Raw genomic sequence first — 144,179 nt, forward strand, 5'->3', positions numbered from 1 at the left:
GTCCTTTTCTGGAATTCTCTCTTCCCTTTTTTTTCTTCCACACATAGGCAAATACACACTCAAAATGTTTCTGCCATATTTACCTGAGTCTTGTAGCTCAGGTTATGGGCGGGCTTCTCAAAGAAAGGGGAAAGATGAGAGATTCAGCTTAGGGGACCTTGGGCAGCCTGCCAAAATTCAATGTAACAGCCACAGACCAGCATAGCAGGAGGTGTTGATAATGGCTTCAAGACTTGAGACACAGAACTGTGTCACAGGTGAGCATTACCTGTAAATATCACAAGTGGTCCCAGCTGAAGGCCAGCTCTGAAATCTCAGCTACTGGTCTCTGTTTGAGGCAGGACTTCATGATTCCATATCACATTCATCTTGGATTTCATTTTTCTAGGAAAAGCAATGCATTAACTTGCAGTGTTAATATTTTTTCATACTCCTCCCCATGAGCATTCAGTCTATATTCCAGACTTATTTTGAGATCCCCTTACAGAATTCTTTGTGGCTCTTGAGATGATGGAGATATGACTTTTATTTTACAGAGTCTGGGTCCTCTTAGTCATCATTTGAACACATTCTTTTATCCACCTGATAACCCCAAATTTGTCACTGGCTTACAGACATATTGGTGAGAAATACTGAACTCATACAAAGGTTTATATCTGTGTGAGGTCATTATATCTGATAGATTCTGTTTGAGGGACTTCAGGCATCCATGTAATCAGCCTGTGAGATAATGCACAGGAAAAAGCAGGAGCACAATTACACAGCCATACTGAACTGGGGCATTTCCTGATGTTTAGTGGTTAATGTCAACCTTTTGTGTTTGATTTCCCTTGGATTTGTTGTTTGTTTGTGATTTTCTGTTGAGGATAACCTTTCAAAAGCCTAATCCCTTTTGCTTTGAAGCTATGCTGCTTAGACAATAATTACACAGCTGCCATGAAATGTTGCTGGTGTTTGACTCTACATTAGTCCAAATCTATCACTTTATTCTACTTTCCTGTAACCAAGCTGCCTTTAAAGTAATATGTAAGTGAATTGTGAATAGCATCTTTCATTACTCCCTGGACTGGCATATTTATTTTTAATTATATCCTATCTAGTTCATAATTGTTTTCGAGTTCAGGGAGCTTGGTTTATACTATGCAAGAATAGACTATTTCAAAATAGAAGCTTTTATTTTTCTTAATTACATGCTTTCCAAATGTTCATAGTTAACCAATTAAAATCAATTTGCAAAAATATGGTGCCCTGCAGTCCAGGAAGGGCTATTTCCATATCAGTTCCAATCATTAATTTTTACCTTTTCTTTTACTTGAAAATGAGTTACCTTTTCCACTGTATATTTGTGGGGTCTACTCCATCCAGTATCCTTAGCTGAGCAAATGTTCCTAAATCCTTTCAAAGGCAATTGTCTTTTCATGGAAAACTTCATAGCATTTTAGAAAGTTTTTCTATTAATAGCAATTCATAGGGATTATTTTTGGCTCCATTTTGTTTTTCTTCAATAGATCATATTTTCAATTGCTCCAATGGAAATTCAAAACTAAATGCTTTATACAGAAATAATTGTGTAAAAGTGGGAATTCAGGCTACATCACTTGCTAACTCCTGTAAAAGTACTACTGTCTACTGATTTAAATAAAAGAACTCTCTTATTAACGCAGAATTGAAGGTGCATGTAAACATCATCCAATACATGCTCATTATAATTAAATTCCCATTTGCTTTGCCGGATTTTAACCCTTTGGCAGAGATTTCATACAATGAGTGTCTGTCATTAATGATGCTTTTGAAACTTCTCAGGTAAAATTTTCCATATTATTGAGAGCAAATCTGCAGGATAAAAATGTGTCTCTTTGTGTCACAATAACGTCTCTCTGTGTCATACTAACAAAATGGGAATTTTTTCTTTTATAGGAAAAATGCTTTTTGTGCAATTTATGTTGGTCCCATGAAATCAGCCAAAATTTGTCAAAGGTAAGGCCCTGAAGAAAACTCAAACAGTGTCTCTCTGACTAAATTTCAAAAGGTTCCTGTCCACATACGTGGGTGCTTCCCCAGAAGAACATATTTTCTCAATCTACTACACAGTTTTTTTGTGGCACAGCCCAAGCCATTCAAACTGACCTTTTGGCAGGGGTCACTATGTGCGTGCTCTTTATTCCCTGGTGCTCCACTGGAGACCAGAGCTTTGGTTACCAAGGGAGCCGAACAAGTAGAGCTGCAGCTGATGTCAATCATGTCTGTGCTCTGAGGCTGTTAAGGGTTACACAGAGCAAAGGATATGGAAAGGAGGATTGCAAAGACATGCCATTTTCTTTTCTTGTTTTGGAAGGGCTGTCAAGCAGCCATAAACATGTCCTGTGGATGCAGAGGCAAATATTCATTCGAGGGACTAACCCATTAGTAGTGCTCAGAGAATGTAATAGCTAGATAGCTATGTTCAGGACACACCAAATTCTGGAGGTTATCCAACACAGTAAATAAAGCCCATTTCCAATGAGAGGATCGAAGGAAGAAGAGGAGCAGAGAAAGCTTTTTACCTCAGCATAGAGAATGTGCAAGCTTTTGAGGGTAAACAGCTGTGGTTTAGGGCATTGTAATAGGAGGCCCCTTTGGCTGATGCACAGAGACCTTTCAAGAGGTAACTGATAATCAGCAACATGACATTTTCTGGTATGTGGAAAATACAGCACATGTCCCTCTATGAGCCTGTCCTATAACCTAGATACAATCCAGGATCCTAGCCAGCCAGGCATTGCTTAATGGTCTTTGTCCTTGCCAATGTGTGAGACATTCTAGACTTGCCAGCAGCCAGAGACAGTTTGCATCTGACACACAATCTCATACAGAATAAGAGAGACACCTCAGGGAAACACAAGAAAGAGCAAACACAACAAGTGATGCTTGAAAACCCAGGAAGAAAGCTGAGGACTTTTCCAGGCAGCTCTGCTAACTTCTGTATCTCTAAAGGACCTGCAGGGACATTGCTGAAGGTACATAATCCTGGACCACACTACACAGTTTCAATTTATAACTCCAGCTAATGGGAAGGAAATAGAGTAACCTCTTCTTTATAAAAACTAGTAGGTTAATTCAAGTAAAAAGCACCCAAAGCAAAAAAACTCCAAGGTCTCAGTGAGAACTAATTGATCAAAAATTACCTCAAAACCAAGTTTCTGCCTAGCTACACCCAAAGCCACCTAAACCAGTCCCAGCAGTACATGTCAGAGAATAATTTTAATCAGCCCTTATCTCCGGCTAGCACTCTCACTTTTACTACTATCTACCCAACTGTCTCATTCAAAAAGAATTTCAGCAGCTATCAAGGCCCAAAGATAGGTATTGATACCTGAGAAACATCCAACAGCCTTCTTCCTAGCTGTGCCAGTTTGGCCCAATTTAGAAATATATACTCTGAGAGAAGGCAGATTACAAACCACCCCTTTCCCACCAGGTTCGGGAAAAAAACTTTTTCCTCGAAGGAAAGTGAAAGAGATAAAAACTATTTATTTAACAAACACACAGGAAAAAAGATAATAATGCTAAATAATACAATCTCTCGCTGTGGAGAAAAATCTGGGAAAGTGTTAGAGTCCTCCCTTTGGTCTCCCTCCTCCTCGGAGCTGGGGCTTGGCCCAGGCCAGGCCCTCTGTGCTCGGTGGAAAGTCCTCCCAATGTGTTCTGATATTGAAGAAGTCCAGCAGAAAAAGGGAAAAAATCCAAAATTCCAGGAAAAACAAAGTTCAACTCTCTGGAGGAAAAAAAATCGAAAAACTGGCTGAACAAGCAAGCAGGGTGCTTCTCTGCTCCTCTCCCCGCAGCCCAGCAGCAGCAGGAATAAAAATGCAGAGAGACAGAGTGTGTTATCTCTGTCTGTCCTTGAAAAGCACTGCTTTGAGAAGTTTGCTCAGTTTTCGCTCTCTGCTCAGGCTCTGTTTAAAAGCATAGAAAGGCATAAAACTAATTTCTGGGCATAGAGCAGCGATAGGGAGTACAACATCAAGTCGCCCCAAGACACTAGCCCAGCCATCTCTGTCATCATCTGAATTGCACAAAAGCAAACAGAATAGCACTATTTGAATGCTTAGACATTCAGAAGTTTGGGTTAGATTTACATTAGGCTTCTCTGAGCTGAGGAGCAGCACTAAGGTCTGGTCTGGTAGATCCTGTACTAATCTGGGGACTGCTGCTTGCAAAGAGCCACCTAGATACACTCACATAAGAATTTGTGGAGGTAGAATCATAATAGCAGCTTTAAAGCACAGGTAAGATATTGATTTGGCAGCAGAAGAGCCTGTTTATGTATTACACAAAAATGTAAAGAGTGCCAGAAGCAGAGGGCTCATTCACCCCAGCAGAGAGGTAGTTTTTTCCCCCCGGAAGGGTATGGCTTTGCTTGCTGACTGTCTGCCCCCTTTTCCCTGAGGGTGTACTTCTTGGAGATCCTCACCACCTCAGGTGGTGTGCCCAGGTCTATCCTGAGGGGTAGGAAAGGACAGCTTTGAACACTGTAAAATTTCCAGGCATTTGCATATTTCATCGGGCAACAAGGTCTGTTCCATTTCATCTGGTCCTGAAACGAATATCACCTTAAGAGCTCCATAAGGAGTCAGAACAAAAACCAAACAATAACAACAGAAGATACACATGCACACAAAAAAAAAAAAAAAAAGAAAAAAGGGATAGAAAAAATTCTTATATTCCTAAAAGTGCTTCTTAAAGCAAATACATTTGTACTATCAACTATCAGACAGGGTGAGCACATCTCTTTTTCCTAGAAATCAAACTGGATAAATACTAATAAAAATGATGTAACACTGTCATGGTTTTGTGAATAGTCTTTGAGTTTGTTTTCTCACTTCTTTCTCTCAGAATAATCCTCCCTCAATCCCCAGTCACATCCAATGCTATGCAAAATCAAGGGCATTTATGCCAGTTTAGGGGTATCTTGATTTGGTCTGTGGATGAGTTTTGAAAAAAATAAACCTTTACAGGAAATGAAAGCATTGTACTGCAAAGGTTGTCTGCATTTGCAAGTGTTCACCCAGCCCTCTGAAAATGTCTCTTAATTATACAACAGAGCTGAACATTTGTAGAGGTTAGTGCTTCCACACAAGTTATCCTCAAATAAACTGTCTTTTCCCAAGCTTCACTTTCAATTCATCTAACCAAAGAATGCCTTAATCAATTCTGGAATTTTCCAAACAGTTCTGCAACACAAAAAACCAGTGAATTATCAATGTTTGAATGAATTCTCAAATACTCTGGTACTAAAATCTGTGTTCAAGAATTACTTAGCTAGTTAGCACACTTGTTAAAATTAAAAACTAATCGTAAATAATATAAACAAGGGATATACCACTATTATATTTCCATGAAAGATGAACAATGTATAGTTAGATCCAGCTGAATGAATCAACACAAGAGTAGAAAAAAAAAAAGATTGTTAGAGGGGAGGAAGCATTTAATCTGCTCTTGCAACTTACTATATACTTGCAAGAGATCTGTCTTCCCAAATGTTCTCAATGTGAAAAGTCCAGATACATAAAAGGCATGAAATTTAATCCAATGTATGGATCATGTTACCTTTTGTTTAGGGCCATTCATCCTGAAGCCACTTCCATCTGACCTGAGAAACAAATCCCCTAGAAACAATCCTACTAGAAAAAGCTTGTTCCCTATCCCAGCATTCAGTAAGGAGGCTTTAAGAGAGAAAATGCTACTGTTAAGACTAGCATCAGTTAACCAAGGACTTGTTGAAAAATTGATTTAGAAGGATGTGACATATTTACTTGGCTATCTTGGTAAGTTTAATCATATAATTTTTCTGTGTGTGTGTGGCATATTTCTGCACTTTTTAATGGTGTATTTTCTTTAAAAATATTTTGCTGCTGAGAGATTCTACTCATGAAAGTAACACATAAATACCCATAAAGAAATTTGTAAGTCTTGCCTTATTTAAAACAAAGCTTGCTAAACTGAAAAGCAAAAAATGGTTATATTTTTAATATAAGATTTACATGAAAAGATGTATTTAAACTTTTCTACTTCTGGAACAGATCACTGTTCACATGAATATCTGGAAACTTTATGCCAAGTTGCAAAATTCTGCCTGGAGAAGAGAGGATTACCAAAAATAATTTTAAAAAAATTATTAAAAAATAAAAAGGAAATGATAATCCCTGGCCAAACAACAATCAGTGAGACATGATTACACTTCATAAAATAAAAGTTTTGAAATATTAAAAATCGAGAATAGCAAATCTCAGAGCAATGGTATGCAATCTTTTCATTCAAAAGGGGAAAATATTAGTAATTTCTCATTATTATCATTCTGCTATATATTAAATGGGATTTTTAATAAGCATATGTGTTAATTAGCTCTTATCCATTAAAGAGAAATTAATAGATGCTAATATATTCCTGGCTATTCTCTATAGTTGTGAAAGAAGCCATTTCTATCATAAAGATATGCTATTTCTCTCTGTAAGAATCTGAATGATCATCTTCTAATGTCTGAAGATTTTGTAAAAAGCAATATTTTGAACCAGCAAACTTGATAAAATAATTTCTTTCTATCCACTTTGTAAATCAATCTGATGAAGCTATATAATCAGATTTTAAAAACCATATTAAATGCATTATATTCAATAATTCAAGACAGAAGTCAATATAGTTTGAATAAACTAATTCTAATAAACGAAATTTCCCCAAATAAGCTAGCAATCATGAACAGATTTAAGATTCCTCTTAGCAAAGAAGCTAAATTAAAGAGATTGAATTCATAATCTTCATTGTTACTTGAAATGTCAGTTCAGTTTTAGGAAGACTAAACATCAAAATATGTTAAAACAGTCTCATGAATCAAAGAACTAAGATTATTTATGGATTAATCAACAGATAAGTTTCTAATATAAGTAATTTTCTTCATTATTTGATTACAAGATATACATAAAGTTTACTACAAAGTACTTTTCAGGCTGAAAAGAAAGCAAGAGCGATGAGACATACCTTACCTGAGTGTTCAATTTGTATTTGCTTAAGAATTCAGCAAGAAATTAGTATTTGTACATAAAGAATTTTGCAACAAGTCCTGAGAGCTAGTGACTTTATTTTTATCCCACATACAGCAGTGCTACAATCTCATTTATCGATGGGGGAGTGGCAACTGGAAATCAGGCGGCTGCAGTACCAGATGAGCAGAGTTTCTAAACACAGTTACTCTTTACCATCTAATTAGTTCTACTGACTGATGCTGACACTGCTTGCACACTCAAAGTTAGCAGCTGTTCAAACAGCTTGCCAAAATTGGGTCTTGAACCTGTTGAAACCTGTATTTAAGCAGGATGCAATGCGAAGGTAATGGTTTCTGTACTTGTGCATATATCTACATTGCTTTGTTTGGATATTTTTTCCATTTGCATATTTTCCCATTTAAAAATGTACATGGCAAGTTTGTAAGAGCTGTTTGTGATCATGTTTCCTAGGTACGCATAGATATAAATCTTCGTGCTGCAAATTAAGAATGCAACAACCAAGCTCTGATTATTCTCCAGACCTGGTCAAAGAAACCTGCGCCAGAGTGGAACTTCGAGATAGGGAAGATGATCTCCGTACGGAAAATGCTGCTTTGTCTGGAAGCAGCAGCCCAGAAGTTGTCTTCAGTTCCTGTGAAATGCAGACAGTACCAGTCTGTATGGCCACCACCTTGCCTCCAGGCGACTACATTCTCAGACGAGGTTACACAGGGTCTTCACTTCTGAGGCTTCCTACAGAGGAGTGCATTGGGATCCACCATGCGCCTTTCCAGTTCGACCGCCATGCTCGGGCCAGAATTTCCACTTCTCCTACTTTAAGGCGTCTAAGGATGGCCTCTGCCTCACAAGCACTGACACTTCAGGACTGTTCTGACACAGCTCAGCTGGGGAATCAAAAGGAATACACTGGCTCTCTCCACCACATTTGTAAGAGTCCACCTCGGTGCATTACAATTTCCTCCTTGTCGCTGCCCTCTTGTGTCCATGCAAAATTGTTGTCATCCAAAGCCAAGTCTGAGCCAACTACAGCAGCTCCAGAGTCTGATGTACCCAGATCAAAGCTTCCAAGCCAAGAGGATCCTCTCAGCAATGGCAGTTCCAAGGAGCCACCCAGAAACTCTTGGAGAGCCAACTCCGCTACGCTTCCTAAGAGACTCCCCTGCCCAAGCCCTACACTTTGGGTGGGTGTCGAGGTAAGAGGAATAGGGGGATGCAACCCCTATTTCAGTCTTCCGTATTCAGTGTTGGTTCATCGTGGCCCAGTGCACAAATAAAACCTCAGTTCTTAACCTGAACTGCAGCTTGGGCCATGATCCTTTAAAACAGCAGACCGACTTCTACACTTAACAGGAAGGGAGATTTTTCTTTCCAAGTCACCAAGAGACAGCAGCTCCAGCCTTGTCCCTTGGTGACCAGGTTACCCTAGTCCACTCCTGTACATGGCCACTCCTTCCCACCTCTGTCTACTGACCCTGGTAGGCCAGTACAACTGTTGGTGGGGATATGGAAGAACAAGACTAAGTGATTTATCCTGTTTAGGATTGGGTTTTAGAAGACTATTTTCTATCAACCCATTCTTTAACCCTTCAGCAGGATTACTCCTAAGACAGGGAAGTTGTCTATTCTGTTTTACTGAATGGGATTAGTAACCCTAATAAAACCAAGAATTAAGTTGGTTGAGTCAAATTTAACGTCTGCTACTACCAAAGGAAGAGGTATCATCCCCTTAATTTATTTCCACTTACCTAGCTCTGCCACTCACAGGCACCCCTCCCTTCCTATGTCCAGCTCCATAAACAAAGAAACATTTGTGCAATCTCTTCTGAAAAAAAGAAACCCTGGTCCAGAGAGCATAAGCATCAGTAAAGAGAAATAAACAAGGGAGGAGCAAACCCTGTGTCTTTCAAGGGCAGGAAACTACCATTCAGCTCTACAGAGGGACAAAAGGAGAGGCTTTTTGTACAAGCCAGGTTTGCTACTACATCTGCTCTCAAAGACCTTCCCTTATGTGCAGAGGCAGTTAAATTCACACACATGCTTGACTCTGTCCCTATGCAAACTGGCTACACACATTTTACCAAGGGTGGATGGTGTCAAAGAGATGTAGAGTTCTTCACTAACTGGTTAGTTTTGCACAACAAATCAAAAGCTATTTTCCCCCCCCCCCGCCCAACCCCCTTCAAATATAGAAAACATTCTGGATATCAAATGAGTTCTCCTTGCTCCACAACAGTGAATTAGTCAGCCTATGCCCAAGCCTATTCCACTATCATTAGTACATTTCCCTTTACAAATGAGTTCTTTTTTCACAAAAAATCAGAATTGCTTGCTTGCTTTCTGACCAAGTAACTAAGAATATCTCACTTTCTTTTAGGAGAGCGGACTGCCCATGCAAAGGTATGCACATATTTGCTTTATATGATTCTAAGCTTGACACTCCTACATTTTTAATGAATTTACTTCACTCTAAGGCAAAACTGAACATTGAGTCATGTATACATAACTCAACCTTAATTTGTAGATTTGCTATGTGAAATGCCTGTCACCAGCTCCCTAAATTTTTTAATGAGATTTTCTTTCTCCCTAGCATGTTTAGCTACATTTCATGCAAATATTTCATCCGGATCATCGGGGAGCTTTGCACTAGGAACTAACTGCCAAAAGGTCTGGTTGTTTGGCTTAGCAGCATCAAATTTCAGCTTGAAGAATGTGAAATATCTCAATCTTGAGTGACATTCTTCAAAAGTTTGTGTAAGGGAGAAGGAAGTAAAGGAGCTAGCAGAACAGCTCAATATTGTTCTCATACATGAGCGAAGCAGATCTAGGACTGCTACTGGACAGGGGGATTGTTATACCTACAAACTAAGAAGAGTATATAGAAGACATGGATTTTATAAGTTAGTGCCAACAAGACAGAGCGTTGCATACTATAGACCTGTGCAATGAACTGGATCAAGGTCTTACAAACAATTATCAGAAAGTAAAAGCTCTATTAGAAATTATTGTGATTATGATATGTTTCTTTAAGATGTTCAAATGTTTACAAAAGGGAAAGAAAGTTTTATTTTCTCTTCACACAACAAGGAAGCAGGAGATAGTACCTCCCTTAATAACCACTCCTCTCTAATTGATGGAGTAGCGCTCACTTTACTGCATGATCCCCTCAAGGATGTTTGCGACTGTGTGGTTTGGAGCAGACTGATATAGTCTAGGAGCCTTTACACAATGCAGTTCCCTACATGATATTCAAGAGATGCATGCATGCATCTGAAATTACATGTTCACTGTAGAAGAGGCCTCCTAGATGTTCTGAATTGCCGCAGTTTCCAACCCACTCTTTAGCATTTTGAATTAACAAAGGAGATGGAGAGAGAAGGGGAGGGAAAGATCTTTTCATCTGGGTGTGACAACAAGTGATCTGTACCTTTTGTGGGAAGAGTCTGCTCTGATCCAACTCAAAACAGGAATACATAAACATATCTCACTGTCAGTGTGAAGATTTGCATGATGCGTAACAAACTTCAGAGGAGAAATTTAAGATATTGAACACAGATGGTTAAACAGGAGAACACTGAACATTTAGTGTACACACCTCTTGGTGCTGCTCACCTATAGTGGCTTCAGAGGGAAGTCATTATATGCCAGCTAGAATACTGGCTTTGGATTTCTATCCAGACATCTTTTAAAAATCAAGAAATCACAATCCAAGAATTTTTCCATAGGCACCAGCAGGAAGGTTGTCAAAAGGTGGTTCAGATGATGTATTATGAATTCTATCTAGATCACTATTAGAATGTGCAAAAATGTATTTTAAAAGCACCAGTTTCTGCTTTAATTGTTTCTTGTCAAGTTTAATTTGGTCCAAGGTCTGGGTTAAGCCTGTATTCAGCTCCTCCTTTACTAAGATCATTAGCCTAACTCCTTAACAGCTAATCCCTTCTTCTCACAGCCAGAAAAACTGTTGAAATGTCAGATTATTCTCTCCATCTAGAAGCACATTAGGACAGTTGGCAACCCTTCTCCAAGACTGACTTACATATTGTCCTGGGTAAAATCATACCTCTGTCCTTCAGTTTTAATGAACATCTCTTCTCCCTGCTCCCAGGCTGTACTTTCAAATAAACTTCATTAATGCTCCCATGCTCATTTTAAACAGCCTTCCCACACACAGTCCTCAGTCAAGAATGCCAGCACATCTCTGTCAGCATGGCAACTTGCTGAGCTGATGCTGATTAAAGAGAACCATCCAAAATTAATAAAGGGCAAGAGGGCCAGCACAGAGAGAGGTGTATGTGGTGGAGAGAAGGTGCTAAACCAACACTGCCACGGAAGAAAAAATTATTAAAACAAAACCTCGAGTTTACTCTGAGCTCATTTTCTGCTTGCACTATTCAGCATTATCAGAGACTGGGTGGAAAACTGCATTGCACTATTTCCTACAGCAAATCAGCTAATGAAGAGTCTTTGCAGTAACTGCCAAGACAGCTCATATTCAATGCCTTGAAGGAGCTGGGCTCATCTATCTTGAAGTAATCCTACTCCTCTTTTATTGTTTCACAGAGCTGTAAAGTGTCACGACACCACAGAATCACAGAGTAGGTAAGGTTGGAAAGAACCACGGTGAGTTGTCTGGTACAACCTCCCTGCTCAAGCAGGGTCATCCTGAGCACATTGCACAGGATTGCGTCCATTATACTAAACCTAATTCCTTATGCAATCCTATAAATATTTTACTCTTGACAATAGGTCATTTTCCATGCTAACTTTTTGAATCAGGGAGTCCAAATACCCTCCCTGAGTGGGTTGGGTAACAGTGTGACCACCTGGCAGCTATTTCAGTACCGTGACCATCCTATCATATTTACCTTAGTAACCTCTTCTGTTGCTTTTTATTCACATCTAGTGGATATTGCTTTAAGTAATATATCTGCTATTTAAGTAAGGTGATCTATATAGATGTCTGTTCCCTAGGATAGCTAGTTAGGCTAAGGTTATGGACATATGAAGATACTTTCCATGCCTTAGAAGTAACTATATATACAGGATATTTATTTTGCCAGACCATGACATGCTTCAATGTCTCTAATAATTTTCCATAACTTTGCCATGCAAATCTATGACATTATCATGTTTCAAAAAACACGTGGATTTTAAGGAGGAATTATTGCAGCTGATATCTCTTCAGATGCCTGAGTTTGTCCCTAAAGCACAAGCATTTCTTTCACTCCATCACTGGATTCCTCTGCTCCCAGTAAGTAAAAGAAACAAAAACTAAAGGAAAAAGCAAAGCTACAGAGTCTGAAGGCATGAGAAGATGCTAAAATATTGCAGACTTAAAGCTTAGTAAATTTTATTACAGAGCACTTCAGTAATTTAATTTCTCCAGAAAAAACAACAGAAGCATCTGATGTATCTAATACGTCTACAGGCATGAGGCCAGGAAACCACAGATACCTGTACTTTCATCTCTGAAGCATGAGTGTGTAATTTAGGCGTGCAAGCCATGAATCAGCCCAGGCTTGTCAGATTGCAAAGGTATACTGTGGACAGACACCCAAATGATCTTGCCATGCCCCCACATTTCACAGGCTTGTGCACCCATGTGAAGAGCTTGTTTAGCCATATGTGTGCCTGAAGTTCAAGGCCTTTTTGATCTGAGTAAATAATGTCATTTAACTCAGTTACAGTGAAACTGTGTTTCCATTATTAGCCTTCATAAGCCACTAGCCTGCAGCTTCAAATATATTGTAAAAATAGTAGTAGGCTAGATGCTTTAAAAATCAAAAATACACTGGCAAAATTTTACTGTGAAGCCAAGCTGAAATAAATCTCCTGAATTTCCTAGTACAGTAATAACATTTGAGAATTTTTCTTGTACTATATTGCAGCACCTGACTAGTATAATAGCCCAGCTGCCCAAGAGATTGCATCATGGAATCAGTAGAGGTTTCAGTAGCATCTTAACACAATCATTACAAACACTGAAAATTTGCACTGGATAGCACTCAGTGCACGTCTCAGGAAGGTACTCTTGCAAGGAGTACTCCTCTCCCTTGCACTGGTGTGGGCTTGCAGACAGCCAAGAAACAGACCCCCCACCCATTAAAGCTCTCAAAGCACATGCTGAGGGTTCAATTTAATGAGAAACCACAGAGTTTCATTGTAGATCCTAAAGCCAAATAAATAGATCCTATGTTCCCCATTCAGTAGGACTAGCAGAAAAAGTTTCAAAGAACTCCTGAATTGCACATTGTAACCTCTTCAACACATAGTTTTTAAGCTCTGATATGTCCATGGTTCAGGTGTTAAAGTCCCAGGCCTGGCCCTCCTGATAGCCTCTCCATTGTTAGCTGCAGTTTTCATCTATACCATTCAATTGTTTAGCTAAGGCAATTGCAAGCAGTGTCACTGTCAGGCCATAAAAAAGGTACAATCTCCATGTCTTACTATACATATCAAATCCTAGTTGTCTACCTCAGAGCTCATCTGTCAGTTGATAAGTTGTCAAGTAACTATTCATGCACTTAAGGGAAAAAATATACCAGCCAGGCTTCACATCAAGTGTGGCAAATGGCTGGATATTCAGAGTAAGGTAACTGCCTAGACAAAAAAAGATCTCATTAAGAATCATGCTTAGCTGACCAAAAAATACCATGCACAATAACTGGTGCCTGAAAAATAGAATTTTTATATATGTACATGCACTTTGTGCCTCCTCCCTACTGAATTACTGACCCTTTGAGCCCTAATGCAGTCTTCATGTACCAGTCAAGTGAAGGCAGCACAACAATAGCTGCAGACACCGGTCCCTTTGCAGCATATGCTAACACAATTCATGAGGTATCAGTGCGAGTTATTAGCAAAATCCAAAAAGGTTTTTAATATGCACCAACAGTTTCTGTATGTGAAAGCAAGCAGCCTCTAGCACAAACACGCTGTTGGATACAAAATGCCTGTGTCATTTTTCTTGATGAATCGAGATCCTGGACAATGCTCTCCGTTAGGAACAACAATAGTTGGAAAGAGACATTTGTTTTCGATCAGTAGGGCCACTGAGTCATATTACATTCAAAATATTTGAAACAGCAGAAAAAAATGCCAAAAATATTTAGAAAGAAAATATCACAAACTAGCCAAAAGGTTAAATACTTTTTTAAAAACCCAACATTTTGACTGTTTCACTAGCATGCTGTCTTTTCTTGAAATCACCTGAGTTACAGGAAGGTTAAAAGTAACAACAAGTCACATATCAGCTAAAAACAGGATTTAACTGCTCCTTTGGACTCCACTGCCAAAAGGTAGATTCTAAAATCCCCACTCAGTCTTTGTCTAACCTCAGAAGAGACGAGGAATTTTCCATATTTAAATGCTCTAATTACTTATTATCATGAGGCAAGACATGACCATAAGAACCTTTATCTCAGCAACAATGTGGAGTTGGAAAGACAATTAGATATTTGCTGTCAGTCACTGAAATTCTCTACTTGTTGTTCTTTTAACACTTATGTCATAGTTATTGTGATTTGGTTTTTTAGCTGATTCCCTCCCGTATCAGCAAGGATCCCTTCAGAAGTTTCCTCTGCAGCTGCAAGCAGACAGAGATGACGTGTGTTGTTGTTGCATCTCACAGATCAGCCGAGCGCAGGCGTAGCTCCCTGGTAGTGAGTCTGCCGGGACTCGAGGTGTTCCCTGGAGACCTCCTGGTGTCAGACAGTGCCATGGACTACCTGCCCTACTCATCCTTCCTGCTCAGTGCAGGTCAGACACGGAGTGGGGTTTGCTCCTCTGAGCCCAGCAGAAGCCAGGACTGGAACATGCGTGTGTGTGGGATGGGAGGGATGTATACAATGAGGACATGAGGTGGTGCAGATTCTGTGCGGCATCCTGTCACCCCACACTAAAGTGATTGCATTGCAAATTTTTAAACTCCTCCTTTTATTTTTCCTGTTTTTTCCCCCTCCATTTTACTGTTGAATGCAAAATCCAAGTAGATGACAGGGTAGGACACAGATCGCATTGCTCCTCCACAGGCTAGAAGCAACCAGTGCGCTGGTCAGGATCTCCATCTGCAAGCAGCTGAGTTACAATTTCCTACCTCCACAGCTTCAAGCAGAGAGAAAAGTGGCCCATGCTGCCCTTTGCAGTAGTGTTCTCATCACAAGGGTAGGAGACCCAACTCATGGCTAGAGGTTGCTCACAAGACCTTCCAAAACTGAAATGCAGACCTGCAAGCAATTTCCACAAATTGCTATTGTAAAATAAAGTATAGTGTGTGGTGTGATTGACAGAGACCAAAGATCCTGGTGGCCAGAGATCAAAAGTTTCTCTAAAAGCCAAGGTCACAGCCAGCATTTCCATGACAGCAAATAAGCCAGCCATTCCCAGAATGGCCAAGACCTTCAAAATCCAGAAACACAAAGTTTTGACTGTGATTCCCAGTCACACACCTGAAGATAGGTGCCACATGAAAACCTTCTCAGATTTCTTGCTGAACACAGTCATTCCTCACAACTCATCAGTGCATTCCTAAACCTAGATCCCCAGCTCTCCCTGTGCCTCACCAAGGTCCACAAATTACAGTCAGCCTCACTGTGCCAGCCCCATGACAGATCCAAAGCTTAGGGCCTGTAGGATTGTTTATTAACTGCAGATTTAAACACCTGCATAACTCCAAGTTGTCCTAATGAGAAGGCATAGACTAATTCTTGCTTTAAAACATCTTCAAGAATTGGCTTGAGGTATGATGATTTTCCCATGTAAAGAATTGGCAATCACATACTAATCACCTGCAACAAGTAGGAGCGTTTAGCTTCATCCAAGGTCTCATCAGAGACAGTCATCATTCTTGATGGGAGGAACGCAACAAGCTTCATGGGTTTTAAATCTGATGCACAAACTGCCTAAACTCAAGTATTAAATATGAGCCAAGTAGAGTATAGTCTATCAAGCTTCATATAAAAATGAATATATCAATAATATAAATAACATTTTTCTTTTTATCTGTTTCCTTACTGATAACATTTGTTTTACCCATTAGAGTCCAAAAAGTCAAGGTGGCCATTTGCCAAAAGAGGAGCTGTGAGTATTTTTACCATTTTGTTTTTCCTTGCACTGATTTTGCCTTTTCCCACAACTAACCTGGGTAAAAATAGCTTCTTTACTTTCTTGCCCTTGGAGAAAGGCAGCCAGCAGGTGAGCTGAACTCAGAGGTCTCAGGCCTCCCTATGGCTGCTTGGTCATTGATCTGCAATGAAGGTTGGGTGGCTCCAGTGCAGCCATTGCATGTGATGAACATGAAAACACAGTGCCATCGCTCCCCATCCCTGTGGGTGGCGGCAGAAGAGGTGTCCTTGGCACCAGGAGGGCAGAGTGGGAAGGGCAATGAGAGCAGGGGCTCTCTTACAGGGTGTTCAGGGGTGGCAACAGGCCCAGCTCAGCTCCCCAGGGTAAGGAAGCACAAGGTGGACAAGTCAGTTGCATTGTTGCTCTGACCATCCTGTATCCTCTATTTTCTGCATGCCGTAGAGCTTTGGAGAATGTGACAAACTCCCACTCACACGGAAGGGATCTAAGCTTTACCTATAAAAGTAGCTTTCCAGGACACTTTCTTAGGGGTGTCTTGATAATTTTTCCTCCCTAAACATGTAAGTAAGACCAGTCCCTTCCCAGTATTTTTTGCATTTTATCAAAGAATAATTTGTGCATACGAAACAAATGCAAGTACTCAGACTCTTATGTACAAGAGTTCCCTCTTCCTACAGCATTTGAAGGAGCATGACCTAAAGCTGAGGACTTTTAAATTAATCAAAATACTTGAAATCTGCAACAAAAAGCATTTGATATTAGACAAAAGTGATTTCTGAGACTATTAAATGCCATAAAATTTAAATCATGAAGATTCATTTGCTGGTACACTGGTTCAGTGTCCCCATTTATAACTGCATTATTTTTTCTGCTCCACTTCCATCTATGTTTCAAAATTAAGAGCTGAACTTAAACTCTAAGTTTCAAATGTTATAATCAAACACGTATTTCAAAATTGGCTTGAGTTCATTGCCTGAAGTTCAGACAATAGAAATCCATGAAGCAGGAATATACTGTTCCAGAGAACAGATAAAACTTAGGCAAATACCTTATAAGTCTGTGCCCACAGCATTAAATTAGAGTTCATAAATAATGTTTAAATTTTTTTACATGGCCTGCAAAAACAAAGCCAAAACAAAAGCAATTGTTTTTATTTCATGGTCACTCACACAAACTCCTGCTGCTCTTTTAGCTTTCTGAAAGCTCATTTTACAGACACTACTCTGCAGCTGACCAAAGGAGCTTTTTGAATACGTAGCTCAAAAACTTAAAAATAAATAAATAAATACATAAATTTGTATACCTCTGAGAGGATGATGCTAAAGGAAGCAAAACATTTCATTTGTTCTGTCTTCTAAGGGTAGCCTGTTGCCATACCAATGATTTGCCCTGTCAAAGACTAGTGTATTACATAAATATGATCTTACACATCCAAGCCTAAGGCATCTACACACCCCACCCACAGCTACAAAGAAACTGCCATCACTGCCTTGTCTCTGTGCAGAAGAGCCTGGAAATATAAAGAAATCATTCGTTTAAGGGCAAACTCCTTACAGATTTGGGCAAGGCTATACAGCTCGGTAAACTTCTTAACAGTCTTTAAAACACTGTACGAATCAGGGGTGTTTTTTTTCATTCAGCAGGGTAAAGACAAACAGAAGCAAGCATCTGATCTGGAAAATTGTCTTTCAACTGTTAAGATCATAGACTGCTGCACATATGAATTTTTCTGCTTTAAGGTAACAAAATACTCAGTATACCGTATCAAGGATACTTAAAGATGGGAGGAGGAGTTTTGTGTTCTTTATAAGCTAACATTTTTCAGTTCATTAATCTGGGTATGAGACCTTTCTGTTCAATTAATGCATAATATATGGTATATTTTTGTCATTTGAAATGGAGGGGTAAGGAGGAAACTGAGGGTCAGAGTAAGTTAGCAAAGGCCCTTAAAAACATTGGGATTTTGCCAGGGTTCCAGACTGCCCTAGATCAGGGAAGTACCACCTTCAGAAAAAGGTCTCAAGGCAACCCTCTCAGCAGCACCTACAGGTCTGGGGAAAGAAACTACACCATCAGAAAGATGTCAAATGGAACACAGCAACCCCATTGCTGCCTTAGGGCTGCGTTCAGAGGCAGCCACACGAAGGTCAGTGCCAACACCAAGGTTTGGCTGTAAAAGAGCCACCAAAGCCTGTCTGCCAGACAAACTAGGCTTCTGGCCCTTAGCCACCTAACACCACCCCCTCTCTGAAGAAAACCTTCTGCTTCTCACAGCAGGCTGTTATCTGCAGCTCCCCACAGACAGATGCTGAGAGCTCCTGTCAGTGCCTAACTTATGTACGAACATCTGACTTTGGAGCAGGTCCATAATGTGACAGTGGCCACCCTAGGACTAAACAAAACAATTTACAAGTAACTATAAAGACCTAGTCCTTTGGTACCTTGATTTTATCATCCAGAAAATAAGAAGCTATCATCCAGCCAATAGCAGCACAACAGATGAAATTCCTTAGCATTTGTAAGCTGCCCACTAATTTTTGATGCAACATACCTAAACAGAGACTATCATATTTTGTTGCCTTCAAATTCAGTGTGTTCATATTATTAGCATATTAGAGGAAAATGTCAGGTTTTAAAATATTTTAAAGGAATTTTTAAGCTTTCAGAAGACAAATCACTAATACTGGCAGGTGAGATTTTACCCAGGAAATGGGACATCGATTCTTTTCATAAGGTCTGAAGCAACTGATGAAACAATTGGTGGTTTTCTTTCTTCTTCAATCAATAGAGTAAATCTTGGCACGAATTTATAAATGAGCAACAGACTGAGCAGAAAGATGTCAACAGCCGGCTAGAAGTGAAAAAAGAAGCAGCAGTGTGGGAACTTTTCACAAGTGAATGCACTTACTTTCTGGATCATTTGTTGGTTCTCAAGATGGTAACGTCAGATTTCACTTCGCAAAAATAATGAAGCATTATTTGTTCTCCTGTGATGGACACAAAGCCACCTGAAACCTCTCATTAGAGGTCTTTGGGGGAATGACATAAGCACCTGGTTGTTCCTCTCATCTGGCCTGCTCATCCCGTTTCCATAGTTCCCCCCTTTTCTGTCTTTATGATGGTATCTCTTCTTCCAAACATCACTTTCCAGTGATGCAATCTAGTGCTTTGCAATTACCATCTGACTGCAGAGCTTTCCAGGATATTCAACTGATATTCCACTAGTCCTCTCACAAACACTGTACCAAAGCCATGCTCCACCTGATGATTTCTGTACTGGACTATTCCAATTGAATATTTCTGTACTGCAAGTGTGCAACATTATATTCATCATTTAACTTCTTATAGAGCTGTGGTTAGATTATCCTGACTGGAGCATGAAAACCTCAGAATTCAGCAGACCTGTAGTTTAATGTTACATGAAAACAAGCATACTAAAAACAACTCCTCTCCCAAAAACTATATTATCTCCAACAGAGTGAATTTTAAGAGCTTGAAATATGGACAGGAATATTACACACTGTTACAAGAATAGCTGTGGTATTTATATTCACCACACATCAAATGTTAATATATCCATTTAAAAGGATGGAAGGTTCCATAAACATTTTCTTATCATTTTTCTCTTACTTGGCACAGACAATTTCTGATTTTTTATTAAGTCAAAGAAAAGAGATTTGTGAAAAATATTCCATGTTGCTGAAAAGTTAGCCTGGACAATACAAGAACTTCTGCAAAGTAGAGGAAAAAAAATAGAGGAGTGGGCTGAATTCCTCCTTGGCGGGACAGAACAGGAAGGGACAGAAAACAGGATGACAGGACCAGCTATTGATCCAAGGCAGAAGAAGAGCACCTTTCCTTCTATACACTTAGTTTACAAATCTGAAAAGATTAGAAAGTGGTGAATACTGGGAAGGATGACGATAACAGCAGTCATGCAAGCTCCTTATGAGTCTGATGTAGGAACCCACAGACAAGCCTTAGCCAGCCTGTGTGACCTATGAATGATGAGCTATTCGGTCCATGACAGCTTCCCAACCTCTGCTGCTAAAGAAAGAACCCACTGCATTTGGGTAACCAGTTTTAAAGATACCTCCTTACTTCCAAATACAGAAATATTTCACTGATTTTAATGAATTGCCACAGGGACCTTTAAGACCACCATAAATCCCCTTTAAGCTCTCAGGTCAACCTGGTCATGGCAACTAAAGAATTATACAAGGCTAAGCAAACACTCTCACTAGCTATTTAGTCCTGGCATCCGGATGACAAGTTTTTTCATTAATGCTTTATATGCATGAACAACAAAAAAAAATTCTACTCAGTAACCTATAAATTTTAAGCCTTTTTTAGATTTAGGTCAGATTCAGTACAGCTCAATCAGCTTAAAAAATATAAAATCTGAAACAGCCAATAAATAAACATGCAGTTTTCACTCAATACAGGTTAATAAAATAACCCAAAGAGATTAAAAACCTCCACAGGACCTCTACTTACCTTAATCCAGGAATATCTTTTTTTCTCATAGTAACTCTAAACAATTTAGATAGCAGCAGATGCATGGGGTAGGAAGGAAAGCATTTAGAAAGGTCATGGAAATCTGTAACTGTGACTCTGATGTTGCTGAGTCCTTCACACAGAGATCTGCAGGGGGCTCATTTGCCCCTATTCTGCCCAAGGGCACAGCAGGGACACAGCTGCCTCCATGGTAACCACAGAGAAACCCCAGAGACATCACTCATACCCTCTTCTGCACACAAAACACAATATTTATCCTTCAGGAAAATCAGGAAACTTTTCTCACAATGCCATCTTCTACCCTCCCTAAATCAAATGATCCTTTCATATGAATTACAGTACAAATGTCATTTTCAGGGGGAAAAATAAAATATATATTGAATTGGTACAAACAGTAATTAACATGGATTTCTTTTGGTTTTAAAGATATTTATGAACACTCTAAAATACCTCCAGAGTAATGAATTTCTCTTGGATGTGGATTTGTGGAGACTTTTCGCGAACTTAGAGGAGTTAAACAAGGTGAGTAGAAAAAGAGAAGTGTTATCAGATCAGGAATCACTCATCCCAACAAAAGAAGACAACAAACCAAAAGCTTTTATTCTGTTTCAATGCTCATATTTGGAACTTTGTTCAAATAATCCATCTTTTCTTCCTCTCTATGTGGTATATCAGTGAGGGTCAAATATCATTGCAGAGAGTGCAAATCATTCTCTTGTATCATCAACCAAAGATACATGGTATTTTAAACATGCCATGAGAGAGCTTGTTTGGTAGTTGTTTCTGAAGGAAACGCAAGTTTGAGACTAATTCTCATAAGCAGCAAACCTGTAAAGGGTTTGTGAAGATAAACTACAACACAATCTTTACAGCAAAACAGGAACCATGGCAAAATAACTACGTAACAAGTCCCCTTTTGCAAACAGATGGGCACAAAGACTGTGCTGTCTACTATGCCATTCCAATAGAGCAAGTTAAAACAAAATGGTGACCCCCTCTCTCCTGCTGAGGTGTCCCTTGGCATATGTGTGAGGATCTCTCCCACACAGACTGGATGCTCTGTGCTCATGTGCTACTTACCCTGCACTGTCCAGGAGGAGAGAGGCCACAAGGCTTGGCTGTGATGTACTCCAGATCCTTGCTGCTTTTGACCAGTTGCTGGGAGACCATTTTCAGCTCCTGAAAGTTAAAAACCCCTAAGTCAAAAATAGCTTTCACATTACTTTAGAAACAAAACTATTTTTCTTAGCTTGAGGGCCCTTTTACAGGACACCTCACCCTTCATTGTAAAGTGAATTTTGGAAAGAATTCTGCAGCTGCCTTAATTGAATGACTACTCACAATCACATCACGTGCCCTGAATCAGCTGCTGAGTTCAATTTCTTTGCCTTATTGTAATTCTCTTAATAGTGAGTATCTCCCTTTTTAGCCAAAACAAGAAACTTGAGAAAGGTCTTCAAAGTAGGGACAATAAGCCAGAACTCAAACACATGAGCAAGGCACAGCTGCTCAGTCACAGACCTCACACCTGGTGAACTGCTGAATGACCAACCAGCAGGTTTTTAGCTGACAGGTTTCATCTTTGGCTTGTTGTGGACTGAGACTGTACATGCAGGCAACTACTAGAGTTCAGCAGATGTGTGGCTGTTGATTCCTTTGTTCTTGTTCAAAGAAGAGAGTGGGGTATATTGCTGTGTTCCACTTAGCTTTGAGCTTGGCTGGAGCTTGGTCATGTCTTGAGAGAATTATCTGAAAAAATTTCTGGGTTTACTTTCTAATTTTTTGTCCTTATTAATGAGGATGATAAATGATCATCTGTTATGCATACTTAAAATAGTGAATAAATGTAGGAGAAAGAAACTGCTCTCAATGCCTTTTGTGCCTTTTTTCATGCATTTTACAGCACGCATATCTTCTTGACAGCAGGCCAAATCCATGAAAAAATACATGCTGGAAAAGTTGTAAAGGTCAAAATTAAAGAATGAGCATCATCCTATAAGTATCCTTGCCCCCATAAATACACCAAACAAAGCAGTCTGCAGCTATTACAGTTTGTAGCAGTATCACAGAGGACTGATGTGCCCTTCTGGCCTAAAATTTGGCCAACAACTTAGTCCAGTCATGAATTTGTGTGAAAACAGTGTGTTCAGGACAAAAGTGTGAGCTTAGGAGCAGGCTTGCAGTCCCATCTGACTGATAAGGTAGGCACTTTTGAATCCAATATAAACATGTAAAGTTAACTTATGGGGAATATGTGACTTTCTGTAGTATTTTATAGATACTTCCTTCACCTTCAGTTGTATGAAACTCAAACTATGAAAGATGGTGTCTTCCTCAAATGACCATGAAGGCTTCCTTAATTGTCACAGCTCTGTCATACACAGAGTTTCCCACAAGATACTACTCATCCATTGTCATTTTTAATGTCAACCCATGTCAAATACAGCTGCTACCCTAAGACAAGTTTAAATGGACTAGCTAATCTTGTTTCAAAGCTTTTGTCGTAAGGCATTATCACAACGTAAGTATGTATTTGTATAGATTTGGTTTAGCTTCCGACTAATTAAAGCATTCTGGGCATAATTCTGAAGACAATTCTGGCAATGTTAGAGGTAAGTATAGGCACACATTACACTTGGAGCCTTTGGAGAGGCCAGGGATGGGAAATAAAGTTCCTTTAATCTTAACTTCCAATCACTGATGCAAATTTCTCTCTTTTTTTCCCTTAGATAAGTCTCAGTTTACTGAAAACTTTTTTTGAAGCTGCGAAGAAGCATGTCAGCAAGTCAGACTCTCCTATGGATTTCAGCTCCATACTCAGAACGGTAACATAATTAGAAGTATTCTTGCTTGTAATACAAGCAGCAGACCATTTATCATGGCATACAGGTGCTTCAGAGCAATCAGGTCAGTCAAGTCCATGCCATCTGCCACAGGCAATTTGGTCTCAGCCTCTAGTAGTTCCTATGACAAGGATGTTTTGATTTTTATTCACTGGAATGTTTGAAGCAGTCATGGAAAGGTGCTCTGTATGTGAAATAAAGTGTGGAAAGATTTTCCCTTCCTGGGGAACAGCAGCCCAGACTCTGAGGAGACTACTCCACTGGCAGAGGCAAGCTTCCCACTATGGAAGATGCTTCCCTGAGACCAGACCCCATCCCCATCACTGCCTCCTTGCACTCCTTCACACAGATCCTTCTTCACCCCATGGACCAGACCCACAAGTGTTTATAAGTGCTTATTAAGAGTTGGGTGGGACTGAAATTACACTTTGGCTGGGGTCAGTTAAGCAAGAGAGGCACAGCCTCAGGTGTCCTGCCACTGTGAAGCCCTGCCTGCCCTGCAACCTTTTTGGCCAGTCTGTGTGGTGAAAGAGGCAGTTGCCTGAACAGTAATCTACAGGAGCTCTAATTCCTGCACAACTTCCCAATGCTTGTAAAGTTGGAAATATTAATGAAGACTGAAAGTCAAATGATCGACCGGAACCTTCCCTAGCAGTAGAGGCCATTAGAAAACTTCTGGGACACAATAAAAGACCCTACCTCAGTGCTAAGATTTTTAAAAGAGGAATTAAGGCTAGAGCTTGGGTTCTTGCCCCTGTGACCTCTGACTTCAGGCATTTATTGATAATTTTCTGTGTAGACAAACAAAATCCCAGACAAAGCTGCATTTTATCACCCATGACATTCAACATCTCCAACCTAAATAAGGCTATCCTGTTATTTCTAAGAGCATACTCAAATATAAAATACCATGCTACATGAAGTCATCAAAGCTGTTTCAGAAATAGTGGGTTTCATCTTCAACTTCCACATGAATTTCACATCATTTATTTCTAGTGAAACAAAGTCTAAGAATGTGCCACACCTCTGCAGAGCTGTTAGAACAGTACTCCCATACATCATTTGAGCATTGTTGTGGTATTTTTACTACTTTACAGTTTCTTGCTGTTTTAACTGCCCTTTACTTTTTTAATTCCCCCTTTCTCTCTTCTTTCATTTTCCTAGGGACAAGGAAATATCAGATAAAATGCACATTACAAACTCAGAACTGTTGTTTCTCCCTTTGTCATGGTATTTTTTGATAAATTTCCAAACCTTTTCTGCAGTTTTTTCAGGGTGACCTCTGCCAGACACACCAGATTTATTGCCTTAATTATACCTCTGCTGTCTTCTACTTGGAAAAACTGAGACAGAGAGAAGATTTTAGCATCTACCTGAAAGTAAAGTGATGGTTCTGTTGTTGGCGTTGCTGTTGTTGTTGTTGTTGTTGTCTTCAGCCTTCCTACCTTATGACAGCATTTTAACAGGAAATTAGGAATATTCATTAGCAGCAAAACTGTGTAGATAGCATTTAACATGGATTTTTTGAACTGCAGAGCCTATCACCAATAAGTCACCCTTCTGAGTGTATGTTCACCTGCATGTGTGAAAGTCCCTACTTGTAATTTAGAACAGATAAGAGGGGAAGAGCTGGACTGCATTTTTGCGGGCAGAAAATACAAACTACTAGCCTCTTCCATTCAGATGTTTTGCACATAATCCCTTGACTCAGTGACCTCCACCTTAACAAAGTGAAATTGTTACAGGAAAAAAAAGACACAAAAATCAATCCATATTGTAAATTCTCTCAAATGTTTTACTTTGGCATCAAAAAAATACCAGTAAGGGAGCATTTACCTCCCTCTAAGGCTGGAAAGAGCTATCAGTTATGTCTTTATCAAGTTGCAGCACTACAGCAGGTTCTGTCTTTGCTGACACTGCATTAAGCAACAGCTCTAGACAGTACAGTGGTGGGGATCTCAGGCTCTGCTCTTTCTGACATCATTAGCAGACCAGTGTGTCCTGTAAATACTTAAGAATGATCCTCAAAATTACAGGCTTAGAAAGAGAAACTGAAGTAGTGGGCTTTTCTCATAGGCAGCCCAAAACTGGAAGGGCACCTCTTTATGGCAGGCAAACTGCAGCTTGGGCCTTGGAGCTTCACACTGCTTGCTCCCTGATGAGGATTTCATACATTCATACCTAGGGAAAATGTTCCCCTGTGGCAAGTAGCAGCGACCCTAAAATATAAGGTGGCTTTCAAACATAACTCAGGTTAATTTTTAAAGTTTTTCCTGAGAAAATTAGAACAGCAGATAAATAAGAGCCCTACTTGATATGATAACATGGCCACAGCATCGGGAATGGTAAGAAGCGATGCAGAAAGTGAATCTGGAGGGGCAATGCAATTCCCCCTGTAGAGAGCTGTCCTTGGTTTGCTCTTGGTAGCTGGCATAGTGTTGTAGCTTGGATTTAAGATGAGAGTAATCTTGATAACACACTGATGTTTACTTGTTGCTAAGCAGTTTGCACTAAGTCAAGGACTTTTCTGTCTCTCACCACCACCAGCAAGGAGTCTGGTGGGCACAAGAAGTCGGGAGGGGGCACAGCCAGAACAGGTGACCCCAAGTGACCCAAGGGGTATTCCATACCATATGGTGTCATCCTCAGTATATGAACCAGAGGGAAAGCTGGCTGGGGGGGGCCTCTGCTCTGGGATTGGCTGGGCATTGATCAGTGGATGGTGAGCATTGTGCACCACTTGTTTTGTAGATTCTGTTATTTTTTTTCCCTTCTGTTTCTGTTCTATTAAACTGCCTTTATCTCAAACTACAAACTTTCTTTTTTATTTCCCACTTCTCTTCCCCATCCCACAGGAGGAAGTGAAGAGTGAATGAGTGGCTGTGTGGTTTAGATACTTGCTGGATTAAACTGTGACAAGAGCCTTTACATTGCCCTTGCTCTCCCTGTGTGAGAAATTCATCTTTTATTAGTCCCTGTCTCATTACAGCCAGCTAATGATGCAGAAAACTGTTTGCTACCTCCCAGCCAGAAGCAAGCTGATGCCTAAGGCAGATTTTCTTTGTCTTCAGCAGTGGTGTGAACAAAATGAACAGTGCAAGAGGTTGCATCTGCCAGAGCTGCTAGTTGCTCCTCTGCATCGATTGACGCGGTATCCCCTCCTCCTCAACAACATCTGGAAGAGGAGCACTGATGAAACAGAGAAAAGTTTTATCCAGTCACTTAAAGAGAAGGTGGAAAAGTCCATAAGTAAGTAACAAAGATTGAAAGTCAAGTATGCAGTTACAAATTAGAAAGTTATGTGGCTTTCCTGAGCATGTCCTTTGAAGTGTGAATTGGTCACGTGTCTCCGCAGAAATGCAACAAGGATGTATGTGCCTTTCCACAGTCCTGAACCTCATTCTGTAGGGAATTATTTGGGCAACCTTGTGCTGTCAAAGCCTCTCTGAGCAATGTCACAGGACTCCCAAATCAGTGAGTCACTCGTATTTTCTCAGAATCATCTGCAGTGACAGGCAAACAATTAAGAGCAGATCTCAAATTGGAACATATCAAGAAACCTCAAACAAAGAAGTCTTTCAGTTGGATTCATGTCTAAGGAGGATTTTTTTTTAGGGCTGATCCTTAAGAGGATAAATTTGCGCTCACAAGGGGAATATTATGTCTGTGACCTTTCACTAATGACAGGGTCCTACCATGTAAAGTTGTCTCAGCTACAGATTTTCTCCAGCTATTGTGGAAAACAAGGGGTTGGTCCAGATATTAACTTTTTCCCTGCATTTTGTTTTAAGTAAATAATTTATTAATTCAGTCTTGTTCGGGGAGATTCAAGTGCATCTTTTAGAGCCTTATGACCATATAGTTCATCAGCAGATAGGTTTATCCCCCAACGGCCTCCTGCAGCCCCCACTGAAATCCAAGACAAGACAATACATCAGCAAATCACTTATCACAGCAGTCTTGACAGGGATAAGTACCAGATAGTGCTTCATTCTCATGAGCAGCACACCAGGGCCTTGAGCAACCCAGCATGGTGGCTCACTCAGAGAGTAACCCTAACCCCTGCTGCCATCCTTCTGCCCATGCTGGAGGCTGAAGGCTTGAACATCTCCTCAGGAGATGTGGCAGAGAGAGAGTTAATGCATTCTAGAGATACATAAATCTGGGGCTCCTTCTTCTTAAATAAATACTCCAATTACAGAATGACCACCTAAAAGAGAGACTGGGGTTCTTTCTCCTCTTGCCAAGTCTTACGATGCCCACACAAGGAGCGCACCTCTCTGCGCAGAACGTGTCCCATAGGAAAGTAAGATGGGTTTGTTGCTAGCCTGAGTATGTCTGCTGGAAGGACAGCAGTTTTAGGTATGGCCACAAAAGACCATGGGATATCTGGAGAGTATTACTGGCAGAATAAATAGGTCCTTCCAGAAATTAGACATCTCTGGATCAAGGAAACTGAAGATAGAAGGGTGACCCCTCTTTATTCACATACACCTGACAAAGATCTGCCCTCATTTTTTGATCAGTAAATCAGTAACATAAAGAACAGTTGTAGTCCAAGCACTCCCCTTCTGGTGGGGAGGTGTGTGTCTGAAACCATTATCTGCAATACCACTCCACTCAAAAACTTGAAATTTAAGTTGCAGGTCCATTAAAACTTTCCCCATAATGGCCCTGAATCAGCAAAGACACAGTCCCCATTTTTCAGATTTTGAGGGAAGCCCACCTCAGTTAAATACTTCAGTCACTCCTGGCAACAATTCCTCTGAAATTAATTCTCATTAATTTCAACAGTCTTTTTATAAACTGTATATATGAAATGAAAAATATTTTTCTCTCGCTATACCAGAGAGTTTAGAATGACAGCACTTTTTTTAAAGACATTTTTAAGATTACAGTTTGAGTTTAATATGATTTCCTCTGTTCCCCAGACAGATTAGTAAACACAACCTTTTCATTTAGCAATTAATTTAAGCATCTTTGAATGCATGAATTGAAATTCTGCCCCTGCTGATCTAAGTAGAGTTTAGGCATTTTTTACAATGAGATCAAGATTTCATCTGGGGCCTTACACGTGAGGCACTTCGGCTTGCACTGGAGAAAATCAGTATTCAGCATCTTCTAGAAACAGGACTGCTTTTGCCAGCCCTGGCAGTAACTGGTGTTTCACACATTTCAGGGGATCTGGAAGGTAAAGTGAAATGGTTGGACAACTTTCAGAAGTTCAGGCAGCTGCAAGAGGTCATAATTTGGCCTCAGGTCTGGGATCGTGACAAAAGGTTCTTTGTCCCAGAGGTAAGCAGATTTTAAAGGGCATTTTTTTCTAAAAGAGGGTTTCATTTCCTATCTATCTTCATAGTGTGGTCTAAAGTTGGATGGTTGTCTGGATTCTAGTTAGTGGGGATGGCTCTGCTCTAACAGGAGCAGCTGCAGCCTGGGCACTGCAAGCACTGTAGCTGAATACACACAGTGCCTTGGATGACAGCATGGGTTGCTCTCAGTTAGCATCCAAGAGAGGATAATGGTACAATCCAGGAGGACTCAACCATATTTGCTTTTAGGGGACAGAATGAAATGGGATAGCTGTAAGGACTACCAGCATTTAATAAAGTAGAAATTATTTGCCTCTTTCACTTCTCAAGCTGAGCGAAAGAACTTTCCATTTACACTTTAATTGCATTACAAAAAATTACACAGCATACCTGGGTGTGCACATTTCTGCTGTAGTTACCCCTTTACCCAAACAGACAGATTTTAAGCAGCACTATGGTAACATCAAGTGGGTCTCCTCTCAAGGATTGTGTCTGTTCACATACATGGCTGCAAAAACTATTAAACTCACTTCGGAAAAGTAAAACCCAGCTTAACATTTCAAAAGCATAAACACATCTAAGCAACAGCACTGCTGAAGAAATACAGCCATGTTCAGTTATCAGCTGTGTGATGTATTCAGCCTGAGGTAAGAACACACATATGCTCATCTTGTTTACCTGCTGGTTGCCTCCCAGTTCATCATCTATTATGCATGATTCCCCATTTTCTCTCTCTTTCTCATTTTTTTGGGGTCAAGTGTTTGAAGCAAAACTTAAGAGAAAACAGCAGTGAAAACATTTTGTCTTCAGTGAACAGACTTCTCCTTCATGAAGGGCGGCTGATGCTAGCAGGTAATGTCCCTGAATGTCCTGGTGTCCAGAGATAGCTTAATATAGAATTATACATTGTTATGGCAGGTCCAGAATGAACCTTTGCAACAGCATTTGGACAAGTGCAGGAAAGAAAAAGCAACTGTACAGCTTTTCAGAGAGAGACTGAGGTACAGCCAAATTGCCAATAGGATGAGTAGTATGATTGTTTAAGGTCAGTTTTCCTGGCAGGCAAGCAATGAGATAGCTGCTACAAGGTACAAGTTTAGTAGCCAAAATGACTGCGACATATGATTTAGTGCATTTGAGAATGAAGACTGGAGGACAAGTTGTGAACTATATTGGAAATGAGGCTCCTTTGTTAAAAGCATTCTGTAAGGTGCAGCGATTCATAAATGTGACTCATCTTAGAAGTAGCAATTCCTTAAAATAATCACACCATAAAAGTGATTTTTTTGTTTTCCTTCTCAGAAAGCACAAGACTCCTTGACGTCTACCTCTTCTTATTCGATGATTTCCTACTAATTACCAAAATTAAACGTAACAAAAAGGTAACGATGTCTAGAGATATAGATGGTTGCAGTTGTTACGTTTCTTAGCTTTTGGATGGATTTTGAATGTACTTTGGAAGTTTGATCTAATGATAAAAATACAGGATGACTAATCAGCATGAAGAACAGCTGATACTTCCTTATGTAAACAGCAAACCATAACACTGATTCAATAGCCTACTCCTAGGCTCAGTATGGTACAGGAACACTATTACAGGCAGAATTTATATTACAAGACCTTACTATCTTCCTGATGTTGTTCTGATGTGCTGGATTCCCAAATCTCAGAAAAGTTTCAGGAATGTAAGATTTTTTCTAACGGTCCCTGCAACCTGAGAATTTTTTATTCCAGAGATATCAGAACTTTTGGAAAGAAGAAAAAAAGTTAAAAGGAAAAAAACAGGGAAAGGCTAAAACTGATGGAAGATTGGCTACACTTCTAGTTGTCCTCTCTTTGCCTTGATTTCCCCAAGTTTAAAACTGAGATATAATGATTCCTCTTAAGAAAATGTTTCTTGATGAATGATTCTATAGAGTTCTATAGATGACAAATATCTGTATTTAGACACCAACAGAAGACCTGAAATTCCTAAAACTTCCATGTATGAGTGCATCTAGCTTATTACATTTATGAAACTGATGTAAACTGAGTCTAAATGGACCTGTGATAAATCTCCTGGGTTTTTTTTAAAGAAGCAGGTGTTCTGCTTTAGAAAGGTGATAGAGAAAGCATGCAGTCAGAGGTTTTAGACTAGCAGCACCATCCCTTAGCAACAGGGGTGGTGAAGGAAGCAGAAATTCAAGAGACCTGGTACCCTTAGGCAAATCTCTTTGAGGGTTGTCCCACGTACATGTGTCGGTGAACCTTCTGTGAAGGGCTGCAACTGAGCTGGAGCTCTGGGAATTCTGTCTTGTGCATATACAAGAGGGGAGATGGGGAAACATAATTCCAAGGAATGGAGAAAAAAACCTGCTATTAAAATAATGAGGGGAAGGGGAAAAATACTTTTGGAATGCCTTTGACTGTTTTCGGCTTATGGACTTGTGTGTCTATTGTAGCTTTTTAATGCAAGGTGTGACCTTGCAGGAGAGCTCCAGGTACCAGCCAGTTTTTCTAAGATTCCTCAGGCAAATAAGATGTCTGTGTATCTTTGATAAGGGAAAGCACATAATTTAGAGTTGTTTAGTCCCTATACTTCATGAGCAGATGGCAGACAACCTGCTAACCAACTTAATTTTCTATTCCCAGAAATATGGAGGCTCAGACACCAGCTTAATCCCTGTCTGTCCTTCCCTCACTCCTGAGCTGCAGTCCTTCATAAGAGAGGGGGGACTTTGCACAGTCCTAGACCAGCCCATCCCACTAGACAGACTCATACTGAAAAACGTTGAACCCGTCCACATTACAGGTATGTGCCTGCATACACTTGAATGCCTGCATAAACACCATGTCAATGCACTGTGTGTGGTAGCGTAAGGACAAGCTGCTGTTTGCCCACAAACCACCCTCAGGTGCCTGGAGTGCAAACACTGGTGCCTCAGCACTGCCTGGCTTCACAGCTCTGCTCCTTCTGTGAGGCATGAGCTACTGCCTCAGACTTCACAGCCCGCACCCCCTGCTGCCAGCAGTGACTCACACACACACCAGTGACTGTCACATATTATCCATTCACCCCAAAGGAGGTATCAAGATTCCAATGACTTCTTTCTGACAAGCCAGGACTTGTCCTAACTGTCCTAATACTCTCTATCAGACCCCAGGCATCCTTCCCAAGAACATTTTCAATTCCATATTAGTTATGCAGCATTTTTTCAGCTGTACCACTAGATTGTTCTCCTGGGTGTCCTCCCACATACACAGCAGCCATTCTCAAAGAGGCTGGAGAGGAGATTTAACTCCTGCTACTGCTCCTACTCACATCTCCACCAGCTCTTGAGAGGATGGAAATCACCCACCATACATCAATGCTTCCTTGTTCTCAGATATCCAAACACATCACTGGGGAATATGCCTCCTATTACTGCTGCTGTGCAGTTGGGTGAGGAGTGGAGGAGGGCTGACTGCCACAGAATGACCACCCTTACCCTGCCAAAACAACCTTCCTGAAGTCACCAAGGGGTCAGGGAGCAGGCATGAACATCAGGCCTCCCCTTGGTCTGAGCCACTGACACAGCAGGCTCTCACACACCTCACGTTGGTGGTGAATGGTGCCACATCCAGTTGAAGGCCAGTCCTTAGCGATGCTCCCCAGAGCTCTGTATTGGGGATGGTCCTGTTTAACACCTTCATAAAAGACCTGGATGACAGGAGTGAGGGAACTCAGTTCATAGATGACATTAATTTGGGTAGGAGTGTTGATCCACTGGGAGGCAGGAAGGCTCTGCAGAGGGATCTAGGCAGGCTGCATCAACAGGCTGAGGCCAACTGCATGAGATTCAGTTAAGGTGAAGTTCCGGGTCCTGCGCTTCAGTCACAACAACCCCATGCAGCACTATGGGTTTGGGGAAGAGTGGCTGAAAAGCAGCCCAAAAGAAAAGGACCTGGAGGTGCTGGTTGACAGCCAGCTGAACATGAGCCAGCGTGTGCCCAGGCGGCCAAAAAGGCAATGACATCCTGGCCTGTGTCAGCAATAGTGTGGCCAGCAGGACCAGGGAAGAAACCGATCCCCTGTACTTGGCAGTGGTGAGGCCACACCTCAAATTGTGTGTCCAGCTCTGGGCCCCTCACTACAAAAAGCACATTGAGAATCTGGAGTGTGTCTAGAGAAGAGCAGTGAAGCCAGGGCAGGGTCTAAAGAGTAAGTCCTGTGAGGAGTAGCTGAGGGAGCTCGGGGTGTTTAGCCTGCAGAAAAGGAGGCTCGGAGGTGACCTCATCACTCTCTACAACTACCTGAAAAGAGGCTGTAGCCTTATGGGGGATTATTTCTTCTCCCAGGCAACCAGCAACAGGACAGGAGGAAATGGCCTCAAGCTGCACCAGGAGAGGTACAGGTTGGGCATCAGAATTTTTTCACAGAAAGGCTGGTTAAGGATTGGAACAGGCTGCCCAGGGAGGTGGTGGAGTCAGCACCCCTGGAAGTGTTCAAGAAACGATAGGAGGTGGCACTTTGACTGAACACCACCATGTCAGCTAGACCACAGCACTAAGGTTGGACTCAATGATTCTGGAGGTCTTTTCCAGCCTTAATGACTCAGTCTAACACTGCCAAGATCACAGGAGCCTCCTATATCAAAGAGAATGACAAGAAATACAAGTCTCTGGGCTCCAGGGTTATCCTAATCCTAAAGACTGAGAGGAAAAGCTTAGAGAGCTACAGTGGTCTGTGTGAAAGCAACAGATATGGAAAATAAACCTAGAGCCTGTAAAATTTATGAGAATGTTGAAATACATTCACCCCAGACTATTTAGCATTCAGCATCAATGCTGAGAGGATATAAAGGTAGGCAATAAAAGAAAAATGACTAAAGATGAGATAAGGGGATGAACACACAGAATAATGACCTTCTTTTAAACATGCACCAGGCACTGTCTGTCTGCCTAATAAGTCCCTGTGCCAAACCAGCAGAAATGGAGCAAATGCATCAGCCACCATTTGCCTGCAGGGTGGAGGGGAGGGCAGCCCCACATTCTGCCGGCTGAATGCAAGGTCAACAGCTCCTGGGTGCTGGAGAGGGCAGTGCAGCCACTCACCAGTTTGGACCTAAAAGACTGACCATAAAAACCATAATGGAGATGGAAATAAGATTTTTGGATTTTTTTTTCCCAAGCCAGCATTTCCCATAGAGATTTCTAACCAGGGTCTTTCTATCTCTGTGATCCAGCTGCAGTCATGAGAATAGACAAAGTTGTTGTCTGCATTCCAGCCCAGGCCCTGTACACTCTACAATCCTTCCCTGCACCCTGGGCCCTGCTGCCTGACCTCTCCCCCATATATTCTTACCAGCTTTATTACAGTTGTAGCCACAGCAGTCTCTGTTACTTACTTGTAGTCTTACACCACCTCAGAAGCCTCATCCTAATACAGGACCCCTTGGGGTGAGGTACAGCAAAAACAGTGAGAAAAATTACTGTAGGGAGATTGCAGTTCAGATTCCCACCATTCTGTGTAAAGCAACAAGCAAATATTCCAGTGTCAACAGAAAATGTCCCTTTGCAAGAGAAAAAAAAATTTAATACTGTCTGGAATGTGTGACCTTGGGGAATGTTGCCAATATATCTGCAGTCTCAAAGCGACTTTTATTACTGGTGGCACTAAAAGATTAGTTTGCATGTTCTCAGAAAGGGCATGTGATCCATCACATTAATCAAAAATGAAATCCTGACTTTTGATCTAGCAAGTACTTCTGTATCCATTAGTTTGCAAAGGGCTGACATCACACTGAAAATAAACAAATCTCAATACAAGTACTACAAAAAAATATGTATGTGGCAATATATATTTGCCTTTTGGCAGCAGGCAGGAGGCTGATAATTATGTAGGATAGTTCTTATCCAAAGCCACCTAGGCATTAGTGAAGGGATAAAAGATAAAATGGCACATTCATAACACCGGGAAGGTACCCTAAAAGCAGAACTATCTGCAAACACCACCCTTGTACAAGAGATGTAACTTTACATGTAAATGTAACAGTAGGAACCCAGCTCTGAAGGTTTTAAGCAGCAACATACTTTCTGATTAGAAAATCACTTTCCTTTTATTATTCTGCTTTGGATTTAATCTCTGCAACTATTTATTATTGCTCCACTAATAACGCTTTACACTACATTTGAAGGGGCAAGACTCGCTAGTATGTCACTATATCAAAGACTGCTAATCTTTCCTGCCAAAGAATTTCTTTTAGAAAATATTATTGACTAATGCCAAGCATTGCCCAGCAAATTCATTTTTAGAACTGTAAAGTTCCTTTCCCTATTGACCACAGACAGACAGAAGGCATGAGTTCAGAAACATATCCTCTCTGTTGCTATACATTTTTGCTGCAGTAATGTAGCCAGTCTGTGCTCCACTTTCCTCTTCTGTAAAACTAGGATTACAGGGCTCTTCACTTTGCAGAAACATTTTGAACACTTGGAAGTACTTGGACAAGAAGCATTACACAGCAGCAAGATACTGTACATAGTACAAGGCTTTTGAGCAAACTATATGGACTAGATAAATTTATGAAAAAGATATGTCGACTGCAATAGGCTTAGAAAAATGCTGCCTTGCCCTGGCAGCTCAAGATCTGGGCTCTCCTCAGGCTGTGTGGGTTCAGAAGCAGGGCTCTGCTTAGGAACAGCATTCACAGGCAGGCAATCCCACACCTTGTTCACCATCGCTTTGCTTAGAGCAACGTCAACTCCAGCTAAAAAAAAGCAGTGCCCTGTGAATCCAGAGCACTGGAACAGGTTGCTGTGCCCCCCTACCTGCTACTACCAGCCCACCCAAGTATGTCTGCTGTCTGCCACAGGGTTTTGTCTGCCTGAAGATGCTTTTCCCTCCTCTTCCCCCAGGCTTGCTCCATAGCAGACTTAAGCCTCCCCTTTATTCCAGACATGTGAGATTGGTGTCGCTTCGTCCCCTTGCAGAAAAATGCACTACGTGATGCTCAGAGTCATCTTCAGGAACAAAAGTTTGGCAGAAACAGAAGCAATGTGTCTGGCTGCCGGCAGCCAACCAGGGGCATCCCCAGGACCACCAGCTCAGGCACATGCCCAGGGAGAACCTGAAGCCAGCACTAGCCTGAGTGCAGCCACTGCCCCATATGCCAGCCATCATATGGACTTATTTAAATAAAATAAAAATGGGACCTTTCTTTTTAATTTTTGAAATTTGTTTTTCTCTAATTTCAGTTATGATTTAGTCCACTTTGAAGGGAAATATTTCTTAATGATCCTCAGGTAGACTCAAAAGCACCTTAGCTGCACAATGATGAAGCAATAAAAAATAAAACAAATGCAAGCAGAATTAACGTTTTGAAACAAGAAAGCTCCGTACACAACAAAAATAACTCACCCTATCAGAGTACAATTGCCCTTTTAGAAATCAGAAAAGATGCTTACATATTTTAATTTCTTCAATCATAATCAATGTGATATAAAATTGGACTAAGAGTTGTATGAGGTGCATTTATATTACTTTGCATTTTTTTCACAGTCTTCAGCCTGCGAAATGCTTTTCTAATACAGCACGAGAACAGGTATCGGCAGTGCATAGCAGTCTTCTTGCTACAAGCTCAGACAGAAACTGCCAAGGTAGGTAGCACACCTCTTTTTTCTTCTCTAATTACACAGCTATGCTTTCCCTAAAGGAGGATGGCAGCCTAAAAGTGGTCATGCTGTGATAAGAATCTCTTACAGTTGTGACATTTGACCAAAACTAAAAGAAAACAAAATAACACCCCAGTGCTCTGGCTCACGTATTTGTTACAGAATTTTTGCTGCTGAACATGCTCCAGTTTTCGATCATGGTTGATAGCAGGTCATATTCTTGTTGAAAAACAGTATCAATTCTGATTGCTAACAAAAAAAAGATCCATTTCTTGTGTCCCAGAAGACAGTCAGCCCCTCCAGAGAAGTCGACACCAAAACAAGCCCCCGACACCCAGCTCACACGCAGTAATACTCAGATCAGAAAACTGTCTCATGCTCATCTATTCACAACATGCATCTTGCAATTTCAGACTGAACAGATGGTATGATTAATTCCACTGTTATATAAATCTACCCCTCATTTTCACACCATATCACATTTCTAGTAACAGCACTGTATATAACATCTGAAAGTGTGGCAGACACTTCACAGGATTTTGCTTTCTCATGTAAGTTGAAATTCCTTCTCTATTACCTAATGCACAGAAATTTGACCACCATTAATACCTATTCTTAAAATGGTGGTAGGCTTTTTCCAAGAGAAGCACTGAGTGAATTCTTTCAATTTTCAAGTCACTGTCTGGTACCTGGAATAGCTGTCTACTCAAGAAGTCATTACTTTCTCCTGTTACTGAAATATTACCTTCTCTTTCCAAACCTGCCTTCATACCAGGGCTACCATCTTCTCAATATCGTAGCACCATAGAATAGTTTGGGTTGGAAGGGACCTTTAAAGGTTTTAGTCCAAAGGATTAATCCTTCTAGGGTTAGTCCAATGTCTAATCATAGCAGTTCAGAGACAACTTCTGTGACTAGCAGAGAAAAGGAAATTACATATTTGAAATTATCTGTCACTCCCTGGCCTCATACCTGGGTGACAGCAAATATAGAGCTGAATGCTGTCAGCATGATAATAGAAACTGAAATTCAGATGGCAGCACGTGGCAGATCCTGGAGTGGGACAGAACTTCTGATGCTGATAAGAATGGAGCTGTCTTAACCAGAGAAATGAGGAACCCAAACTGCAGGGACAGCATTAAGCTAATTAATAAACATTACACAGAAAGGGGTGAAATAGCCTGCAAAAAGCTTCACCATTACAAGCAGAGCATTATAATCCTACCTTCCAACCAAAAAGGGAAATATTCACTGGAAATCCCTGGCCCCAGACACAGATTCCTGCAGCATGTAATGGCCTGAACAACTGGGAGAGTCTCAGTTGTGGGATAATTCACGTTTCCTTCAGCAATTATGAGCACGAGCCTGAAGAGACACTAAATAAAACTAAAGGCTATGGGTGTTTATGCATCTAACTTAATGGAACTTTTTAAGGTTGTCTTAGCTTACAAACATTTTTTTCTTGTTACAGAAAGCATGGATGTCACAGATAGAAACAGCAATCTCCAATTACACTACCCAACATGAAACCAAGAAAAGCACTGCTTTCTGCTTCCCTGTTAAATCCTCTGAAATTTAACAATGTCAGCACAGCACTGACAGAGCCAGTGGAAGACTACAGTGGTGATAATATAGTTATGTCTTTCAGAACGCCTTAGGTCTCTGAAGCTAACAGATCTCTGACTTGACTAGACAAAAGTAAAGAGCTTGGACCTCAGCAAGTAGGAATAAATTGGAAGAGGGGAATGAGCCATGCAACAAACATATTGCTCCTAGATGCTCCTTTGCTTCACCTAGGGAAGGCTCTTGCCACTCAGGGAAGCTTTACTAGAGTTTGCCATTTCCTAGAAAGCATGACAGGGGAAAAACCCCTGTGTTGGTAAGGACAACTCATTCCCCAGAGACGTTTAGAAGGGTTGCTCCATCATTCAAACTGTATTAATAAATTTCATTAAATTATGTAGCCATAGCTCCTGATAATTATGTGTCTCTACCTACTAACCTATAATACCACAAGGTGTTTTTTGGAGTAATACTGAGAGTGTGTACATACGTGTATATATGTATGCACTTACCTGGTCCAGTGCTCTCCAGATACAGCCTAGGCCACTGTGATACACAAATTCCTGCTCTTCCCCTGTGCCTGTTATGGGCAAGTTTTTGTCACAACTTCCTGGGAAAGGCACAGCCATCAGGCTCTGTGCCAAGTGGTGAATGCATGAAGCAGGAGGGCAGAACAGTGCAGGCAGCAGATCTGCACCAGGACACCGCACAAGCTGCCAACACCTTGCCACAACTTGGCTGACACAGCTTTGCTCCACCTCCCCAATCCCGTGCTCAGCTGCACACTGCGTCACACCGCGGGCTCACCAGAACCTCAAAGCATCTTGAAACCAGTGCTGACATGACAGAAAGGTATTTCAAGCCCTGAGGAGTCACACCTGACAGACTAAGGTCTGTGCTTTGTGTGCTGGCAGAAGGGAGAAGGTATTTCACTTTGTATACTTTTTACCAAAACAACCTTAAGCCAGGTCTACACACTTTACCAGACAAGTAGTCATTCCTGGAGAGCAGCATGTCTCCAAGGAGAACAGCCCAGAGGAAGAAAGTATTTACACACAGGCTTGTCTTCATGGAGACACAAGCTCAATAGGCTTTTCTGTGGTGTCAAGAGAAAGACACCTCAGGAAGCAGTCAAGGCAGAAACTGACTTTCCAATTCAAACTGCCTTTCAGAGGACACCTCTCCATCTTTCTCCATATCCACACAGAGGCCCTGCCTCAATAGTCAAACATGGGTTTTTGTTCATGCCCCCACAATTCAATAGTGGCTTTGTCACACAACTGATCTCCCACATTAATCATCTGGCTTCTCTCTGCAACACAGTTCCACCCTGAAAGAGCTTTCCATTTCACAAGTGAGACCTTCATTGGTCTAAAAACTAAAACAAGTGCTAGTTTTGAGTCTTCCATTTATGCCAATTGTCCAACTGCATCGAATGTGATGTCTGAACACAGCCAGTGACAGAAGGACTTTCATCAAATGTGGGATACTCAGCAGCCTCGCACAGCTATTGGGAATGGAAAGACTACTCTGAATTTAACCTGTGAAAAAAACAGATTTGAAAAACAGTCATTATTAATGTGTCCTCAGGAATGTGAAAGCCTTTGTTGCAACACCCCACAACTCTAAGAAACTGGAACATTTAGCTTGTTCTTACATGTGTAAGAACAGGCTTCCCTACAGTTCATTTGTAAAACCACATATCCACCATTTCAAAGTAGCTTTGCTGTCTGAAACAGGGCAAGGTAGTTTTGAATGATATAACCTGGTCTATTAGAAAGGTCTAATTTTTTTATTATTATTATTAATCATTCCTTTAACAGATTAGAAAACAAAAATGACATTTCAGCAACAATTCATCATAGTTTACACAGAACATGTTGATGCATGGTGTCACCTTCTCATTCAAATCCACAGCCACCTTCCAGATCACAAAGTTAAAGAATTACAGTGCACATTGGATTAAATTCTTCCACAATGTAAGGCACAACTACATGATCACAACTAGTAAATACAAACACTGAAAGCAGAACTTAAGAGAATAAAACTTCAATTATAAAGAAATAAAACCAAAACAGACTCATGCAAAAAATCTATCTACACCTACCAAGATGGTATGATCCAGTTTAGAAGTACAGTACTCTGTAAGTAAAACTGCAACGTAAGTCTTTTATAATACATTACTTCTAAATACTGAGTAAAAACTTATATTTTTTCCATTTATATTTTATACAATTATACAGAAATTAAGCTGTATGAACAATATTCACATCTGCAATAATAAACTGGTCATTAAAAGTCAGAAAAGAGGCAAATGAGACCATGTAATTTGTGGCACGCATCCATTACAGAACACCATTCATCAAGTTCACATCTCGAGTACTGAAGAAAAAAACCACGACCAAATGAATGATACGTTTGGTGACTGAGGCTATCTGTATCCAAATGACAAAGCTCCATACAAAATTGGTTTTACCCAGCAGACTATAATTATGAAAGCCTATGGTTACAATTTATTTCCTGTCCAACAGCTAGAGTTTGCAAGGTTGAAACTACAGAAGTTAAAAGAATTTAAAAGAATTTACAATAACTTGAAACTGTTGGATACTTTCAAATACACATTAAAAAAAAAAAAGACTACTCTTTTCCTTTTTGGTGATAAACTTTTGCAATTTTGGCATTCACTATAACTTTTACATAACATGACAGTGAGAAAACCTTATTAAACTTACCTAATATTTGAATTTCACACTGAGAGGTAGCTTAAATTAAATCTTATGTAATGGCATCAAATGGGGGGGGTTGGGGGTGTGACTTTTTTTGGTGACTTTTTTTCTTTTCTTACAAAAGTGATTATTTCTATACAAGCAGCATTTTAGACATATTACTATAAAAAGTTCTGGTATTTGCTAACCCAGTGAGACGTTCTTTCAAACATCCCTTTTGTGCCAGGAATCAAGCTCCAGCATGAAACAATGGAGGACTTTGCCATAAAGCCAACAGTAGTAGCCTGGACCTGCCAGCACCGACCTGTTGACATAAAACAATGAACATCCTTTCCCAGCCCTCTTTTCCCAAAAAAAAAAGCAGAAAACACAGATGAATTTGGTTATAGTGTTATGTTTCAGTCACAGAGGGAGGGAAAATTGGAAAACATGCCTACCAGGCTCCTGCCTTCATACAACATTGATCTAAAGGGGTAGCAGGGCTTCAGCAATCTTCAAATGCACAGACACTTCTCTATCTGCTGCATAGTGAGTGCGTAGTATGTGGAGAGCTACAGACAATAGGCAGAGTTTATTACATTACCTAGTACCTACACTCTTCGTTATTGTGAACTTAAGTGGTATCTAATGATCTCTCTAAACATGCAAACCTTTTTATTCAGTGTCCCTTTAAAAAGAAACAGAAAATATACCTCAAAAACCACGTTTCCATGGCAGGACTGATATGCTATTATAGCTAGTTTTGAAAAGTACATCCATTAGTGCTTTTGGAGAGACTGTGTTTGGACAATAATTTTAAACTTATTCTAGAAGGGATGCTGAGGTGAAGACTTCAAAACCAAAGAAATGGACAACTGGCAAGATCCTTGCAAATACATAAAATTCTCTTTTTTTCTCATTTTATAATCTTAAAATGAAGTTCTACAAAGACGTGTGTGACTAACATGGTTTTTGTTGTTACACGTGCTCTCAGATGATGATTGTGTTTTTGGTAAAAGGAACTGTGAGTGCAATTCTCCTTAGGGCCAAATGCATACAGCGAAAAATCCAGCTGACAATAAACCTGCTGTCCAATGACTACAGCTAATACATGCATTGCACACGATGCCATTCCACTTACTGTAGATTCTCTTAGTTAGACAGCAAAAAGTGCACAGTGCAAATGACAGTGTTGTTTCCTAGTTCTCTGAGAATATGAGAGCAGGAGCAGTGGTACCTGAAAGAGCAATTTATCAGTTTCAACATGCTCCAATCACGATATCATTCTTCCTGGCACAGTTTATATTCTGTTTGAACTTCAATTCCAGCACTGTTCCATCCATCACTGAGTACTGGCCATGTATTTTTTTAAGTTTTGCAACAAGCATTTATTCCCACTCCATGGTTAGCTGACACTTTACAATCCAGAAGAGCAGTTGAGTTTTCCAGGTCCCTTTATAAATGTCACTTGTCTTACATCTAGCATGAGAAGCTCAATTGTTCTGGCTCATGTAATACAAACACAGAGAGGTTACTTCATGCTTCTGCTCCCAAATCCCTCCTTGCTTCACTAATAAAGAAGCTTTTGCAGCGAGGATTCACAAATAATCCTAATGGTCCCAAAGCCAACAAAAGTAGTTACTCTGTTCTTGTGTACCTAGTGCTCCACATTAAATGGCAACTTGGTTACTTGACACCTTTCAAAAACAGAGGCAAAACCCCACATTGCACCCTACAGCTTAAACTCTTGTGCCAGAGAGTGAAGCCAGCTAAAAAATAGGATTCCTCTACACCTCTTGCCTCTGTTGGAAGCTGCAGCAGAAAATTCCTTTTGTCTCTTCATCTCCAGACAGCAACTTTTCCTGCTGTGACTCGTTACTTTTATCTTCTTCATTCAACCTCTGCAGAAGAGGGAAGATTACTGTAGGGAGTACATGGCGAGAAGAAATAAGTAACAGTGAACCACAGCCAGCTAAGATCAAAAGCCTGCCACTGACCTCTGCAATGCTACCTGTCTCCAGTATGATCTACTGCTAATGATGCCATGATGATTTTTTGCCTCTTTTTATACCCCTTGTATACCTTATAACTTCTGTACTCTTAGTGGTTTTTAGCCTACATTCTTAGACTTATTTGTCAAGCTAGGAGACTAAACATTTTAGAAGCTTCGTAGCTAGGGATCAGTGTGCCCCAGACCCCAAGGTCCTCTCCAGAACACATTCTGTAAACTAAGATAGAACCATCCACGGAAGGTTCCTTGGAGGGGGGGGCTCACTCGAGCCTCTCAATGGGGAATCTTTGATAGATATGCTAATTAGTAAGACCTATAACGATATACCAGACCTTTTGGGGGTGTGCAGTGCAGTGTGCATTTGGGTGCATTCAACCTGGACGTAGTGCACCTAAAGATCCTTACAACAAATACCAAGGTAAAATCCCTTTTTCCCTTCTAACCATGTTTGATTCTTGATTTTAAGAGCAGGAAAAGGCATCACTGACATGAGGCCAGAGCAGAACAGTAGGATTTGGCATTTGTGAGGCAAAAATGCAAGGGACTGCACGTCTTTGACTGGAAAAAGAGGTGTTGTCTCCAGGAAGTTAAAAGAACCTTTCCCAAACCTTAGTAAGACCATCCTTTACACACTTACGAAAGCTTCCTTAGCCTGTCCCTGCCCACAAAGCAGCTGGTCTCTCACATTCTGCTCTCGCAGCAATTCTGAATGCGGATGGACAGATGGGACAGTTGGCACAGTTTCAAGAGCAAAGCCCACACTTCACTGTCCCATTCCTGATCCCACAGTAATGACTAAGGCTGCTTCAGGATCCCACAAACCTTCCAGTTTGCGTGCTGGTTTTGACATTATTTTCACCTCTTCCTCTATAATAGCCACTCCTCACTGAACCAGAGCAATCTGCCTCTTGCTAGAGGCTGTAAAAACACATCACTGTGCATCTCCAGTTCCAAGACTCAGTCTCTTCTGCCATTTTATTATTTTTTCCCTCTGTTTCTGTGTCTGCAGTCTGAAAAGTCAGTACATTAAACTGTTTTGCCTGGAATCATTTAATTTACTGTGGTAAAAGTCACCAGGCTTTTTACTTGGTTTTAAAGCAGTGGAACAAAAAGCCCACATTCCTATTGAAACATGCCCATCAAAACACTCAGACTCTGCAAGCATATTTGTAAATACACAGCTTTTCACCTTCCAGTTTTCCTTATTATGGGGCATTTTATTGAGCTTGAACACAGCTTTCAACCTGGCAGTGAAGCAGTGAAGTATACCATCATCCTGTCAACAAATACAGACCAGCAGTAAGAATTGTAAGTACAAAAGAAGGAGCATAAGACTCAGCAATGGAGTCATAAATCTACTCCAGTGAAAAGATGTAGAAGTTGGGACCTACTGCTGCAGAATCAAAACTCAAGCATGAAAGTTTCTACCCCATTGTTCCTCCAGATTTTAACAATCCTTCTTTCTACAAATGTGTGTTCAAAAAGTATTTCCATCCCCTCAAAAAGCTGGTTATATAAACTGGCCAGCAAAAAGCAACTTTCAAAAATCAAACTGGTTTTGCCCTGAAGCAGAAGAGCTCCACAACGAGGTGTGATCTGCAGTCAACCAACCGCACTGCTTCAGCAACCTGCTGAGAAAGGTGACTCTGCTTGTCTTTACACAATGGCATCCCAAAAGGCTGAACTAAGAACAACCTCAGAGCTTCTACCACTGCAGAAGTCTCTCCTGAGCTCTCACACGTTCCCAGTCAAAAGCAAAACGCCTAAACACAACTGAATCTTCTAACCACTTTCCTAGCTCCCCTAAAAGATCTCCATCTTCCTCTGCTTCATGTGCTTTGATCTTATGCAGCTGTGAGAAGTTTCTCCCTTCCCTCTAAAAATCCTTCCTGCTCTATGTGGTTGTCCTTCACCCTGAGAACAGCACAAGGCTCTGTGTGTTACATGAAAGAGCAGAATGCATCTAGGCTGGAGCATGACTGTCACATTTCTACTTTTCCCACATTTCTAAAGTCAGACAAAGAAAGACTCTAAAGCAAATTTTTCGGTTTCTCTCAGTAAACAAATAAATAGAAAAAAAAATTCCCAGAGGCAGAGATTCTGTTCATATTTTCTATTCAAAAGATTCTTATGCCAAACAGTTACACTGATGAAGAGAAACAGGGAGTCCAGAGGCTCTGTTCGTATGGAATTGTTGCAGCAATTGTTTTTTTTTGAGCAAGCAACTCTCAAGTTCAAACCAGAAAAGCAGGTCAGTGTTTTGTATAAACCACAGGGGTAACCCAAACCCTTTTACAGTGACAAGAACAAGTTACATAATTCAGCTGGCTTTTGGGAAATAAGAACTGAATTTTAAGAAAGCTTCTTGACACTGCAAATGTAGAACTAGCTGGGTAAGTTAAAAGGGGATATGAAACATATCGATCACTACTTCTGGAGTAGAGGGATAAAATTTCTTCACTTGACAGTTAATCAAGACAAGACATTTTTCATAAAAGAGACACTTCTTCATTCACATATAGAGCTGTAACTAGATAAAAGCAAACAAATCTTCCTAATGATGACTAAGCTTCCATCATTGTGACAGAATTTGATTCCTTGCCTGAGGAAAGAAGTAGAGGAATTCAGGACACAACCCTTTTTTCTGAACGGCTGGCAAAATTTGGTAAGATACTGAAGCATTTGCAGGGTGGAGAATTTATTAGGGTATTTAAGACAAAAAATTCCTAAATATTGGAAGACATAACCCCTGCTTGGAAGAAATAATCTTAAGGGTTTTGAAATACCAGATATACAGGGAAGAAAAGTTAGAGACAGGCAGGCAAAAACAGAGGTGCAAACAAAATCACAACAAAAAAGAAGTTTGGACCCTACATGAACTGTACAAGAAACTTCTGTTCCCAGTACAGAAAATATGAATAAATATTTAAAATCATATACAGTGGCCTCTTAGTTAGAGCTGTTGGGCTTATAACTAAGCCAGCAGCAGGAGATTCACACCACCATTCTGAGCAGACTAAATCACATAGCTGACACAACACTTCAGAGCCCCTGGTAATGGGGGTCAGATGCAGTAATGGAAAAGTGAGGTTTGTTAGGTGTAGCAGGAGTTCAGCTTCTTCCACCAAAAGCTGAGGGAAGGGACAGAAGAAAAGGTCAGATAAACTACAGTTGTCTCAAAAAATACTTTTTCTTAGTTGGATACCGGGCTTGGAAGGTCTGGATGTCCCTTAGAACAGCAGTGATCTCTCAGTGCTTCCAGGGTATGGGCAGGGGCAGAGATGTCCTACAGGCTTTTATTATTTGTTCGCTTTTTAAAAGCCACATGTAAGGGTTTCTTGAATATTAAAATCCATCAACCAAATTTGTAAAAGTGAAATCAATCACTATGGGATGAAATATTGTAATGTATCATATAATACTGCTACAATGCCAGATAAACTTTGTCTCACCATTTGTTCACACATACTCTCTCAGAGAGACAGACACACTCACACACCAACTGTGCAACACAGTATGTGTAAAGATGTTCCAGCACTCAAGCGCTGTATTTGGATAAAGACTTGGGCACTGATACTACAAGTGGGCAAATAAAACTGAGTTGAAGTTGAGTCCAGCCATTACCCTCACTGTAGAGTTCAAACTTTACAGAGAAAATGCAGGAACCAGAGAGACAGAGAAAAAACAAAATCACAGGGGGTTATAAAGAACATCAGATATGCAATCAAATGCGACAATTAGTTATGTTTTTACAGCAACATTTGATACATAAAATCCTCACAATTTTTTGCATCTTCCTTTTTCTTTGAAGGAAACAAGAATAAACTTCAATATCACATAAATGCTGTTTCTCTTGAACAAAAAAATAAAAGATAAAAAAATACATTGTTACTCCTCTGTTTAAACTTTATTTACAAATAACTGGGTATTTCTAATCTAGACATAAAAGCTCTTTCCATGATTAATGTCAGTAAGCTATGGATGATCTGAGCCCATGTCTCACAAAAAAATACAATAGTTTTGCTTGGTATCAATAAACATTTTAAAATATACTAGATTTTGCCAAATGTTACAATCATTGTCCAAACTGAATAGTAGTCTGAGTGCTGAATGAAGTGCATCAACAGAAATAGTAAATTTTAGTGTAACATTTCTTTGTCACTCACGATAGCCAGTTATCCTTGCAAGTCATTAAAGCAAGTATCACAGACTCGGACAGGCTTCTTGGAAGAAGGAGTTAAGGCATTCTTTGCTGAGCACTCGGCACAAAAGATATTCCCACACTGTCTACAGTGATGCTGCAGAAGAGAAGAAACATACATGCTGAACATTGGTGGCAGAGCAGTGATGAGTAATAGAGATCACTATCATGTTAAGTCAACTCTCAGCCAAATCAGCTGTCATGTTCCAAAAGTTAATTTTAGTTTTTAAGTAGCAGCTACATAGCACAGAGAAGGTCATATGAGTAAATAGTTTCTAAAGGATAAATGAGTAAAACATTCAGAAGTGCTTCACTGACTCAAGAGAATATACCAGTTTCAGAAATGAGATGCTTAAGTTCATCCTCCTCTTAAATTTGCTCTCTTGAACTTGCTCTGATCACATGAAATACATTCTTCTTATACGTAACTACCTCTTTCACATTGAGAAGTATCCTTGAATCAAAGGATCCAGGAGCCTTTGCTCAAAGGCTACCCAAAGAACATCACTGAAATAGTGCAGGCCAGGGGGAGTCACCTAAGACCAAGTCAGGAAGCTCTGCAAAAACGAACCTCACAAATATCCCTCATCTACTTCATTGCCAAGTCATTTGTTGGACGGGTGCTCATCTCTGGATGAAGGGCAGACCCTGCCAATTGATGCTAACATCTTAGCTGACCACAGCTGCTTTTACAACCAAGGTCTGACTACGGACCTAAAACACATCCAGTTGTTTTTTCTGTTCCATGTCTAGCTGGTGTTTAGAAATGTAGAGTCACAAAGCACCAGATCATGGTGATGCTTCATATTTTCACACATACCTAATTTCAACCAATTTACATTCCCTTTATACCCATAAATCTAGTTTGGACTGGTTATAAATATATTTTCTGTCAATATGCTTACAACTGTGATTTTGCCTGCTTGCAAAATTGAAAGCATTTAAACACTGTTTAAATGAAGCATTTTAACACTGTTTATAAGCCGATGCTGTGAAAATGGAAAAAGAACCATGAATAAAGTAAGCTCCACAGCCCTTATTTTTAATGTGTTAAGGCACTGCAAACCATAACTGCATACTCTGAGATGTCTTGAGAATCACAGCACTATTTTCTGAAGTCTGTATCCCATCTAAGAGTTTGAAAACAATAAAAATAGAAAATCGCCACAGACACAGAGTAGAACACACCTACCCTTCTTACTGTCACCGAAAAGCCTTTTCCACAGGCCATACAATTCTGTACCTCATTGTCTTCTGCCCACTTCCTGTTGAGAGCTTGGGTGTGTTTGATCTATACAGAAGATGTAAAAAAAAGCATCAGGCTTTTTAAAAAAATGCATGTCTAATTCCCCCTAATATCCTCTATTTCCAGAGCACACACTACCCATTGCAGAATAAAAGCACCAATTCTGTAATGATACTCGGGGCTTATGTTTGTTTAGAGAGGAAACCTTCCAAGCTTCAAAACTATAAGCAGATTTAATGACACACAGACAGAAGTATGACCCTCACACACCACAAATATAACACCTTAATTGACCCTAAAAGGCAACCCACCACCAATCTGACACAAATTTTAAATTCTCCTAAGGTTCCAAACAGAGAATCAACAGGTTTCATAGCTTCAAATCAAATTATACCTGTAATGACTGGTTTTCTCGGCCAAGTTCCTGCATTGCAGCAGTTGTATTGTCCAGCTTTTTCTTCATTTCTACAAGTTTGGCTTGAAGCTTTTCAATTTCTCCCTCACTTTTTATACACCTGGTAAAATAATAAATAGTCAGCTCAAAGCATTTAAGACAATGTACACTGTGTGTCCTTTGGGCCAGTTGTCAGTCTGAGAAGCTACCTGCATAAAACACAGCCTAAAAAATCCTTGCTCTGAAAAGTTCTTGGATGCCTTGACCAGGAAAACATTCTGTTGTAACAGTCAGTTAAAGATTATACTGGCATTGCTCCTAAGTATCTGCAGCTTATCAATACCTGGAGTTACTCCCCAAACCAGGGACAATGCTGAATGCAGTCCCCCTCAACAGCAAGCCCTGATAAATACCCCTGTGCAACAGGACACTCTCACAAACGAGATGCTGCAGATGAGGTCAAGACAACAGAGCAGAAAAGGAACCTTCTTCTTCTAGCAAGGCCACCTCCCATCAGCTGAAACTCAGTTAACTGCTGAAAGCCAAATTTCAAAGGGTATTTTTCTGCCAAGATGTAAACAGCTACTGGATGAGTTCAACACAGTACAGCAAGGGATTGCCAAAGAAAGAGAATCTCACTTGAACTGATCCCATCCTTTCCCAAGGTCTACTGCTCAAAAGTCAAATCACCAAGCTTGACAGTACCAACAAAAAGCTTCCCCTCTGCCTTCACCAAACGTGTCAGGAAATAAGGACAAAGAAAGCTTCCAGTTTCACAGGTGTTTCTTTTACCCTGGAAATCACTGCATTCAGGTAGCTCCTGCTGCCTTGCAAGGCCTCCTGCTGCCTGAAGGAAAAGCACTCTGCTTACCAAAGACTTAAATATATTGTAGAGACAACAGCAGGACTGGAGAAAATAAGACTGCAGGTTTTCAGGAGGAAGAAAATGCCTCCTTTGTGAAAATTAGTCTATATAGTCCAATCACATATTCAGTCTCCTAACACGGAGTAGTGGGCACACCTGGGAGTTCCTATGCAAATTCTGTGTTACTTAAGGGGTCTTTTCCAGGCTTCTGGATGACTATTGCAACTATTCCAACTGAATCAAGGCATGGGAGCCTCAGAGTAATGGAGAAGGACAGTTAGCTCAGGTAAAAGAAGTTCTCTCTGCCAGGCCTCACAAGGTTCACAAAACAGATGAGAAGCCACAGCCTATATACCTGAAATCTCAGAGGAGCCCAGTGGAAGTAAGTAAGCCCAGTAAGAAGGCTCTTACAGATGGACATAAATCTTTGACAGCAAGCACAGAGCTGTGGCTTGGGTGATAAGTAAAGATCCTGACAAGCCTGCCTTGTTTTCTACAGAATGATCACAAAGAGCACAGCTGGCTCCCAAAACCCCTTGCTGTGCTTTGGCAGGGATGACAGAATGTTGCACTCTGGAAACTGTACCCACAGCCCAGGCACTAAGAACAAATACAGATTTAAACAAAGCACAAATAGAGAATCCTGAATCAACTCAAACAAGTTTTCATTCTCATTTCATTTCATTTCTCAAACTACACTTCCATATCATCATGGCCACAGCTTACCTCTCCAATAATGCTCTTCTCTCATCCTGATTATTCTGGACTGTTGCTTCCAAGACAGCATTGTCCCCACGTAAATCATCTGTCTGTTTCTCCAGCTCACTCACTCGTCTTTGACTGCTTTGCCACTCTTTCTTCATGGTAGCCAGATTTTCATTCAGGGCTGTGACCTGCATGGTGAGCTTGGTCTCCTCTTCCTCATGTTTCCGTTTTTCTTCTTCTTTGTCTTTTTTCTCTGTGTGCTATGAAAACAATGGAAAAATGAAAAACAAGCTTCCAAGCATTCTCTGTCTATTCCTTATATTTAATTGAGGCAAAGAATCTTACCGGAACAGAATCACTACCTTTAATCAACAAACTCTACTAGACAAGGCCATCACCTCACTGAATTTTCCTATACCATTAAATGCCTCAAAGATTTTTGATCTTGTCATTCAGAAACTCATGTAAAGCGAAACTGAAGTCAACCCATTGCTTCTTTTCTGTCCCAAAGAGAAGAATCCAAAGGCATGTTCACAAAACAGCAGTCTCATACTCTCTAAATACTAACCAGTTTGGCTTCAATTTCAGCACATTCTTTCTTCAGCTCCTCTTCTCTTTTTTCCAGCTGATCTTTGACAGCTTGATGTTTTTGTTTCTCCTGTTCCAGAGTTGAATTTGTATTATCTATTTTGCCCTGCAGTTCTAATTTCTGTTGAATCAATAGCTGGTTTGCATCCTTGAGATTTGCCACCTCCTGTTAGGATATAGAGTTCAAAGTTAAAGTAGCAACACTGAAAGTGTAAATGGATTTAAATTCAAAAAGACTGTAATCCTTTCCTAGGAGAGGACAACAATAATTTTTAGTTTTATCACTGGAAGAAAGGATGGTTTTATAGCGCAAAGCATCAGTGATTTTCATGATCAAAGATTTTAAACTTATACTATGATCAACATTTAATTTTAAAAATATTTTAATGCATGTTTCTGCTAAGTAGAGAGGAAGATCTGTTGAATTGTTTTCTATTCCTTGAAAAGATGCATCCGTTGTCATTTTCTAGGTACTGTTCTAAAATTTACTTCACATTGTTCTCTGGTTGCAATAATGAGGTCTAAAACTTTGTAATGACAATCTAAGAAAGTTAGTTTCTATTAGTCTTAAATGTATAAAAAATTACTCTCTGTTTAAAGCAAGTGGGATGATATAAATAATGGCTTTACTTGTTCTTCTGTAACTGAACTCAAGTAGAATAGTTAGTTTAATTTATAGAAATCACTTTCCTTAAAATTACACAGCCAAGCATGTAGGTACTAACAGACTAATAGGGGTGAACCACTTTTGCATAAACAAAAATTCAGAATACAAGTTAAAACCAAACCAAGGACAGTGAAGAGAACATATCCTCAGAACACGAGGATGCCCTACAGATAGGTATACATCCATTCCTTGCTAGGAGATGGGAAACAGAATTTAAGTCTTTGGAGACTCTCAGCCTGATTGCTTGTAAGGAGATCAAGAAATGACTATTAACCTGACACTGGTGTGCACACGTTTTACATCTTTATAAATTTTATTCTTTAGAATAGAGATTTTAGGAACAAGAATTAGAATACCTTTCCCCAAGCACAGATTGCCTAAGAGAAACAAAGTACAGACTTATACCTAAAAATTACAGACCTTTTCCTAAACAATGGAGAACAAAAGAACATCTGAAGGTCGTAAGTTCTCATGTTATTTTCTTATTAGTGTATAAGGAATTGTACCTGTATTTATACTTGCACAACAATTTAAGTGTGCTTAACAGATGCAAATATAACTGCTAGTAGTTCATTATGGAAAACACAAACTACAGCCTTTTAGGAATGTTTGTTTTTATAGAGACTAAAAAACAGAATATATAGAGTTTGACAAGAAACAGTTAGTTTTATTGAAGACTAAAAATTATTTCATTAAAGCCTCCCAACTTTTACCCTTTAGGGAGCTCAACTGATTGTTATGATTTTGGAAAAGAGTTTGTCTTTTATGAGGTGCCTGACATTGTTTCTTCCCCAACTGTGACTTTCTAAGACATTTTATTAAACAACACTAAGGGAGTTTCAACTCTACCGTGCATGCCTGAGATGCCCCAGATGTGCCTAGAATATCTGGAAAAGTTCACCATTGTGACTCTTTTGGACAGCCTTTCATTGCAGAAGAGTCAAGCAGGGGTGTGCAGAGTGAATTTACAGTGGAACTAAAGAAAAGCCGGGACATACAACCCATCCTGAAGCCAAGACAAGTTATGCAGCCCACCTGGCTCACTAGGCCCTGATACTCAAGGATCATCACCAATCAAGACATCATTGCTGAGGAAGCTCAACAAAATCTGGGCTTTGGTTCCCTTACCTGTAATACCAATATTTACAGTAACCATCTTTGCAAAGCCATTCCAGATAACATCTACTGAGTAGGCACATATTTCTCATCAGATAACCAAACACATGAAGAAGACTCAGCTTGTCTCAATACCTTCTCAAATTCTTGCTTGCAGGCTCTAAGCTCTTCACCCAGCTTGGCACTTTCTTTTTCAAGTCTAGTCCTTATTTCCTGGAGCTCTGCAGTTTTACATTTTTCATTAGCCAAATCTTTTTCTTTCAAAATCTTGAAGAGAAATAAAAGTGCTAGAAAAGTTACTTCTTCCAAGTTCACAAAATAAAAAACCCAACCAATCAAAAAACATCCAGGGTCCAAAAAGTACTTGGTGGCTTTGTAATTATGGGGAAACAACTGCCATATACCTATCCACAGTTTGTAACGCAATTAGCAGCATGATTGCAGTTTTAGATTTAAAACTAATGTTTTCCCGCCTGTCTAGCCACAAACCTGTCTAGAACAAATCAGCAGCATATTTTGAACCAAATTCACTACAACTGTCTCTTTTTTAAGTCTTTTTACCAGAGGTTCAGTAAAACAGTCATTGTTATGCTCTCAAATTAGAGATGTAATAGAAAATAATAAAAGGTGCCTGCATGGGGTGGATGTGACTGTGTGGAGATTTCAAAAGGCAGAGGCATTTACCCTGTCATTCTGAAGATCTTGTAGCATTTTGGTCTTCTCACCCAGCTGCTGTTCTTTCCTTGATGCATCCTGCTCCAGTGTAGACTTAGCTTTCTTCAGCTCCTGAATCTGTTGATTATTGCTAGCAATTCGATTCCTGCTGGAAACTAATTCTTCTTGAGCTAGAGCAAGTTTTTCTTCTGTGGACTAATTAAAAAGAGAGTTCTGCAAGTTATCTGCCAGTATAAAAGCTTCAAATACTAAACAGCCAGTTAAACATTTTCCAAGTCGAAAAATTTCTACCTAGAGGGTAACATTTAGCTTCAAATGTTGACAGAGCATAACTACAGAAACTTCTAGTTTACAAAGTAATTTCCAGGAACAAACCTTGCTGTACATATTCCAGCTTTCGTCCTTACACAGACAAAAGGTGAAAACATGCAGAAAGGCGGAGAATAAAAACTGACAAAAAGAGAATGAACTTGAATTTGCTCACACAAATTTATTTTATCTAGGCAAATCAACAGTTCTATAACTCTAGACTTCTGTTACTTAAGAACCAGTTAAGCTATACTTTGAAGATTTCAAAAATAATTCAGTGCTATTTTTTACCAATGACTTAATAAAGTTAGTGCTAGAACAACTGTAAAATTTCTTAAAATTCTGAAGTGAAATGTACAAGATAAAAATGCTAATATCAGGAGAAAATGTTTCACAGTTTCTGCTGCACAAGCATTTTAAACATTAAGTTTAAACTTTCATTCAAAAGCTACAGATGATAGTTCATTTGCCTCTAACTCTCACCATTAGCTAGAAAAAAACTTTGATTTATCTCACAAAATCCCAAGAAACAATCCAAAACTTGCACCCAAAGCCAAAGCTCAGTTTGTTTGCTCACAGCAAAATCAAACTTCGGGGGTCTTTCTGAGTTAATGTTCTGGAGGTTACTTTTTTAAACCTTCTACCTTAGGTAAAGACCAGTTCCACTTGGAACCCACAAGAAAAAAAACCAAACAAACTCATCCACTTCTTCAAAATATTGGAATTTTATGGAAATTTTTGATGCTATGATACAGAAGATGAGCTGAGATTTATTATTAGTAATAAGTTTATTGCCTTCAGTGCAGCAGTAAGGATTTCAATTTTTTTCAAGACAAACTCAATTGTTTTTGAAGCTCTTGCTTAAATATTAATCAAACCTCTTGTTGAAGGTTAGTAGTTTTAAAAGGAACTATAAGCAGAATTTTCCCTTCATTCAATTATGCATATGCTTTAGTCACTCCCATGTTGATTTAAAAGCTAATTCATTTCTGATGCCTCATGATCCTCCTTTGTAATATCTGAAGTATTTTGCTTGTAGAGACAGACTTAATTTGAAACAGCAGTGATGGAACACTGCTGATTCAACAGCATTTTCAACAATCCCCATGACTCTTAAAAAGCTCACAATGGCTTTTAAAATTAATTTTCAAATAAATTACTTTATTTGCTTTCTGAGGTATTAGAGTTTACTACTTAGCATTTTGAAAGGTGTTGACTCAGAATTTTTTGTAAGCAAAATAGGAGGTGCTTTAGCAGTTTTCAAGGTTTCAGCAGGGTGGGCATTTCAGAAAGTAAAATTATCCCACTCTGCTCCATTGTGTTCAGTGGAATACCATATTTTCCTAACATTGAGGAAGGACAGGAAGTCTAGCATCATCATATAAGATCTTCACAGGAAAACCCAACAGTCTCTGCAGTTTTAGAACGAAGCATAATATAAAGCCACAGCTTTTATTCACATTTGTTTCCAATAGAAGAAATGTGGTTACATCAAATTTTCTAGCATCAGATAATGAAATTTGATGAAGTAGATAGTGACACCCATACACTAGTGGGGTACTTCTCTCTCAATCCACCCCACAAAGTCTCTGCACTGGACAGGTTATCTCACTGTGTCTATACCGAGACTGAGACAAGGAACAGGTACAGAACAAAAGAGGTCAATCAGTACTCATTTTTGTAAATAAAGAAGAATGCTAGGTTGACTGGTATAGAGTTTAAATAAATACAGATATTTGAAAATTACAGTTTGATTCACTACAGCCTGGCCTGTGCCAGTGCAAATCGTTGTGCCAACATCACAACTGGTCCTAGCAGGGTGGTGGGACCCAGATTCATTCCACCTACATGAAGTGCACGAACAAGCATGTGAGTCTGTGTGCTCCCTGATCCCAGTCCACAAGGACCAACATTAAATTATTCACAGATGCTAACCTGATCTCTCTTCACTCCCTAAGAAAAAGAGTTAGACTGACTGTATGCAACTTAGGCTCCTGACTTACAGAACTGAGGTCTGGCAAGCGTGAATTTTGTTCCAGAACATTCACTGAATATATGCTGGCAGCAATGCCAACATTGGAGACAAAGAAACATTCTTTTGAAAAAACAGAAGAAACCAGGACTGACTACAAAAAGCACGAATGCCAAAACTCAAGAACACTTGGCAGAGCTCAGGAGATCAGATTCACAGAAAGTGTCCTCACACTAAGTCAAAATCAAGGAAAAAATAACAGTTTGAACATTTTTATTAACTCTTCTATATAAAAAAATGCCTTTTTCACAAAAAAAAGGTATGAATATATATACACAAACAGATATTTGTATAAATAGGTGTGTGTATATACAGAAATTATTTGGCGGTATTCTTTTTTAATTATATATATCCTTTGTTATCAAAAAACACAGCTTTAACAAGCACTCAAATCCTACCCTATCTCTTTTTCCAGTCACAAAGACAAAAATGTGTGTGAAGTTACTGTTAGAGACATTTTTAAACCAAAGTAAGTTTGCAGCAAATAGTATCCATAAAATTATAACTACATTCCCAGTTCCAATTTTATTATTTATTGTATTATTTATTTATTTAATTACAACACTTCTTTAGTTTGCAGGACTCAGAGCCTCACAGTTTGCATCTGGCCACAGCAACATGGCCCGGGTGCCCTGCTGTGGACGCAGAAGCTCGGGCTCCGCGGTGCCGATGGCCCTGCGGAGAGCAGCGCCCCGCTCCGCAGCTCTGGCTCAGGCAGCGCTGGATCTCCAGCCGCAAACCGCCCCGAAGCGCTCGCTCCCTTCTCAACGCCACCTCCGCCTCCCCGCCAGAGAGGAGCCATCGATCCCAGCAGTGCTATTCCCAACAAACGCCAGCAGATGGTGCTCTGTGTACAGCCCAACTCCCGCCGGGCCCTCTCAGGAGCTACCCTACACGTCACCCACACAGCCCCTCGTGATCCATCCTCACGCCTGGAACCTTGGCCCCGCCAACAGCATGGTGCCACAGCACGCGAGGATGTTTAAGTTTTCCCTTTTAACTCCAGCATTGCTTGGATGTCACGATATGGCCTGGCCATGCCTGTTCTGGACAATGCTGGGCTTCTGACGCTGCTGACTCAACACAGCTGTGCAGGGAGTTCATATCTCTGCTGAAAATCCTGCACTGAATGACACCCAAGCTGACTCTACATACAGACCAGTTTTAAAAACTTCTACCACTGCCTACTAAGAAGATTAAGGCCAATCTAAAGCTCAGCCTAACCATCGGCTTTGGTTCCAAACTTTAAGCAAAACACACAGCTCTGGCTCAAATGAGCTACTTTTAAAAAGTAACTTGCCCAAGGCAAAAACATCATGCAGAACTCATTTTGAATAGGCTGTGAAGGGCTACTATAAAGTTCTTCTGACTTGAGTGGCATTTTGATATTCAGCTCTCAAGACTAACATTGTCACTCGGAGAGTGTCTGAACGTGCTTTTCTTTTGTGGTCTTCTAAGACAAGCTACCACTGCTTCTTTAGTTTAACGTTGCACTGAGGTAGCACAGCCATGCTTAAGGATCAGCTCCCCACTTTTTCCCTCTTCTACATCTTCCGGGAAAAAAAAAAAATTGGTGTCCAAATGGGCTCTAAATTGGTACACCACTTCAGTACTGTCCTGGGGTGATGTAATGAAGCTGCTTTATTCCTTAACCATCCGCTCAATGCCCAAGGACGCTGTTTCTTTAGGATGGACCCGGGGGCCGGAGCCACGGGACCGAGTGCGGGGCAGTTCAACGGCTCAGCCCAACGGCTCAGGGGCTCGGGAAGGAGTGAGCGGTGTGCTGCTTTTGGGTTTCCTTTGTGTTCCAGCTAGCTGGGAAAAGGTTCTGTTGGGTTCCTTTTCTTGTTCTTTTTTCCCTTTCCTTCCCCTTGCCTCACTGCCTCCCTTCCCTCCTCGCCGGTCCGAGGAGCCTGCAGGGGTGGCCCTGGCTGGTCCAAGCCCGCGTGTCTGTTCCCTCTCCGGGAATTTGTTGTATTTTGAGGGGTTTTTTCCATCCTGTTCTACCCTGTTTTGTTCATGTGTTAATAAACAGTTTGGTTTCTTTTTCCCACTTTCACTCCTTGTGACCCATTTGTCTCATTGACGGAGGAAAAGGGGAGGCCCTTTTCCCTTTGGAGGAGACACTCACTCAGGAGTGTTTCCTCCTGAAGTTTTGTCTCAAAAACCAAGACAATTATTTAGGACCCCAATCTTCTTCAGTCTCTCTAGGCTCCACAGAAACTTACATAATAAATCAAGTTACCTGACTACTCACGTTAAAAATCTTGTTTCCCCATTGCCATTACCTTATTTTACCTTTTTGCATAGAGTCCTCTCTCTCTCGCTACCATCCCCATTGGGTCTAAATACATGTGAGACACTTCCTGTCCTATTTTATACTTGCCAGAACTAGAGGTCATCAAACTGCTCTAATAATAATACTTATTCACAGCTATTTTGCAACAAGTGATACTTTAATGAAAATTATACCAAAAAAACCCCCAAGTTACTGAACACATCCAATGTTTCTACAGGCCATTGCATTACCAAAAGGTGATTTAAATGCAGTGCAGGAAATAAACTCACAGATGTATATGTGCAATAGTAACAGACTGAAAGAAAGAATATGCTTAAGCCACCACTGCTTGTTAATCATGCAGAAGTTCTCCACAATTTAACATAGCGATTCAACCATGCTGCACTGAAAGTAAAGCTTCAATAACCTGCAGGGAAACATGGCAGGTAATTTAGTACTACAGAGGAGGAGTGAGTTTCCTGCAACTGCAGTGGCCTATATGTAGAAGAGGTATTTCTCTATTTCTTAAAATAACCTGAGCATGGAGTTTGGCTAGGGCTCCAAAGCTCACATGGGCCAGTGTGAAACAGCCACAAGACCTCTAAGGGTTTCAGTAGTGGGATTGAAAGGCCCACCTTTGGGAGAAAGGGAACGATGAAATCAAAGCAGGGAACAATGAAATCTAAGCAGTCACCACAAGCTCCCTTTATACATAACAAAGCAAACAGAAGCTGACATCTAAAGCAGATCAGATGATCTGTCTCCCCAAAGCATCTATTCCTCTCCATAAACTTCAGAAGAGCCTAGAGCAACAGCGTTGGACGCAAGACAAACCTGCAGTGGGATTTATCTGGAGTGAAAAGCACTTAAGCTACAAATCTTGCCAGCAGACAGCCGGTCTGTGCAGCACAGTATGTCCCAGGACTAACTGAAGCATTGGCTTAGTACCGACATGAAGCAGAGGGTTATAAAAAAAAGCCAAAAAACACCTTTGTTGACTGGCTCAGCTCTCAGCAATACCTCTCTGAAGGCACTGCACACTAATACAAAACCAGGTAACTTCAGTTTAGGAATAGCAAAAACTTCAAGGACTAAACTGTATTCCAGGTAGGTCTATAAGCCTACTGTTTCTGTAAGTTTGACATCTCTCAACATCTACCATCAGCCAGGAATATTTTAGTTAAATCATCCAGAAGATAGCAGTTACTCACATGCTAGCAGACCTTGCCGTAATTAGCTACACTATTAAAATTAGCTGAAAGCTACAGTATAACAAGAAAAAGCAACATTAAAAAAATAACTCTTTAATGAATATAAAACTAAATCACCTTTCACTTTGCTGCTGCAGAAATGCAAGGGTATTTCAGGTAAACTGGCAAATATGTTTGGCTTTAAATTAGTTTCAGAATATCCTTTGTCTCAAGGGAAGGGATTTAACAGCACTAAATTCTATATATAGCAGAAGAGATTTTTTTTCACTTATACAGTTCCTGCATTGTTTCTTGGTCTTCAAAATGGATATTAACATCTACTAAGTCACATACGACATTAAAATGACTGCAAGTACCTTAAGGTCTTGCCTGGTTGCCAGCAGCTCAGACTCTTTCCCATAAAGATCCAGTTGCAGCTTCTCCATATTTTCTTTATGTTTATCATGGGCCTTCTGTAAGTCTGCTAGCTTGCCTTTCTCTGCTTTAAGTTCCTGTGCTGACAAAATAGACTGCTGTTGTAGTTTATTCTCCAGCTCTGCCTGAAACATAAGCATAGAAAGTTTTAGTTAAAGTTGCACACAGTAAAGTTAGCTTAAGCATTTCAAAAAATTTCAAAAATGCATTTCTACTGCAAGAAGAGAATTTTGTTCCTCTTATGAAATAGCAGTTCAGTAACCTGATATTTGTGATTTTGCAGCAAGGTTTTATAACTAATTTAACAACAAAATTTAATTCATGACAAAATACTAAGTGAAACACATTAAGACCAAATATTAAAAATTGGAATAATGTTTCCAAGTGTGCTGGTTTTGGCTGAGGTAGAATTTTCTTCATAGGAGTTAGTTTGGGGGCTGTGTTTTGGATTTATGGTGGGAACAGTGTTGTTGTCACAGGGATGTTTTAGCTACTGCTTAGCAGCGCTCATACAGAGCCAAGGCCTTTCCTGCTTCTCACACTGCCCCATCAACAAGAAATCTGGAGGTGCACAAGAATCTGGAGAGGGCACAGCCAGGACAGCTGATCCCACTGACCAAAGGGATATTCCATACCATATGACATCACGCTCAGCATATGAAGCTGGCCGAAGAAGAAAGGGAGGGAGTTTGGAGTGATGGTGTCTTCCCCAGTCACCGAGCAGCTCTGTGCTGCTGAGTTGATGGCTGGGGTAAACCACGACACCAAAATCTAATGTTTCCACAGGCTGTCTAAAGCACAAATATGACCATGTAGCATTGGGCAGCCAAAGCTGGAGCCACATTTAACAGTGCATGGCACACAGCACAACATTCCCTAATGTTGTAAGACATTTGAACTCTTTCCATTATGGTTTATGAGTTTCATACTGTCACTCAGATAAATTCTTTTGGTATAATATGAGAAGACTTGGTTTAAAACTGCCATGGACATTTTAAAACACTGTAGAGTTTGTCTAAAAATACTCTCATGAAATTCTACTGCTTTACAAGAAAATGGCAGCTCTTGCCTTGCTCCTGAAGCAAAAAACCCACATTCAATCTAGCCTATTTTTTCCCTTTATTAAATTTCAATTCCTATGGAATTCATATTTCAGCACTGGTTCTTTTCATTATTGCTGTTGATGTTGTTGTTTATATCTCCGACAGCATCTGAAGACCTCACCGCCATATCCTGACCTTATCATTTCCGACAAGACTACAGCAAACAGAGTTTATCACAAAGTTATTGACATAAAAGCTTCAGTATTTATCAGAGGAATTTACATTCATCTTCTTATAAGAGTAAGAAAGGACAGTCTTACCTTTTCTAAAAGGGCAGTTTTTAATTCAGCTTGCAGTGTCTCACTGTGTTTTTTCTTCTGCTCAAAAGATTCCTTTAACTCTCTCAGCTTTCCCTGGAGATGTTGCTCACTTTTTTCTTTGTCCTTCAGAAGACCCTGGATTTCCAGTACTTGTGCTCTTGCTGAATCAAGGTCTATAGACAACTGCTTAGAAATCTACATTCAAAAATATTAAATAACTGTATTTAATTTAAATATAAATAACCATTCATACATGCTGTTCACAGAATCAGACCATCCCACAGTGCCACTGCTATTTCAGAGTTACATGGCTGAACAGTGGCAAGCAGATTTTAAGAACTACCATAACACATTAAAATAATCTGTTATTCCAAATTTACAGCAGTCTTTTTTACCCATTCTAAATTAAGATCAGGCAACTTTGCTTACACCAGCAGTGGTGTGGGCTCTCCTGCTGCCAACTGCAGCATATACCAAGCTCATCCTTCTGCACTTTCCACTGAGCACCACAGCACTTCAGCTGAACGAGTGAGGAGCCAGGGAAGTAACAGCAATAGTCACACAATTGCCATCACACCTGCACACCCCCAAACGTCTTTCAGACAGTAAGTGTCCCTCACTGTCTATCAAACTATGTCCACTGATCAAATCTTTTCGGATTCCTTTAGGGAACAGAAGATGCCTTGGGTAAAGAAATCCATGAAAGCAGACGTCCTTCAGGCTGCCAGCTGCACTGCACTGTCTGAATGCTCATCTTTGAAAAAGAAGTACGTTTGGTCCTTATGTAGTCACAACCAAGTGATTTACAAAAGTTTGAAAAAGCAATTCAGTCCTTGAAGGATATCTGAAAATGTCCTGTCAACTACACTGAGAACATACTGAATAATCCTGAGAATAAAATAGATCTAAGGATATGAAGTGACAACTTTTATTGTATGGAAGTACAAAAGAAAATGGGGACACAGTAGTATCAAGTAACTGGTTCACTAATGAAAAAACCCGAAGGGCTAAAATCCCCTGCTAAGGTATGTGGGACACAGAAAACTAAGACTAAAACCTATATTTTAAAGCTTCATATTACCCTCTGCAGAAGTTTTAGTATCACCTTATTTCAGTGCCAAAGATAGGTTACAATTTGAGAACTGAAACATCTTTCTCTCTCATCAGTCCCAGAAGGTGAGACTGAAAATCAATCTTTTAAACATTTATTATTACTGGTTTTGAGACTTTTGAAACTAAGTGGACAACTTACCCCCTCCTTTTTTTCCAGTGAGTTTTTCAATTCATTCCTCTCTTTAGCTACAGACTCTGCTTGTATCTGAAGTTGGTGTTTTAATTCTTGGCAAGATTTTTCCTAAAAAACATAAGACAAAGAAATATTCCTGTTAGCTTCTAAGACCAAGTACCGAGAATTTTTGCAGGATCTACAAATCCTTAAAAAATAACGCTTTCATTTTCAATGAAAAATCTTACCTTCTCAACTGCAGACATTTTCAGCTCAAAACCACTCAAAACTTAAAGTGGCAAATCTAAGCTGAACACATCTGATGCCCTGTACTAATAAACTCAGCCAGGTGCCAGAGTTTTTCTGATTACGGATAGTCTCCTTGTTTAAAGCTGTGGTTGGCAGCCCTCCCTCTTGCTGAAGTAGTAGGCTCATTGGTCTCAGGATCTAAAATTCCTTCATGTTCTAAAACTTACAAACAAGTACATTTGCAGACCTCCATGCATATGCAACTGTATGTTAATCCCAAATACCATGTATTTAAGATAGTGGAAAGCCTCCAAAAGACTACAGAACTAGAAGCAGAATGTGGACTACGATCTTTAAGTCTAAACTGGGGAGAAAATCCTTCAAGTTTTTAGGAGAAACATATCTTTAAACAGCAGTAACTAAGAAAAGGAAGTGAAAGAGTTTTTCTTTAGAAGGGGAATGAGTAAAAGAAAATGTTCTTTTGAACTAGGAGCAGATCTTTTTTTAGATCAGAATAAAAGCAGCTCTGAATGGGTTCTGGAAAACGGTGATGTGTAAGATGAAAGGGCATGAGAAAGACACCCCTTGCCACATCTGAGACAAGGATGTCACAACAACTGTATCTATAAAACTGAGCTATATGTATTCATATAGTGCTCATTCATACCACCAAGGCAGAAGAGGTAAGAAAAAGGTATATTTTAACTCTAGTAATAGTTTACTTTCTTTACCATAATAGGTTGCTCTGGTGGTCAAGCACTTGTTATACTGCCACTTGCAAGACCCTTCTGAAACTCAAATAGTTCTAGTACTCCAGTAATACCTTAAGCTAGGCATTCCCCAAATGACAGATGATGTTACTCTCTCTGCCTGCAGTATGCAGCTTACCAGCATGTCCAGACAAGTGCACAGGAAATTCTATATACGAAGACTTCAAAAAAGAAATTAAAAAGGCCTCAGAAAAATAACTTCTTAAACACAACGGCATTTTACCAAAGGTTCTATAACTTTGTGTTGTTATAATACAGCTGATGTATTTTTTAAAAGGGGGACATTTCCCATCAAATTGTTTCACCACTTGTCTCCATTTGGTTTCTTCACTGTGTTAAAGGCATGCAGCAAGAAGAAAGGATCCTGTTACGTGATATGACTGATGTTTACTACTGTAAATACTCAGGCAAAAATTTAAGGTGGGAAACATGTATGACCTGCGAAAAATCACGATTTGGTTTTCCTTATAATAACTAATTTTCATGCATTGTCATCGTATGTACACTGTTTGCAAACAGAAAGCAAAGTCATTTTATCAGACTGTAAATATACCGAACTTAATGCCTAATTAAAGAATCTACTAACCATTTCTGCCATAGCTGCTTTTCCTTTTTTAATTTCTTTTTCTAATTCCTCCTTTCTTTTCTTGAAGGATTCAGAGCTTTTTGAGAGCTTATCTTTGGCATCTGTAAGGTCCTTTAACAGAGTATCCTTCTCTAATTTCACTTGTTGCAGCTCTGATGTTGCTGCTTGCATTTTACAGTCAAGTTCCTTAAGCTGTTTACTTGTATCTTGATTTGATTTCTCAAGGTTTTGTTTGAGACTGGCCTTTTCTGCCTCCTGCTTTGAAATTTGTTGGTTTGCTTGGTCAAGGGCCTCAGATTTCTTCTGCAAATCCAATTGAGCATTAGACATCCTGCAAATACAAAAAGATAAAAGGTACCTTTTTAAAAGTTATTTTTCAGAGGTTCTTTTGTGTCCTTAAATGTCCCTATTTTTATCCATGGGCATTGCCCTCTTAATCCTCTAGTTAAGACAAAACAGCAGCTCTAGAAACTAGTTTTGAGATGGTTCTTTCTTCATCAACTATAATGAACAGAAACTACCCCTTTGCTGCTTATACAAAAATTACAAATTTGTATTTGAAAAAGGTTACAGAGCTATGGATATTTAAAGATGGACCTCACTATATCAAACTGCTCCAATATTTAGCTGACAACAAGCATAGTGAATAAACTGAAGAAGTGTAGTGAATCAGAGCAGTCAGTGATTCCCATGAGACAACATGGCAGATGGAGTGAAAGACAACAGGTAGGATACAGCACAGTTCTTGTAGCAGAGGGGACACAGCTCTTGTTTATGACTTCATGAAATCACAGGAGAGAAGCAGAAAATTTCAACTCTATTCCAAACTGCTCCAGTTTTATGTCTGACTTTGAAAAGTACTGTAACACAGGAAATGCATACGCTTCTCTTGCTGCTTCAAGTTGTTTACTGAGCTCTGCTATTCGGAGGTCTAATTCTGTAGACTGATTTCGCTGTTGCTGTAACTCCTGAAGAGCTTGGTCTTTACTTGCTTTAGCATCAAGAATGTCACCTTCAAACTTCTGAGAGAGAAAAATAAAAAGATAGAGCCATCAGAACACAACCAACAAAATAAAAATAGCAATAGAATGCAAAGTCATCTAGTCTGTGAGTAGCAATAACTGTAGAAAGCAGTCACAACTCTCACACATAATCTGCCTGTTTCATTACTTTGCTATTTATGTTTCATTATTTAGTTCCTGCTAATCACCTGCTCCTCCAGAACTGTTTTGGTAAAACATTCTAAAACCATCTTTAAATTAAAGGCCAAGCCAGCATTTTACTGCAAAGTAATAGATAAAAAGTTTTACAGTAAAAGCAAAGACATGAACTACAGCTGGGAAGAAAATTCTATGCTCACCTGGAAAGGTTTTTTTCTGTTTTTTTCCAAAGGTACTTTTTCACTCATATGGACTATAAAGAACACAGGAGCCTTCAGGAAGTGGGCACTGTTTAGACTCTTCAGCATACTGGCTGTTTTACAGGCACTTCTGCTCTCACACAGTGGCCATAAAACAAAGTGGCCAAGTTTCTCAAAAAAAATTCCTGAGGTCTTTTTGTTTTCTATTTTTTTTTCTACTTTTTTAAATGCCACACATTCAGCTGGAATAATCTCAAAGAATGGTGAAGATGCCAAGATTTTACATAGAATTGCCTTCCTGTTGACAGCACCAACAATCCTGCTCAGTTTCACACTTCAGCTACCAGGAAACTCATAAAATCATACGCAAGCAAGCTCTGTATTCCTCCCAAGCATTTTTGTCTACTGGCAACTTATGAAACTTCAGCAGAAGAATGAAAAATAAAAACACAAATCAAAGTAGGTAGGAAAAAAAAAACTGTTCAAAAGAAGAGATGGAAGAAAAAAATAATTATGCTGATAAAGAAATGCACGACAGCTTTATTTTTTAATAGCATTGGATTTAAAATTTCATACAGGGAAAACAATCTTCATTCTCTTCTATAGAGCACATAAGCTAGGAAAAACACCCAACTCAATCTTGAGCATAAAGTCTACTAACCTGCCTCAAAACAGACAGACAACACTGCAAAATCAGTTCTGCATTGCTCCCATGATCCCTGTATCATATGCTTTTGTCTGTTACAAATTTTGACTACCAAGAATTTTTAACAAATATTGAACAAAGGTCAAAGCCCAAATTTTAAAGCTCTCAAGCATTAGGACTAATCCATATCCTTAACTGAAAATACTAGTGTATCAAAACACCAAAAAGTTCAGCAAACCCTCTGCCAGCATTATGTGCACTTTAAAATAAAAACTGATTTCAGTACTGGAATGCAAAACTCCAGACCAAGCTAAGAGATGAAAGAGTGATAAATAAATATTGCTATAAAGCCTACTGAAGGGCTTCAGAAATAAATTAAACCAGACAGGCAGTGTTAAACAGGGCTAACCAGTGTAACACATATTCCCTGCTACCACTTGTAAAGTGTTTAAGTTCAAACTCGAAAACTCCAGTTTTGGAACATATTCATGTTCCCTCACATAACAACTTCCGGGTAGCACAGAGGTTGGTAGAAGCACACATACAGGAAAATGACAGTATAGGGGCAATGTCATAGGCCTGTCTTCTTAACGTGATATACTAGCATGGAAGAAGAGAACAGGATTAAATGGTGAATCAGGAAACATTAGTGAGAAAGAAAACCCACAAAAGCAATATTGATATAATCCCTCCCTCATAATTTGAGCGCAGCTTTTACCACATGCTACCTTAGAGCAGAGATCAGTTTCTGTAAGTTCAGATACTGTGTTAAATACAAACCTTAAGCTGTCCCTCTAGTTCTTCATTTTTTTGCTCTAAAGAAAGGCATTTTTCTTTGTACTCTTTAAGATTGGCTTCCAGCTGAGTACAGTATTCCTGCTTGTCATTCAGCTTAGCTGTAACCTGATCCAACTGAGCGCTGACCTTATTTAACTCCTGGGTAAAACAAAAATACAAGGGTTGTTACTTTTTAAATAACTTCAAAAAATTACTGATGTCATATATGTTTTAAACGATCTAATGTGCTCAAATTAAAAAGGAAAATAATGTTTGTTGTTTATTCTGAGGGGCAGGAAATTGAACGGGGAAACACAAACAGGTGCACAAATTCCCTCTGTTTCACTGAAAAAAAAATTTAAAGCCTCAATATTCTCTCAAACCTTGCAAGCTCTGGGCTAAATGTTAACAAAGGTGTTTCAATTCGTAAATGGAAGAGGAACTGTGAGTAATAAAGGCACTGGCCCCTCAAGTTAGCACAGCAGTAACTAGAAAATAACGTTACAAAACCTAGATAAAATTTTTGATGTCTTTGTTTGCCATGAAATCAACAACCAAAGAGGAAAGCCATTAACATGGAAATGCTCAGTTCTCCACATATCAGAGACGATTTCGAAACATTTTGTTCAACACAAAACAAATAAATTCTCCAAGAAAGATGAACACATTCATCTAGTAACCACTATGATGACAGCTACATCAAAGCTCACTGCTCTCCAAGCAAGCTGATGTATTTAGTTAATTATTAATTGTTTAATGGCTGCAAAAAGTTATCTCCTTTTTACAGCAACTAATTACATTCCCACACTACAAAATGGTGCGATATTAACATCTGCTGGATGCTTCCATGAAGACCACAGCAGCACTGATTTTAACGATGCAAATGTTTGATTCAACAGACGGTAAAAAGCTTCACTAGGATTAAAGCCCATTAAAAAAACATGTAATTTTATCACCAGTCTTTTGAATTTTTATGTCAGCTGGCACACAGAGAATTACTTCGGAATAGTGGCAGCCGATTGGAAATTTACCTGAGTCAGCAATAGAAGTCAAGAGTTTTCGCTTCTACTGAGTGTATTCTACTGTCTTTTCTTCATAGCATACACACAGGAATTGAGTAATACCTCCAGAATACCTAAGGAAAACTTAGGTTCTGAATGATAACCCTACAGCAAGGAGTGGACTTCCAAGTAAATTCCTTGCACTGCAAAATATATCTGCTCCAGATAACAGTAAAAGGAAATGAATGCATATCACATAGTTAAAATAGCCTAAACGATCACTTCCCAGTGCATATTCATATGTTTACTGACTTTGTAAACTGACTATTCTTAGGCTTTTAAGCAGTTTCTAGATAACACAGAAACTTTTTATGTCGCTTAATACCTGTTGTTTATCTTGCAGTGCATGCTGGGCAGTGTCCAGATGGTTCTGTAGATCCACTCTCTGAGCAGCTTTTGATGCTTCTGCTGAAAGTAGCAATTCAGTCTTTGCTTTTACCTGAAAGACCAATTGTATTTCACTAAAACACCTGTTTTACCGTAGCTCATTCTAATTCTTTTATAGTCACCAGTAAGTTTAATAGTAAAATCAGAAGTATTCATGTGTTAGTGTATGTATCTCCTTGTAGGAAATGGGAAATCACAACCAGAATTTTTCATCACCATAAAATACAGAGATCCATTACCTGCACATCAAGTTGTGACACTTTCTCTTTACTTTCATTTAACTGACTGGTTAGTTCAGTGATGTTTGCTTCCAGGGAAAGCACACGATCTTGAGCAGCTCTTAGGTGTGCCTTTTGTTCCTGCACTTGTTCATGCAAATTCTCTTGGGCTTGTTTATGACTTTCTGATTGATTCTTCAGCTTCTCTGTCAGCTGAGTTACCTGCAGTGGAAAAAAAAAGAATGTGAGAAGGCTAGAACAGCATGTCTAAGGAAATAAAACTTAATTTTAGTGTCTTGTTATGGCTCTGGAGACTCAATGCTATCACATTTCTTTTCCTGAACTATTACAGTAAAGCTATATTGTACACAACACCAGAGTTTAAATAGGTTACCAGCTGAAAATAGAAACAAAAGGGAATTGTCAATTTGGCCTTAATGTAACAGAAACAAAATACTAAGGAGACAACAGATGCAGGCTAAACTGAATTTTGGTGTTGAAAGCAGGAATTAAACCTCTTTTTAAAATGAGTGAGACAAATATATATAATATATATAGTTATATATAGTTATATTATAATTTTATTTTTTTTACAAATATATATATACATATACATATATATAGTTATAGTTATATAGTTATGTAATTTAACTATTTATAAGCACATATTACTAGCATATGTACAAATGAAACATCCAGGAATTCCTTTCCCTATGCTGATAGCATGGAAGTCACCAGAACATAAGTCCTGTGAAATTTACAGTAAGATCTTTAAAGTAAATATTAAAGAAACAGAACAGTATAGAAAAGATTAGTGTCATATCTGACGAGATATAAAAAAAAAGGAAACAAGATTCAATAACGAGAACAAACTAAAATAAACAGATCTCGAAGTTCTTACCTGTATTTGTAATGCATGGTTTTTCTCTTGTAGCTGGTTAAGAACCGCAGTTTCTCCTTCACCAGCTTGAATTTTTGCGTATAAGTCCTCTCTTTCCTTTTCTAGCAGAGAGATGTTGTCCTTGCTTTTTTGAAGTAAAGCCTCAAGATTTTGAATTTTTTGGTCCTTATCTCCAATTTGTCTTAGTACTTGCTCCAGATCATTCTAGAAAAGACCATAGTAGTGTCCTTAATTACAAGGACCTTAAAAGATGGGCCTAAAAAAAGTATCTAGCGTAATGAAACCCTGAAACACACTTTCACATGAGGATACCCAACTATGTTACCTGGGCTTCTCGCAGCTTCGCTGTTGTATTTTGCTGAAGCGTCTGCTGCTCCTGGTGCTGCTGCTTTGCCTTTTCTAATTGATGTTGCAATTCTGTGGAATTTGCTGCTTTTTCCTTTAGCTGAAAAAAAAACCAAAACCAAATACCAAACAAACCAGACTAATGAGTGGAAAAAGCACCACTCAGCATGCCAATTGTACTCAATGCTGACCCTGAAAGATTTTAGTGTAAACATGGATTTTTGAAAACTTGTATAAAAACAAAAATCTGTAATGCTAGCTAAATGTTCAAAATCTAATCAAAGCATTCTTTACTATTAATTGGTGAGATTCTATATCACAAGCAAGAACTATAAAACAATTATCAGATGCATGTAATTTAGCTCCCAAAAAATCTAAAACATAAGAAATTTTTAGTATGTTTTTTGCAATAGTTGTTAAGATGTAACATGACTGATAATACATACATCTGTAAAACAACATTATTATTACTATTTTTGGCAATTTCAGTAGCAACTGTCAGTCATTATTTTAGTAGCAACTTCAGTTTAGCAGTCTCTCCACTTCTATACTAGTCAAGGCTTTGCAAATTAGCTACAGAAAAGTTTAAAGCTTTGACAACATACCACTCAGATATTTGGCCAATGCCCCTACAGCCAGCAGAAAATCAGCAACATATACAAGATACTCTTTAAAACAAATAAAAATTAATAAAACAAGTGTTTTCTGCCCATCCACCCCACACAGATTATTAACTATCAATGACCTGCTGTACAATGTTCACTTTTTCTTCATGTAGGGCTTTATCTTACAAAAATATCTACCATATGGGCCTATGTGCACCTAAGTAATTTCTCATAAGACCCTTAGACAAAGCTCATGTAAAATGCACAACTTTTGTTCATTTGTTAAGCACCACAAACACACATACATCTGTAAAGACAAGCAGCATCTAAGCAGATTTTGGTAATTTTAATGTAAGTCCTTGACAGTATTAGTCAAAAGAAATTCCCGTGAGAACAAACTTTATAAACTGCACTATGACCACAAGTGTGCATACAGACGTATCACCAGAACCAGAACAAACTATAGAATCTGCATAAAAACCCCTACCTGCTCTTCAGCACGAGAAAGTTTTAATTGTAGGTCAGCCACCTGCTGCTCTTTGTCCATCAGTTTCTCACTGGACAGCTGCCTCTGTTCCTTGAGCCGCCCGTGCGCTTCCCCTAACTGGCGCTCTGTTTCTAGGAGTTTACTGTGCAACTGCAAAAAAGAGAGCCATCCACTTTTTCAGTCATTCTTTAGCCAACAGTGATATAGACTCATTTTCTGCAATGTTTATGTGAAGTTTTCATAACCCAGAGCAAAACAACTCCAGGACCTCCTGAAGTCATGTATATACCTCATACACCTCAGAAATACAAACCATGTTAAAAAACAGCATCAACTGCACAAGCAAGAAGAGATACTCAAAAAAGTGGGTTGGAAGGACTCAGAAACATCCTCATTTATCTACAGAATCCCTTCAAAACAAGTTACAGAGATTTAACAGAACGAGAAAGAGGGTGATCCTTCAAAGGCATATGGACTGTCATGTAAAACAGTGATGCTTTTGAGCCGTCTCAGCTTATCCAGCTCACACACTCACTCGTGTAGATCCAGTGGCTGAAATACCCTGCCTTTACTTGCTCCACTGCCTCCTACAATATACTGTTCTGCACAGATAGAATATTAAGAGTGTAATTTTTAGCTTGAGCTGGCTACATCAATGGCATTCATTCTCTGCAGAGAAGAGATACGTGAACAGTCAGTGTAGGGTACACAGTAACTTTGGTGGCTTACAGTCCAGTACCTTCCAGCAGCAAAGAGTAAGTAGATGGATGTGCTCCAGCTGGACACAAACCTGCTTCGTGATTTTATCAGCCATCAAAAGCAGTACTGCACCATCTTCAAAGTGCATGGATGGCCTTTTACAATTCACTGTTCTGAAAAGCTCTATTCATAAAATCAGCTTATTCTACGTGAAACTGCCACTATAGGTCCTGGGTTGCCTCCTGCCTACTTCTACACGAACACATTCAAGGATACAATGATCTTTTACCTCAATGCAAAACCAGAGAATGGATCAGACCTTGCAGCACAGCAAGAACTTTCCACAGGTTGTGGGAAGCTATGAATGAAGCTTGCTCCCCTATGCAATAATGTCCAAGGCCCTTAAACCATTCACCTTTTAATTCTAGGTCCTCCCTTCAATACCCCTAAAACCTCCCTCATGCTTTCCTTAAATCCCTACTAAGATCTAACCAAAAGGCAGCCCAATTTTATTGTCCACTGCAAGCAATCACTATTTGACCAGATGGCTGCCTAGTGGAGCAGAAAAAGGAACAGTGATTGTGATACCATTATACTTTCCACCCAGGCATTAAAGGGGGGTAAGGCCTTTCTCCTGCTGTGTGTTTCCAAAAGAATTTAACACCAAAGAACTTAACGCTGAAGTCCTTTGGACCATCTGTCAAAATTTACCTCAAGTTATCAGACAATGCAAAAGTTTAAAGGGTTTGGAGACAGCAAAATAAATGTATCCATGACTTACCTTCTTAGAAAATCAAGCTAAATTATCTGTCCACAATCACAAAAACTGTGAGTGAAAAGCTGTTTGGCATGTGGCCAAGATGCTGACTGCTAACAGTGACTGTACAGTTAAGAAAGAGACAGGAGAATAGGGAGGACAGGCTGAGGAAAGAGACCGTAATCTCTCCTCCAGTATTGAAGAACATTTGTCTTTTCTTGCGGGATCACCAAATTATAAATATTTCCGCCTCACTAAAAATACAAACAAGAACTGTAGAAAAAAAATCTATTGAAGAAAGGGTGCAACAAGATAACTATTAACTATTCATGGCTATGTTGATACTGGGAGAAAATATTTGGAAAGAGGGAAATCAGTGAGCCACATTTTACACAAGTTACTTTTATCACAGGCATGGTTAAGTATTTTTGAAGAACTTTAAGATGACATTTAAATAAACAGAACCATAAAATCCAGGATTAACTTACGCTACAGAATGCAAAAAAATCATAAAAAAAATACCTAGACTTTAAAAGATACAATCAAGTAGATCCAAATTTTCTCAACAGAATTTATTAGGAGTTAACATTTCTTCAAAACTGAAGGAGTCCATACTCCCTTGTCCATACCCTCCTCCTACTGTCATGCTGGAACCAACACTATCACTCAAGTTTCTCCCATTAAGATCACTTCTTCCACATCACCCATATTCTAAAAAAAACAAACTTAACCAGACATGCACCCATTCAAATGAATTTTGAGAAGATGACAAAGATTCTTAGAAAATGTGATTTGACTAAACAACTACACATACACCTCCACAAACAGAATTCATTGTCTCAATGTAAGCTAATGGACTATATGCATAAAAAGGTAATTCCAGTGAAGTACCAAGAGAGTAAATATGAGAAATTTTGTCTTTTCATTACAATAGTAACTGAAATCTTCTTTGCAGGAAGAGAAAGGAAGAAATGTTTATGTTTAGCTTTTCTTTTCTTTTATACAAAAGGTACAAAGGGCTTTTTCCCTCCACTATTCTTTTACTATACAATTCTAAAACACATCCTGAAGTCCAGTGGCTTGTTGAAGATTTCTTGCTTAGGCTATCTTCCTTCCCAGCGGTATCACCAGAGAATGTGTCATGCCTCCATTTCCTTTCATAGGAATTAATTCAGCAAGGCTTTACTCACCTTCCTCCTTCATTTTCCCACCCCAAAAATCCTTCCTGAAAATGCCCTCAAGATGAAGACAGATTTCAGCTCAACCTCTTGGCTATGCTTCTGTTGCCTAGGCAGACTGAGGCAGTTTCCCCAAATGCAGATTCCTATGCAGATAACTAATATAATTATCTGCTCTCGCCCTGACAGAAGACTGATGGGAGAAGGAAAGACATTCTGGGGATGTAATACACACATAAACACGGTTTTGCCAGGTCACAGTTCTCCCAAGGTAAACTATACACAAAGAGCTTGCAACCTGATCAGTTTCAGACTTTACAAAGGGTTGAAAAGTCAGAAACACTCACTTTAAAATAAATAAGCTTTAGCAAGATTAAAATTAAGCATGTAATACTAACAAATAAAGATATCATTTTTTACATCTTAGGACTGGACATGATTGCTAATACATAAATATTTCTCCAGCCTAACACATTGCTCTCCAAAAAATGATAAACTAGATGAAACTGAATTCAACCAGCCTCAAGTTTCAAAATGCTCACTGTTATATGAAAGTCCTACTTCTCTAAGTTACTGGACACAGCAGAACATAGTTTCTGGTGGGAGGGATGCTCTGGATGTTCTCACAGCTATCAGCAACATAAAGAGAAGTTGTTTCTGGAGAAACACTAAGGGAGCAATATCAAGACTTCACATTACCCTGCTTTTAACACTAAGTATTCCCTACTATATTAACTACTCGGTCTTAAAGCAAATCAAGCACTGTTCAGTTCTAATGTACAACCAGGACTCACTTTTCTCAAACTTCCCACAGAGTAGTAAAATAGAAGTGCTGGTTAATTACTCTCCTTCAAATAAGGAAATGTAAATGCATGTGCATAAGAAACACACATGTGCAGTGTAAAAACTTACCTGACTGAGCTCGCTTTGGAGTTGCAGGCCATGCTGCTCTTTTTCCTCCCTCTGCTGCTGGAGCTGTTTACATTCTGCCTTGAGATGCTGGTACTTTGTCTCTACTTCAGACAACTCTTCTTTAAGTTTCTGGCTTGCTTCTCCCTTCTCACCTAGCTCTGTCTGTAATCTCTGTATCGAGGCTTCAGAAGCAGACAGCTTTGCCTGAAGCTGTTGGCAGTCCAGGTCCTTCTGGTGAAAACTTGCCTGCACATTCTTCTTACTCACAGATACTTCATTGTGTTTTTCTTCCAGCTGGTTGTAGTCCTGTTCTTTCTTCAGAAGCTTCTCAGTCAGACTCTATTAAGAGAGTTACACAGCAAGTTAAGTACAACTCTGCTTGCAGCTGTTCAATGCATTATTGAAATTTCTAAGTGTTGATGCTGAACAGTGAAGAACTTGTACAAAAACATTATTAAAGAAAATATTAACCTGTATCTTGTGTTACACAAGTTGATTCTGGAGCCCGTACAGCACACAGTTTCAACTGGAAATACTGTTTTTCATATTCTCACATAAATTCACTTCCTCTTAATGAGAAGACCACACAAACTCTATTTCCGTATCCTGAAAACTAATCTGTTTTTCCTGAATGTTGAAATTAACTTTACTACAACTGCAATTCCTTGGGGAAAAGCTGAAAGGTTTTCCATGCTAGCTATCTTCTGGGCTACAGGCCCTCACTGGCCTCTGCAAGGCAAGCCAAGCCCCGCAATTACTGTGCTTTAAAAATGAAGAAAAGGGAGCTCCTGCTGGTCTCAGAGAACTGGTCTTATATGTACACTTATATATACATCTGTTCTTCTCAGGATAGCTCCTAAAATATAAGAAACAGCTTTCTTGCTTGAGGTTGTACATGAGCTTGAAACACTTCGCATCAATGCACAGAAGTATCTTCCCACATTGCAACTGGATTATAAATCAATGTTCATATCAAATGTATTATATTCTATATATTCTACGTATAATGTGTTCTATCATGAATGGCTCCTCCCTGACAGATTCTCCAAGGATGGGAAATTGCTCAAAGTGGAAGCAATTTCTCTTATTGGAAGCTAGTCTTACTTTTTCCAATTTTAGGTCCAACTCCTCCAGGGCCAAAATTCCTTAGCTAGCATATCATTCCTATGGATACCACCTTTCAAAAAGCTGCATAAAGAGATGGCTGTAAACTGCCTTAAGTCACTAAAACTGAAAGAGGAAAAGTAGCTCACTGCCACTTCTCTTCTTCCTATTCCTCAAGTGGTGTCTGCCATTAACCTGACATAGCAGAGGACTCTCTCTCAATGTGTGGTTATCTTAGGCATCAATCTGTTTCACTACACATTGTTAATGGAATACCAACATATTCAGGAAAGGGCTCTATACTGTACAGCAACATTTCTGCCAAAAGCTTGTTTCATTGTTGCTGGTCTGTGGACCACAATTCTCACCTTCTCAGTTCCACACCTGATTTAGTGGGCCAAACAGAGTCATCCTGCTAAAAGTAGTTTCATTTACCAAATTTTAATTGCACCTTCTTATATTTTTTTGCAAATGCCACTTTAATATTAGATTACAATAAATACACTCTGGTCCCTGGCCTTTCCTGTTTTCCAAAGCTGACAAGGCTCCTGCTAAATACATGTATGTAATGTCCAGTTCATACACAGTGTTACATGCAAAATAAAGCAGTACACATCTTTCTCCTTGTTTCTTTTACCCCTTTTCTCCCTTTTTACCCCCACAATACATGATTTCTAAACACAAATACAAAACACAGCAAGCTCAAAGAGCTCTGATAACAGCTCTTAAAGAAAATAAGTTGAGAAGTTTCTGGAATTAATTTTCATTTTGTACCATTCATGATGCCAATAAATGGCCTGAAAAATATGACAAATGTACAATCTAAAAGCTAAGAAACTGGAAAACCAATGAAGAGAGCTCAGAATATCTTTCAAATCATTTTTAGGCAAATATATTATTTCCAGGGGTACTACTTTTAATGTATGAGATGGCAATACTGCTTAATGATAGCTAAGAATAAACTGCAGCAATTAGAAATTTGCAATCATCACTACCCAAAGAATTTCAGTTGTAGCATATGATGATCACTAAAATATAGTGTTTGCTTGTGCATTATAACAGTTCAGTTGTTAAACAAAATGGCAAAGGAATTCTCAGCTTCTGCAAGAAGTTAGGCTTCAATGCTTCCCAAGGCAATGTGTGATGCGTTTCCATTTTAATGTGAGCTAACAAGCATAGGAAATAACAGCATTCTCACCTGATTCTTCTGTTCTAGCTCTTTGACTGAACTCTGAAGTTTTTGCAGCTCCTGAACATACACAGCTACCTCCTGAGGTCCTTTGGCAAGTTCAGCTCTTAACTGGTTAATGGTAGCCTGAAAAGACAAACAGAAAAATCCACATATAAAACAAAGATTTGCATGCATAATCCAACAAAAGCCAGATGTCTGGTAGCAGAACAAAAATACATCTTCTATACAAATAAAAAGCCTAAGAAAAAAAATCACCTGTAAACTAAGCTCAGAGCACCATCAGAAGTATCACTGAGCATAATTTCCCAGCTGAGATTCATTTATGCCCTATTTTGGAAGACAAAAATCTGACCCAATCCGATAGCAAATGCCAGGTTGAGCCCAAAACTGATGAAAATCGTAACAGATTATGCATTGATAATTATCACAGTTTTAGCCTAAGGTGAAGCCTTTCCAAATCATTGCAGTTACATGGCCAAAATCTTGGCCGATCTAGGAAGGGAAACGTGCTGGAAAAGGCTCTAGAAGCAAGTCTGGCATATGATGCAAACTTGGTGTTTGACTTCTGGACACACCAACCCTGCAGGTCTTCATAATCAGAGGAACAATACTACCCCATTAAACAGCATCAGTACAGAACAGAATATATCAATGACTGCACCGTATTTGAATGCAGTAATGGAAGAAAACAACAAAAGCACTTTAGGGCATGGCTGCCCTAAAACATGTTGTGTATTCGTGCACTCATTTCAAATACACTATATAGTAGTGACCTTTATAAAGAAGTTTTCTTTCCTATTGTTCCTGCAGAGATTTCAGCACAAATGCATAAATACTGAATTCAAGAGTGAACTAAATCAGAACAGAAGTAGCAGACAATAACCATCCAATTTACAACCTTCCTACAGAAAAAGGAACACCAAAGAGAACACAAGAACACAGTATATGACTGCATATAGTTAACTGACTTTCTGTAATGCTGTGCTTTAGAAAGCTGTTTCACAACAGAGTTGTTAGTTAAAACACATCCCAGGATCGGTCTTTTTCTGACCAACATTCCAGGATGTTATCGGAAAACAGTATGGGTATTTCATACTGAGAGAATATAATGCAGAAAATGTGCAGAAGGTTGCAAAGGACACCACTGCAGCCTTTCCAACTAGAATCATAATTTATGCGCATGAAGATCCATTTCTTGTTCGCAATTCAGTAAGACCATCCCACATTTCTTTCCTAACAGGGAAATACCCTGGGTAAATATTCAGTCCTGACATTTTCTTGCTATGTGTCTGTATGAATAACGAACCATTAAAAAAACAGGAATGCTTCTGTTTAATAACATCTTGAAATTGTCTTGATATGGCAGAAATTTTCTATAAGAATAAAATGCTTTCCAAAAAATTTACCTCAAATTTAGGTGTATCTACTAGAGAGCAGAAAAATAAAATGGATGGGTGAAAGATGGAAAGAAGCAGTCACAAAAGCTGTAGTAGGCACACTTCCTCAAATTTGTTTTATAAATATTCCAGTGTTTCTAATACCTTTGCTTAGTGGGAGGGAATAAAACAAAAAAAACACTAGTCCCAGCTTTATTAAATTTACCTACAATTTGGGCTACTAATCTTGTTTATTTCTGTGGGCACTCAAGTTAACAATGAAGCCTAGGTGCTACATTTAATGAAGATTTATCAGATACTGAAACAAATCCCAATAAGCAGAGATTCACAGCAATGCTTAGCTCCAAAGCAGTGCAGCTGTTTTCATAACACGTTTACTATACAGGCGCCACTATAGCGAAAAACTAAAGATGAAAGGAGCCACTCAGTATGAATATTCATCTGAGAGACGTAGATGCCAGTTTCAGGTACAGCTCTGAAAAAGAGGTAAAAACACCCAATAGATTTAGGTGACAGCTGTAGAGTATACTATTCTTCACATCCCTCTCCTGCAGTATTTGAAGATGCTCATATAGGGCTAATATGATTTTTGTTATTTTCACCCATACTGAGCTTTTACCTTATTTTAAAGATATTCACTTTGAAAACCAATATTAGTATATGTATCCTCAGCCAGCCTGTAAAAGCAGCCAAGGATGGTGTAAAAACCGCTTTAAAATTTCAGTCCTTGATGTGGTCTTGAAGAGCAAAGCTGAGATGAAACATGGCCAAACACTTACGTCAAAACTTAAACATGCCTACTTTGGGGGAACAGGAGCAATTCATGCTTCTGTGAGAACGTTTTTAAGATGAAAGGTTTTTGTTATGCCCATGTGATTGTCATTTTATCTTCACATTAGAATTAAATATCCAAAACCACAAAAGACTATAGAGACAGTATTTTGAAATGAAATTTAAATTCTGCAGCACAATTGTGGGATCTCACAGTTAAGACCAAATTACAGTTGTGCAGCAACTTTACATGGCCGCATAACCACATAACATTCATAACACCAACTGTGATATTTGTTTTTCACATCTGATAAAGAGCTTGCCATACATAATTCTAGCCTGAAAACAATGGTAGATTCACATTTAGTACAACACCGTACCTGTGTATAGTTCCTGGAGATAAACATATCTGTTGGGGGGCAAAACAGAAAGGAAAACCCTAAGGAGTTTGGAACAATACCTGGCAGCATTTCCCTAAATTTTTACAGTGCAAAGGAAGGAATGGAAAGTTAAAACTTCAGTCATGAAATCTAGGGCACATGAAACCCCAGAATAAACTATGTCAGAAATTCTTCACATCCATGAATCCCAACAGGACAGAGTATACTAGGAGTCCTACAGAAACTGTAGGCATTCCCTCATGTAAGCTGGGGAATATTGCAAGGACCACACTTCATGAGAGACCACAGCTCTGCAGTGACAAGTTTTGCTGCCATTGCTGCATTGGTGGAGGACAACGGAAGAAGCAGAGGGCAAAATTAAAAGGTCTCAAACACACCTGACATCTTTAGTAAAGATTGTTACATTGCCAAGTAATCTACTAGTAATCTATTAACCAACCCACCAGTGAGAGCGACACTTAGCAAGAGAGTTCTTCTGCAGGTATGGATTTAGTAACTCCTCAGCAGAGTAAATTCTATGTTAGACAGAAGTCTTTTTGGTGATACTGTATTTTTATCAGGATTTCTTGCAATTATCTCTGTCAGAGATTTCCCTCACTATCATGGTAAACATCAAACAGGTTTTAGCCAGGAGCAGCTTGAGACAGTTTGAGAAGTAAAGTTCCTCTAAAGATCCAAATCTGAGCTGCTGCATCCCTTTTTCTCTGTTTTGTATAGAAGTCGTAACTGGTAGAAGAGCAGAGTAACCACAACCTTTGGAGAAGTGAGAAGATTCAATTAAGAAAGATGCTTTTTCATTGTGATTAATTAATATTTTCCATTTTCATATGATAACCACAGCAAAGCTAGAACACACCTCTTTAGGTACGATTATTACCTCAGAGTTAGCCTGCTCTGCCTGCAAGTGCTTGCACTCATCTTTCAGCTTTTCAGATTCTCTTTCACGTTCCAGAGTCATTTTATCCATCAGTGTTTGAACTTGGACTAGCTCCTTTTTCAGGACAGCCACATCTTCCACACCAGGCCTTTGCAGCTGAAAAGTTGTGAGCAGTGAGCAATATCACAATGGCAGACATGCAATGTCATTTCTAAAAATCTACCAAGTCATCAATTTATAGACAAGGTGACATATACAGTATTACAGCTAGGCTTAAAAAAAAAAAAAAAAAAAAAAAAAAAAAAAAAGAGAGAGAGAAAGAAAACTCCCCCCAAAAAAACCCAAAACCACGGAGAAGTGCTTATGATTCCCAAAGAAAACAGGACTTAAGGGCTAGCTTTTAGTTTTTGTCTGCTAAACTTAGAATTTGTTGATTGATTTCAACCAAATCTGACAAATGGAAAATTGTCTCAAAGACTAAGTTTCTGTAATTTTTATGTATGTAGATGGTTAGATATTAGTCTTGAAGAATTATTTCAGAGAATCACCACAGACAAAACAAAAGGGCAGCTGAAGGCAACATCTTGAAGATACTATCAGATATGGCTCACACCAAACCCAGAGGTAAAATCTGTTGGCAATTGCATCTCAAGCACCATTAACATCCCTCAACATGAAACACTATGGAGGAAGAGGAGAGGGATAGCAACTAGGGCGCCAAAGAAAGCAGAGAGGAGGAATGTTGGCATCTCTAGAAGAGAAAAGGAACAGAAAAAAGATAAGAAGGAAAAGGGAAGACAAGAAAAGAATGGAGCAGGGAGGAATGGACAGGTCCAGTATCTGGGCAAGGCCAATAGGCCCTTGAGGGCAGTCAGCTACAGGGAAGAAGGGGGATAAACAAGTCCTACTTTCCTCCAGAGTCTAAGCAGTAGCTGAGTGGGAGAAACTAGGAAGTTCCTTGCACTACTGCTTTAGAAGGGGCCCAACTTGCTGAGTCGCTGGGATTGCTCCCTGGAGCCATGGCTGTATATAAAAGTCATCAGGAGCCAAAATCCTGGAATACACACACATTGGCATTATCAGCCAAGCACAAGAGGGACAAGATTAACATAGGCATGATGATGACAGCTGCCAGTTTTTCAGCCACCGTGTCACAAAACACCTCTCTGAGCACTTCTTAAAAATGCAGCTGTCCAAGGTCAGTCAGCACCTACCACCTCATGGAAAAAGAGGGACCTAAAGATAGCTGTGGAAGTCAGCAGTGGCATGCTCCAAGTTCAGGTCTTACACCTATACATGTAAGATACTGCAGAAATGCTGAAGGGTAGAGCATCAAACAAGAAGATTATAACATAATGTAGGGTGAATTTTAGTATATAAGTCAGAAACAACATACAGTTTCTCACTGGAAAAACACTGAAAATGCAGATCAAAAACAACGGTACTCTGAATTTTTTCAGCCCACAAGCAGACATCTTCACGTTCAACAGAGGTTTGACTGCTTTAAAACTGTGTTTGCAAGCATTTAACTAAACTCTCTTGACCTGAAAATAACAAAAACATTAATGTGATGTGAATACCAGCTCTGTCTTTAAGTCTTCTACTGTACTTCTCTCTTTCTGTAGTTCTTGTCTCAGGTTTGTCACTTTCTGCTCTGCACCTTCCCGAAGGCTGATTTCTTCATCATACTTTGATTTAAGATCTAATAAGAAAGAAGTTGAATAAATTATCCCTTTCACAAATTGCACAAGTAAAGAAGAGAATTAGATCTCATGCTAATACACTTACCCACAATTTCAGTGGCCAGTTGTGCTGCTTTTTGCTCAAATAAGTCTTTCATTTGCTTAATGTTAAAATTTTCTACTTGGATCTCTTCTAGTTGCCGTTCTAATGATTCTATTTCCATAAAAAGAACAGTATTATTTTCTAGAAGAACTAGGACAATACAGTTCTTCATGCCCATAACTAACCACGAGAGGTGAATATGCAATCCAAAATCCCTTAACATCCAACCATCTTAGCAAAGTGAACAACTGTACTGAAGTTAAGTATCTGCAAGCATGATGTCACTGTCACTAGCTGAGTACTCTGCAGGATTAAGAACATATTGGTTTTCATTGGTCACAAATAGCCCTTCAGATCACTGCAACATGCTGTTGAATTCCAAGCCCTGAACTGTAATTAAAAGCTTTAATCAATATCAGTCAGATAGTTGATGTACAAATAGGGAAAATTTTATTCTATGAGTGCCTCATGGAGAAAAACATAGAGCAAAAATTATGGGTCTGCAAAACAAAAAAAAAATTCATTGCTTTCTTTGTTAGCAATGAGCACAGAAAAACACCAAATAAAACCATCACTGAAAAATGCTATAGTTTAGATAGTATAGTGCTATAGTATATATCTGACTGCTTGAATATATGAAATTATTTTAAAAGTGTTCAAAATGTCTCATGAGAACTGCTTTTAGATTCAGGAGAACTCCTGTTTTACTTCTAAAAATTTGAAACCCTGAGCCCCTGGAACATTTCCCCAGACTATTGCTTACGGCAAAGAGCTCTTCATAGATCTTACAATGGAATTTTTTGCCAGTAATTGTAACATTCCAGCTTTCTAGCTCTTTAATTTACCAAAAGTGCTAATTTACTTAATAGCTAAACCAAAATAAATTCCAAAGCAGTGCAGAAATTAATATAATAAAATGTTAGCCACCTGTAGACGTAGCTGTTGTCAATCCATCAGACTTAGAATCCTTAAGAAAACAGAATAAATGCACCATTAGACAGTAGGAATAAAAACTACTACTTCCAAAGTTCATCCGTTTTTTGGAAAAGACAGGGAAATCTGACAGACTTCTGTGCTCAAATACTGCACAGCAGTATAAAAATAACTGAATTCAAACAGTTATATCTGGAAGACTGGAAAAGCCCAAGATGACTTTTCATTTCATAGATACTATTAAGGTTCCACTTGTAAGACTTCAGTAGGAATCCCCTCCCCCTCCCTTCCTCAGTAGAGAAATCTGTCCTAAAAACAGAGGTTACAGACATCAAGAAGTACATCCTGAGAGGGTGTTTTGTCAGAAAGCAATTTCTGAGGTTTTTAACTATCCAGCATCTAAGTAGCTCATAGTAATAAATACCCTTTAGGGCACAACACACCACAATTTGCCTTGCCTTATTTTTTGAGCTCATCTGGATACCTATGAAATCCCACTGCTGTTTTCCAAGAGTTCTTACAAGAAAGACTTCATAGCCTTTTCTCATAAAAGGTGAAATACCACATTCAATTTATTTATTTAATAAACTGAGTTCTGAATAAGCCCAACAAAAGGAAAAGTCTGAACTGAACTTGTAGTGAGTAGTATGGAAGAATCATTATCTATTCCAACTTTGTTCTTTACATTTATATATACAGTTATATTGTGCTGAGATAACTAGCTTTGTTTTCAAGAACATGTCAATATTTAAATTACAGAACTAACTAAATCAGGCCACGTGCCTTACAAAAAAGGTTTTAATCTTCAATGTCAATGCTGACGATAAACCTGCTTCAAGTATTTTAAAGCAATTACTTGCTGCCGCTGCCCCTGCAATTTCTCTAGTTCTTTCTTCAGCTCTTCTGAATACCATCTCTCCTCCTGAGGGGGAAAATGACAAAAAAAAAGGACATGGGGAGAGAGACTATAAATTTGGTTGCTTAAGACAGTGGAACACTTCAATTTGAAACAAAGAACCAAGTGCAAGTAAAATACATTTCCAACCTTCAGCGAAGCTTGCAAGTCTTGGACTTCTTGTCGGAGCAGTGATACTTCATCTCTGAATAAATATATCCACAGAGTGGAGAAAATGAATACACAGTGGTTATAATTTGTCAATTACATACAGGTTGTAATGTGTGTTAAGTAACTGGACTGATAGCCATGTACTGCATAAATATAACTTACATAATTATAAATAGTTATTTTTAGATTTTTTTGAAACTTGGAACAAAGCAGATTAATATCACTTTGCACATCACTTGAAAAATGCTAAACATTACATGGATAAGTAAGAAATAGATACGAAAAAAGTCTCATGAAAACAGAATGTAAATCGAAATCACTGCATCAGCTCAACCACGAGTTCAGAATGACAAAGCTATGCATTGGAACATTTAACTGTTTTGCATGCCTTTCTACAAAAAGGACAGGTTTATTCTCCTTCACTTCCCATATCATGTAAAGGAACACTGCTAAGTGACAGCATGCTATCTTACTCCTGAAATATGCTGCTACATAATTTTCCATCCACATAGCAATTTGGTATGCCCCACAGACACATTCACTTAGTGGTCTGAATATTTAAAGCCTTAGAATTTTAAATTCTCAAATTTCATGCTCAAGCCTCCAGCCACGCAAGAACACAAGATCCAAGGCTATAACTGTTAGTAATTGATTCACATAGCACCCTTCAAAATCACAGGTCTCCTTACAGAGTTGCACAACTATACACACAAGGATAATGTTGCATTACTGAGATACAGCCACTCCAAATCAAGAATACAAGGGTCATTAAAATAATGCAAAAGTACTCTTTCTTATTGTTTGTACAGTGGCAACACTAAGGAGTACACAGAATATATACAAGGGGGTACCAGTGCCAACAAATTCTCTCCGTTTTATACCATACAATTTTATTGCTGCTGGTGGGCACTATCCCCTCCTCCACAGATGTTCTTTTAAATTATCTCATACTTAGGAGAAAAGAAATCACCAAAGCAAGTTATTCCTTAGCTAAACTGGTGACGAATAGATTCAATCTACATTAGCATATTAACAGCAGGTCAGGGTCATCAAGTAGCAAGTGAAACATGCATTTGAACCAGTGGAGCAAGAACTCCATGGACCAATTTTAATGACAAAACAAACATGGGATATTGGAAGATATACTTTTTCCAGAGGAAAATTTTTTATGTATACATCATTCTGCCTGTGTGAGACATTCACTGGAGCTTTGCAAATACAACTTCACTGAGGCAAGTGTAGCTGTATTCTAAAACCTGTACACTGGTTGTGGGTGGAGAAGAGGGAGCTGCTTTCTCACCAGTACGAGTAAGTAAATAAGCTAAGATTCAGATCTAAGATTATAAATAAAATCTCAAGCAGGTGAAAACAGCTGTATTGCAGTTGGGCTGAACATACAACAGACCTGCAATACAAACCATTTAAGATGCTCTGGTCTCCCCGCAGATTAAAGGGTTTGAGTTGTATACAGCTAGTTTGTAGAAGAGGGGAAGGTGGAGGGGAGGAGAAAGGGAAGAGTTTGTAATGTAAGGAGCCTTCTACAATAGTTGCCTTGTATCCCCAAGAAAATTTTCCTTGACAGTTTTAAGATGAAACCTAAATTCAGTTTAACCAGTGGAAAATGAATGGGAGGAATTAGTGCAAGGGATCACTACAGGCACTGTAACTTTGCTTTTCTTCCCGTCATCCAAGTCCTCACCAAATCTCCTTTTCTGCTAGGGCTGACAATCGCTTCCTCCTCCCAGTACATCTGAGTCTACCATCTGGAAAATCCGTAGTGCCTTTTCATTATGCTCCACTCGGTTTCCCACTTCTAATGCCAGTGGCTCCACCCTAGTACTGAGTACTGACGGCCTTGCTGAATCACACTAGGGGGAGTTACACGATTTACTCTTGGAACTTATTCATCATAGTTTACTGGGGAGTGGGAGGAAGAGGAAACTGTGTAATTCACAGTACTTAACTTTTCCTATTAACTAAATATGGAATTTTACCTCCCAGTCTTGGTCCTAAGTACTGCAAATAAGCTTCACACATGGAGAGCAAATGAAGTGGCTCCCTGCTGCAGGCTGCAATATTTCTTTAATACAGAATTCCAGGGCTTGGAAAAACATATTTATGTTGAATGAGAGTTTTCTCAAGCACGCATGCAAATGAGTAGCATTAAAGAATGCCACACTAATAGGAAAATATAGCTCATGTGTTACAATGTGGCTCTCACCAGACTCCCTTCATTTCATCAAAACTCCCTGACCTTGTCCACTTTTTCAATTATGTAAAAGGAAACAAAACTACTTGTCCTTATACTGTCAAGAGCCAGGGAAAAAAATAACTATATTTCACCAGTCAACAACTGGTTGACATTGGAAACTTGCAGCCATAAAGTAAGTATTTTATAAACTATATAAACAATATAGTTATGACCAATAATTCCCCCATATGAATGCTATTATCCTACTAATGCATCACTTCAGTTCTAAGTTGAATTACTTCAAAAAGACTTAAATCAGGCCTAAAGAGAAGAAGTATTTATTACTGAATAAATGTGCACATCAGAAGCCCAATATGACTTCACTAGTACCCTATCACTTTTATAAAGGCCCAATTTTGATTTCTTTTGAAGCAGCAGCTGAGAGAGAAGCCAGCTATTCACAAGGAAGGAGTCATCCAAGACTTCTGCTAATGCTGGCTCTTACTGGCTTGCCAGCTTTGCTCAGTACTGGGGAGATGCAGATCTGCATTGGCATAACAACTGAAACATGTTCTCTTCCACACTCTTTTCTCACTGAAGAGCCACCCTCTCTTGAGTTAGTTACATAAATGTATGTATTTCTTTCAATGTAATTATTTGTCATTTTGGGTCACATTTCTGCTTGTGACAAAACATTTGAACTGCGTACTTCCCAGGATCAGCAGAAGCCACAGGGTCATGTGCTGTGTACCTCTGTGCTGCTCACTCTGACTTTCCTGAGTACAAATCGGAGGAGTCCAGGGGAGTGTGACAAAACAGCACCATGGATGGCTATTTACAACAGTGCAAAACAAGCACTGAGCAGAAGAAGAATTAGCAGGAAGCAAAAGGAAGCCTACGTAAATTTTACCCGCAAGAAAATCCTTCCCAAAGCAACACAGACTACTCAGTTAAACACTTCTAGAGAAAGTTTCACGTTATCAGTTCCTGCCACATACTGCTGCTCTCAAAAATAAAACAACCTGATTTGCTTCCTAGGGATGCATTTAACAATACAGTTTTGACAAAAAAAATCAAATAAACTAATTGAGATTTCTGAAGATTAGCATGGAGTTTCTGAAAAACAGCAGAATTACTGGCACAGACAGAAACCTCTGCGATTTGCAAATAACTAGGTAATAAGGGAAGCTATTTAGGCAAATACTGATATTGCAATTACCCAGTAAGTACCCTAATTAACTAGGGACAATATTGGGTTTCTCCTATATCGTTAGGGTGGTCCTCCCCACTCTCTAGTGATGATATTTCAGCTCTCTGTCAGAAATTAGGAGGAACCTGTATTTCTTTTGCCACAATTGTAAAAATCATTCTGGTCTGCAATATTGCATTGTCAGCTGAATCAGAAACAGGTGGCTTAGTATCATAAACACACGTATCTGATTTTCACTTACTGTCAGATCAGTATCACACAATGTAAGTTACAAGCTGCCTTTTCATTCTAGTTGCAAATGGGACGTGAACATTTAAATACTTGACTACATAAGTTCAAATTAATAACACCTTCAGTGTAACTAGAAGCAGCTCAACACTGGCACAAAAGCACATGCACAAATGAGTAGTGTTTCACCTTTCTGGTGACAGATGACCTTCCCCTCCATGAGTTGAATCAATGCCAGAATTATGAACTGCTTCATAGTGCTTGAACAGCTCCTCCGCTGATCCATGAGACTTCATACAGAGAGGACAAATAAAGCCCTATTACAAAAAGGAAAAACACACAAAAAAATATGAGAGACGGGCTTTTTTCCACCTTATTTTTATACATAACTGTAAATTGCTTGCACATTTAAGAAGTAGTAAATGCAATTTTGAAGATTCATTGTAATTCTTGCATGCTCTGATAATAGTTTCTACAATTAAAAAGTTAGAAAATGCCTACAAAAGTCATATTCCATTCAGTGAGTTTTTTTCCCCAACAGCATTACGTACTAGCAACAAAATTTTATTTAGCAAAATAAAAAGGACTGCTCTGCAATTTCTTCCCTGCCCCCCATCCAACAAAATAATTTTCCATACAACTTTTCATAAAACCACATTCTTATTCCAAATAGAAGGTAGCATCTAGAGTTTGGTCTTTAAAAGGGATATGAAGACCCTCTCTAAAGCACAGTTATTCATAACCAATTACCTCCATATTGAAACTACTGATTTTAATATAGGCCAGACAACTAAGAATCACTTTTTACCTTTCATAGAATTAATTGATAAATGCCATTCAGATAAATACCACATTAAAAAAATCAGATCTCCACAGCTGTAAGAATCATAAATCATCCATTTTCTTTCCAGCATATATACTATAGGCTTACCAGAGTGGAAATTGAGCAGATCTATGCCCTCGCTCTACCCATTAGCCCACAAATGAAAACAGTAAGTGTTATGCACATCTTTATGTATCTCTCAACATTTGTGGAGTGTCCAGGCTGCCACTTACCAGAAGTACCATCCACCTCATTTTTCACAGTTTATTACATCTGGTGTTGACTGCTGGACTTTATACTGGTTCCTCACTCATGTGGTTATCGTGCCAAGCCAGAGCCCAATTTCCACCTACATTTAAGCCCATAATGTAACACAGTAGCAACACTGAGACATTTCAGAGTAAGAGCTAAAAACCTCGTCTCACATTAATGGCTCCCTATAAATCCAAGCAGTGCAAAAGGGGCCTCGTGTAAGTGGGGTGCCTGTCTTTAAATTTTTTAAGGCCCTCTGTTTCTTTAATTCATTTCAAATATGCATTTTTACATTTAGATGTTATCCTTAAGTTTTTTATGCCACTACAAATTGTAGTGTGCTCCAACACTAAACCAAGGCTCTACAGTATCCAAGATGAGATTACTCCTCTAAATGGGATTATCACACTTCACCTAGAACAGGCTCCCACAAGATTTATGACAACACATGAAGAATTTTGACACTTTGCATTTGGATGCTAATGGACAAGCCACAACACTTTAAATATTAGCACAAAGTAAATATACCAAATGTGTATGTTGATAACCACAACAGCACTCATTTATTAACTTGGCATTCATAGTATTTTGTTTCATTAACAACAACCTAACATTTACATGGTTTTAACCCAAGAAAACTACCATGTCCAGCTACTCAAATGCAGCCACAGCTTTGAACAGAGCCTTCATAACTTCTATAATTTATTTAGTGTTTCAGAAATTAATTACTAAATACAGTTGCTTGTCAAGTCCACCACATACCATACGGAAAACTAGTTTTGTTACAACTAGACCAAACAAAACAGTATACTCTTTCCTAAGCAGGAAACAGGCATTTAACCTTAACAACCATTTATTTATTCGCAGAGTTGATCAGCACAGTTTCACTCCAGATAAAACCAAGTTAACTCATATATAAGCATACATGCCAAAACAGCTACAGAAAATTTGTTCAGCTATTAGGTTCCCAGTAATGTTTATCTGATACAATTAGCATATGATGCCAGTGAGAGTCACTCTGAGTGCAAGAACCAGAGGGAAGCTTCCTAGCACACAGCAAATGGCAATGAACCATAGGGGTCACATAATACGGGATTAGGTTTTTTTCCTAGTAGGTCAATATGAAAGCAGTTTCATACAATCAGAGTGCAACAGCATCCTTTTGGGATGAAACTCTACTAAGCAGTTCTCAGTGTTATGCTTAGTTTCTCAGTGATGGGAAGGTCTGCTGTTTCATAGAGAAAACTATATGGTTCTCATAATTCCAGTAAGCGCATCTAGAAAGAACGAGTGTAGAAAATTGCTCTGGCCTCTCCTTCCTTTGGCCCTTTACTTCTTTTTATTTAAACAGCAAAGTCTGTTTCTTTGCTAGGTTTTTTGCTGTTGTTGTTATTTTTGTTTGGGTTTTTGTTTGGTTGGGGGTTTTTTGGGTTTTGTGTTTGTTTTTTGTTTGTTTGTGGTTTTATTTTGCTTGGGGTTTATTCTGTGGAAAGAGGAGCCCTGGAGAAGAGGAAAGAACAGCTTACATGTGCAGTTAGCCCAGGGGGACAGCAATCATTCATCTCAATTATTGGGCAAAGCCAGCCAAGATTTCCCAGGCAGGCAGATTTGAAAGCAAAGTCCACAAGGACAAGGGGCCAGAGGCAGAGCAGAGCTGCTGAGCCAAGGGAACGTGCTGTAGTTGTGAGCCTGCAGGGTGGATGGGAGCTCTGGGAGGAAGCTGTTATCAGCAGAGGGGGACAAAACCTCCTCTTCTTCTTGTTAGAAACTGCCTTCCTCTCACACAGGCAGCGACACAGAGTGCATCACCCACCAGTCCCAGGCTCTCCACCAGCACTGCCACGATCATGGCTGGCCTCAGTTTTGGGGGACCTGGCACTGTTGGAGTCAGGTCTCACATGCACCCTTAATTTAATGCAGCTTTTTCTAGAGGTCTGACACACAGGCTCTAACAGAGTGAGGTGTCACCCTTCTGCAACAAGGTGCCCCTGCCATGGGAAATCTCATCTTTCCTGTACAGAGGTGGGCAGGAGCACCAGCTCCTACAGATGCAGGCACTAACACTCATACATCAGAGCCTTAAACTGCATGAACCCAGGCACCAGCTGCATCTCACAGGCTGATAATACCCAGTGTTGACTCTGATGTCAGCAGCACTAATTCAGTTCTCTTTAGAGTAGGAAAACTAGAATCATCAGGATCTTCCTGGTACCAGGCAGTAAAAGGCAGAAGTATATAGGCTTCCCGGACCTGTAACTATCAGCCCCAGTGGCTATCTTGTTTGGAAAACTGGGTTGGTGGATAACTAATTTTATCTCTTAAAAAAAATTAAAATTAAATACAAACAAATAAAAAATCTCTCTCAGTATCACCTTGAGATTAACTTTGCAAATATGTTCAAAAGTGTATTTTACTATTCAAAAGACAAACATGTAAGAAGAGGGGAAGAAACCTGATGGTCTGAGATGCTTAAATTTAGTGAACATTTTTGTCAATTTCAAGGAATTTATATCAGGTCCAACATATTTGTACATCAGGACCACGTCTGTCTTGGGTTAAGAGGAGACTGTGTAGCTACACACAAGAGATGCAATACTGGTCATCACAGCTTGGGGCAGGAGCTGAGGCATCCTTCCCAGTAAGCCTGCACCTGGGTACCTTAACTAACGTTAAGGTAGCTAACTAAATGCCTTTACAGAAGAAGCAAGTATGAGAGTACCTTGACTTTTGCTCAGTTTTCTTTAAACACGCACTTAGGGATTACTTTGCATAAAGCACAGCCACGGAAAAGCAAAAGGTATCTCACATTCTTCATTTAATAAAAGCAAAGACATCACTTACAGTTCCTTCAGTGCTGCACCACAACTCATGATTCCCTAGCTGATATTTCTAGTTGGGTTTTATCTTTCACTTTACACAGGAAGAAAAGAGCCTAAAAGAAGTTAAATGATGATTACTTGGCTTTGTTTTTATAAAGAGAGAATCTTCTCACCAGGAAATGACAATTTATTGAATTCAAAGATTTTTGCAGATGCCTCTCAGTTCAAAGAAAACAAAAATAAAACCACAACAACTACATGCACTAGTTTTTGTCAGGAAAGCGTTCTTGAGATCACCACAGAATTTCTGAAGCAATACTCAGAAAGAACAGTTAAAAAAAAAGAAAAGGCATTCAAACAAAACCCCAATATACGTGCACAAAAAACCAGCTAGGAGACAGCACAGAACTTAAAACACAAAATAGCCCCTGGCCCAGTGGTCCAGGCATTCCAATGAGAATGAGTGAGATGCTAAACTTCAAATCCCAATTTTCTGTTCCCAAGGGAAATGTTCCTCTTTGAGGTAGATGCCCAGGAGCCATGCCAAGCATCAAGCACCACCAGGGCAACATGCTGTTTGCAGTGCAACAGGCCTTCCTCAGTGCAAAGAATCCAAAACACATGGGTTTCACTCACAGCAGAACAGAAACTGCTACATAGAATTTTTGTGGGAAAGCATCTTGCCTCAGCTTGAGTTGTAATGCCAAATTTCACCAAAGATCTCAGACTCTGTGAAAGCACCAGAAGCTTTTTTACTTGCCTTTCTCAAGATAGACTTACAAATAAGCCAAAAGAACAAAAAACAATTTTTTCTCTCTAATAGTTGAGATTTACTTTCAGGCTTGATAAAGTTAAGCTTCTCAGTGCTCTATCTCCTTAAAGCCATTCAAGGTAAATTATTTCTTCCTGGGAACATTAATATTTGTATGAATCATTAAGACAGCATTCTTTAGGAAGTATGTCAGGATACTAAAAGCAACACTGGAAGGAAACTCTTGCTACAAAAACTAGCGTGGGGTTTGAGGGTTTTTTGTACCAAAATAATTTACAGAACTATTAACTATTGTAAGAACTTTCGCCTACAACATTCAAACACAGTGCCCAGCAGAAGCAGGGCACAGACCCACAGGCAGACATGAGCACAACCAGACCAACTGCAGGCTACCACAGAATCCTCCTAATCCTCACACTGTTTTAAAGTGGATGCAGAAATAGTTTATGTAACAGAAAAATGAGTGTGTAGGAATGAATGGTTCTGGGTTTCTGTCTTCTCCTTATATTACTCTGTAGGACTAGGGGTGATGGAGTTGACTGTGTAAAGAAGTATTTTGAAAATTTCAGCCTTTTCAGAATATTGTCTTATTTTTAATGATTTTTCTTTTCATCAGCTGAAGGCTCCCAACTGAGGTTTAAAAAAACCCCAACATTTACATGTAGATGTCTACTCCCCAATCACTACCAATGCAGAGCTATTCAACACAGTTAATGGAGCAAGAAACTAGTCATCCAACTTAACAAATGTGTATACCTTAGGTAAGGTCAGCATAACAGCTCCCAGGACTCCATCACCAGTAACTGGAGCCTGAGACATCTATATATAGATGCATTCAATCTCTCTTCATCTGCCAACTGCTCTCCTTTTGCCCTGAGCTTTAATGAAATGGTCTTTTAGAGCCAATATGAAATCTTGTCTTAATTAGTTAATGAGTGAGAGCACAGTTTACTTTACTCAAAGTTCCTTTTTCATAAATTAAAACTGGAGTTGTCTGGCGGAAAGATGACACCTCTTGAAGGACAGTCCCATGGGCAAAACAGTTTTTACAGGATGGAATTCAGATGTGCTCAGGTCCTTAGAATCCAAGAAATAAGGCACCTTATTTAAGTTTTAAAGCCACAGCCATAGCAACTCAGCTTCCTTAGCACCTTCTAGCAATATCTGATGATAGTGTAGTCAATCCCACTTTAAAACTGCATAGAATTGAGTAAGTGGTCCTATTCAGGATGCTATGATTGCTGCTGATCTACAGCTGTGTGTGGTAGAGAGCCATACAGCACAAACAGCTTCAAATAGCACATTTACTAATACAAACAAAGCTTCTGCAACATCTTGTATTTTTATTCTAGCACTTATGTCATGAGTCAAGCTTAGAGAACCATGGAACTTCACTGCTTTACTGTTTTCCATGCTTGGAAAATATTTAAGAACTAAGACACAAAAAAAAAAAAAAAAACCCTCCACCAATCCCAACTCCAAAAAACAAACCCCACAGAATCATTTCAGGATAACTGACACTTTTACCATATGGAAAACATTCATGACTATTCTACCATATACATGCTATAGGACAGCTTAGCCCAAACCAAAAACCAGGATGCACTTTAACACGCTTGGCATTCACATGACTAGGCTTTAAGTTTAAATAGATTTGAGTATCTAAGTTTCACCACTGACCTTCCAGAAATACCAGGTCAGCACCCCCAGCTACGGCCTGTTTCCATTGAGCTGCATGAACAAAAAGCCAATTGCAGTGATTCAAGCCCAGGGCTGTAACACTTCCTGGCCATGACCTATGTTTGCCCTTCTCTCAGAATCCACACTTACATTAGCAATTCTCACACAATTGTATTGGTACAATAAGCTGTATGATGTGAATGAAGTCCAGCATGTTTAAAAAACCGAAAGTAAGCTCACCATTCATGTTTCTTCCACTGCAGGTGAACCTCCACAATTTTCCTCAATACAAGATACACATCTTCACCAGCACTTAAACAGTAAGTCCAAGCTAAAACTCAGATATTCTCCAGTTACACAGTGATTTAAAGTCTGAAAATTTTACATGATGGAAGATCAGAAACTGTATATATTTAGGGCCAGCAGAGAGAAACATGAGTGATATTTCAGAGCTGAAAGATGTATCAAGTAGCTTCTAGATTGTATTTTCCAAATATATATCAAAGCAATTAACTGAATCCTCAGGAAGTTCTCAGAAGCAGATTAAACGGTCTGCCTAGACAGCAAGGGCAAGACTACACATCATAATTTATTTAGAAGGCTTACATATTGATTTAAAAAAATCATGACATATTTTAAGTTAAAGAATAAGTAAATTAGGTCACTCTTTTTACATATTGCTAAAAGGAAAATAGAGTTGACATTTTCCATGTCTTTCACCAGATAAAGCCCTTTCCTCTGTGTTTATGTACACAGTAAGATGACAGTGGCTTTCTCAGATAACATCTCTATTTAATCATTAGAAAAGTAGGTAAAAAGGTCATGTTGAGTATAATTAAGATCTGCAGCCCATTTCAATTTTACAAGTATGTATTTAAATTTCTGGACAAAGAGAGCAAAGGTGTATTTATATAGTATTTTCTACCAGACTGCAGAATTGATGTCTTCCTGGAAAAGAAGTTGGATTCTTCCAACATAATTTCTAATTCAGTTCTCTTATGTTTTTATTGCTATTGATGAGTAAGGCTACAATTGTGTCACAACCTACAAGACTACAATTTTGTCATGAACTAGAAATTCTAATCTGGTGGGATCTCTATTTCTTAAAGAAAAGTCATATTCCATGGCCAAGTCAAATCAAATCAGTATCTCTAATTCTTCATTCTCTTCATACTGTTCGGATGTTGCACGAAGTTAATGTACTAATCTAACTCCATCAATAATTTTTGTTCCTGTGCAAAGCAGGCAAGTACTGTTGAGGTGAAAACAGGTGAAAACCTAATTTGAGAAGCAACTGAAGGAGAATAAAATATCAGCATTAAAGCATTGACCTGATGTTCTGTGCAGTAACAGTCTACAATATTCCAAGGGCATGCATAAAAACAGAAGATTCAATCAACTGCATCTACAGTAAGAGACAAGTAGGAAAAAAATACCATAAAGAATGAGGTCTTTTTAAAGACTGACATAAAAACCCCACGTTTTTGCACAACTACTATGCCAATTTACACTCTGTGTGATTCTGCTATGAAAAGCCTATTCAGAAAATATCATGCTCATATCTTGCTTGTATTAGCCAAGAAACACATTCTCACTAAATATCTGGAAAGTTATGAAGACTACCCAAAAGAACTGTTTAAAAATTGTCTTAGATTTAGCCCAATGGTAGATAAGACAACACATATTAACAGCCACTGTATTCTAAATTCTGCAGGGGTACCATACAGTGGTTGTTTTGGATGCCTCAGATAAAAACAGGACAGGAAGTCTCAAACTATGCCTCTGCATTGACTCACTGTTGACATGCTCTGAACGTCCAAAAGAGATTGTCAGGAAATGCTGGACACAGTTTAGAAATGTACCGTTCCTTTCAAAAAAAGAAAACAAAACAGAAGTCGTCACACAGCTTTTGTTAGTGACACCACTGTGTACACAGAAGTTGGGAAACAATGTTTGGGAACTTGGCGACGCGTGCGACTTTCATACAGCATTTGTTTGGTTAAGTTGGACATGGACAGATATTTGCCAACATTTTAGTGGTTATTCCTGCAGCTGAATAAGCCATTGTATTTTAAACACATTTTTTAAAGGCTTCATCACAGCTTGGGGGCAGGTGAAAGTATTACACTGGTGTTTTCAGCAGCCATCACATGTTTCAATCCCTAGTTTGAAAAAGAGGGCTGCACAGAGAGCTGTTTAAGAAGATGGCCATAAATCAGGTTGGAGGCAAGTGGCAAAAATCCTTTCCCACAACAGGACACTGCAGGTGTGAGTGCCTGGGACTGAAAAACCAGACCAACACTCACTGCACGGAGGACGGAGAAAAACGAAGGGCATGGAGAACAGAGGGGCAAATGACCAGACTTGCTAAAATTTTCATCAGCTGATAGGTGTACCAGTGGAAGAAGGGTTAGCAAAGAAACCATATGTAAAATCTAAGGCAAGTACTAAAGCTTTTGTTAACCAAGTAACAATTTTTCAGGTCTCACAAAGTGTAACCAAACACCGGCCTTGCAATACATCCTATCTCCTTGTTTAAGGAGAATTCACTAGCAAAAAACCTGAATTTACAAGCTTCTTCAGCACTGTTTCCAACAAAAGGCTTTTCCCAGTACTATGGACAAGCAGTAACGCTAAACACCAGTTTAAGTAAGCCAAACTGAGCAATGTTCCATGTCTGCTACATAAGAGGACATTGACAACATTGTATCATTGTTATAAAGTCGTCCCAGAAACAGAAAGATTGAAGGAGGCGTGACAACCTGGCTGTGCTGCTGCTTCAAAGTGTTCACTACAAATGCAAACTATTATTTTCCATCAGCAAACAATCAGTTTCTCAGTAGTCAAGGATTTTAAACTTTTCATACTAGTAACTGACAATAGCTATCAACAGAATTCCCCACTTTTTCAATGCTTCTAGGCATTCTGATATAATAAAAGATCAAATTGAAAAAAAACCCATGCATGTATTTGCTTTCTTTGCTTGTCACCTCTTACAGATACTTACTGAACCACAGTACAAAGAAATACAGCTTTAGCAACAGGAAACAGCAACAGCTAGAATTTGTATTTCAAGTGCTACACTCAATACACAGTTTATCAAGTTAAAAAGTTGCAATCAGCTCTTGACAAGTGAAAAGTACTGACCAAGGAACTGACACTGGAAAAACAAAAATTCAAAGTGGGCAAGAACCTTGCAGACAACTCCATAAAATATGCTAAGCACAACCAACTTAAATAAAACAGTAACTTCTTCAGGTTATCAAAACACCTCTGATTGCTCTCATCCCAAAATCTACTGACACCATCACATCAGGAATGCAACAGCTTATTCAAGTACAGCACTTGCTTTGTGACCAGATAATAAAGAAAATAAAAAGCTAACTTGATGACAACAGAGCACTACTGACAGCCTCTGCTTCAACAAGAGGCAGTGAGGAGTCCATCAAAAGCCATACTCAAGTTGTCCTGCCTCTGAGGAGGTCCCACACCACTCCAAGAGAGCAGCACAGGTCAGTCTTACCACAGATCCTCCTTATTTTAACAGTCACGCTTCAAATGGCATCTCAAGTTATCTCTAGAATAATCAATTTATTGATTGCTTCCATTGTCTGAGAGTAACATCCAACAATTTAAAGTTTTCCCTCAAAAATACAGTGCAAATACATGCCAAGTATAAGAAAGGAAAAAAGCACTACCTAGCAAATGCATATAACAACAAACACAATAAAATCACATCACACGCACATCCTAGAAAAAACACTTCGATTTCAAAACTCAACAAAAGTAACACTGGCAGAAACAATGCAAAACTTCACCTCTATAAAAACCCATTTAGTGCACAGCAAGCTGCCTACCCCCAGAAGTCAAATCTACTCTCTCAAGGTTTGCAGCAAAAAGAATCAGATAGCCTTGTACAGCTGGAAGCTGTTAACTTACAGAATCTAAATTCTAGTTCTGGAGCATAAAAAAAACACATTTTGCTTTAATTGTGCAGTTTTACACTGCACAACTGGAAGAATTTAGTAATTCACTACAATTTACATCTATTAACTGAAACAGCCTTTGCATTTTCTTGGGGGCATAAAAAAATCCAGTAAGATTATATATTAAAAATTTGTTTTTCTAATTATTTTTATCATGTTGCTGCAATACATAAGCTCTTAAACATGTTCAAAGAAAGAAGCTTCAGACTTTTTTATATTCCCACCCTCAGTCCTCTTTTACCCAATGTACCTACCTTGCATTAGAAATATGCATTAAAAAACAGCTAACTAATAACGGCTCGAAACAGTTCTTTCCACAAAGGATGTGCCTGATCCAACAGCACGTTTTTCATGATACTGAGTCTGATGTGAAGCAAACCAAACAAGAAAATAGCCTTATTTATAAGAAAATCAAGCAAAAGCTGCTAAAAAAAAAAAGTGTACATATCAGTGACTGCAAGTCTTCCAATACTGCAAATGTCTCACGTGCCAGACAACTGCAAATCAGAAAACTAGATATTAATTAATTCTTCTGCTGAATGTATACTTTGGAATCATGCATATGAGATCAAATTGCATTTAAGCAAGGAATCAAAAGAAACAATTTAAAAAGCTGACACCCAAGCCACAAGAAAATACGTAGTTCATTTAAAGCAGCCCATTACCAAAACTATGTAAACAAAAGAAACAAGACCCACACTAATAGCTGGGAGGTCACGAAGCTCCTGTCTTCCTTCTGTCCCAGCGTGCTCACTCTGGTAATGTTCAGACAGATCAGTGGGAGTTACAGACACTTTCATACATAGTGGACAGATGAAGCCCTGTGAAATGTATATATTTTTTTTAAGAAACTAATAAAGACAAAAAAAATGCAGATCTGGAATCAAAAGTTTGAATTCTTATGCTGAAAGCTCTCTACAGTCACCAAAAGCAAAGTCTGTTTTCCTTTTGGAGAGAGGACTTTTGCAAACCATACCAATACCATAGAGAAAGCAAGAAGGAACAGTGACCAAGGGCATGAAAATAAATAAATCTAAAATATGCCTTAAAAACTAGGACCATGCTGCATACTATTGTGTGTTTTCCAGACACTCTTGGTACCCCCTTCATGTGACAGAGGAACAAGCTGCATGACAAATTGTGAATGGAGCATTACAAGGCATCACGTCACATCCATTGTGAGGTTTCCCATAAGGGTGTTCAGATGTTTCAGAGAAAGAGGGAAGAGTGGCGCAGTGAGACTGCAGAAATGCCTCTATAAATTAATAAGCAAGTTTGCAACAGCAGCAGGAGAAGCTGAGGCAAACCTGTCTAGTTAATGCAGTTACATTACACTAAGGAAAGCATCATCTCACTGGTAGACTCACTGCAAGCATGGAATATTTAGCAACCCTGTACTACAGACAGAGTTGCACTGGGACCTAAGCTACAAAGGTAAGATAGACCCAAATGTTTCCTCCTTGGGCAGATTGAACAGTGAATAAAAGACTTCATTATGGGTCTATGTGTGACCTGAAGTGCCAACATGGTCACAGACAGGACTTAAGCAAATTTTTACCTCTTCTTGAGCAGTTTGAATTCAGACTTCCCCACTCCTTCTGTTTCATACTACAGCTCTAAAAAATCAGGATTTATTTCAACCAGGTTTGAGGAGAAAGGAAACGTACAAATCTGCACAGATTTAATAATTATTATCCATTTGACTCTTGCAACAACACAAATTAGAAAATCTAGCCAAGAAACTGGAGTGAAAACAAGTTATTGGATTTCTGACTGTATAATAATGGAGAACCAGGTAGGAATATCATGATAAAACAAAGAACAAAAATTCTGCAGAGACCAACTATGGTGCTCCTGAAGAGAAGCTCCAGGAAAGACAAGACCTCAGGCAAGCTGTGAGGCAAAAGGAAGGCTAACAGATTCCAGTAGCATTACATGTGAATCTAAAAACCCATCACCAGGTTCGGAACTCAGTTTCAAACAGACTTTGAAATTCTACGCTAAGGATAATACCCAATGCAAGAAATGATGGAGTTATGGACAACTAAAAGATACTTTCTTTATGTAACACATGCATATCAAACAAGAGTGACAAAGCAGCCTTTGGTCTGACCCAGTTTTGACTCAAAGAAAGAACAGCTAATAGGGCAATAGTACAGGCACACCACCACTCTGAAAGCTCATCCCATGTCAAGAAAATACCGCTCCACTAGTACTGAGGTACCTTATAGCACCCACCAGCTGTGCGATGTTGCACTCATGTTAACAGAATTATACAATTTTAGCCAAATCTTAGAAAGAAGCAATTGTCTCATTGCTCTTTTTTATGCCTTAATCAACTACAAAAGTAATAAGATTTTAGTCTGCAATTTAAGAATATTTATTTGCTTCAGGGGCGATTAAATATGCACGCAAAACAGATTTGGACTCAAAAATATATGACATGTAGAACATGCAGCAAAATATTAAGGAATGTCTGATTACATTGGCTGCAATAAGGATTCAAGAAAGAAGAAACAAGCAGATGCACAGACAGGATTTTAAACAGCACGGTGAAAGTTTGTCTTATCTTTCATCATATCATGCACAGGAGTATTTGAATCCTCACACACTTTATTCAGTGTAAGAAAGGGCACTTTGCTCCCTTTAATGCTGTAATAGGGGTAATTAACCTTGCACTGTATTTGTATGTTAAGCTCAAAACATTTTCGAGATAGGTAAGAAGGCTACATCAGCACAAACAAGCTTCAACAGCCAGTGAAGTCAGTTCGCATTTTTCAGCGTTAATGTCTGACAACACTGTAAATACAAAGACATTGTAATATGGGATTGCAGCAACAACTTATTCTGCTGATTAAGTATGGCATACAGACCATGAAAAACTGAGAGGATTATACTCCAACACCAAGCAAAACCCAATATGTTTGATATTTCACAAGAAGGAAGAGGTTTCCAGTATACATTATAGCTTAGCAGAAGCAAGATGAAAATGGAGTACAAGCATGATAAAATGTCAAGACTTGTTTTTTGCAGCTCTCATGAAAGATTTATTAACAAGGAGTCTTAAGCTTACATCTAATTGCTTTTAATTTTAATAATTCATGTCTAGAACTACAGGAAGGATTGCTTGTGACCACTTGGAGAGATAAGCCTAATTAATAGTTACATATAAACATGGCCTAGTCTTTCTTTTTTTATTTAAATAACAAACAACATTTAGAAGACAACATTTACAAGTATTTATTTAGTACAGTATTTATTTAGGAAGATCATCAAAAGTTACTCCCAACAGTTTCATGGAGCAGAGAAACAGCACCCAAGGTTTAAGACACGAGTCCCGTGTACGGTGCACAGTACCTCTGAGGAGCCTTCATTGTTCACGTCCACGGCATTTCCAGGTGTGGCAGATGAATCCGAATCTGAACTCTGAGACCCACCTCTACCTGGAGTCTGAAATAGATGGGGAAGAGAAAAATGAGAGCCTACATTTTAATATTTAATAAATATTTAATAAAGCACAGTACATATCCTATGCAAAGGCCTCTCTTCTACTTCTTGGAATACAAAGGTATTTTCCCTCCACAAGAGTAATGAAGTGAACAAGCTGACAAGCAATTATGTAATTTTCAGCACAACACTTCAACAAAAGCTTCTATCCAACACTCTCCATAAAAAACCAAGCAGATACCAGAAGCAAAAGCCAGGATTTTAAAACACCTCCTCTCATGAATGCTCAACACAACACAAAAACTTTGGCTAAACTCCTGGCCCTTGTATCACTCTTGGTGATGTTAAATTAGGTTGCTATATCCTATAGGAAAACACTAGAAATTAAAGTCTAAAAAGTTTTTCAGAAGTAGTAAACTAGTATCATCATACTTTCTTGATAACTTGTCTACATTCTGGACGAGCTTTAAATATATGAAAGACAGAAGACTAAAGTTTAAGGACCCTGCTGATTCAACTAGCACACAAGCAGGTACACTGCCTTGATTTGGAAAAGAATAAAAATAATAATCAAGCCTGTGGTAAAGTTAAAACATGCTAATCAGTAAGAAAACCTATAAAGATATACTCCTATGAATATGCTGAAAATCAAAACAACAGTACTGATTTGAAACTACAGACAGATAAGCAAGTAAACTTTAAATACTACATGATTCAAAATCTGGGTAGATGGATTGTATCTTATAATCCTTATTTAACTGTAACTTTGATTTAAATTTGATTTAACTTCTCTTACTCATCTCCAAAATGTCTGCTTGACTGATGGCAGAAAAGTAAGCATTCTCAAAGCAAACATCATTTAAAAATTATCTCAATATGTATATGCAATCCTAGTTTAAACAAAGAACAAAAAGTTACCATATAATTCTAGTATGACAATCTCAAATGGGATAAAGTAAGGCTAAAATACTGCAGTAGCATATCTGGAAATACTTATAATGTTCAAAAGGATTTTATAATTTAATATAAGAGGATAAAGATAAAGAATTTAAATATATAGATTGAAATCTACAGAGAGAAGGAAAGAGTTTTAGTTTCTAGATCTTGCTGCCTCCAAAATCTTACTTGGAGAAGAATTTTCTTGCTCAAATATATCCTCTTTTTGAAGACAAATCAGTTATATAACCTCTTATAAGGTATCTGCAGCACACATGATTTTCCATTCTTTGAAAATTAAGTACATTTTCCTGCTTTGTTTTAAAAAGAATGTTCTATTGTCAACTTTCATAGATAAAAAGATAACAGCAAAGACAGCAAAGATAACAAAGATAACAGCCTTTTATTATTAATCAAACCTAAAAAAAATGTCATTAACAGGTCAAGTTTACTGATTAAGGACTTAATTCCCAGTGAAATACATTTCAGTTTTGAAAAGGCTCTGAAGACTGGCCAAAGGGAAATGAGAAGGAGTGAAACACCAAGCTATGGGGGCTGGTGACAGTAAGAGAAGACAACCATATCTTCTCACTCTAGCCTTCTCTGAGGTCATCAGTTAAGTAATCAACATACTCTGGTTTTCCTACTCCATGTCTTTTCATGTTAGCTGTACTGTATTCCTAAAGAAAATATGAACACAATTTCCTTCTAATACAGCATACAAAAGCAAGAGGAAAGGTGATGCAAGCTCTGCAAGTTAGTAACAGGAGAGGCAAAAAAGGGGGTAAAAAGAGATACGATACACATGCAAAACATGTCAAAGTGAAGGCACTGGTACTTCTTCCCAGGGTCACTGATACAGACAGTAAACAAGGTACATCCCATCACGGACCACAGGTGCACACTCTTCAAGTTTCCACACGACATCAAACTGGGAGGACCAGCTGATACACTCAAGGGCAGAGCTGCCACTCAGAGGGACCTGGAAATGCCTGGAGCAATAGGCCAAGGGGAACCCTATGCAATTCAACAGGGACAAATGCAGACTCCTGTTCCAGGGAAGGAAAACTCCTGGCAGTAACAGAGGTCTATCTGCTGAAAAGGACCGAGGCCTCGTGTACGTCAGCAAGCTGAACAGGAGCCCGCAGCATGCCCTGTGTGCACAGAGGGCTGCCAGAAGCCTGGATTTTGTTAACAAGGAGCCCAACCAACTGATCAAGGGAAGTGATTATTCCCCACTGGCCAGCACCCACTGGACCACATCGAAATACTGCTTTCCCAGTCCAGGGAGAACACTGATAAACCAGTGTGAGTTTAGCAAAAGGCCACCAACACATCTGGGGATGAAGCACCTGACCTGTGGGAGAAGCCTAGGGAACAGGGCTGGCTCAGTGTGGAAGTAGAGACAGCTTTGGGAGGGCCAAACAGCAGCCACACCACCACCCATGAAGGGACCATCAAAAAGAGGAAGCCAGGCTGGTCTAAGCAGCACACAGTGGGAGGCCCAGACACAAAAACTGAAATGAGAGATTCCTACTGGATGTAAAGAACAGCTGTTCCTGTGAGACAGGCTTGAGCAACTTGCTCTTGACCTCCAAGCTGATCCTGTTCACTGTTCAGACTAGGGAGCCCCTGAGCTCCTGCCTGCCCCAATTGCTCTGTAGCCTAAGAAGTGCTGCCCACAGAAACACACATCCCACAGGAAAGCTTTGAAATGCAAGTAACTCCATTAATGAACATGTGGATTGTGTTCCATTGACAGTCAGAAGAATAGTATCTAAAATAAACGGTAAGTAGTAGCCAGGTTTCCCAGGAAGACAGGTAAGTTAGAATACTGCATCTAATGTTTCAGTGGCACTAAGAGATGGTCCAACTGTCTCTTTAGATAGGCAGCATCTACCTCCACTTCTGCAATATCTGAACGTACACTTTCAGCACACTTAATGAATCATTTTGTCCCAAACCCAAGAACCTTCTGCAACAATTAACACAATATTTTCTTCACCTCATATAACTCCTTACACAACACTACCATACACTGTTAATTGCCCATCCCATTTCACCCCAGAGTTGACTCCATTTCACAATGAGATTTGCATATTAAGTTCTGCTAGTTCCAGCACTACAAATTTGAGATTATTACAACCTCCAGGATGCAAGCTCTTCTGTTATTACGCCACTGTACACTGTTATTACTCCATGATTGATTAAAGGACTTGCTTTATGAAACACTTCAGACATGCTATAATCACACTAATAAGCACTGGATGGGATGTATCATTGCATGCATTGTATGACAGAAATTATTACACAGTACCTGGTAAAATCCTTTTAACATTTCAAAAATCAGTGTGTGCTCTTTAAAAGAGAAAGCATAATTCCAAGATGGATTTAGAAAGCTTAGTACAAATGGTGACATTTTCTGGTGAGTGCCACACGTGGGAAAGAAGAGTGGGAAGAGGTCATTAAGTAACTTTCAAGTTATAGTCCATAGTATTCGTTTGCAAAATATACAGGGTAGCAAGAAAAATTAAATACAAAATTGGATTAATATTATGGAAGCCAAGATCAAAAATGAAATTAACTTATCTTTTAAGGTTGTAATGTAATTGAAACATCCTTCACCATCCAAATAAAGAATGGGGCATTGGGAATGTCTTTTTTTAATCAATCATTGCACGATCATATTGGTTCACACACACAGTTAAGCTATGCTCATATACCACTGTGGTATCACATTCCCTTAAAAAAAAAGAATCACAACATATTGAACAATTTGGACTTTGTGATCTACAAAAAGACTCAGAATGACATTCTTTGTTTTCAGATGGCCTATACAGGGGAGCAAATGAATGACTTACTAATCCCAGAGGAAAAGAAAATTTCCACACAGGCACAATTGTGTGGAATTGTGTGTGCACAATTACAAAATTAACATTTGACACTTGAAGGCATGCCTGGAGTTGAAAGACTGATGCAAAGTTAGTCTTTGATCCAGCATATTTCTCTCCCAGTTGTCAGTTATATTTGTTTACTTTGCAGAGAAGTATGTTTCTACTGCTAGCCCTAGAGTTGTAGAAGTAATATGCTAAACTTCATAATGCTGTTCTCTGTGTTTTCTCAAAACTGCAAGCTAATATAAAGAAACATCATTAACAACAAAAAGGATGACAATGATTGCAGCTTGTTTTCTGAAAGAGAGTAGAAAATTATATAATGAATGAGTTGAGCTAATGCTTTAAAATGAGGGAGTATAAATATGGACCACTACCGTGTCATTTTTGCATAGTCATTTATCTGTCTATAGCTACATCCCTTTCAGTTAGAATACTCTTTTCAGCAGTTTTAAATTCAGAATAAATTAAAACCTTTGAAGATAGATAAAGCCTTGAGAAAATGAGAGCAAATACAGATTTAACAGTTTTTCCAGCACAGATTTAAATACTACATAAGGGTACTACTACAACCATAAAAAGGTCCTGAAGCAACAAACAAGACACAAAAATGAGAAGGTAAGAAGGCCAAAGCCCTTGTTACCAAAGAACTCTCAGTGCTAAGAACAGGGTATTTTGCCACACAAAACAGTAACACCATTTACTTCTAAAGCAGTGTGACGCTACTTTATGACTCTGTAAAATGAAATGACTCCTGACTTCAGAGGGCATAAAACTTTTCTTTCCCATCATGCCATCACACAAGCAGACTTTGTGCCCAGGAAGAGGCACACATGCTCCCTTTGACTCCTGGGGAGAGGGCAGAAGCACAGCTGCAGTTCAGCATCTATCCAAGTAAACATGTTATCTAGTGAGCCCTGCAATTATAAATGTAAAAAGAAAACTGTAAGTCGAGCATGAGGTGCAATGATTTCAGACAAGTAAATATCTCTGAAATGCCTGAGCTTGGAGTAAGAGAAAAGGTGACTGTACTACCTGAGCTACAGAAATGTCTGCAAAGCCCTGTTCTCCCCCAGACACCAAGATGTCAAGACCAAAAACTCGAAGAAACAGAAAGCAATAGAGGAACAGAGAGAGCAACAGAGAGCACTCAAACACAGCACAGTTGCCAACAGTTAAAGACACATAATGAAGACAAAAACAAACGTAAATACATAAATAGCAGTCACATTGGTCCAATAGATGAGTCGTTCACTAAAAAATCATGAGCTATGGGAAGAAGGCTCAGAAGGAGGTCAAAGTAATCAGTTTTCTATCAGCTGAAAATAAATGCCCCCTTCTTCAAATACAAGAAGTGAGCTCTGCTTTAACAGGCCAGAGGCAACTGCCACTGCCTCGATAGTAGGTTAACAAGAGACAGATGACACAATGCCCACAAAGGGCATTTGGAGTTGAGCACAATGAAGAAAAGACTGCTCTTCAAGGAATCCACTGACAAAAATCAAACTACTTGAGCAGGACAGTTGTGTCGCGGACATTCCACACAGATGTCTTTTGGGAAAACCTACCGTTTTCTAGATCAGCATGATGAACAATGCATGAAACCAGGAAGTGGCAACAATGTACGAAAGGGGGTTTTATGGTGCAAACATACAAAACAGGTGGATCCCTGACATGTCATGTTGAAAACACACATAAAATTTAGAAACAACTTGTAGGGAAAGGATGTAAAATAAGGAGCTAGTTAAAGACAACAAGGAGCTACTAACCTCAAAAACTAAATGAGTAATGTTTAGTATATAATACTTTCTACTTTGAAAATATGTCATTCAAAGTCACTGTGAAGATGCTTTTAAACAGAAATTACAATTGTGGAAGAAATAAAAAGGTGATCAAGGTAGAGAAGTAGTATAAAAAAGAAACATCTGATGTTTTGAAACTTCAGGCATCAGAATTTCAGATAGATAACTAAAACTATATACCATATCTTTGTAGCTGTTGTCTTCCTCCTTTGCAGCGTGTCAGCCAGCTGAGTTACAACAAAAGGAATGTAATAAAGAATTCCTTTTTTAAAAAACCTACTTTTATAACTCAAGTTATACTACCATTAATGACTAGCTCTCTGTCTAGAAAGGCTGGCATCACCTATATAATCATATAACAAACCAAATAGGTATGCAAGAAACTATGTTTCAGTGACAGAAAGGCAAGGGGTTTTTGTCAGCTATACAAATGATGGACAATAAAAGGGTCAAGAGGTTCCTTATGCTTCAAATTAATGCACAAGACACATGAAAGATATTAATAACTATGATCTTTATGAAAATATATGACATAAACCTAAGGTTCATCTTTAATACCAAAGTACAGCAGAAGTATTTTTCAGTTTGCCAACCAGACTGCAAGTCAAAATAGTATGTATGTACGAGGTTGTGCACGCAATCACTATTTTTACAAAATGTCTAAAGTCCCTTTTAGTACGAGGTGAATTTTTAAAAGCATGGCTATTTTCTGCAGTTAAAAGGTTAACACCTCCAAAAATCTTGGCATTTCTCTATTCCATTTTTGGGCAGGAAGAAGTCTGTTTCATCTTTCTTGACAATCAGCTCTCCTGTGATCCTATAATTTTCAGGAGCAACTGGAAAACAACTATTTGTTCAATCTTTTTGGAAAAGATGTCTGTTTCTCACACAGAAACTTTTGCACTGACTTCAGCTTTTTATAAGACATGTTTAGCTGAATTCATACTTGGGGCAAATATCCTTTGGCACTGTATGAAGCTTTTTCCTCTCTCATAGAAGCCTTCCTTTATGGCCTGGTGTTTCTCAGAACCAATAAACACCCAGTTAACTGCTGCCAATATTTAATTAGGTCTGTACTAAGTTTCCATGCTTGCTAGCCAGGCTTCACATTAAATTTCAGGAAGGAAGTTCTTCCTTGTAAACACGAAGCTCCAAATAGACCAAGATCTTCACCTGCTCAGGGTCTATGACCGAAAAATAATCTGAGGTATGCTTTACACTGAAAAAGTTGGTGGTATGCTTACTTTATTTCCCCTGTGTTAACTTTCATTCTTGTAGCAACGCTTCTTTGCATGGCAGATAAGGAGAGCAAGCCAGCGTTTCCAATAAAACACTCTTTCACGGAGGTGTTACATAGACAGCACGATTTGGAAGCAACAGCAGATAATACGGGGAGAGAAGCTGGTTTCCCCTCTATCCGAGAGCGCCTCCTGGGTAACACCGAAACCGCTCTCTTGCGGTGCGGGATCTGGAGCGCTGCCTGCCCACCGCCGGCGTGACTCAACCCTTTTGGGCGCATCCCCCCGCCGAGCGCCGGCCGTGCCGGCCGCGCGGAGCGGGACCGCGCCGGCACCTGCCCTGCGCCAGCGCCTCCGGGCAGCTCCCACCCGAGCCGCAGGCCAACTGCAAGGCGACCGGCACCGGCGCGGGGATCTGAGCAAGCGAGAAGGGTTTCATAAACGAGTGTCACAACTTGGCTTTCCAAGTCAGGCAGAGCTGCCGGAAAAGCCGGTTCCTAAAACAGAGGAGACAGCCGGACGGTGGCTGCCGGGCTGGCTCTCGGCGTTATGAAGCTGCTGCCTGCCGGCCCCTGAGGAAATCACCGCGGGACCCGGCGGCGGCTCTCCCCAGGCCGGGCTTCCCTTGATCCTGCCCTACGCTCGGGCGGCCGAGCCGCGGCGACGGGCGCAGGCGGCGGGCGGAGACGCCGCCGCGCTACGGGAAGGAGCCACGCCGGTCAGGGCCGCCCCTCGCCCCTCCGACAGGCCCGGCCGTGGGGAGCCGCCCGCCGCCAGCACCTCCGCCCCTCCCGGGGGACGACACCGCCCCCAGCCGGGATGGCGGGCCCGGCCCGTCCCGTCGGGTCTCGGGCCGTCCCCCGGCGAGGGGGCGGGGGCGGACAAACTCACGGCCTCCGGGGCCGCGACAGCCCTAACACGCATCCTGCGCCGCAGGACGGGCCGGGCAGGGCCAGTGGCTCCGGCTCCGCCGCACGGAGCGCAGCTCCGAGCACGGCCGGCACCAGGAAGCGGCACCGGCACGGCACGGGCACCGGCATGGCACGCCGCCCTCGCCGCTGGGGCGGCTCTCGCTGCCTTACCCGCTGCAGAATCCGCCTGAACATGGTGGTAGAGCGCAGATGCCGCCGGGCGGCCGCGGCCAGGCCGAAGGGAAGCCGCGGAGCCCCGCGCAGCGCCGCCCCCGCCCCGCAGGAGCCCGGTGCGGCCCGGTCGCCCCGTGACAGCGCCGCGGCCGGGGAGGCGGGGCAGCCGCCGCGCTCCGCCCGGGGAGGGGCGGGCCCCGCGGGGACGGGGCTGTGGTCACCTCCCGGCCTCGGGGAGCGGGGGAAGGCGAAACGGGGTAGAGGCGCGGAGCGCGCCGAGCCGGCGGGGGCTGCCCCCGGGACTGGATGGGTTCTGCGCCCCGATCGCTCCGCGGGGGCTCGGGCCGGGCTCCTTCCTGCCGCACCGGGCCCAGCGCCGCTGCTCTCGCTGTGTCCCTGCGCTGTGCCCGGGATCTCCGCCGCCCGAGACGCGTCCTGGTTGCTGAGGGCGGGGGAGAAGGGAGGGCGGCGGTGTGTCTGCCCTCGGCCGTTCTTCCCTTCTGGGGGTGCCCCAGGCACCCGACAGCTGCGGCCCCCTTGCTACTGGCATCAATCTGGCATCGGCCGAGAGAAGGAAAAGGACTGTAGTTTGAGCTTGCAGCCGGGGGCTCACAGAAGGAGGCGAAGCGCAAGTGCAGCGCCGTGTTGTTTGTTACTCGTGCGGCATTGAAAGTACTGAGAAATGCGCGTTCAGTGAGGACTGTTGAAGCAAACTTCTTTGGATAATTAACCGGAAATTCAATTCTGATGAAGCAGCTGCTTGCTTTAAGCTCTCAGCTGAAAAGAGGACCTCGAGGCATGACCCATTAGATGTTTTTTAAATATCAGAAAATAACATTTTAGTCACACAAACGCACATCTACCTTCAAAAAAAAAAAGAAAGAAAAAAAGGTGCAACCGAAAAGCATCACTTTAACTGCGAAAGAATCGGTATCCGTAGGTGCTGAGGCAAAACCCCACATCAGATGTGGCAGGAGAGTTACTGGAATACCAGTACCCTCTAGAGTATACAATTCAACAAGTTACAGTTCCCCGTTCTATCCAAAACCTGCAACTTTCACATGTTGGATGCCAGACAAAGAGTCACGAGTAAATAACAAACTTGGTCAATGACTAATTGTGCCTACTAGAACAAATATCATAGCAGAGCACCAGTTGTGCTGTAAAGATCAAAAACATTTTTCCACTCAGAAGCTGACATTTCTAAGCACTCTAAAATCCTCAGACATTGGGTGCCTTGTGAGCACATGACCAGAAGGATTTGGCTGCCGCAGCTGGAGGCTTGAAGCATGGCAGCGCTATGTGACTGGACTCAGTTGGCTCCAGCTACAGGCTCCAGTGTGTTTCATGTTAATGTCATTGGATCCACAACTGAGGCAGGTTAAGAGCACGCACACACTTGGCTTCAGCTGATGAGTGGTGACTTTAGTCACACACATTTTCATGTGTCCATAGTACAAAATGGCTTTGAAATTTGGCAGTTAGGTTTGTTTCTGAATTTTGTACTTGGGATTAATAATGGGAATAAGATTGGTTTTGTACAGCTGCGCGGATTGTTAAATATTTAGGCAGACCATAGATTCTTACTCTGAATCTAAACAGAAATGACTGCAAGTTTTAGTATATCGCTCTCTTTACTAGGTATTTCAACAAGAGTGACAGCCTACACAACAAAGTGCTGGAGTGCTCAATTTGCCAGACCCAAGTAACTTAACCAACCCATCTTTGTAGAATGTTTTTTACTCTCCTAGGTTAGCAATTCCTGAGTGCTCAGTGGAAGATGATAGGGATTTGAGGACACTAGTTAAAAGTCTTATATCAGAGGAGGATTTCCTTAGCAAGATTTGAAAGGAAATACATGATCCCTTCCTTGTGCGGATGTTTGATTGAACACATGTATCTGTCTCCCTGTCCAGCCATCATTCCCTCAGTAACTTGTTAATCTATGGGCCAATTTCAATCAAATACAGCAGTCAGACAAGGCTCAAAGATACTAAGTTCCTACACATTTAAATAGGTAGCCAAGGAGAGGAATCCTGCCTGTAAGGAAAGACTGCAGTGTGGCTGCTTTTACTATGCACCAGAGAATAGACATAAAAATTCACCCTTGGGGCAGAGATCTAGGGGGAAAAAATTAAATCTGTGCCATTTCTAGTGGAAGTCCTTGGTTTTAATTATTATGTGTATGGTAATGCCTATGAATTCATATCATGTGCTCTCCTAAAATTCAACAGAATTTTCAGCTGTTAGTGTATAGGCTGTGTCCTCAGGCATGGGAGTTGTAAACCTTCATTTTGTCCAAGCTCATAAACTCTGTTAAGGGTTTGGTGACACGAGGGTTAAAAGGTGCCTTTCTAAAGAGTCAGTTGGTGGTAGAAAGTCTCAGAACACAATCACAGCAAAGATTTTTCCAAAACCAGCTGGGAACTGGGTACCTACCTTATCCTTTAAACACAAGCTGATGGCTGAGAGTCTTAACTACAACAACCTCTTGCATATCTGTCAAAGCCAGCATTTTTTTATTTCAGTACAGAACTGAAATCACTCTTTTGACTGTACAAGCAGTATTCAGGATGTGTACCAGCGCTTCTCAGATTTTCCAATTAATAACTACAGGGTTTGTTGGGATTTTGGGGGGTTGTTCTTTGTTTTTAATGGCTATACATATAGTCAAATAAAAAGCAATGATGTCTGAACCATGGCTCACAAGAATTGGTGTTCACACAATCTTCTTCCTCAACTGAGGGTTACAAGGAACCACTGTCACTTGGCAAGGAACACGTGTGGTATATGCATAGTACATATGCTTGCTTACACTTCTGGCCTACAAGTTTCTGGGCTATTTATTGTCCTACATGTTTTCAGTGTTTATACAGATGACTATTTTCAGTCATGTAAAATTTCTGACCTCAAAATCTCTTGGTCACAAGCTCCTTTGATCCACAATATGCTGCGCTGGAAAAGTATCCCATTTTTTCAAGATGTTTTTAAGTATTCTGTTTATAAAAGTTATCAGCCTCTGGTTGGTTTTCTTTTTCCTAGGTCTTTAACTATACATTTTTGACTGTCACTGTGTGCTGTTCATATGCTTTCAGTAATTAGCTTTCAAATTTACCCATATCTTTTTCTGAATCTCTCTCCTTTCAAGTTGAGCTCTATGAAAATCAGTTGAACACAGTTTGTTTAAAGGATACGGCTTCATTTACATGGTGATACTTGGTCAAAGGTTGGACTTAATGATCTTGGAGGTCTTTACAAACCTTGATGATTCTATGAAAGGTGTACGATAAAATTTGGAAGATTTATGAAGTGCAGATTTGGGGAAAAATGTATTTTCAGCTGAAGGCAGAGCTATTTAGCAGTACATATGGACAACTGCTGTATAATGGGGGTATGGAGACCTTGCCATACAGTGCTAAAGCTGGCAACTAGTTGCCAGTCCCTCCCTGCCTGCCACCTGCATAAATAGGGTACATCTACTCCACAGCAGCTATAGGAGAACTAAGATATTAAGAACAGCTAAAAGGCTTTTCAGAGTTCTCAAATTATGAAAATCTGTGTTACTGATCTTACTATTTACATAGAATATACTTTAAAACAGAAAATAGACAAGTATTGAAATTATAGCATATATCTTGCCTTCGGAAGAGTTTGACAGTTTAGACTGAATTCTCAGTATTTTGTTACTGACTTTTTGTTTCCCCCTCTGCTTTAGTAGCAGAAATAAATGTGTTTAACCTGAAAAAATATTTAGGCTGGTTTTAAACTGTTGTTAGCAGATTCAGAATAATCAGTGGCTTGGGCACTAATCTTAGACTTGGGAACTGTATATAATTTTCTACTCAGCCCAAAAATGGTCCTCTGTGTAACACTCTCCAGCTATAAAAAAAAAGAAATACTGATATCTCTCTATGGTGAAAAGATATTGGATGCTTGTGATGAAAAGCATTATAGAAGAGTCAAATATTACTACTAATATTTAGTAAATTAATAAATTTATTTGCAATCAGTTAGGTGGTGATAACCAAATGATTTATGAGCAGTGAAAGACATTAAATCTATTGTTCCATGAAAAATATATCCCACAGCTTTACCTTTACAGAAACTTCACCTTCTGTCTCTCCAAGGGTCACTCAAGATCCCCACCACACAGGATGTGCTGTGATCAGTTCAGACCTGCACAGGAGCTTGACTTGCTGATCTTTCCGGTAGCACAAACATGGATCTTTCACCTCTACCCAGTCAGTAGTTTTGTCGCCCAAGAAATGTAACTGCCTTTGAGATAGCTATGCCTGTTTCAGTTTAGAGGTATACTGCTGCATGGGTTCAAAAGGTGTGCAGTGGGGAGCAGAGGGAAAGGACATTGAAAGGCACAAGAAGCTACCTCTGCTTCCCTAAGGGCCTAGGCAAAACCCATAGGGTAGTTTTAGTCTATTCTTGAATTAATCACCAATCGTTCCTGACCCATTCCCTTCTCACTAGAGGGAAAAATAACAGCTCTTCAATTCTTCACTCATGGTACTGAAGGCATTGGCCAGAGCACCAGTACTTCACCCTGCATATATTAGAGGGAGTGTGTTTGCTCAGCTGCTTTAGAACCTGGCTGACTCTGTGGTGATGTCACTAACAAAGAGCTGGCGACTCAAGGCCGGTTCCTGTGCTACAGAGAGCCTCTTTCAAGTCAGTGCAATTACTTGCATGAGTAATGAGTGTGTGTACTAATAAAGGATGCATGGCTAGCATTAATACCAAATCCAAGAGCTCGAAGTCATGACTTCATTCTAGTATTACAGAATCTGAACATTGTAAAATTTGCACAGCTCTCCCTAAGAAACCCCAGTTAAGGACAGAATAACAGAATTATCCCTATTATCAACAAAAAAATGCTCCAGTCATGGATTGTTTTTCCATCCACCTCAATACTGAACCCCTGTGTAGTGTATGCCATGTAGCTTTGCTGGAATAGCCGGAGAGACAGGCACTGGAACTAGAGAGAGCCCAGCAGCATGCAAGGGAACTTAAGTTATAAATATGTTTAAGTTCATGTAAAAAATAAACCTGATATTAATATAACCAAAATCTGAGATGGAGAAAATCTGCTGCTGAGTCATGCAGAGCACTCTTTGCAAAATGCCTCATCTAAGAAATTATTCTGCATAAAGTTGAAAGCCTGCCACAAAAGAAACATTTTCAAATTCCACCATAAAAAGCTGTGGTGATACCATGGCCATTCTGATCCCACTACTCCAGAGACATTAGGACTTGTTGGCAATTCTTCTAGGTACTTTCCAGTAAATGGCACAGAAAATAGGTCAAAAGGAACAAGAAAGAGGTTTTGTGGAATTCCACTGCAGAGTAAAATTAAAATACTTTAAATAACAGATTCTTTGGGGTTACTTATCTGTTCACTTTGGCATGTACTGATATACATATGTAGCTTCTCTTTCCCTCCTTTTAGATGCAAACTTATTTGTCTCCATCAGTCTAGGCATGTTTGAGACTATTTCAAAGATTTTTAAGCAAAGTGGTTTGAATGCCACATGAAAGAAGTAGGGGAAATAGTGATCAGTTGCATGTCAGTATTACCAATAATTAAAATTAACCTTAGTAAGACTTTCCTAGTTACAGCACAAACATTAGATGAATTTTCAGTGTATGAAGATTTAATGTTTGAAGATTTAATGATAATAATTAGGGGCATCATTTTGGTCACCCTTCTGCATAACTACAAAAAATGCTGAAGGTTTGACATGGGTTGGTTTTTTTCAAACACAAATCTACCCAAGTGCAATAACGAGCTTTTGCTTGGGTTATTTTGTTTATTTGTTTGAGTTTTTTTAATATAGGAAGGTCCATACAGCACTGCTTCAAACACCGTCCTCTCTCTCTGAGCATTAATGCGCTGTTTGTTCATGGCCTTGTATATAAGTAGATGCAATAAATGTTGGCTTTATTGGGAGTCACTGTGTACATGTGTTGCATCAGCAATTCAGTTAAACATTTTTAAATGGTCAGAATACAGGCTGCTAAATAAAGAGGCCAAATTTTAACTATAAAAGGAGGTTGACAGGTTTTCTTAAAACAGTAAATAATATACCCATAGTATTACACTAGTGACATAATGCTTAATGGCATCTGTTATTAAAGCCTCTCAAAGTCTTCCAGATTTGTATTCTAATCTTAGCAGTCTACTGCATCTATGAACCAAAATGCTATTTTTAAGGTGTACAGCTAAGTGCACATTGCTAAATGCTGGCTGGCCAGCCCTTGATTTCCTTGCAGTACTAGCCAAACCTCTCTATGTAGCAATTGTAGTAATTATTTAGACATGAGGAAGAATCTTGGTTATAAGCAAAGGAGGATTAAAAATCTTTCTCAGTTAAGATTTTTTTTTTTTTTTGAGCTAAAATGTTCACACTAAAAAAATAGAGTAAGACCTTTCACTCATCTTCTGGTATAGGGTAAGTACAATTTGCAAAACTACTGAAGCAAAAAAAACCCCAAATGATCTAATTTATTAATGGAAAATAAAAATGTATATACTAAAGACTAGGGCAAAGAGGCACTGGGTATCAATGAAGGAAAAGGTAGCATTTCTTGTGGTGTGATGAAATGCCACATGGTTACACAGTTATCAAGGATCAACCCTTCAACAGCTGAGACTCCTATCCATTAATGCCAGCTAGATGCATTACTGGGTTTACAAATTTAATCTGGAACAAATACACGTGCACCACTTAGCTTATCTGAGCTAAGAAGAGTGTGGGTTATAGTATTAAAGCAGTTTTATATTTTCCGTTGACTGTAAGTTGATTGCAGGCAAAAATCTTCCACATCAAATCCATTATAAAGCTGGCCAGAAGAAAGTTACTGCTTTAAAACAATGTTAATATGTTTTGTTAGGTAGAATAAATTTGCACAGCACCCAGAATTTTGCTATTTGTGCTGGTAACTTTTCTGATCTATGGTTAAGTACTCTGAAGCCAGATTTGCCAAGCCATGTAATCCCAGCCTGGTCTCTATACCTCTCTTCTCTTAGATGATTGTTAGCTGTAATGGTAAGAGCAATGACAGTGATGTATCTGCTCCAAAAATTAATATTCACTCCTTACTTCCAGCTTGGCATTGAAATGGCTCCTCCAAAACTGGGTATTATATATTCTAGAAGGCTTTAGCACGGGCCATCTCTGCCTCAAAAAATTTTAAAACCAAAGAAGCAAGAAAAGCATCATATAAATATTTTTTTTAAGATTTAAGATTAAAAAAACAAATTAAATCATCCAACCTAAAAAACATCTTAACGGTGGTTTAACTGCTTGTCTAGAATATGCGTTCAGTGCACCAAAATCTCTTGATGAGTTTGCCAGGTGATTTGGATGATGAAATGGAAAATCAAGTGTACTCTTTGAAGTTAGGGCATTTTATTCATATTAGACATTTCTGATCAAATATAGAGATTTCTCATAGTGAATAATAAAGCCCTTTTTTAGATAGGCAATCAGACAATACTGATTTGTATAAAAATCTTAGTTTTTTAAGCTTGTGTAGTGTATTCCCACATTCTGGTAGTATAGTTGCAAAAATATAAGGGTAAAAATGTCATTTGTCTTTAGGAAGGAGGCAAGGATCATCTTCTGCTACATCATTTCCCAGCTGCCCAGCAATATGATGTCCACAGTAATTTGTACAGGACATTCATTTTATTGCCTGGCCCAAGGCAGAAAAATAAATGAGGAGGCATTCAGTGTTTCAAGACATTCAAAGACATTTCCCAATACAGAATGTTGGACTCTTGGATCTCTTGCACGCAGTGGGACCTGACCTCAGTGAGGTTTTGAAATCAATATTCCAGTCTACATGAAGGAAAGAGAAAACCCACTACACATGGTTCATGACTGAGCAGGGCTTTTTTGGTCATCCTCACTTTTGATCCCCATTAAGGACTGCTGTTCCTGTTAGGTAGAAACACAGCCTGGGGCTCTGTTGACATGGAAAGGTGGATTGCATGTGGATGTTCCTGTCGAGAGGTGGATGAGACCATAACCATAGACATGGCTGAGTGTGGGAACCAGGGGGAATCCTCCAGATGCACAATGCAATGGCTTGGCTCTGAAATTTCACAAGGAGGCCTGAGACTTAGAAATACATGGGAAAAGGAAGGGAAAAAAATGCATTGAGTCTTACAATCTTATGCTTTAAATATTGGGATACTAGATATGGGGTTATCTCAGTCTCACCGGGACTTTGCAAGGAAGAGCCATAAAAGAGTATGGTGTTTTATGAAATGGTAAGCAATTAGTTGCAATAAGCAATTTACTGAATTGATCCAAGAAGCTTATTTCTTTAAAGGTTCCTTTGATGTTTAAGTACTACTTTTATAAATGTAAGAAACAGCAGATATCAAAAGGTGCTCTCAGATCCAAGCAAAAGTTGATGCTGAATGAGGTTATTAAACTGAAATATATTTTAAGAGTATTAAAGAGACTTCAAACTGAAGTCTCAGTCAGAAGTTCAAATTGCTGTTTCTTATTAAAGATGTTGGTTTCCTGGTGCTTACTACACACAAAGAACAAGTGCTGGCTACTATAACTAACTCTGCATTGCAAAAACTGTTACAGATTATTATAGCAGGTCTGTCCGCTCTCAGCTGTCAAGGGCCAGGCTATTTCCTAACAAGACAAAACTATGTAAAGGCTAGAATTTTGTAGTTACTATTTGCTTCTCACTGATCTTTTAGGACCCTTTAGCCCCCATTCAGAGGATGGCTGGGATTTCAGCTCTACAAGTCACACTGCTCTGCATCTGTAGGGTCATCACACAAAACCTGAACCCCTACCAATAGCCTGTGGTGGCTGGGGAGGCCTCTGAATCTTCTTGGCTTTTCTCCAGAGCTATCCCCCAGCAAGATTCACTCTAAATCTCTGCTCTCACTGAATCCTCCCTTGAACACACCAAATGTGTTTCCATGCCCTTCTTCTCAAATGTCTTCTTGTCAGTTCTTTCTCTGTGATACCACTGGGAACATCTGCTTCCTCCACGATGGTTTGTGTCATTCTCTGAGAGCTGACAGAGGGACAGATCCCAAGGGCTGTTCCCCTATGGCAGCATGCTTCCATCAAGTGACCACATTCATCAAGAAACACAGCAGGGGGGCAAGATTCTGTCCCAAAATAAATCCCACTTCCTTGCCATATATCAAAGGATATTTCTAAGACTTACAGCTGATGGCAATACTTTTCCCAACAATGACAGCTCAAGAAACAAAAAGCTACTTATGTGGTGCTGGGCAAAGATGCTGAAAGAAAACTATTACCATACATTATTTTACATCACCTTTGCTCCCAGCTACAGTCAAACATGATGAAGTCTTGTAATGCATGTTTTTTTAGTATCATTACACAATGAATCACTAGTTGGGTGCCTTCTTACCCCCTTATTCCTGCCTCCTAAATGTCTGCTCACAGCAGAGGTCGGTTTCATTTTCCAGGAGCTAAGGAAGGCTGTGGTGGCAGAGCAGAGGACCTGCTGACCAGCAGTATGTCATGTAGTGTCATGGAGGGGCATGTGGGGAAGCTCTCTGTTCAGAATGAGTGAGAAAGGTTATTTAGGGGAAATAACAGAAAAAAAATGATAACAACAAACATGCTCACTACCAGAACTGTCCCTACATGTCTTACTCCTCCTCCTCCTCCTCCTCCATGGAGGCCCTGTAGCTTCTTCTGCATTTGTGGAGAAATGTACAAGTGACTGATTCAATTAAATAAGTTGGATGTAATAATGGAATACAGCCATGTTATACAGTAGACATACAAACAGAAAGACTGGTTTAAGAGGGTATAGGCTGTCTTAACTATGGTATCCTGCACCAGTTGAAAACTTGACCATTTGGCATTAATAAAAATCTTTCAGTCTAGTATTTTTTATGCAATTAACACACAAGTACATCTATCAGTATATCTGTCTACATTTGAAATAACTACAGATACATTTTTTCCGATGTCGCATTGAAAACATTTCACCTATTCACTTTTCTCTGCCTTTGGCCATTCTGAGTAAACAATAGAATTTATTTCTTACCTCAGACCCATTCATTCTCTTTCAAGGAAGCTGACAAGAACCTTCGAATTTACTCTTACTACTGTTTTTTTCCTTATTTCACTCTTCGGTTGACACATAGTCCTATGCTCATAAACCAGGGTGAACTGCTATATGCACGGCATGTCCAACACCACTACAGGGCTAAAGGCAAAATGAGGAGTGGGCTTCCTCCAGCTCAGGAGCTGTTTTGCCCTATCCCCTGCTGCAAGTCAGTTGCCTACCAAAAATCCTTCTTTGAATTTTGGTGTAAAGTTCAGGTCAAGTCCATCTGCAAAACAAGGATTTCTAGAATAGTACAAAACTAAGAAATCTACAATTTTTACAAATTACAGCTATGCTAGGAAAATGTGAGGAATAAGATGCAGAGGGTTCCTATAATAAGCTAAAAATCTACTAAAGTCTTTCTGGGCTTGCCACAGCACACAGGCTGTGAGTCACAACTCCCAAGGCTTCCACTTAACAACTAAAAGGGAGAAATGATCAATAACATTTTTCTCAGTGAGTGATTAAGACTGCTTTTAACAATGCAGTCATGCATGCTATGTACTAAAAGGGATGATTCATTAGTTACTTGGAAGAGGAGCATCTTCTTTTCTCAGTTCAGAAGCCAGAGGGATGAGCCAGTGCCTCATGAACAGGGCTGACTAGCATGTAGAAGGAGAGCAAATACTGGCTACTTTTGTCCCTGTCCCCACATCTGCAGAGCTCTTCTCTCTAAAGCAAGAAAGAAATAGGGGAATTTTGTATTCAGAAGTGGCATTGTTTTAGGCATGCTTTGCATAAGTCTGATACCAGAGCTGGCTGCTGGCAGCTACTGGCAGCTCCCTCCTCTGCTCTGCAGACACAGGTGTCTGCCTCCAGCCCAAAGCATGATCTTCATGGCCCTACTGAGCAGCCCAAATAGACGTACCAACAGCCCTGAACACCACTTTCTCATGTTCCTTTGGCACATACATGAGACATTTGTTCGTTCTGATTTTTATGGCGATTGCCACTGCTGAAATAAAAAAGAACACTTACACATAGAACTGGCAAAGAGGACAACAACAATAATGGATTTTAATTTTTAGTTGAACTTACACATAGAACTGGCAAAGAGGACGACAACAATAATGGATTTTAATTTTTAGTTGAACCCTATTGTTGCTGAAATGAAATTTAAATCAACTCCTCCCAACTTTCCATCATATTAAGTTTGCTAATGCTAATCTTCCTTTGAAAATGAGGTCATGCATACAGTAACGACTATGCCACTCCCAAGCCTTGCCAGGTTTGGGTAGCTCCACATTGTAAGGCATTCTTTGCAACACCCTAGTAGTGCAATACAGTAGTGTGATGGCATAACCATCTGAAAGGTAATCCTGGGTTGTCTTACAGTGTTCTTCCTGTGAGGAGAAATGATGTTGCCAAAGCCTGTATGCAAAACATTTCCACAAGTGGAAACTGATGTTGTGTTTTCATCACAACAGGTGTTTAATTTATGGGCAAGTACAAAGCTTTTTTCCTTTTTTTTCTGATGAGACTGGTCAAAATTGTCACAAAAAAGACCTACATTTCTTTCCCCTTTTCTTGGAGTCTGAATATCAGATACAAGCATAGCTTTCATGCTTCTTACTGCAGACTTGCAATAATCATCTGGACACACTGTACTCAGAAAACTGGCAGCAATTCCAAATTGGTGTATGTGACAGACCTCTGGCACCAGCTTAAAGATGATCAGTATCTGCAATGCTAGTATACATACAGTGCCCTTGCATCCAACCAACAATCACACTTTTCCTAAGAACACTTCTATCCTGGATTTTATCCATCCCATAGAAACTGCATCACTCATCCCTGGGCTAAATCTTTGCCTAAATGTTTCTCTCTCTGGTTTTGCTTACACTTTCTTTTGACCTAATCCTGGCTACCCCTTTTTGCCTTTCACCGCTCTTCTCCTCTGTCACAAGTTGCCTCCTTGGCAGCCAGCACCAGCTATTTAAGCAAAATCATTCATCTCCCTTACTCTGTTTTCTTGAAGATGTCAGGGTGGGATGAAAGGGGATGCAGCCTCCACATCCCAGAGCAACCCTGATCCAAATGAAGTGGTCAGCAGCTCTAAGGGATGGAGAAGAAATCCCTGTCAGTACTTCCCTTCCCAAACACATTTGAGCAGTATCCTGCCCTGAACATGGCCTACCCTCAACTCTCCTGTATACGTTAGTATTTATTACCAGTCTTTTGTTATCTGAATGCCTTTTTATTTCACCTTGTCAAGTGCAGAGTATGCTTCCCATAATACTGGGAGTAGAAAAAGGGTCCCTCAAGTGCCTGTCTAGCTGAGTTCCTGATAAAAAGACCTCAGGGATTTTGGTTATATTATTCATTATGTAAGAATGCTTAAAGCCTTGGCTACATAAATTCCATGCAATTCAATTCCAAACATACAACTTTAAGGAAATATATCACTACTGAAATAAGAAGTGCTTTGGGAAAACCAAAACGGGGGATTAGTTTGGGGGGGTTTTTCAGTTCAAAAAGATGGTATTTTGCTCTAAAGCAAGGATCATTTTTGTGGTTTTGAGGTCAAAAAATGTCTCTTGAAAACCAAACTATTTACTTGAAACGTGGACAGGGTTCTTTTCATTAAGTAGTGGAATATATTGAACAAAAGAAGGATCTTCTATTAAAAAATCTCATATTCAGTGAAAAAGTTTAAATCTCCTGAATCTCCTGAATGAATGCACAGCACATATTGGACACCAAATGGAATCATCTTCATTATATATGTATGTATATAACCACTGAAGAGCAATGTAAAAAAGCAGAGCATTATCAATTCCATATGTGAGGTGTTATGTAACTTAAATTATTTTTTCTTTCACCATCATGCTTCAGCTTTCACCAGAAACTTCAAAGACAAATAAAACATTAGTCATTTAACTGGTGATATATAATACTTGTGTTTGTCATCTCTGGCAAGGTTCTGCTTTTAAACTTAAGCAATTAATTTGTGTCCTAAGAGACGTAAGTACATAAACTTCATTGCAGCAGATCTCTGATAATGCTGAACACAAAGCAAGGTCAGACCCTGGGAAGGAAAACTGAGCACAATGCTGAATGACAGCTATGATTATTTTTTTCTATAACTCCTGAAATCTTGTATGCTGCTCTTCTGACACTTCCTTGGAAATAACTGCATCATTTTAGCTAAAACGTTTCCTGCCTTCTCCCCTCAGCTACCCACAAGAAACAGCCAGAGGCATTTATTTACCATTGAAAACATCTGAACAATATATTCACATTTCAGAAAGTATGGAAGAATTGAAAGCAGTATAATTTAGTGGAAAGAGCTGGGCAGTTTTTTCCTAGGAGCTATTACCCATGCTCTACATAATGGAAATGTTGCTATTTTTTTTTATCAGTAACTCACTGCCTTGTTACTCTGCCACTCTCTATAATGGTTAATATATAACTCACCAATGTGTCATTTTTTCCCTAAAGTGTTACTTCAGGCAGTGCAGAGGAATTCCCTTTGATATCTGTGCCAGAGCAAAGGTAAGCTGGCAGCTGCAGTTACACAAAAGGGGGACTTCAGCTGCAAGGACAGCTTGGGAACGTCTGTCTCCCATCCCTGCCTTGCCTCTGGCTGTTTCTTCACACTCATGCTTCTCTGCAACTGTTTTTTGAGTTTGTGCTGTAAATCAGGTCACTGAGCTGATCCAAATTACAAATAGGCTTTTTTATTCACGGAGTTTTTCTTAATACAGGTTGCTTTTCCTACCAGAACGATGCCAGAAACCGCAGTGCTGGCGCAACTGAGGAGGCAGGGTCCTGGGACAGAGAGGAGACAAAAGCAGGTGGAATAGAGGGCACTGGGGATGAAGCGTGCCTGAGTTCATGGAACTGCTGGCTCAGATGGTGTCTCTTCCATCAACAAGGGTAGGATGCAGTCAGGAGGTTGTTGTCAGAAACAATTAACAAACAGCAAGTTCACACAAAAGGATCGTGCACTTGTTCTAAAAAAAGACTAAAACTAAACAGCTCCTACATGACTCGTACATGACTTTTGCAGGAAAAGTAGCTATATACATAGGTGTTAGAGAACAGGTGTGGGCATGTGTCTACACACATGCACAGGCATACACACACAAATGCATATTCACACACATGTACACAAAGAAAAACCATATCTCAATTTAAAAGAAATGCAAAATACATCCTATTTCAGCGTTTTTGACGGTCTTCAAAGCCTGCATGCAGCTCTGATCCCCTGGATGGCTGATTCATGAAAGCAGCAACCAGGGAAGCCTATAGAGGGAGCAGGCCGCCTTCTTTTCTTAAGCAAGAGGAATTTTCAGCCTTAAGTGATGACCCTGAGAGAGAGAGAAGGGTAGAGAAGGAAGATGTCTTAGGGAGCAGAGCCCTACGCAAGGGCCAGAGCAGTTGCCCTGCAAACAGGGGGAGCAGTGCCAGACCTGCCTCTCAGGGCACGGGCAAGAGATCTGCGGGTCCACACCTACCGTCTTCCTCCTCCCCTCTTGTGTTCACACTTTGCGCCCTACAGGGAGTCAGGAATTTCTCAGTATTTCCCTCAGTCACTGGGGTGTCCCAACACTTCAGCCACTCCTCTGCACATTGCAGGATGGAGATTTGCTTGCCTAGAAGCTGAGCAGGATTTAATCTTCCAACACCTACAGCCAAAGCAATGGAGTACTGCCTAGAAGAAAAGGAAAGATACAGTCAAAAAAGCCTGGCATTTCCTGTTGAACAAAAAGAATAACTGAAAAAAGGCTAACCATGTCACAGACAACATAAAAGAAGCAGCATTAAGCAGAGCAGTTTCAAAAGACAGAATACACAGAAATGTCATAGTTAGTTATTGTCAGAAGAGGCTATGTGACTGAACTGAACATTATGTGTATTTGAATCCACATGTGCATACACAAAAATTTCTAAGTCTTTAACCCATGTATACCTGTATTGAAGGTCCAGAAAGCTGGCAGTTATTTGTATGGCTGTAAAGCGCAGAAGGCCTGTCCTAGACAGATTTGTGTTTGCTGAGCATGACACAAACCTGTACCAAGAGCCTCTGCCCTACTGTGTTTATTACAGTCCAACAAAACAGAGGATAAGACTTTTCTTTCTTTTTCTTATTCTTTTTCTTTTTGAAACAGATAGGCAGCTGTGACCAAAAAGAAAGTTTAACGGAAACCGGGTGTCATTAAACCAACCCAGTTTCAGTCTTAGAGACCAAAGGACTAGCAATTAAAAAACACCTGTTCAGAGCTTGACTGAGCAGTATATGTGTTCTTAAATTAAAAATAACAATCAGAAATAAAAACCAGTGCACAATACATGGCAAATTCACATACATTATTTACAGTGTTGCACCTCTGAGTTCTTCTTGTGGAAAGACTGGCCACCAGAGTGTGCATCAGATAACTGACATTTTAGTAAAAGTCTAAGGATGGGTATAAATATGCAATATTTATACATAAAAAATTATACTAAGAGCTTCCCCCCCTCTCCCCCCCCACGCACTTAGGTCTAATAATACTTTAGTGTGTGTCTCCTGGAGAGGAAGAGCAGGTCATAGCACTGCAACATAAATAGTTAAGCACAAGCCATGCAGCAGTAAAAGAGAAAAGGAGCACTCTATGCCCTTCAATTCCAAGGCAATGTAGCATGAGAAATCTAATAAAATAAAATAAAAGGATAGTAAAACTTTTCCTCATGTAACCTACATAATATTGTTCATTATTTGACTTTTAATACAGGTTTGCTGCTGCTTTCTTTTTTGCCTTTTTTTTTTCCCCATCATTAGAGAAAGACCATTTGAGGAATATACTCTGCACAGTGATGTGATTCAGCAACTTTCTGGAAAACGAAAACACAGGCCTCTTTTTGGTGCACTAATGAAACACAACTGGCACTAATTTTCATTGAATTGAGCCTAACTGAAAGCAGGCAATGTACCATGTAAGCTAAAGCTCAGTGATCTTAGATCACAATATTATTTTTCACAGGTTTTTATACATTATGTGCCAAACATAACCTGCTGCTAAATCAGGCCAATGATAACAAACAGATCGTTGTACAAGCTGTTGTGTTATCAAGAATGGCTCAGCAAATACATTTGTCTTTTAATCCAAATTGTAGGTAGCTTCTGTCCATACCAACATGCGAGACCATTGTTTCTGAGTATCTCCCAAGGACATGTCCACAGAAACGGTACCCAGCAGTTCCACAAAGGCAGAGCCTCCTGTCATAAGCTTTCCATGTCAACATTTTTTCCATGAGGACACTGAATGGTATTCAGTAACACCCCTCTAGACACATGATATAATTTTACATATTTGGTATTCTTTACCGGGAACACTCCAAGTCTGGGAAATTAAATCAGGATCAAAAAGAGGAAGAAAATCCCCCACAGTCACACACAGGGTAGTCAAACAAATTTAGGAAGCCTTATGCTTCATGGGTGTGTTTCCATCAAAAATATCTTAATAAAGACATCATTGTCTATTTAGTCTGATAGAGAAGTCCTGTCTCCAGGCAGGCATGATGTGGTAGCCAGCCATGGCAAGCAGTGAGTGCCTGAGCTGGGATGTGCTGCATGTCCTGGCTTAGGGCACATGCTCTTTTTTTCTCCAAGCAACATGCAGAGTGACAAGCAGCATGTGTCCCATGTACCACCAGAACCATTCCTGCCTCAAGCCACAGAAGAGCTGCCACTGCAGCACTGCAGCCAACAGTGAGTGCAGCTGGTGAGGAGTGGGTCTCACACCCTCTACGAACCCACCTAAAGGTGAAAAGTGCTGCATGAACACCCACCCCTATTCTTCCTGGTGGAGCTGCCTGGGAATATTGGCACCCAGGATTTGTGGGCTTGGCTTACCACCAACCAGGTTGCTGGCATTAAAGATCTGGCAGAATTTCTACCATAAATATTTCTATCTGGCCATTGTATATCAGCTGTAAAAACTTGCTCTGGGCAGATATTTGGAAAACAAGACCCAGCAAGATAATCCTTTATTAAACACATTATCCTATTTGAGTAATCTACAGATATGTAAATCAAGACATCTGCAAGTGTAGGCCCCACTGACACCTTTGCTGATTCTTCTCTGCTGATGCTACGGCCATTAGGGAAAGTGAGAACTGCCCATTCGCGAGTTCTTGGTCTGGGGCTTTCCTTTTACCTCCAGATGCCCTCAATGGTTCAGATAAAAATGCTGGGGAGACATAGGGTAGAGCAGACAAGCTGCCGTCAACAAGGAAACGTGGAGAAGGGTTTCCACAGAAGAAAAACCCAACTCTGAGAATGCACATACAGCCATATATGTATCACCTCTGCACACAGGTGAAGAGCCACTGTTGGAAAGTCCCTGAATCCTGCCTAGCCATACATGCCTCCTTCCAGATCTGGAGTAAGCCAAGTTTTCTGGATAAGTGAAAGAAAAATTGCACTTTTTTCTATCTCAGAGGAAATGTCTGCTGTTGCTTCCCAATAAAACCAGCCTCTTGATCACAATGCCATAACACTGCACCGGCCACATAGCCCTCTTGCTTTAAAAGGTTTCCTGTGGGTTCTACCACATCTGACATATACTTTGGTGGAAAACGTGTCAGCTGGCCCTTCTGAATGGAGATTGCCAGATGCACACAGAATATCCCCAGGACGAGTAACTGGTTAAATGCACCAGGAATGGAAAATTCAGTACCCAACAAACAGCAGCAACTTTTCATGCATTAATAATAAAGTATTCCGGATTTATAGTTAGAAATACTCTTTTCATTGATTTCATTATTAGAAGTCTGTTACATCTAAGCATTTTTTTTAAATGCTGAATCTCATTTCTAAATACCCTGAGGGAACAAATGCCACAACAACAAAATCAGAAACATATTACTGAAGACAAAATTAGAATAATTAAGCTCAACACTATACAGGGAAAATGCAGTGTTAAAATGTATGAGGTAAAATGTTTTCTAACTATCCCAATGTTAAACATAATTTTGTCCTTGGAATGAGCAAGGGCAGAAATTTGTGGCATTCTCCAACAGTATTAAGCACAACTGTAGTTTATGCAAGTTATGTGCTAGATCAGTATATTTTCTCAGTGTAGTTAAGGCCAAAGAGGTTCAATAAGATATTTTTAATTAACAAGTATTTTTTAAAAAGTACTTTTAACTTTTCCTTCCTTTGGGACTGTGATTGCAGGAAGTCCTGAGAAAATAGTTTATTTTTCAGTACTCTTACACAGGAAACCTGGAGGGATATCTCAAGTGAAAGAGATTCTTCAGCAAGCATTGAAAAGCCACTGCTATCACACCTATGACATTGGTGGCAAAAGCAGCAGAAGGTGACAGATATCCACCAGTCTGTACTGGGGCAACCCTTCAGATGCTTTGTAGTGAAGTTTTCTGGGGTAGGTAGGACAAGTGTTTCAGAGCACACATACTGCCATGGCCTGGGTTAGAGACAGGCTTCCCTTATCACTCCTGAGCAAGTGTCTTCATGAAACAGGTCTTTTCACACCACCTGTGCATAGCGCATGCGCACATTCTGCAGGCTGGGCAATGACATTTTCTTCTCACAATGATGTTGGAAAATGTATTCCCTTTCTTTTTTTCAGGAACAAAAAAAGAAACCACGTATTTCCAAAACCAGAACCATGTCGTAATAGCCAACACAGGATAAGAGGTTGTTGCGGTCTGCAGTACCTTCTCACATTAAGTAACCCCCCCTTCCTCCCCCTCTTCCAGCCTCAAACATGTGGCTGTCATAAACTCTTTAAGGTAACATTGTCAAATACATTCGCCAAATATTCTGATGAAAAAGAATCATTCAAATAAAAAAAATACAGTGATGAAAATACTCTGTTTAGAGCATTGCTTCATATTGGTGAGTAGCTCATTTGCTATTCCTGGGTATTAGAGTCAAGCTCAGTGCTTTTGTAATAGATATTTTTAAATAAAGGTTAAAGAACAGGTTTGTCCTATGTTACTTGAAATGTATGTGGAAACAAACAAGCACCCTCTTCTTTGGGCACTACCTATGGTCGTGTCTATAGGTCTTGAAACAAGCAGACAGACCAAATACACATGGGTTTCACAAATCGTTCCCCAGCAAAAATCTGCGCGTATGAGCTGACTCCTTATCTCCACTTCAATCAAATGAGCTTATTGTTAAAGTTTTACAAAGCAACCCAGCAGCAAGGTGAAAGATGGAGAGATTATTGAATAATAGATAAGAATATTTTTAGTCAGCTCAGATGTATTCACATATCTGAGAAAGCACCAGGAAAAAAGCCCTCAGAAAGGTGCTGGCTGAATTCCAGCAAAAGCAACTTGACTGTCAGGGCCCTGCAAGGGCTGGGGTCTTCCCATGAGAGATGGCAAAACAGAGCTGCTGGGGAGGCACTGGGGAACCCAAGACAGTCCCAGCCCCAGTCACTGGGTAACTCTGTGGAGATGGAGACATAGGCCTGTGGTGGGGCCAGCCTGAGCCACTTGCAGCTGAGCAGGGCTGTGGGTAGCAGGAGAGTGGCTCTGCTGAAGCATTACTGTGGCAGGGACTGACAGCCCCAGGGGGCTGACATGGGATCCTGGGTTGTAGGCATGGTGGGGGGAGCCCCAGAGGCCTGGGCGAGGGTAGTCAGAAATGGGGGTGCCCTCAAGGCCCTGATATAGTTATGCAGACATGCAAAATTAGTGCTTAAAAAGTTGTCCATATTTCTGGTCCTGGAATTTATTAAGACATTTTTGCTTCTTTTTCACTCATAGCATTATAAGCCAACAATCCTGCCCTTAAATTTGCAGCAGCTGGAACTGTAAACCTATTCCCAAGGTCATTCTTCCCATCAGGTTTCCTAAAATCCAGTTAAATGGAGGGGCAACAAAGCATTTGTAATGATCTGGAAAGAACCTTCCCCTTCCACAGAAGACGAAAACTACCAAATTGTCTGATTTCAGCGCTGTTCTGCTTCTTACCCTACATCCATTACCCAGTGAGAGTCATTGTTCTGTTATTATGGCCTGAGGAGACAAAGATTTTTAAAAGATTTTTTCACTGCGTGAGCCAGCCCTCTCCCTGTTGTCTTTCCCTTTTAATGAAGATCACAGTGTAGTTGACATCTTTGATCCTGAGAGCCTCTGAAGAAGCGAAGGTATAATGACATTATTCACTTAAAAGCTGGGGAGATACTGACTGAAACAACGTCTACTGAAATAAAGTAGCAGTGAGTAATGAAGTGTCACTTGGATATTCAGAACTTCATTCATTAAAAAACATTTCTGAAAGGAACTGGCTCATGTGTCCCTGGAAACACTAACACAAGACGTGCCAGGCTAAATCAGACTTGGCATCTAGTCTGGAATCAAAGTACTTTAACATAGTCCATCCTCCCACAACACTGACTACAGAGCAGAAACCCCTTCTCTTACCTTGTGTACAGCTATGAGACTAGATGCAACAGTGGGCTAGAGAATCTCTTAAAAGGCAGGTGTAAACAGGCAATACTTATCTCAGTAATATTCAAGAAGCATATTCCATCACAATGTAAAGGTATGACAGCCCCCAAAATAGGAACCAAACTTTTGTCTTTTGGACCAGGGACAGTCATGAGTCTGCAGCACAATGGAGCTCAGTGCTGCCTAATCTACCTTGATTTTTTGACAGGACTTTTTTATGAGCTCCTTGCTCCCTTAACTAGCCTGCTGTAGGCAACTGAGTTAACATGTTCAAAATTAGCTTAGATGTGTTTAAGTTATGCCTTGGGTCCTGTAGAGAAAGAACAAATACAAACTGGGAGTTGAAACTGCAGCATTGACATAGCCCAGCATTTTGGACCTCTGTCCAGAAAGGCATTTCGGCACACATGTAGCTGTAAGGCTCTGAATAGACTTGGCAACTGCTTTAGCTTAATAAGGGTGAAGCATGTTGTGAGCTCCCTTCTGGACTGGAAATTGTCTCTGAAGGGTTTTATAAAATACAGTAGATTCTCAGGAAGCAGGAAACAATATTTATTCAATTTCTCTCCTCTCAACCTGAATGCACTGGAACTAGGATATTTTGGCATAAAACTCAGACATATTTAAGCAAATGTCAGAGGCCAGCAAAGGCCCGGCCAAGTCAGTTTTAGTGAGTGTGGGCAGGTACAGAGAGGGCCCTTTCCCAAGGGCACACAAGCCCAAGTGCCAAGTGACAGAAGTCAGGATGAACACCAGCAACACGGAACAAGGAGCCACGTCATCGTTCTGTGAGGACTTGGACAGGCTGTTGTGCCATTTCAGCATGCAGGGCCCAGAAGACTACTGCAACTAGCGCAGCTTCTTAAGAAAATAGCAGTAAACAAATCTGTATGCAGTGCTCTTCTAGTGACAAACCAGTTCAAAAGAAACCCACAACAAGCACCTTCAAGAGAAGAACCCATGCAAGAACCCATCTATGCACACACACAAACACACAGAGACATCAGCATATTTATGCAGAACAGTATCACATAACATCTCACTTCAGATCTTGTGGATCACATGGAGGCACAGGGTCATCCACATGCAGATCACTGCTTTGGCAGCTGTTCGGATCCACCATCTGCATCTTTTGCTTCCCAACTCCCTCAAAGTGAAGTTACAGGAAGACGGAAATACTGAAAAATCTCCCTGCCTGCAGACTGCAACATTTGGAAATGGCTGTGTCAGCTGATATTCACCCCCTGTAATGGCACCATTTGATATTTGAAGCTGTGCTTTCATTTCTGGAGAATAATGCACATGCCTCAACTCCCTTCTCAGATGTGTCATCCCACTGCTATTCCTTTCTTCTTTAAGCTACAGTTTAGTATTCTTTTAAGTGAACACGATTACCAACACAGCAGTCCCCACTTTCTCCCACTCCCACAATTTCTCCCAGATCATCTGTTGTACTGTGCCATCATAAATATTTTTGTGGCTGCATGGTTAACCAGAGCAAGGAACTGATCCAGATGAAAAACAGCCCCTGGGAAAAAAATACGCAATTTTTGCAATATAATTCCCCACAAAGTCATACAAATGCTTATGCTACAATTGTAAGAAGGTTTCCATAAGAATCCGGATGACTGACTGAGAAAAGGGAAGGAGAACAATCTGGTTTTTTAAGCAGTTTTTCTGGCCTTAATGTGGTGCCATGGTTTGGCATTTGCTTTCACCACCATTTTTCCACAGAAAGGACATAGAAATTCCTTTGGGGACTAAACATGCAGAGCTATTGAAAATTCCTTCTGAATGCCCGGGGAAAAGTTCTTTGCATAGCAGTATCTAACTCTTGTCAGCATTGGAGACCAAGTTCTTACACTTGAAGAGGAGCATTCTCCTATCAATGACAAGCTCAAGGATCCTTTAGAGTCAACTGTTAGCACTTCAGAGGCAAACAGCCTATTTCTCTTTCTCTCGTTTTCTCTGGATTTAAGGACTGTTGAGGCCAAATGCTGCCTCGTTACCTATTCCACAGCCCTGTGGTGTAAATGGGAGAGAAAAGTATGGAAGCACTACCATTGGATTGAATTTTATCAAAAAGCTTTTTGAAAACAGCTCACCTCCCCATTTAACAATTTCTAACAAACTAAGCCTAAAACTAGAGACAGAAAGTCCTGACACCAGTTCCCTCAATTTCACTTCTTTTTGTCTTGTTTTCTTTCTTCACAATAAAGTGACAGTTCCACTGCTGATATTTCTCAGGATACATGTGACAATCTTGTGAGACACTTGAAAATTGCAGTTAAATGCAAGCTTGCTGATGAATAAAGCTGCACAGAAGGCAAAAAAGTTGCCTCCTCCACTTAAAAAAAAAGTCAAGAATTACTGTTTTCTCCCCACTGGTTTGTGGTGGGAGATAGGGGGGATACAAAATTAGCTGATGCCATGAGTGGGAGGACTGACTACAAAGAGAACTCTTATTGTTTCCAGTAACTGTACAATTAACTTAAATTGTGGCTATCTTTTCACCAGTGGGCTTAACATATTCAGACTAAGAATAGTGTCTAAGTGAACATTACAATTTCCTAGAGAGATTGCAAACCAGTGAATCTCCCTGAAATTGTATACCATTCCTTACCCTTTGCTGACCCAGAAACACAAAGGCTGTATGTTACCATAGGCCAGGGGGCTTCCTCCACACTGTCTGTGACATGGCAATCCTAAGGCCAGAGCTCTGGCACATACGGTGGACATATTCAGCTTGGGGAAGTAAAGATCAGGGAAAAAGGTGCAGCAGATAACAGAAATGGACTGACCTCATCATATCTACTATTTGGGTAGCTCTGTTAATTTTGATGAAACGCAAGAGGGACTCAGCTATAGAACAGAGAGGTGAGCGTTTTTAGACATTAAATGTTTTTAAACTCTAGGGAGCCTAGAGAATGTAAAATTCTCTGCTGGGCAGACACTGCTTAAGGAAGTTAGAGGCCTGTTTTTAACACATCCTTGGGAAAGCTGGCAAGAAGAATTGCCTTTGAATTTTTCCACCACTGCCAGGTCCCCACACATCATTCTGTCTCTACTTCTGGCTGTATTCGTGTGGCTTTTGGAGCTGTGATGGCCTGAGAACATGATCAGGGTAACATTTGTAAGGACAGGTCTTGTTTTTTATGAAATCAAAGGGGCAGAAACCATACAGATTTTCAGGCACATAAACTCGTCTCCACGTCACTGAAAAGTCAGTGTGCTTGGAAGTGTGTCAGAGCTTTTTCTATCTCTACCTGTCTAGAAAAAGATGACATTCCCCTTCAACACCCCTCTACTTGACCTGATGCTCAGCTTTCTCCCTCCCCAGTAAAGCCTCCTCTAACTCTGTCTCCATTCTGACAGCATTCCCAGTCTTGTCTGGATGCACTGAGTTTTCATACCCTCCTTTCCACCTTTCTTCCCATTCTTCTCACCCAGTCCCACCACCTCTTCAAGGCCTCACGTAGCACATCCTCTGGATCTCCCACTCTTATTACACTGAAGCCCCTTTGACAGGCCCCTGTCAGGCAGGAGCAGTTCCACAAAACTTAGTCTTCTGCAAGGCAAAGCCAGCAGAGAGATTCCTGTCCAGCCAGAGCCACTTTCTCTGCCAGGCACTGCCTGATAACTGGATGATGGGGCTGTGCTGCCAACTACACCGCTGCAGCCATCAGGAGTATCAATAACCCTCAGAAATGGAGTTCCCTTCAGCTTTGATCATTTCAGTGATAGGGTTCAATCCACTTCCTGGCACATAGCTCCAGGGACAAAGCCAGCAGGATGAAGCACAGATGGGAATGAAAGGCTGAGCATAGGGTGAAGGAAGAAAGTGGTGGCGTGAGGCGCAGAACTGCTTAGGGTGTCTGTGCCCTGTAGAGAACACCAGTGGGTCAGAAAGGAGCATTCACAGTAGCAAGGAAGCAGCCTGTGTACAATAGGCAGTATTTTTCCCTGCAGTTCATAAAAACACAGTATTTTGTGAGCTTTGTCCACAGCTGCTGTGCAAAAAATACAAGAACATTTTGCAATACTTTTAATGTTGTTGGGTCATAATGTTCTTCAGTTCTGCATGAGGTTAAAAGGGAGGAAAACAGATTAGGACCCAGTTGAGTGAGGGGAAAAGAAAGGCAAAGGAAAGAAAATTGCCAAATACTTGCCTCAATGGGCCATCAAGTACTGAAGGGGCAGCCCCCTGCAGACATGCACAGGTTGGCAGCGCAAAGAGGACCCATCTGACACTGTGCTTCTGCAACTGAAGACTGAAGAAAGTCCCTTGAAATGGTGGGGGATGGAAGAAGGAAGAATTTCTAGCAATTCACTGCAGAACAGTGACTCTCCCCATAGTCAAGTTTGGCTAAGGGCAAAAAGTGGTGAACAGTAGGAACACCTCAGATAGGATGAAAGGAGAAAAATAATGTCCCAGATTTCTGTCTAGCACAGACCATATAGACATCTGAGCTGAAGATGAATCAACATGAATCAGCCCTATTATACCCCAGACCATAACCATGATGTAAATTGAGGTGATGCAGTAGCTGACTCAGAGGCACCTTTTGCACATCCTGGGTGAGGCCGAAAGCTGGGGACAGCAAGCTGTTAGCCATACCCAAATAAAGCCTGGGCAACAGGCCTGAGGTATTTTGCCCTCTCTGGTTCAAATAACCACTATATATCATGCCAACATATAATGTGCAATGGCTCCCCACCTTCCTTTAAAAGTGCAAGTTCTCCTTCAGGATTGATTTGTCTCAGCAGTGACATCACTGACAAATGGAGATGCTGTGACTACAGCCTGGCTCACCCCACTCAGAGGAGACAGGCTGGTCAGTACATACGGTCTTCTCCCACCATGGACATCTGGCAGCAGAACCACATAAGGCAGCAAATCACACAGCAAAATAATACAGAGCATGTTCTATTTCAGTGGCATCAGTGTCCTCGTGCAGACTGTCCCATGGTGATATGAGCAGCTGTGGTGGCATGAAGAAAAGGACCATCTGGTTTGAGATCACAGCTGCGATTAGGTTTGCCACCAGAGAATTCCGCTTGAGACTAGATCCCTGAGCTCTTGACCCTCCACTAAACTTTTCTGAAGTAGTTTCTGAAAAAATCCCTCACATGCTGCAGCTAATAATTTGCTCTCAGATCATAAGGAATGCAACTTACATGCCTCTCCCTGTGCCATATGTGATGCTTGCTGGCATTAAAGAAGCGCAGGCAGAGCTGTCACAAGAAAATTTGGGAGCCTCCCTCTCCTAGACCATCCTACTGTGGTGCTTCATCCTGCCTTTCACTCGCCTCCTAGCCGCCACGAGGGACCTGCAGGCCCTGTGTCTGGGCAACATCAGCTATTGGCATGCCCTTACACGTCACCCTGCCTGTATGCTCCCTATGTTGTGACACCCTTCATGAAGCCCCGGCATGGCTGCTGTCCCCCTTGGCCTGGCTGTTGCCATAGCTCTACCTGTTGGTATGCTTCTGTCCCACCTCACCAGAGGTCCCTCTCTTCAGTATGGATCAGATCCAGAGAGAGCTAATATGATCATGTTAGTAATAAGAGGAGGCTCTCAGATCCCCGTGTTAAACCTGAGCACAATGAGACCTCTAGGAAACCAGGGGTGGGACTCATCTCACTAAATCTTTTTGTGCCTCTAATAAAAACTGAGCTAGTCATCTAGAAAGCCATTTTAATTAGTGGAGAAGCAATTTTGAAACAAAACTCACACGAATTAATGTATGTATGTGCCTTAAAATGGCACGACTCCTGTGTAGCATAGTACTTGTTCCTCAGCATTGAATCTGTCAATCAATCCCATTCTAGATGTCAAACAAGTGGAGCTGTATTTGCTTGTACCATTTCTTACAAATACCCGCTTGGACACATTTACATCAGCTTGGAACTGATTTATTCCAGTTTAATTTGCATGGTTGAAGTTGGTTCTCAAACCTAGAAACACTTTAGTATTAGGTCTCCTGCTTATATTTTCATGCATACCAAAAAGAATTTTATGGGTTTTTTTTAATTGATACTGTGCAGGCTGCTAAAAAAGCACAGTACATCACTTTGAGCCCTGGACAAAGTGCTCCTCTTTGGCCTTGGATCTCTTTGTGCAGTATGTTGTGGTCTTCTTGAATATCACCTCGCTGGAAACCAGTAGGGGCTGATAGAGGTGGAATACTGGGGGGACACACCAGATGGATGGGAACTGTGGACTTCAGCACGTTCTTTGATATCTGCATTACTGCAGCTAGAGTGGGGCTGCCTTCTCTTTTGCTCACTCTGCATTTTGTGCATGAGGCCAGGCACCTGGAAAGGAGCAGGGGTCTCAGCAACAACATCATGGCAAGGAAGAAGGAAACAGGTATATGTTCAACATCACTGTGCAGCCTACTACCACTTCACTGTGGCCCTGATCCTGAGAGAAGGCACTAGAGCTTTCAAGGATAGTCCCGTACCACAGAAGGCACCACCTGCTTTGTCATTGGCTATGAAAGAACAGGCACAGGTATCACAGGAAGTTTGACAGTGGTGCAGGTACAGGATTATCTGCTGTTTGTACCCAGACATCACCCTTTCAGCTTTCACATCATTTACAATTAACAAATTGTAACAAACCAAAATACAACAGCCAAATAGTGCTGTGTTTGCAATTCTTGCTTACAATAAAGCAGAAAGGAATAAAGAAAAGTTCCAATAGTGTTCTTCTTAATAAATAAAAATTGGGTGAATGTGATCTGGCTTTTACTATGCTGGGCATACCAGATGTCCAGAGGGCCTCTATCGCTTTTAAACAGTTTTGATCTTGGCTTTGTATTTGTGCTGAATGAAGTGTGTTCAAATGCCTGACAAAGTCAAAGAACGCCTGAAACAGGATTTAAGTTTGAATCACAGAACCACAAAATAATTGAGGTTGGAAAGGACCTCTGGAGCTCACCTAGTCCAATACCCTGCTCCAAGTAGATCCACTGCCAACATCATATCAGGTCACTTGATCAGGTTTGCCTTTGCTTTCACAGCACTTTCCTAGGACTGAGGCTTTGGCAGCAAAGATGCTTTTGCCAGCTGAAGCCATTCCTAGTCCACCTCTGATCCTGGTTCTCACAGTGTCCTCCCAGCACAAACATTTGTGTAGTCTCCTAAGGAAGTGATTCAGCTGAAATATAATCTGTACTGCCAATATCATAATAGCTTTTTATATCCAGAACAGTTCCCCAGTCCAACATATTCTGTAGTCTTACTCACAACCACGGTGGAGGAAGAGCCAGACAAGGACAAGCAGCCAAGAGGAGGAAGGCAAAGGAAGGCGAGAGCGATGAAAATGCCTGCCTGAGCCAGAGCTGCAGATTAATGAATTCTGTGTTAATACCAACCCTCAGAGAAGCAAGATTCAATTCCTGATCAAGCCCCTTCACCACTACAATTTCCTTTTTGGGGGTGGGGCAGGGTGATAAAGTATTGCTTATTGAATATTTTCACACCCACTGAACTTGTTGGGAAAACTCTATCCAGTGTATAGGAACCAGGTGAGTCAGTACATATGTCAGAAAGAAGAAACAAGCAGAAAGTTGACCTGAAGAGAAGTATAAAAGAAATAAAATTTTCCAACAGAAATTGCCAGACTGGCTGAGCTACAGAATCTGGGATGTCTCCACCCAACATTTTGTGGAAAGACATTTGCTTCAGAATTAGATCAAGCCTGAGCAAACCTGAATGAACTAACCTACCTTCACTCCAGCTTTCTTATCTTCACCATATTTCCATATTTGCCAAAAGGATTCAAAACATTATTCAAAATAACTGACAAGAAGAGCAATCACTGACCAAAACAATCTGAGGAAATTCCAAAGAAGGACTAGATTGCTGAAAATTCAGGCAATTGATCCTCATTAGTGCTACTGCCAACATATAAAAAAATAAAAAGACCTGATTCATTACAACTAGCAGTAGGTATTTAATGCAGACATCTGAGTCAGAAGCCAGATCGCACTAGTCCCTCTGTGTAATCCATGAAGAGAAGAAAGCACTCCCTGAAGATAATTCACTGCAACCTCTAACTTACCATTTCTGTATGAGCTCATTGGAGGTCAAAACTGCCCTCCAAGCAATACCCAAACACTCTTGCTCATCACCCACCAGTGAGAGGCTCAATGCACTGTCCTGTCACTTTTTATTTAAATCTCAGTCTCTCATTTCTGCTGGGCAGAGTTCAAAATGCAATTTGAAAGCCAAATACAGATTGAACTAAAACTTCAGATGCCAAAGAATAACTTACTGAAATCAATCCAATATTGAAGCTTGAAATAATATTTAAAACTACATCATGACATTGATTTGTCCAGAGTTAAAGATAATACTCCTACCCAGAGTATAATATTCCTATATAGATTCAGCAGAAGCTGAAATCTCCAATCAGTCCTGACTCTCATTATTACCCTGACTTTAACATTAAATGTATCCTTATAAAGACTTCCAGTCCAGCAAAAAGTGGAAGTAGCAATAAGCTCCTGGCTTGTAACTGTCAAAAATCCTAATTCATTTCCCCACATGTACCCCAGAACAGAAGGTAGTACCCAAAAGCCACCTTAAGAGCAAAGAGAGGCTTTAACTAGAATCCTGTACCAAACCTTTAGCCTCTGCCTACAGCTCTATCACTGATTACAGGTTCAAACTGACGGGAGACTTGAAGAGCCACAGCCCAAAGATCAAAGATATCCAAGTACACAACAGAAACAATGCACATGCTGTATGCACCCTGACATAAACCAAACTGTACTGACAATACTTCTCACAATTCGTATCAAGCACAGAGCTGCATTCCTTTTTAAATAGAATACAGTATTTAAAATCAAGATATTCCCTTCCTAAAGGATTAAGAATAACTTGACTTTATAGGATTGATTCTAAGGACAAGACCTGTATAATTAAGGAAAGGGAAAATGTCCTAACTTCACTTCCTGCTAAATCCCATCCCACAAATTACTGCTTTATGCAGAAAGCCAAACTTACCCTGCTAATTATAAATTATTCTCCCCCAATTAGGTAATGGAAATAATAACAAATGACTTAAGTAACTAATCACAGCTAAATAGCACAGCGTGTATTGTGGATACCAAGTATTCCATACTGCAAAAGTACTCCCAGAATACGAACAAGGAAAGTGATGTCTGTCTGCATGAACTCCACAAGTGGAAAAGGTTACTGATCAAAATGTAGACAACTAAAAATTATTTGGTACTAATCTAAAACACAGTTAGTATGTCATCATTCAGAAGCATTCCACTCCGATGTGTTACTTCATTTTAAAGATGTTATATGGACTGTTTTCTGCCTTTGTACCATGCTACTAAAAGATTTTACAAGTGGGTAGCTAAAGTGAGCTCTTCTGCAAGACCAGTGAGAAGAATATTTCTGTCTAACTACTCTAAATGCGCACAAAGGCAAAGACCAGACTGAAAGCTGATTACACTGCTTTTAAACATGTCCTTGAGTGTTATGTACAGTCTGCAGAGTGACTTTTAAGTACCACATCATTATTATGCAGAAGCAAGATAATCTTTGGTGCATATTAGCTTGAAGCTTTCAAACACCAGAATATCTTTTCATGTTACTAGTCCTGAATACAAAGAAAAATTTAATAAGAACTCCAATTAGGAGCACTCCTGGATATGAATATGCTCCACAGGGTTCTGCAATTTGAAATCCAAGTGCTATCGTATTTATCTTAGAAATCAGAAAATTCTGGCAGCTAACTAGTGAGATTACAGCAGGGCAGCAACAAATGAAGGCAACCTTCATTCTGTCCCCTAGGTAGCAGATTATTTGTAATAGTTCATGGATAAAAGGACAGGACAAAGATACCAAAACTCTGTCTTTGCAGTGCAGTATTAAAATACCCCTGTGTGCTCATAAGCAGAACTAGAGTTACCATCTAAGAGCAGGAATTAAGAGGGAGGATGAAAGATTAGTTGCCCCTTCTGGTAAGGAGGAATGGCCAGTGATTCTGATACTCACCTCTACTCAGTCACCTGACTTCAATTTCTTGCCATGTCAAGAGACCCACTGATTGTGCCTTCTCCTGTAAAATGGCAATAGCAGAACACCAGTACTTCATGGGCAGGGCAGAAGGAAGCCTGGAGAGAGAGCTGTTGAGATGCTTTGAGTATAGCCAGATGTGTAATGGAGAGGATTTAACAGCTGGTTGCTTTAAGATGCAATGGTCCTGCTCCACCACTTTATTTCTTCCCCTTCCTTGTCTGTTTCCCCTTTCCCAAACACACAGCCTCAGCACCTCTCTTGTGTAACTTCTGGTGCTCTACCTGTACAATAAAGCCAATCCAACTTAAAAAGCAGCAAAAAACCTATGCTTTACTTTTGTTCTGGAATTATTTTATTATTTACGACTGCCAAGCTGAATCAGGTCACTGTACAGTTAGATGAGTTCTAGAGACAGTGAAGAGGACAACTGGAACTATGCAGCCTGAAGAGGGAAGAACAGAGCATGGGAGAGAAGCAGGATCCTCCCTCTTTAGCATCACAAATTCACTAGACTGGGAGCTATAGCTCATAACTGCCCTTGACTGATGGATGCCTCAGGTGCACAGGTACAGAGAAAAAGAGCAGCTGTTCATCGCTGGGAGTGGTGATCAAAGCCTGATCTAGCACAGGCACCAGAGCTCCAAGAGATTGACAAAGAGCTCACAAACATATAATAGAGCTGTAACTTGATATAATTCTTTCTCAAAGAAGACTCAAACAGTAGCAGACCAAAAATACAGGCAGGAAGTTCACTTCCAGCTGAGAAGAATACCTTCTTTCCCTTACCACAGAAGTTATTAAGTCTTGGTTTCAATTGACTGCACAGTGCTACCCCACCAGATTTGATATGGTTATTCAGTTTGCTTGCAAACAATGTAATTTTCCTAATCTATTTTGCTTTCATAACATGCTTCAAGGACAGCCTGTGCATTGGATCTGTGTAGTACAACTTAGTAAAGACATTATTGGTTGACTAGAGGCCCTTGCATCCAGTGGGGCCCAACCGAACGTCCAGAGCCACACTAAGAATTGTTGTTAGCTTTAGAATAATGTTCCAGCAAATTATAAGAACTGTGTTAGCAGAGTAACAGCACATACTGCTCTTACATCTTACCCCTGGGAAAGCTAAGGCTTTGGTGCATGGAGGCTTTCTCAATCTGAAGCACGCCATGCACCTTGCTGGGGGACTCGGGGATATTTTCCTGATTACCACTGAGTCCATCCATAAGAGGGCACTGATATATAACTACAACACATCCATCATTCCCCTGAGTCCTGGATGAGACCTGGGTAAATACAGTTAAAAGCATGCCCAGAAACATGCAGAAAACAGCAAGGACCAGCAAGAGGCTGTTGGCACCACCCCTGCCCACCTTCCACTTGCCAGCCTGCATGACTAAGCCCTCATTTAAAGCAGGATCCCTTGGGAGCCACTGTCAGCACACATTTGGAGCACTGCCCATACTCACAACTCTGGCTCTGTGGCCAGGTGTCCTAATTCCTCTGCTGCCAGACCCCTATGGACTGACACAAATTACATTATTAATGCCTGCCTATAGCTGTTGGAAATTGTGAACCAGGTTTATCAAGCAGATAAATGCACCACCTTGAAGAAGAATGTCTATTTTTACCTTCCCTACTGTATTTATCTCTGTGGTGGTGAATTACACTGCATGAAGAAGGCAATCAGATCATAAAACTTCTATTTATTTCTACATCGTGTGATTAACAGAGAAAGGAAATTGCAATTGCTTACACCTGCTATATACATTTTTCCAGGTGCTCAGAAAGAATGGTGACTACATTTTGTTTTCTCACTCTCAAAAGGTAAATTAGAATATCATCTGTCAAGCTTCAAGAGTCGATCAACCAGCCTTTTATTCTTGGGTGAATTCCAAAATAGCAGTATTCAAAGGGCAGAGAGCACACCTAACAGTATGTGCTGCAAAGCTCCCAGTACACTAGAAGTGCAATAAATAAATGATCATAACAATAAAGCTGTCTTTCATGTAAATAACCATTCACCTTGATGTTTAAACTTAGTAAGCAATATTTCCCACTGTACATCAGTTTTGATGCATCTATGATAAGGCCAAATCATGAAGTGTTGTTCTGATGATCTTAACATAATGGTGCAAGGAATGGGACATGAAAACTAGGTAAGGACAGTTTAGAAAACTGAAAGAAATAAAAATATACTCCTGGGAAATTAAAGCAACAGAAAGTAAGTGTCTTCATGACAGTTCATAGAAGACTTAAGGTAATCTATCAGCTGTTTAAAAATTTATATAGAAATGATAACTGGCCTCACCCCATTTTACACAGTTCACAAGCAAGCAATTCTCACCATATCCAGCAGAGAGAGAGAAGTTCCTTCACTGGCTGATCACGACTCTCTTAACTCAGGTGTTTTCAGTTGCCTTGTCCAGGGTCTTATTCTCTGCTACCTACAGAAAAGGTTTAGGCAGCCTGGTTGGCTGATGTGGTGACTGAGGCCACAGGATTCAACAGCTGGGCTGGCTCAGACACCATGAATGTTTGCCCTGAGTATCTAATGCTAGCAAAAATGTATTTTCTTCCCTATCTGATACTGCATTAATCTGAAAGTCTTTATATTATTCATACATTATTTCTCAAATAAAAGGTTTGGAAATTAATTAAGTTGGTTTTGTTTGGGGTTTTTTGTTTTCTGAAGATCAACGTACTTTAAACACACCCAGTGCAATAAACAGTCTAGTAATATGAAAAGCAGAATGAAATAAATCTGTAAAAGGTAGTTACATTTTCCCCTGACATAGTAGCCTTCAGGATCTTAGGTTGTCACTGCCTCCCATCATGCAGCTTAAGAAGCTTCAGACACTTTCTAGAGAAAAGAAGACAAAATTTGAGGTCTATTTTTAAATTTTTTTAATAGCTAGATAATTTCCAGACATATGTTTAACTCATTATTTTTCAGAAACTTTTCATTTGGTTATAGGTCTTCTTACTGAAATTCCATCATCTGCCTCCCTCCAAAGGTTTGGCTTGGTTGTTTTACCTGGCACATTGAAAAACCCCGATGGAGATAGGATAAGGTAGTCTTATTGTGTTGAAGCTGGCTGGTTTGGAGTGCCTTAGGCTGCCTGCTCCACGAGGGCTGAGCACGCAGCTCTAACCCATGTCTCCCAGACCATCACAAATGCCACCATCTAAAACCCAAACGCACATTCCTCTAATCTTCGGAAATATATGGAACCAAATTAATAGAACAGTGTTCAGGTTCGTAGCTTCAACTATACACACAGTTAGAGAAACAAAATGTTCTGCCACCAAATAAATGCAGTCAAAGGGGAAAGAGAAGAAACTGGAGAGGTCCTCTTGACCTCTCCAGTGGACAGCACATTGCACAGAAGCAGTAACAGTACAATGTCCCTCCTTCCCCTCCTGCTTTACAGCTGGGTTAGGTTACTCTTTTAACTTATACAAATTCACTTTCCAGAGTTCTGTACTCCTGCTCATTGGTGGGAATACCAAAATCCAGCAAAACAAAACAGATGCTCAGGTAATGGCCTAAGCAGGTAGACATGAATTTTAAGGGTTTCTATACTCTTTAATGCAAGGACAGATGGCAACACAGGGCTGACCAGAAACACAACCCCTTATACGCCCTTCTGAGCAGTACTCAGTTTGGCTCTCCTGTAGTTCAATACTGCCCAAACCAGCTATATTTTCTGGATGTCGCCTCCTGCCAGATGTCACATAAACCTGTATAGCATCCCTGTCCCTTTCACTCTTTGTGTCCATTCCTGTATCAGTCACACATTTCACTTACTATTCATAAAAATGTGGCTTGAAAAAAACATTTCTTTTTATTTGGTATTTTTCCAGCTCTGTGCCATTCCTATCCTGCTAATACTTGCTCCAAGGAAAAATATTCAGCAGGAACATACAGTGTGTATCCAGCAGAAGCTGCTGTGTAGTGTTCTCTGTTACAGAGAGAAGAGCAGCTAAAGACAGAACTGCAGCTAAGACTGTTGTTCCTGAACTCAGGTAACTAAAACAAAAGTTTTCATCACCAGCTTATCATCATTATTGCAAGGAAGACTAATTTCCTTTTTAGTTTTTCTACAAATACCAGTTTGATTGTCTGGTTTTGAATATAAATGCACCCAATGTAGATGTTCCATGGTTTTAATCTCTTCTTTAGGACATTTTTCTTTCTCTTCCAAGACATCCTATTTTTTTATGTCTTTTCATGATAGATAATAAATGGGTTCCAGTTAGGAATGCTTTTTCTTAATTCCGTATTTTCTATATTGCATCTAGATTTTTTTTAAAAAGGCCCTGCAAGTCTGAAAACCCACACTGGCACCAAACTGAAGTAGAAAGCTTTTAAAATGCTTCTAAATATTCTTCCAAGCCTGAAGCAAGATTACGATGTTTTTCTTGGCATACCTTTCTCCCTTTGAAATACAGAGACTATTCTTGATATGCTCTTGTTTTCCTTGCATTTTATTTTAACAAGATGTGTCCTTTGGGAATGCATCATGAGCCCCTTTTCATAAGTTGGCTCTGTCATCTAACTGTGGCATGTCTGTGGTGCCAAGTATGCAATGTATATTTTTGCTAAGTGTTATTTAAGTGAGGTTCCGAAATTTTCACAGACCTACATAAGTGTCACAGACTTTGACACCAGATGTGTTATCTAGTGGTAACCCCAGAACAAAAAAAAAAAAGTGTTTTTTGCAGGAGAGCCAGGTAAACAAGTCTTC

The 144,179-nt window shown here is 40.0% G+C and overlaps 2 protein-coding genes and 1 long non-coding RNA gene across 4 annotated transcripts in view; 1 reads left to right on the forward strand and 2 right to left on the reverse strand.

Annotated features, from left to right (window-relative positions):
• The first annotated feature begins 5,657 nt into the window (after positions 1-5,657).
• Positions 5,658-38,406, forward strand: PLEKHG7 (pleckstrin homology and RhoGEF domain containing G7). The gene is made up of 18 exons (XM_042025433.1): positions 5,658-5,807; positions 7,491-8,233; positions 9,415-9,437; positions 11,601-11,639; positions 14,671-14,798; positions 16,078-16,118; positions 17,765-17,863; positions 18,913-19,062; positions 21,069-21,164; positions 23,372-23,467; positions 24,751-24,864; positions 26,560-26,734; positions 28,665-28,780; positions 29,556-29,649; positions 30,100-30,179; positions 31,429-31,588; positions 36,317-36,414; positions 37,901-38,406. The coding sequence occupies exons 2-18, from the start codon at positions 7,529-7,531 to the stop codon at positions 38,006-38,008; spliced, it is 2,322 nt and encodes a 773-aa protein (XP_041881367.1). The 5' UTR covers positions 5,658-5,807; positions 7,491-7,528; the 3' UTR covers positions 38,009-38,406.
• Positions 38,407-39,763: 1,357 nt separating this feature from the next.
• On the reverse strand, positions 39,764-108,940 carry EEA1 (early endosome antigen 1). Of its 2 annotated transcripts, XM_042025416.1 has the most exons (30): positions 108,822-108,940; positions 100,780-100,872; positions 98,121-98,243; positions 87,280-87,407; positions 83,441-83,495; positions 83,252-83,317; positions 82,390-82,429; positions 81,466-81,573; positions 81,258-81,379; positions 79,678-79,833; positions 76,238-76,354; positions 73,936-74,274; positions 70,390-70,539; positions 69,278-69,397; positions 68,953-69,156; positions 68,073-68,273; positions 67,772-67,885; positions 66,389-66,544; positions 64,485-64,624; positions 63,603-63,933; positions 62,025-62,126; positions 60,773-60,967; positions 59,352-59,534; positions 53,175-53,360; positions 52,626-52,757; positions 50,688-50,873; positions 50,141-50,379; positions 48,550-48,670; positions 48,102-48,200; positions 39,764-47,006 (listed from the first exon to the last, which is right to left on the reverse strand). In XM_042025416.1, the coding sequence occupies exons 1-30, from the start codon at positions 108,843-108,845 to the stop codon at positions 46,884-46,886; spliced, it is 4,353 nt and encodes a 1,450-aa protein (XP_041881350.1). In that variant the 5' UTR covers positions 108,846-108,940; the 3' UTR covers positions 39,764-46,883. The 2 variants fall into 2 exon arrangements, with proteins under 2 accessions (XP_041881350.1, XP_041881356.1); XM_042025422.1 differs by lacking the exon at positions 98,121-98,243.
• Positions 108,941-119,951: 11,011 nt separating this feature from the next.
• Positions 119,952-144,179, reverse strand: part of LOC121663321 — a 130,092-nt gene continuing 105,864 nt past the window's right edge. The window contains exons 14-18 of the long non-coding RNA XR_006015600.1: positions 142,210-142,291; positions 141,776-141,875; positions 139,405-139,535; positions 123,425-123,621; positions 119,952-123,277 (exon numbers count right to left, since the gene is read on the reverse strand). This is a non-coding gene — a long non-coding RNA (uncharacterized LOC121663321). The remainder of the gene's footprint in view (positions 123,278-123,424; positions 123,622-139,404; positions 139,536-141,775; positions 141,876-142,209; positions 142,292-144,179) is intronic.

This window comes from Corvus kubaryi, unplaced genomic scaffold, assembly GCF_017639235.1.
Source record: "Corvus kubaryi isolate FWS band 111438036 unplaced genomic scaffold, C.kubaryi_AGA036_p1.0 129, whole genome shotgun sequence".
Classification (NCBI taxonomy): domain Eukaryota; kingdom Metazoa; phylum Chordata; class Aves; order Passeriformes; family Corvidae; genus Corvus; species Corvus kubaryi.

Coding starts and splice junctions, on each gene's coding strand:
- EEA1 (XM_042025416.1), bottom strand. CDS start 108,845: ATGTTCAGGCGGATTCTGCAGCGG. Junction 100,873..108,821: donor TCAGGCGGATTCTGCAGCGG/GTAAGGCAGCGA, acceptor CATCTATTTCAG/ACTCCAGGTAGAGGTGGGTC. Junction 68,274..68,952: donor ACCATGCATTACAAATACAG/GTAAGAACTTCG, acceptor TTTCCACTGCAG/GTAACTCAGCTGACAGAGAA.
- PLEKHG7 (XM_042025433.1), top strand. CDS start 7,529: ATGCAACAACCAAGCTCTGATTATTCTCCAGACCTGGTCAAAGAAACC. Junction 14,799..16,077: donor ATCCTTCCTGCTCAGTGCAG/GTCAGACACGGA, acceptor TTTACCCATTAG/AGTCCAAAAAGTCAAGGTGG. Junction 28,781..29,555: donor AAAGGTTCTTTGTCCCAGAG/GTAAGCAGATTT, acceptor TTTGGGGTCAAG/TGTTTGAAGCAAAACTTAAG.